The following is a 127912-nucleotide window of genomic DNA, read 5'->3' as shown; positions in this document are numbered from 1 at the left end:
CCCCCGGCCTAGATAGGGTTAAACAACGCGTAGTTTTCACTAACAAAACACGCCAGCATTTTCAAGTCGATCACCATTTGAACACCTACAAAATAAGAAACTTGCCCTTTCAATGTTAAATAATAAGAAAGTAAGCGATGAAGCAATGCCTTGCTGTTTATTATAATTCATATAGAAGCATTTCCAAGCTTTCCGTGAGAATTGTTCTTAGTGGCAATGTTTGACCCATTGAAAATGAGTGTCTTATCCGTTTCTTGGTTGTCTGATGAAAATGGGTCCTTTGAATCCAAAGATCACATTCTTTTGTGTATGTACTTACTACTACTATCCATTTTTGTCAGTTGAAAATTGATATTGATCGCAGACAACTTTTCACCATCAATTAGAGGTACATGTAGGATATTCTATGTACCAAGTTTGTGAGAAAAGCCTAGACTGTTTAGACAATTGTCCTGTGGGCCTTTCATAAAATAGTCCACCTTTTTTTGTATGTTAAACCCTAATTTCTTCCCCCTATATATTTTTTTTATTTCATGAACTTCAATCCATGATAATTTGAGATTATTAGAACTTTTGATAATGGACAAGAAGTCAGGAGATGGATGAACCCTTTTTTATGGCATTTTGTCATATTCAATATGAAAATAATTGTAACTTGGGATTCAAATTTGAACTCTGTCCAGTAATTCAGTGTTTTATTTATTAATGATTTATTTATGTTGTTATCTAGTAACTAATAGATAATAGACTTATTTTTTGTGAGATCTTTTATGGACTCGGTATTTTAGATAGAGGATAATAACATGTTGGCAATTATTTCGAAAATTTAAAGATCTAGGAAAATATGTCCAGTAGCAAGGTGAGATGGCACTTAAACATTTTTTTTCAGCTGAAATGAAAATTCTTGAATGTTATTAGTAGAATGATTGCTTTAGAGCTCATTTTTACTTCAAATATTCTCACGTGTGTGAATCCAATCATTCTTAATATGTACCCAATGTTCATTTACGGTCATGTTATCACTGTTTTACATATGTCTCAAGAGACCATATTCTATTAAAATAATATGTTTTAATATTTCATTGAGACTGACTCAAATGTCTATATTCTCACAAAATTTAAGTCTTTACCTGTCTCACTCTATTACTTGCATATTGTTCCATCTAAGTATGGACAAAATAAATTCATTTGTTTACATTTCATAGCCACATAACGAAGTTGAATTTAAAGTGTTTATAATGAAATAGGCTTAAGTCCGCTGAGATTTTCTTTTTCCTGGAAACACTGGTAGTCACACCAAAGAAACTGACTCCAAGCATAGTGATTGTCATTTGTAATAAAATAATAGCTTTGGTATAATGCTTCCTTGTCTGAGATTTGCATAAATTTTTAAAGACATAATGATAGACATAATTCTGTGTTGAATGGAATTGCAGCCATAATTGTGCAATGAACTTTGTTATATTCAGTGTAAAATTCAAATTGATTCAATATTATGATGATTATGTTGTATTTGTCCAATTAGACATCTTCGTTTTTTTTCAGTGGTGACAAATTTACCATAGTCACTGTTGTGCAAATTCAAAATTTACTAGAAAAATGATCTGAACGGAGAATGCAAAAGAAAGAAATTGTTCCTGAATAAATATTGTATTTAAGCCTTAATAGCACATATCTTAGACATTTTAATGACACACAAGGAATGAATTGTTTTTGAGGTCACAATCAATATAGACTGGAAATGCTTTAATGTTATTTCCTCACTATCATTTTGTTGTGTTTTATGAAGAAAGTGCCTTTACTTTAAAGTCAGACTCTCTGCCAACTGTTTCATTATTAAGCAAGATATATTTCCAGACAAATACATGTACACAGGATTGTTTTGCGTTGTGAAGCATCGATGAATGTTCTTCTCTTGAAAAAAATGTTACAATAATTGTTCTTATGTTATAAGAGATGTGTAAACATGTGTAAATTGGTATGGGCTCAGTATTTAACCAGATCACAGGTCCTTTATGCTATTGAGCAGTACATGTATGCCAGTTTCATCCAAATCCTCATGGCAGAATCCTTCCTACAAATCTTGTGAATTGTGAGATTATCCTCAACTAAAATGTGATATTTTTGCATCATTGGAAAGGGAAACAGTTACTCTTCGATTCTAGTCACTTATTCTGATACCCTCAAACTGAATTTTCTTTGTTTTATCCTGCAAATTGTGCTATTTTTTTTCTGAGCGGGAATACTAATCATGTCATCATGAAGCTCAGTCTGTTCTTTCTCACAATGTCACTCTCGATATATGGCATCTTTTCATCGGGTCAAGATCACACTTTTCCCTTCAAGATACAAGATGAGATTGAAAAAAAATTCTGAGTAGTAAGAAATCCAGCGTTTTGATCGATTGAATAAGGTTTCAAAACAGCAGGCTCGTTAGACATGCCGAACCATTCCAGTCATGCATATACCTTTGATTAAAGCCAATTTTTGAGGACCTGCCTACTGAATGATACATGTATCATGATTATATAATTGGATGACTTGCCTACTGAATGATACATGTACAATGAAAACACAATATAGAATTGCCAAGCTTTATACCATGTTTTTTTCTCAAAAAGTTCATTGCAGACTACTCCTTGGGGGAACATTCCTTTTCTCGATTCTTCTGGATTACAATTCTGTTTTTTCCTTGTTTATTTATTTGAATAAGAATATAATTGTTGGTGTCGGGGTAGCATATGTAAGACATGTACATTTCTTCATTTTGGTTTTTGTTTTGAAAATCTTGTTTTTGAATTGCAATATTGTATTCCTTGAATGCTACATTGTAAAAACCACTTGCTCAGTGAAGAGAGAATTACATATTAAATGTATAAGAATTGAACAAGAAATTTCATTCAGATGGATTTGTTTAAATTATGATTTTTTAGATTTTATTATTACTGGTGGGGAGGGGGTTGAAGAAATGGTGGAAAATGCAGTTCTGATAACTGGGAAGATGGATACTCAAAAGGCAAAATATAGAGATGAAAACATAGGGTAGAATAATGAAGGGTGTCGGTGAGAGGGGGAAGAAAGGGAGGAGAGATTAAGAGGGGAAGTTGGAGGGGGAGATAGAGAGGAGGGGGGCTATATCTTTGTGATTGCCGGTGTACTAGGTACCATTCATGAAGGTTTTCATCACTTAGTTACCATAGAAACATACCATCATTAAAAGATTGAATTCAATCAAGGAGCTTCAAGCTCCTTGATTCAAGCGCATACTGGCAGATTCCTGCTGATTCAAGAAGACCTCTCTAATTCTGCTTCTCAGCATATGTCTGCATATGCTGGCTTTTCCATCAGTGTTTTAAGAACCTCTTAAATAAACCAGCTTAACCTGTTAAACAATAATGCACATTTCCCATAGACCTTACCACAAGTTATCTGGGGCATAGAGTTTAATGGGTTAAGCTTTGATTTTCTGTTTCAATACAAAGTAAATAGATCATGCTAGTGCTGGCTAATTTGAGAGGTTCCTTCGTAAATGTAATCAATCAAAACCAACGATTACTCTTCAACTTAATGATCATGCCAGTGAAGACATATTTCATAAAATGGTATCTTGAAGATCATATACTTCACTTTTTCAAAGTTGTGCTTCATAACATAAAGACAATTCTATGATCAAGTATAAAGATATATCTTTTTTTAATATTCTACTTTTATCCTCATTTATAAAAGAAATACAAAAGCAAATCTTTACTTTCATAATATATACAAAGTGATATACATATGGATGCCACAAAATATGAAAATACTTACCTGATTTTCTTATTTACGAGATAACTCATACATCTACTTGATTTGCTAGTTCAGCCCTCTGGACTGCCATACCCGAATAGAACTCCCAAGGATTTAAAAAGCGCGAGCGCGCCCTCTCCCGTTCAGGCTTACTACCCATGATCACCGCGCAATTAGCGTCCATCTTCCTCACCTTTCGCAAGCCCATACGTTGAAACATGTTGCTACGCAAGGCGGAGGGTCGGTGGGAGGGTATCAAGTAGATGTATGAGTTATCTCGTAAATAAGAAAATCAGGTAAGTATTTTCATAATTTACTTCAATAACTCCATACATCTACTTGATTTGCTAGACCAGCACGGACTCAAACCGTAGGGAGGCATGTTTTCAATTGTAAGCCTAAGAAAATTTAAAAGAAAAAAACAAAAACAACGAAATTTAGGGAGAGGGGGAAAAAGCCGCAGCTGCTTTAAGCGCCGAAGCAGCAAATCTCGCCTCGCTGGACGGAATGTCCTTCAAGTAGAAAGAAGTGAAGCAGTTAGTTGAGCGCCAAAAGGCGGCCCTCAAAAATGTCCTCGAGAGGAATGCCCTGTATACTCAGGAATACTAAGTATCATGGGCCCTCGGCCTAGTGTCAGGAGAACAACATCACCTGCTGACTAGAGCGTAAGAAACGAAATTTGTTGAAAATTTCAACAAGAATCGTGATCGGAAAACTGAAGCTTTTAAGGCTCAGTAAGTGATCAATCGACCAATCTGAGAAGGCGAGATATCTCAGAACCCCTACCGAAATTTAAGCGTGCCGCTTGCTAGTAACTAGCATGCGACTAGCAGGGCACTCGCTTAATAAGCGAGTGCATGCTAGCGAACAGTCCCTGCTCGCTAAAAGATCGCTTAACTATTACTCTGCACGCATATCACACGCTTATTAAGCTAACCGCATGCTAGTTACTAGCATGCCGCAAGCTTGCGCAAGCTAGTCGCACGCTTCCCGCAAGCTTGGAAATTTCTGTAGGGGAAGCCTCCGCGTGGGAGAAAGCGCCCAGAATTCGATATCTGTCTCAAATGCGTGAGGGCAGAAATCTGCAGAATTCTGATAGAGAGCTGTGGTAAAAAGTTACTAGCGGTCCGAAGGGGACCAGGAACGACGGAGAGTAGGGATTTAGGAAGAAAACCACTCGTAAGGCAGACAAGGGTCGAGAAAGCGACTGAGTGCCATCCTGTTAATAAGGAATGCCGCGGACATGTTGCCTATGTAGAATAGAGCAGTCTGGTCAAAACAGCTCAACCGGGCGTGTCAGGGATACAGCGCGGTACACATCACGACAAAAGTGTGTTAGACCGAGTGATCGAGAGAGAACTCAGGATCCCCTTTCTCCCATACTGATATTGAAGCACCCATCTGAGGGTGCAGTGCCCGCGGTGGAAGAGGTGGCTTGGCTCAAGCCACCATCGCCGAGAGAGCCCGTGAGGCTAGGCTGCGATGGCTGTCCGCTGGGCGGGGGAATCCCTAGCAGCAGCAAGTGTACGCCAGAGGGAGCTGGCGAAAAAAAATCTGTCACGATATTACGTGTAAACGACCATCAAGAGATGCTCTAAACGAACAGACATCGCCAGATATGATACCTCAACCGTTACATTCCCAACGGAATCGAATGAGGTAGCAACGGCCCTGTCCTATCAAGTTAGGGACGGAAACTGGCTAAGAGTGTCGAAGTCCTCGCTTGAAGAAACAAGCGAAGGAGACTTGAGGAAGTAATCACAAAATTTCCATCAGTCTGCGGTGAGAACCAGTTGTTTATGAAAACAGTCACAAGGCCTGTTTCTCAGGTGATCGTAAGAGCGAGCACCGCCGGCGCCGGTTGCGGCAGCGTGGAACAGTCCGATATCGGTAAGATAAGGAGCTCCAAAAAGCTGCGGGGGGCGGCAAAAATGACGCCCTAAGCAGCGGGGGATGAGAATCTAAATTTCTAAAAGAAGAACTCCAGTGAAGTAAATCACTTACATAGAGAGGCTCATCCACAGTCGGCCCGAGAGAAGGCGGGTCGTAGTGATCGTGGTTAGGAAGGCATAAGCATACATCCATCCACTGTTACATCATCCTCGGTCGTGCGGTGACCCTGGCCACATGCCTTGCATGGAAGGAGGATGAAAGCAGCATGCGGGGCGACTCGAGTGTGCCGTGAAAAAATTTCTAAGAAAGAAGCCGATTCGACTAACGGGCACGGTAAAGACATCCACCGTAGACCACTCCGCACAAGGAGGGAGCGGCGGAGACGCCCGCAAGATTGACCCACATAGAGGGCAGTCTATAAGATAGACAGTTAGAGCTCGACCGATGGTCTGGCGGTGTACAGTTTGGTGTGAACTCGCCGACCCGGTACGGTGGGTGTGCCCAGAAAGTAGGCATAGAATGCCGACAGAGAATCCTGGGGCTTTAAACAAGTTTGAACGCGCGTACATAGCCAACAATCTCATGAGATGTACGGCGGTTACTTTCCTCCGAGATGATGTTTACCCAACCGGGAAAGACTCGGGGAACAGCTGTGAATGTCAACAGGAGGGATATCTAGCATATGAAAAGCTGATTCCTTCCACGTATTCGGTGCGGGTGCTGCCGGCGGTGTCCGGGGGACGACCGGTGATGGCAGCTCGGGCAGGGTTCGTACGAGCCGCCCGAATACGAGACAAATAGGTTAACATAACCATAATGCACCGGGTGGTGAAGGCATAGCGATTATTAAGCACAGGAGAACTTTTAATCGCCGTGACATTCAGATCCGATATACATACTCATAAGCTCGGAGAGCTATGAGATAGTGAGACATACCGCTGAGCGGTGATGGTGCTCATATCAGAGTCGCCCTCTCTTCAGCGGCGATCGCTGGAGAACGGGTGTCTGTACTAGCCCTGACTCTGGCGTTGCAAGGGTAGGAGCTAAGTAAGACAGGGCACCCTTACTTTCGAATAGAAAGTGAGGTTCAGGCCAGAAAAGCGACGGTCCCGTCGCCTGGGCGGACGGTCCGCGGACGTGATAGGTTGTCCTCTCAAAGCAGCCAAACATTCTCACGAGAGAAGTGCGGCATGCGGTATGTAAGAGATTCATACCTCCAATCTACGGGCCCGCTTAGGGGGAAGAATGGAGAGAGTTACCGCTGAAGGAGTCGTCGCCGTATGTGAGCTTGACGTAGAGGGCGAATTCGGGAGAACCTGCATAATAATCGCCCCCCCCTGCCTCTGCCTTCTCGCTAGCCTCCAGAGGCTTGAAAATTTCGAGACGGCGGCGCCGGAGCCTGGCGCTTCCGGGCAGCAGCAGAGCGGGGGTGGGTTTACACCCACGGAGCCGGCGGCTTCCTCGTCGTAGGAGCCGCCTCGTCTAGAGCGACCCCGTCACTCTCCGAGACCCCCAATTCGGCCGATTGAGCTCGGAGCGCCTGAAGAGGCGGGGCGAGAAAATATGGACTCCCTTGCTTCATCAATACCCCCACTCGGAGGGTAGATGTGAGGTAGATACTTGTCAAGCAGCGCCTGAGCGCTTACTGAAAAGTCGACCGCGGGATAGGGGTTGTCCTCGTAAAGGGAGTCTCGCTCTATGGACTGAACCGGGGGGTTGTCCAGTAAGCGCCGGGGTGGCCCCGCGTGTCGGCTGGGACACGTGCTCTGAGATCGACGAAAATGCTGGAAAGCACACGCGATCTTGGGGCACCCGGTTAGTCGGTGCACTGGCTGGCGATTTAACAGAATCGCTCGAGGATTTCCGGGTGTCTGGTGGTTATTGCCCACTTGTCTCGCTTGATGCTCAGGGGCATCAGCGGGGTGAGTAGACGTCGAGGGTGGGGTGAACCCGCACTACTCGAAAGCAGAATGTAGCAGCATGAATAGCTGTAACATCTGACCACCGACACAAGGGTCTGAAGGAGGGACGCCCATGGCAACAGGGCTGGCCGACCTCACCTTCGACCTCTTCTTCTTCGCGGCCTCCGCCGGTGTGGCCGGGGCAGAAGAAGGCACAAGAGGCACGGGTGATTTCTTACGATTTGCCGCCCCTGGCAGGGCGGCCGTCAACAACGAAACTTCACCCGAATCTGACGGGGTCAGATTGTGGTCACAGTCTGATGTGTGACGCCTCTCGCGGTAGCAGAATGTAGCAGCATGAATAGCTGTAACATCTGACCACCGACACAAGGGTCTGAAGGAGGAACGCCCATGGTAGCAGGGCTGGCCAACCTCTCCTTCGACCTCTTCTTCTTCTTCTCTTTCTGCGGGCTCCGCCGGCGTGGCCGGGGCAGAAGAAGGCATGAGAGGCACGGGTGATTTCTTACGATTTGCCGCCCCTGGCAGGGCGGCCGCCGACAATGAAAATTCACCCGAATCTGACGGGGTCAGATTGTGGTCACAGCCCGATGTGTGACGCCTCTCGCGGTAGCAGAATATAGCAGCATAACATGTATGACTGTAACATCTGGCCACCGATAAGAGGGTCTGAAGGAGGAATGCCCATGGCAACAGGGCTGGCCGACCTCTCCTTCGACCTCTTCTTCTTCTTCTTATTTTGCGGGCTCCGCCGGCGTGGCCGGAGCAGAAGAAGGCACAAGAGGCACGGGTGATCTCTTACGATTTGCCGCCCCTGGCAGGGCGGCCGCCAACAACGAAACTTCACCCGAATCTGACGGGGTCAGATTGTGGTCACGATCAGATTGTGGTTACAGTCTGTGTGACGCCTCTCGCGGTCAGGGGCTGGGCGATCTCTCCCGATGCTGTCAACGGAGGACGACTTATACGGCAGAGATCCTGACCTGTGCCGGGGGGAGAGAACCGCACTCTCCCTCCGGACTTCTGGTGACCCGGTAGCCGGTGGGTCGCATAGCCCTATGGGTGCTGCGGCGGCAGGACCTAGTTTAGGCTTGGAAGCCTTGGCTACCACTTTTTCCTTTGTCCGAGACCGTGGCACCACAGTCTCGGCCTTCCTTCTCTTAGCATCCGACCGCAAATTCGGAATGCTGATCGACGCACCCTCATACTCACCGCCGCTGGGCGCTCACCGCGGCGTCCTTCCTGCTCGCCTGGAGGCGGCCGACTTCTGTAACTTGCAATCGGGACGGTCCCCGTGGAGGGCACCAGGTCCTCTGGGGCTGTGTTAGTCCCATTCAAAGAAACCTCTCTCTACCCTGAAAAAGGAAAAACAAGAATTTTTCTTTTTCTTTTTTTTTTTACAAAGATCTCGCTTAGATTAAAGGTGGAGACCGGAGTGGTCTTTCCCTCCTCCTAAAAGGAGTTTGTTTGAGCAAACAGAACAAAACAAGAGGGGAGGGGTAGGGAGGAAGAAGAAACTAAGAATAGTTTAGGTATCTGCCTGTAAGAAAATAAAAAGGAGGTCGGAGACTTTGAAAAAAGAAACTCCTACAAGGTTCCCCTACTATATTCTCTTTTTTGTGCCCGAAGGAAAAATTCGAAACAAAAATTCAAAAATGAATGCAAGTTCAGAAGAGAACGAACTTTCCACCTGCGAAGAAACACAAAAACAAGCATTTCAGAGCAGGAAGAAAAGGGATTGAGAGACAAATAATTCCAGATAAGAGAAATTTAACGATAATTTCCAAGAGGAAAAAAAAAGTAACCTCCTGTGGAAAGGTAAAGAAATTCAGAACAGGAGGAAGGAGGAACGTCTCTAGTAACGATTCCAAGAGGAAGAACGACACAGTAAATCCTCAAAGGGAATCGTAGAGCCCGCCTGTCGAAATAAAAAATATATAAGACTAGGAGGGAAGAGGGAATTGAACGAAGAAAACAATTCCGGGACAGGTCAAAAAAATTTCTAACAGGAAGGAGACCCCACCTGTAAAGAACAAATTTTTTTTTTTTTTTTTTTTAGGGGGGATTGAATAACCAAACAATCATCAGGTATAATTGCGTAAGCCGAATTAAACAATCCCCGAAGCGTCTGTGAATAAAATATTAATCAAGAATTTTATTCAGAACAGAAAGGAAAAGGAATTGAGCTTTAGGATGCGCCTGTGAATAAAATATCAATCAAGAAATTTATTCAGAACAGAAGGAAAAGGAATTGAGCTTTAAGATCCGCCTGTGAATAAAATATCAATCAAGAAATTTATTCAGAACAGAAGGAAAAACGAATTGAGCTTTAAGATCCGCCTGTGAATAAAATATCAATTAAGAAATTTATTCAGAACAGAAAGGAAAGAGAATTGAAGAATTAATCAATCAATAATCAATCGAAAATCTTAATAAATCAATTCCAGAAAGCAAGGAAGGAACAGAGTTGAAGATCCCAACCTGCAAAAAGAAATAACAATAACACCCTCGACAACAAAGTGTAGAGGCTGTCTAGAATTTAATTCAAAAACGGCACCAAAAGCCACCACGCTTTGAACGTGAAGAACAATAACCATGACAGGTGGTGAAGGCTTGCTGCCACGTAGGCAGGCCAAGCCCGGTGCCTCGCGAACGCGCTAGCGATGCGGCGCGACGAGAACTCAAACGTTAGAAAAACAATTTAAGTGTCACCAAAAACACGTCTAAAAAGTCACGCCAAGTGTAAATTCTGAACACAATCTTACACACAAATGGAAAGATTGAAATTAAAAGGGAGAATGCACCACAGATAAGCGAAAATAATATACCAAAGCTCAAAAAGATTTGAGCTCTTAGGAGACTTATCTGAGCACGTCTTGACAGGTGGCTTGCCGAAAGCAAAAGAGGAAGATGGACGCTAATTGCGCGGTGATCATGGGTAGTAAGCCTGAACGGGAGAGGGCGCGCTCGCGCTTTTTAAATCCTTGGGAGTTCTATTCGGGTATGGCAGTCCAGAGGGCTGAACTAGCAAATCAAGTAGATGTATGGAGTTATTGAAGTAAATTATATTCTTCACGTGCTGTAAATGGAATATATCAAATATCTGGTAGTTGCCCACAATTAAGAAGTTAACTAGATTATTCAAAATAAGCAAAAGGCTCAACAAGTGTTTAAAAATAAATTCTGATTATTCAACACATTAAAAAGAAACGCCCACATGTCTCAACTAGGTAACTTAGCAACCTCCTGACAACAGTACATGCTCACTGGCTGTACAAAAAATTTGGTCTACTTGCCACTAAAATACAATGGCTATAAACTGTTATTTAATGCCAAAATGGCCAAATTTTCTCTTCATATATTTAGTTCTTTTTAACATTTTTTTTAATGAAAATCAGACTAAGTGATGATAGACCTAGGAATTAGACAAAATGGCATATGAGCCAAGTGACAAATAGACAAACTGGTAATAGACAATAAGTGATTAGACCATGTGCAATAAGATGATGATGGGTTCTTGTATAGCGCCAGTATCCGCCTCAGCTGGGCGCTCATGGCGATTGATAAAAAATAGGAAATATCTCACAAATTTCAATGTCTTCAAACAGTGCTTAGGATCATCATTCAGACCATGAAATAGTATAAATGAATATAATGGAAGTAGCAGTCTGAATTGATCGAGTACTCCAAATGAATTGTCAGACATCATGAAGTGATTCCTATTGGCAAAATTAAATCCATTCATTACTATGAATTCAATTGCTTCTACTATAAACATTAAATGAGGTGAAAGATTATACCAACCAGCACTGTATGATTCATCCCCGGATACGGAAAACAGCTATATTGTGCTTTAAAAACTTCACTATGGGAGAGGGAATTTAAAAAATTTGCAAAAACTATATGCCGTGTGATGAGATTTTTTTATTCATTTCAAGTCTGTGCATGTTTTGGTAGAAAGTTTATGAATATCAAACAGGTGGTTGCAGGGACATGGCAATTACAGAATGAGACCTAAACCTACAGATATTTGCACAATATTCGCACAACTTGGTACCAAAATATGCACGATAGTTAAAAGAACAAGGTGGTTCATGAATCACGAGTCTTGGCTGGTTTCGCAATCAATAAAATCTGCAATATGATCTTTTGATCCCGAGATGAACTTTGACCCATCATGCTGATGAACACACATGTGGTACTACCCAAGGATCATTTGTAACAAGTGTAAACACAACTGATGCAGAAATATTAAAGGAATAAGCACAATTTGAAGAAAAACTTGGTCTTTTGACACCTGGATGACGTTTAACCCCATCATCCCCCAATAACACACATGTGGCATTACCCAACTTCGTATAGGCAGGACACATAAGCACTGCAGTGTAGGGAAGTTGGGTGACTAACATGAATTTAATGTGGGAGGGGGTCAAACTGACCATCCCTTATTTGGTTCAGGGTTAAATGCAATATACCCCATACACAAAGTGAAAGAGTGGTGTTACGATAATACTCAGAAAACTTAAATTGGCTGACATTGACCATACATACCACCATCTGACACTTGTAATATACGAGAGATGCTCATAGCAAGAGTAGTTATAGTCATCATTTTAATTGATCATCTTGGTCAAAGGTCTTATAAATCTTCTAAAATACATTGGTCATATATCATTGTATTCTAGTCTCAATTATTACACATGAGTTGAATTTCTTTGAATTCAAATTCATTTTTATAGTTCAAATTGACTGATTATCAAATATATCTCTTTTGAAATACCCATTCTAGCTGGCAGCATTACGCTGCATAATAAGTTGTAACAGCAATAATACTAGCCTTATGCTTGTAACATTATGCATACACAATAAACAATTGCTTTACAGAAACATCTCACACAAAGGATTCATTTGTATTTATGGTACACATACCCATTATTGTACAAATTAACTTATGGACTAATGAATTTTCTTTTTGGCAAAGACAAATACAAAACTCCTTGTTAGGCACCATCTAAAATGGCTGGTACATGTATGACTTGGCTTGAAAAATGCTCTAGCATGCAAGCAAAAACTTGAATTTTTTTCATTTAATGCTTGATCATGAAAATCATTTTTGTGCCGTGTATTTGCAAGGTACCACAGGCATAATGAATCAAAAATTTTGAGGGGGCCACATCTGGTGTATCACATAAAATTCAAACAAATTTGCGGGCAAGCGAGCAAAAATGTTGATATATTTTATTACAAAAATCAAATTTTGAGATAAATTTTGATATATTCAGAAAATAATATTTTTCACCCTTCTCTCTTTCCTTTTCTCTTTAGTTTTCTTGGACGTGAAACTTGGGGGAGGGGGCAAGAACCCCACAGCCCCCCCCCCACATTTGTATGCAAGTGCAAAGGAACAAGCTTTACTTATGATTGCTCATGTGTATGAAGCAAACACTAGTATTATGCTCATATCCTCAAGATTGCACACACAAAAACGATCATTACGAGTCTGGCCTGTATTCTGAACTCAAGTTTAATTTAACCCCTGGTCTAAAGTCATGATTCAACTATGGATGGCCAATTGTGTCAAAAAACAGTAGGCATTCAATTTGACACCACATTAATTTCTAATTCATTATAACTGTTTGGGAATGATTACTAAAATAATCCTCTTCACCACTTAACTTTTCAAAAAGGAATAAAATACATGTAGGAAGTGTACAATGTTAATACAGTTTTAGTATTTTTGGCTTCATAGCACTGACTTAGACCAAGGTTTAAATCAAACCATGATTAGGAATACAGACCAATAACTCTAAACTGGAATAATTTGATTGCGTCTCTGATGAATATCTACGCTGTCATCAGCTCAGAGCATCTAACTGACCTTGTATGGTTTCCAACTGAAAGAAAAGAAAATGCAAGAAACCAGAAAAATGAAATCACTGTCATCGGAAATGGCTTACATTGAAAAGTATTAAAAGCACAACAGACATCGACACAAATACAGGTAAATATATCCCTCCTTACGAGTACGTGTCTGGAAAATGATCATATCCATGTAAATGTCTATTAAAACTTGTTGATACTTGACCAAACCATCAAAATGGGGGCTATTGTGTCATCAAATGCTACTTCTTTCATCATCATATTAATTAACATTATTTTTTAATACTTAGATTTGTTTCAAGAACTGTGTAAAATGAGACTTTTCAACCAATTCACTGCGATGGCAAACTACTGTTACTAATCAAAATGTATTGTTTCTCTTGACTCTGAAACTACACATGATTGATGAACATAATAAAAAGTGCACTGATCTCGTTCATGCACTAATATCGTATGGGAAAAATTCTTTACACACATAAAATTGTTTTATTCTGATTTAAATCACTGTTTTCATTAGATTTTCAAAGTAAATTGTCATTGTATTATGGTTGGCCACACAAACCCTTAATATAATCAAGCATCCATGTGTTTCACAATACATAGGACTATTTAAGACTTTGGAAAACAACAAATTAAGTTACAGAGTAACGAAGTGATGGACAAAAGTATAGGGCATCAAAAATGCAATTCAGCATTTTTGATGCCCTATGAACTAGAACAATAATACACTGATTTCAGATGGGCTAATTGTGTATTCATGAGGTCACATACACCCCCCCCCCCCCCCGGATGACTCCCACCAAATTTGGGTAGAAGAGGAATTTCATCACGCTCTCCCAAAATATGGTATAAAAAAACTAAAATGCTAAATTGTAACTTCAATGAAATCACACTTCAGTACTCTATATAAATTGATGGAATATAATAATGATATTACATAGTGGGTACCCACAGAAAGTTTATATAAAATCACTTGTGATAATGATCAAAATACCTTAAAACAGAATCAGCATCATACAATTAGGGACGCTACCTACCTGATTATAGAATGAAAATAGTTCTTCATGAGTAAACTCCATTCGTATCCTATCCTTATCTCCATGATCGGTAGTTATTCCTAGTTCTATCAAAGCGTTTGGCATTTTAAGCTTGGTTTGGTTCTGCTGTGACATCTGAAGATTCAATCTCCAATTCACATCTGTCAGCTGTAACATTGAAGAAAATATATTTTCATCATTTCATTCATTTCCATTACCCGGATAACAAGAACCATTTTTTTTTGGAAATCCTGGTCTTGTTCAGTTGCAACAGAACATCTGAGATATGAATAATAATAATAAACAACAATCATAACTAAAAAAAACAGATGAATGGAGCAAATAAAAGGATAGAAATTTCAAAAGCAATTGGGACAATAATAATACAAGTTAAATTAAAAAAATGATATATCACCTAAAATGCCTTTATGTACAGTGTATAAATAAACTGAACAATTGTCTACTTACCAGGTATAACAAGCAATTGGTCAGAACAAGAGGTCCATAGTTTTAATATAAAACAGAGCTTCAATACAAATGTACTCTTTTAGTTTCTAGTATTACATTGCGTTCAACGTTTTAATATTCTAAATTATTATTATTATTATCATTATTAAAGATACAGGGGTAAATACGATGTGGTAACAATCTCAAAACGAGTTCGAACAGAATCAAATAAATTTACCACCAAGTGTTAGTATATATAAATAAAATGTGCCAAATGTCTCTGGTAGAAAAGGCGTAATTGCTGAGAAATGAGCAAAATAAGCATGGAATTCCATCAAATGTCAGATATTTTTCCACCCAATATTTAATACAATGTCTCACATATGCTTTTCTATGTTAGTGTTCATCAGAATTATCGGTTTTGAGCTAAGATTTCATGATTTCATAAAGATACATGTAAGTTTACATTAATGTCCCAGATCTAGATATATAATATGGGGACAATTAACCTTGATTTCAAAGACTTTCTCATGCAACCATTTTCTTGTTCCCTATAATGAACATCCAGGGTAAAAATTTTACAGTTGGCTCATCAAAAAATAGCTGTATTTAAGATCATACTTACTTGATTAGGAGAAAGTGACCGTTTTCTAAGTTTCTCTACAACATCTTTCCCAAGTGATGTCCAAGCTTTGGCAAATAAAGACACCTGTAACATAGACAGAGAGAAAGAATAGGTGTAATATATAAAGCTGTCGTGTAACAATTACCACAAGTTAATATTCTTGTTGACTTGAGTGTAAGCTGACTCACCTTTTCTTCATTGAGATGTATGCTCTGGAGTTGTTGAGAAAGATTGGCTGGTTTGGTCAAATGATACGCCGCCTGAAAGGGAACAAAAGACCATTAGCATAATACGTCTCCATGTGTTGCCCCATTCAGACACACAACAAAAAGAGCAACAACAATAATACTCATAATGAAGATCATCTAGAATCATCTGTGTCTCATCTACAATCACTAATACGTGTTATTTACCAAGCTCATTTTCTCTCTTGAGTTTCTTATTCTTTGCCTGTTGTGTATGACAAATAGTTGATTCACCCATTTTGAATAAAAATAACAATAAATAGACTATCAATGATCTCATGCAATAAAGTAAAATACAAATCTAATAAGCTTTATCTTGATTAAAAAAATGATTATTCATTATACATCTATTAAATCTAACCATGCTAGAACATGAATATGCATTTAAAGACAGATTAAAAATAAAAACAAGACAAACCTTAAAAAAAAAGTTGTAAGAGATCTATGATGATGTATGGGAGTGAGAAAAATAGTGAAAATGATGTGGGATTTTGAGGAGGATAAAGAGAGCAAGATTGAGAGTGGTGTGAAGTAGATGGATAATAGGAAGGAGGACAAAGGCTGGGTTACGATCAGTCTACTACATTTTTCAAACGGCTGTCAAATCAAATGAGAAAATTCAATTTGCTTTGGGTAGTCTTGTGAAAAAAATGACAACCAACAAAAATATGTTGTCAATGGGTGAATTAGAAAATGTTGCTTTTCATACGAAATATCTCTCTCATACATTTTAACCTCTATCCATAAAAACAAATTGAAGTTCCTTCTTGGTTTGGACAGCACAGAGCAGGTTGAAAAATGTTGTGAAAATAGCTGATTTTCTAACCTGGAATCAAACTAAAGTCAAACAGGAGGCTTGAGCTGAGGATAAAACTGAATTGTGTAAAGAGGGAGAGATAAGGATGATTGCTCTCAGTGTGAGGTAAATCCTATCACTCCTGGGCCCCTGTCTTACAAAGAGTTGCAATTGATCCAGTCAATCACAACTATGGAAAGCCAGCAACCCCAACATCTAAAATGCATGTTTGCTCAAAATATTTTCTAGATATGATGTATATTCACACATCCATTGTTTTCTTTAAAATTCAGTGTGCTTCTCATTGTTTACAAAGGATGAAGTGCAAACTTCAGGTGGAAACAATTATGACATTGATGGATTTCCTTATAGTTGAAGTTGATCGGATCAATTGTAATTCTTTGTAAGACAGGGCCCCGGTTCATCAAGGACAAACCTGGTTCAAAAATACTGAGTGAATGGCTGATAGCATGAATAGCTGAATAATGTAACTAACCTGTTCAAGAATAAAAGCAGTAGTTTCTAAAACAAGTTCTAAATCATTCCTTTCCATCCCAAGAGCATCTTCTAATTTCTCTTCTTCATCCTCGGTGAAGGAATGTTCATCCTGAAAATGAAAAAAAAAACTGTAAAATGGTCCTCTTTCATAAATGATAATGAATCATGCTTAGAAGAATTCAAACTTGTATTCTCAAAATACTGTTTATGTGTATGCCGTATCTACTTCTTCAAATGCCATGAGCACACAAAGGTGGTCCTGTGCATTTTTTAAGTATCCACTATTATCACTATCCTCTGATGCAGAAAAAGCAGTCCCAATGAACAAGTGTCAAGACAGGTTCCTAACCGGTGAATCTTCCAATCTTGAAACTCTTCAAGAGTTGGGATAAAATGGGACCACACAAATTTGCTTGAATTTATAGGCAAAATTTGAAGTTCATGATAGATGAGGCAACTAAAAGCGCTTTGCATAATAAGGTTTGAATAATTGCTTTTACTTGGGCGATTGTTTGAAATGCAGACTCTAATGAATGTTTCAATGAATGAATTAATTGAAGGCAAACCAAACTTATAGGCCGGTATTCTCAAAGGAGGTTTAGTTAGCCCGGGTTAAAATTTAAACCATGGACTAATTAGCCCAGGCTAAATTTTAGTCCATGGTTTAAACCTCGGTGGTATTCACCAACGGTGGTCTAACTAAACCATGGTTTAAATTTTAGTCCATGGACTAAAATTTAAACCATGGTCACTGAGCATGCTCAGTTACAGGGTGATTTCTGAGCATGCTCAGTGCAAACTTTTGTTGCATATTAATTAATTAATTAATAATCATGGAGGATTCGGGAATTAATAAGAGGGACAGGAAACCAAATTGGCAGAATTGTGAGAAGAATTATTTGATTGAATTAATTGCAGATAGGATCCATATAATCAATAATAAGACTACCAATCACACAACAAATTCTAGGAAAATCAGTGCATGGAAGGAGATTAATCAACAATTCGTAACCAAGTATGGAGAGAAATGGAGCTTAGCTCAAATGAAAGACCAATGGAAAAGATGCAGAGTCGCTGCAAAAAAGGAATATGGCATTTACGCTAGAGAAAGCAGGAAAACTGGAGGTGGGCCTCCACCAAAGACCCCCTCCCAGATGACTCAACTAATAAAGGACATTTGTCCACATGACTTCACACAATTATCGAATCCCTTCGATGACGACGCCGATCAGGACAATGGTGCGATATCGGCGTTGGAGTTTATCGTTGGTCGTCATCGCGGGTGAGCAGCTGCGCTGTGCAGACGATCGTTAATTAATTTTTTATTTACTCAAGTTCACTTTTAGAAACCGAAAAGTGTCACTTTTCCTGCCTTAAATCTATGAAGCATAATAAGGTGATAAAATAATCCCCCCATAAAAAAAACTACCCAATATTAAAAAAAAACCACGGGATAGACAGTACATAACACAGAAGCAATGAGAAGTCTTAACCAAAATCATGTTTCCCAAGTTCAAACAGATCCGCAGCGCTGAAGTGAATAGTCCCGTACAAGCAAACTTATGTCCTGACGACGGTTGCCAAAACTTGAAGTTAGTTGAACTTGACAAAAATGGCAATCTAGATCTACATTAAAGTTTAAGAATTTTCATTACCTTAATGTTACAAACTCAATCGTATTTCAGCCCACGAATTTGTGGCATTGATCCTTAGCAATTCACGTAGGAAGTCATGATTTCGTCTACCCAATTTCTGTCAATAACAAGTGATGTAGAATCTCGTTTCGTTTATAATCGAGTTCAAAATGGGCGCTATATATGGGATGACCGATGACCTGGCGCAGACTGCTTTGTTTTTTATTGAGAGAGTTCAAGAGTCATCAATCAGACTGACTGTCTTACTCCGCGCACAAAATTCAAGACTTCCTTTATATTCTTTCACAAAGAATTTCCCATTTATTTGGTCTTCTACCTTATTAAATTGGATTGTGAGAGGGAAACAAAATCTGAAAATGCCACATCTACGTTAGATATGAAATGCTTAATTTTTCCGGTATGACTGTTTAATTTTTTTAATGTTTGTTCATGATAAATTGTAGCAATTAATTTTATCGGCGTATAAAATAAGTATAACCAACTGGATGAAGGGGAGGCATATAGCTGTATACTCGGTTGACTCGATTAAACATAGATCTACATCCCTCCTCAATAGGTACTCCGTCTCATACCCTTCCTGAAACTGAAAAAAATATAGATGTGGATTTTAATTTTGATTAAAAGTAGCATAGCAGGCCGCGAGGCATAATAAGAAAATGTCTTAAAATCAGTGGCAGCACCAAGATTTTTTGAATGGGGGGGGGTGTGCGAAAGATTTTTTTTTTTTTTTGGGGGGGGGGCAGAATTAAGCACCGCAAGCATTTTTTCTGGGTTCGGGGTTAATCTCGAAAGCGAGGGAACAAAGCAACCAAGCTATAGTCCATCATGGGGCATTTTTGCATTTGAAAAACTGTTCGAAGGATCCGATCGTGCACATCGTGAATTTTTGAAAATTTTCAGTAAAAACGGGAAGTTGTCTTTGGTTATCTTTGGTAATCTTTGGTTAACGTTACCCCCACCCCCTTGAATACATTTATTTTTGCTTGTTTTTACCATTTTTTTTACAGTTTATAAAAATATTTTATTCGGGGGGGGGGGGGGGTAGGGGGGCTACATTCTTGAATGGGGAGGCAAATGCTGCCCTTGGCGCCGCCACGGAATAAAAGCCGTGGGTGGGGGAAGCGTAAAAAAATTATGGCAACCCAATTTTCTGTTTCCTCCTTTTCCTTTTTCCCTTACAACCTTTTTTTGCCCCCACCCCCCGTGATCTATATGTCAGTAAAATATAGCACAATCATCCCCTCAGGTAGGCCTACATGGACAGTTTCGTACATATGGGGAGATTTTTTGCTCCTTTGATCTGAACCCCCCCCCCATGAAAAAATAAATAAAAAGAATTAAAAAATAACAATGAAAACAAAATTATGAAGAAAACATACAAACCACTTGCTTCTCTGCATTTTCCTGTTGGATTTCCTATTAAGATCTGTCAGAAATTAGAGGATCATCTGTTGAAAAGGGGGCTCATTCGTCGAAACTGGCAAAAAGTAAAAATAATGGTTGAAGGCCTCCACTTCCAGATTCATGACTGAAACATGGGCTTTTCATCAGAAGCGTTGTTTCAAAATACAAAATTTTGAGGATTGGTTTTTTAAAAAAATCTAAAAAGTTGCAAACAAGCAAGGCGAACAAGTCAAAATGTTGTCCGTTATTTTTACATAAAAACAAACAATTTTTCTGATAGTGTTATCATATTTTCAGTCTTAATTTATTTTTCATGGTCTTGGAAATTTTGGGTTGGTCCACGGTCGCAATTGTACGGCAGTGCTTTCAATTTCATTTCATTTTCTAATTAAAATTCATCATTGCATTTAAAATTTTAACTATTTTGAATTCTTTTTCGATTCAAATCAAGGTCCTGCACACCCCCACAACGATCATGTACTCCCGTCATGCCCCTGGAAGTCGATTGCTCCACAGATCTAGAGGATGGTGAATTGAGGTAACTTAAAAAATGTATTATCAAGAATCTCAGTGAATTTATTGATAACTATGTCTATCCTCTTTTCATGGAAAACATGAAAACTGAATGTTTCGAATGCACTACTTGTATTCCGAATTAAAAGTATTTTCCTATTCCAATACCATCCTGAAATTTATGCGATTGGATACAGAATGTGTACATATAATCAGGGCTTAAGCATGATTTAGTCGGAACACACAGTGACCCAAAATTGACCAGAAAAGTACGTGGTAGGTATGTACCACTGGCAATTAAAAAATAGGGGGTCGGACCGCAGAGCAGCTCGTCAGGAAAGTACTTGTCCATGGAACTTGTTTTAGAATGTTTCCAAAAGAGAGTCCTTGGTACTTATTTATTATTAAAAATGGACTGGCATTAATAAACATGACAAGTTATGAGGAAATATTTGTTAGGATTTCAATTAATTACATTTTTCCATTATGACATATGCATGTTGCATTTCTAATTACCAGCCAATATACATTACTATTCTTTACTCTACTCAGCTACCAGCAAAAGAATGTCCAATCTGCAAATTTTGCATTCCTAGACTCAACCGTCAACCATCAACCATCAACCTCTGGAGCAAGGTATTTTTAAAAGGAATACGAACTCCTATTCATTACATATATGTTCAATTAATTGAGAGATGAAAATTAACTTTTTATATCACTTACTTAAAATTTGTTCATTTTATTTCAATATTTGATTTACTCATTCCTTCTTTTTTTCTTGATGGGGGAGGGGGGTACTATGGCACACTTTTTATTCATGAAAACATTAGAATTAATCTGATGAATCTATATTTTTTCTTTCCATAATGATACAGGAATGGATGTAGAATAATAAATGCTCAATTTCTAACCATCAACCATTCATGACTATTCCTTACTCAGCTACCACCAACAGACCGTCCAATCTACGAATTTGGCTTCCCATGACTTAACCGCCAACCATCAACCATCAACCTCCGGAACAAGGTATTTATCTAAAAGGATTAAGGATTCCTATTCTGATCTATTAAATATATATTCACTAAGCAGAGATGAAAATTAACTTTTTATATCACTTACTTGAAACTTGTCAATTTTAGTTCAATATCTGATTTACTCATTCTTTGTTTCTTGATTTAGTTTTGTGTGTGTGGGGGGGGGGGGTGTATGTGAATCAGTTTCAACACTTTTTATGCATGAAAACATTTTTCTTTCCATAATGATATAGGAATGCATGTAGAAATAACATGTTAATAAATGCTCAATTTCTAACCATCAACCATACATTACTATTCCTTACTCAGCTACCACCAACAGACCGTCCAACCTACGAATTTGGCTTCCCATGACTCAACCGCCAACCATCAACCATCAACCTCCGGAACAAGGTATTTATCTAAAAGGATTAAGGATTCCTATTCTGATCTATCAAATATATATTCAATAAGCAGAGATGAAAATTAACTTTTTGTATCACTTACTTGAAATTTGTTCATTTTATTTCAATATTTGATTTACTCATTCCTTCTTTCTATCTTGATGGGGGGGATGTGAACCAATGTCCAAACTATGGAACACTTTTTATGCATGAAAACATTAGAATTAACCAGATGAATATATTTTTTTTTCTTTCCATAATGATATAGGAATGCATGTAGAAATAACATGTTAATAAATGCTCAATTTCTAACCATCAACCATACATTACTATTCCTTACTCAGCTACCACCAACAGACCGTCCAACCTACGAATTTGGCTTCCCATGACTTAACCGTCCACCATCAACCATCAACCTCCGGAACAAGGTATTTATCTAAAAGGATTAAGGATTCCTATTCTGATCTATCAAATATATTCAATAAGCAGAGATGAAAATTAACTTTTTGTATCACTTACTTGAAATTTGTTCATTTTATTTCAATATTTGATTTACTCATTCCTTCTTTCTATCTTGATGGGGGGGGGGGGTATGTGAACCAATGTCCAAACTATGGAACACTTTTTATGCATGAAAACATTAGAATTAATCAGATGAATCTATTTTTTTTTTCTTTCCATAATGATATAGGAATGCATGTAGAAATAACATGTTAATAAATGCTCAATTTCTAACCATCAGCCATACACTACTATTCCTTACTCAGCAAACAGCAACAGAATGTCCCATCTTCCCTAACCGACTTAACACCGTCAACCTCTGGAACAAGGTATTTATTCATTTCAAATTTGTTTCATACATTTTATTCAATATATTAAGTGAGCTGTGATGGCAATTAAAGGAAAATCTAACCTTGTCTGAAAGCAGAAAAATCAAACAATCAGATAAACTAAAGTTAGAATTAAAATGTTAATTGAAAATGTTCAAATTAATCACTTAAACAGTTTCAAGTTATTTCAATGGCTAGGCAAAACAAAGTAAATGGGGAGGGATGGAGATTCCTAAGCCTGACTCATGCACCGTTCATCAACTGTCACCTTTTTCATCTGCTAAAAACTACCTGAAGCAAATATGAATAAAGGATAGTTAATGAATATTACATCCTCTTACAATGTTCATAACCAATCCAAGTTGATCAAACAATAGTTTACCAGAGTAATGGCAAACATTTTAATTTAATTTTGAATGAAACTCAGGTCATCACATTTATTAAAAAAAACAATTGCTACAAAGCTTGTAATATTCAGAAATTTTAATATGAATTCAACATTTACAAACCAGAATTCAAATAGTTGGTATGTAAATAAAATCATTATCCGATCTTGGAATCCCTTAATTTGATTGGCTGTAGGTTTTTACCATGGTAGTTACCATTCAACAGTTCCATGGTTGTAGATAATATATATTATAACATATGCATAAACAAAATATAATTTAATGTTATTTCAATTTATCTTGAATTCATCTCCATCAAAATAAAAATAAATTGCAGGAATTCTATTCCTGAATTTACCCTATTTACTCTTTAAACAACTTATATTGGACTCTTCATTCAAAAAGGGAGACTTCAATTCCACCTATTCTTCCAAGAAAAATTTCCAAGCCTACTGGACCTGGATCTACTCTGCAACCAACAAACCCCTCAAGGTATTGTAATTATTTTATTCAAATAATTTAAATTCCATCATATAAATTCATTTATTTTGAAAACTTTTTCATGTGAATTTGCCTTCTTGCAAATTTATGACAAAATTCTTGTGACAATTTAGATAGTGGAAAATACATGTACATTCATAAACACATAAAGAAATTCATCATTAGCCCAATTCTAAGAAAAAAATGTGATACATACAATGAATTACACATGAATAAAATAAACAATATGAAATATATTTAAAAAAAAAATAATTAAATACTTAACAAAATGAAACATAACTGTAACTAATAATTGACCGATGCACCACTGTACTTCAAATGCTAGCATCTTCTTTATTCAACAATGAAATAGTATAGGGAAACTATTTTTTTTTTAAATTGGGTTGTGATTGAAATACATGCTCCATAGCACAAAGGACAGAGATCTTGGGTTACATATTGTTTAAATAGTCCAGGATATATTGGGATGAGAACTTGAAAGCCCAAAACCTTGAAGGAAAAACACATTAAATGTTTTTATTCTAATTAAATTATAGGAATACAGAAACCAAACCATCTGCCAAGAGAAGCTTGCACTATCTAGAACAGCTGGAACCAAACACAAAGAAAAAAAGTCTCAGTCCAGCACAAGAAGTAATGATTGAATTGGCAAGAGAAGAGCATGCATGGCTCAAACGTGAGCATGAATTAAGAGTTGAAATCCTTCAGCTAGAAATACGAACTGCACAATACAAGGAAGAGGAAGCTCGTAGATCACTTAACAAAGTCAATGCTAATTTGAATTCAGATCCCTAAACTATCTATTTCATATATTACAAATTAATAATTTTTAACAATATGAATATGTGTATTTAACTGTGCATGCCATAACATTCTTAACTACAAGTCTACTACTGCTACTTCTGTTCAATGAATCTTTGTTTAAGATTGAAGTTAACTAGAGTATAATTATTTTTTTCATTCTCATCTACAATGAATGAAGTAGAGGAAGTGTCTGATTCCAGAGAGCCTCTGGTCTCTTCTCATGATACACAATAGCAATGCAACCATGACCTAATAGTTGTTCTTATCTACTTTTTGCAATTTCAATAGAGTAAATTGTATGAGCAGCATTTATCTATATTTATCAATTGACTAATGTTTGTGTATTGAATTTGTATATACCGCATCGGACGAATGAAATATAATATATTCTATACAACAATGAAATACATAGTTTACTCATTGCAATTTGAACTCTAGAGTATATCATATGCGTAGGAATAATCTATATTTCTCAAATGATGGTTGTATATTGAAATTGTATAAATAACATTGATGGAATGGAATATGATATACACTTTTTTGTTCACATGGTTATTCTTTGCAATTAGAACACAAAAGTATTTGCAGAAATAATATATATTTACTGAATGATAAATATTTGTATTGAATTTGTATATACTGCACTGGAAAAATGAAATGTAATACATTCTACACAACAATAACATAAATAGTTACTCGTTGCAATTTGAACTCTAGAGTTTATCATATGAGAAGGAATAATCTGTATTTCTCAATAATTGTTTGTGTATTGAATTTGTATATATCACATCGGGTATGAGCAGAAATAATATTTATTTATTGAATGATAAATCTTTGGAGTGAATTTGTATATTCAACATTGGAAGATTGACATATAGTATATTCTATACAACAATAAAATACACTACTTTGTTCATAACTACTCATTGCAATTGAACTCAAAAGTTAATAATATGAGTACAAATAATCTACATTTTTCAAATGATAAATGTTTGTGTATTAAATTTGCACATCGGAAGAATGGTATATGATATATACTTTTTGTTCACATAGTTACTCTTTGCAATTTGAACATGAGAGTATGAGCAGAAATAATCTATATTCATCTATATTTGTATTGAGTTTGTATATACCGTATTGGAAAAATAAAATATATGTATATATCAGATTGAAGGAATGAAATTTATATTATATATGACAAAATAAACAAATTTGTTCACATAGTTATGCAAGCTATGTTTCCATTCTTTAAATTTCATATATTGGTGACTACAAATAAATCTGCTAAATTCAATAACTTGACCAGAAATCTCTTTTATAGTAAAAAAATGTTTAAAAGATGAAAATATTACATTTTTTGCATTTACATTTTATTCTGGAAAAAATTCAATTTGAGCAAATTATCATATGTTATGGAATAGGCTTCATCAACATGCTTGAAGAAATCAGGATAAACACACAATAGATTGATATCCACTACTTGTCGTAAACTAGTCAAAGACCTCGTAAAGTATAGAAAAAGGCTATTGTAGGCAATGGTGACAAGGCAAAATTATCAGTCACCGTTTGCTCGAATCATTCAAGATGGTTTTGAAACTAAAGCAAAAAGGAAAGTTACATTCAAGAGTTTACATCATTGAAAGAAGACTGAAAAACCCCAACAATTCTATGAATGCTACGGCTAACCAGGTGTGCTTGGTGTACATATGAGATATGTTTACATCAGGAGTGAATGGTGAGAAACAATAAATGCCAGTTAGTGTATAAGCTGTTCGTGAGCAGGGTTTCATTCAGCTACTATCTTATCACATTCCATGTAAATTTGAGTATGATTACTAGATATTTGCTAATAATGACCATGATGGAGCTGACAGAAGGAAAAACTAGATGAAGATTATATTCCACTGAACTATTACCTGCTTGATTTCCTGTCCCTCGTGTTTAATTCGCGTATCCTCCATGATTATTAATTAATTAATATGCAACAAAAGTTCACTGAGCATGCTCAGAAATCACCCTTTAACTGAGCATGCTCAGTGACCATGGTTTAAATTTTAGTTTATGATTTTTACATTGACTTTGTACACAAAATCATGTTTTTGAGCAATTTTTGGTCTGACATGCACTTACATAACGTTGCGTAACTTCAGAACCACGTACCCGGGTGACGCAAAATTGGTCTCAAAAGTTGCGCAAGACTTGAAAGTAATAAGTCAGCGAGCGGCGCGGCGAAAATATCGCGCAATTCGTTGAGGGGGGCCCCCCCGGCCTAGATAGGGTTAAGTTATCTTGGTGAAACCAACTCGCTCATTTAATAAGCTTTGACCTGCGGACTTCAAATTTGAACTTTGCCTGGATTTTTTAAAATCTATTAAATATTGCACAGAAACCAAGTGAAGGGTCAGAAGGATGGACAGGGGCAATGCATAATGCTCCCTGCGGACTTCGTCTGCGGGGGCATAAAAATATGTGCCAAAGGATTCTGGAAAAAATTGTGTAATTGCAAAGAAATCAGCAAAACGAACAAGGGATTCAGGTCAATTGTTGGGCATTTTTCAAAACAATAAAAAATACTCTCCCACATGTGCTTATCTGAGTTGCTGATCTTGAGTGTGATTTTTCATTTTTCAGCTGAGATTCAGGATGTCACAAACTTTAGTTTATGTAACTGTACCAGACCTAGATCCACACTGTTATGGTGACAATTAAGTTTGGTTTGCAGACTTTCTCGTAAAATCGGTGTTAACTGCAACCACTTTCATTTATGAAGCCCTAATACATAATAAAATGTAGCTGCATGAAACCCTGCTAGCTGGAAATATAACAAGTACCTTGACAGCATCATAATTCTTGGAATTTCACCGGAGTAACTGAAAGAACAACTGTTGCCTGAGCAGATGGCACTGAGTGGCTACTCTGGAGATTCTAAGGGTGGGTAAAATGGTCCTCAATAATCTGTTCTCTCCTGAGCCTACCAGCGACAGCATCACGGAGGCCAGGAGGAAGGTGGTCAGGTGGCATTGCATCATCAATTGGCTCAAGTTCTTGAATATCTTGCTCTCCACGAGTGAGAGAGATATTCCAAAGAACCGAGCATGCCACTATAACAGTAAAGGTAGTGTCCACCTTCACGCGCAGATCATTGAGGCAAGGGAACCTCCTCTTCCAACGGCCAAAGGTGCGCTCAATAACGCAACGTCCTCTTTTGTGGGCATTATTGTAGCGCATCTGTGGCCCTGGATGAGGATGTAGGATGGGGGTCATGAGGAACGGGAGGCAGGGGTACCTGAAAAATGAAGAAAAACAGTTATATTTTAACCAACTTGTATTAGACATTACATTTATGAAAAGTACTACACATCTAAAAAAAATTAAATGAGATATTCCAAGAACCAAAAAAATATATTAGATTCTGAATTTATTTCCCTTCTTCTGTGTGTATTTGCTTACACCTTTATAAATAGAATTTTCAGCCGATTAATTTTGACCTTCACAATGTGACCTGAGACTCATGCAAGATAATCAGTGATACTCGGTTACCCTCATTTCTAAGTTTCATGATCTAGGTCCACATACTTCTTAAGTTATGATGATATTTCAAAAACTTAACCTCGGTTAAGATTTCAATGTTGCACCTTTATAAAATGTATATAATCACATAAAAAAAAATCTTACCCACTATCTCCAAGTAGCCACCCAGTACCTTCTGCCCTTGCCTCCAGCTGTTGTTTCAGCGAACTCTCAGAGAAAATCCTTGAATCATGAGTGCTGCCAGGCCACCTTGCCACGATACTTGTCATTTTCCCAGCATGATCACAGACAACCTATTCATGATTCGAGGAGAAATAAAATGTTCAAAATAGAAAGGTCAAGAACAAACAATATTTAGCCCCCCCCCCATCTCTGGGCTTGAAGGTCAAAAGGTCAATGTATTCAAACTAGCTCCTATGTAAAAAAAAATGTGTCATTTAGATAGTGCATCTTATTCCCTTTCAAATGATACCACTTGCATGAAATTGGGACTGCCCGTTACCGTGCAAGGGCCATTAGAAAAATGGGAAGTCACGCCCAATTTGTCAGAAAATAAGAAAAGGGCATATCAATTACCCTATAAACTGATTAACTGAATATGAGCAAATTTGGAGACAGTACAATTAAGCCTAATGACATTTTCAAAAACTTAACCTTGGTTAAGATTTCAATGTTGACAACACCATTACCATCAGTAAAATGGCACCTGTAATAGTCTCGCTTTGCTATGCAAGTGAGACCAAAAAAAAAGATATCAAAAACTTTTCCTTATGTATTTTTTAGAAGATCTTATATATTTTTACATTCTTTTTTTTAGCTCGCTTTTTTAGTATTTTTTCGATGGAAATCATTGGTGACACTATGACTTCAATTGCTCTTAGGAACTTACAAAGTCTGGCTACATCTTTTTGTGTTAGAGATTTATCGAGAAAAGTGTCAAGGGTGGGGGGGGGGGGTAAAAAAATCAATTGCAAGTGCTCTGCAATCTAACAATAATGAATATAGTATGTTTCCTAAATGATACTACTTATGTTGAAGAATTTTGAATTTTCAAAATAAAATAAATAAGCATATGAATCCATCCCAAGACTAAAAGAAAACATGGCTTTTTGAGAAGCAATTTGAGATAACTGTTAAAAATACAATCATTCTAACCTGTACATTAACTGAATACCTGTTTTTCCTGTTAAGGAAAAACAGGGCTTGTTCCCCACCAGGACTCCTGATGTAGACATGGGTCCCATCTATAGCACCGATGACCCCGGGAAAGCCGCAGTACTCATAGAATTGCTGCTGCGTTGTTTCAAGTTCGTCTCTCGTTGATGGAAATCTCATGAATTCCCGTTTCCTTCTTGCAATAGCTTCTGAAACCTTCTTGATGACTCGGCTCACAGATGGCTGAGATATTGATGCCTCGTCACCATGCATAATTTGAAATGAACCTTCAATTAAACATAGAATAGGAGAAATCAAAGAGTCATTTTTTTAAATATAGCATGTTTGTTTCATTCTTGTATGTAAATCAGAAAAGGCTGGAAATGTTCTATACACTGTTTCAAATAAAGACGGATTTGTTGATTTGTCAACAGAATTGAAATGTTTGGCATGTATTATGTCAAAGGACAGGCCAAGCAGAACAAAAAGTTGATTTGAATCAAAGAGAACAAGGCTAAAGCGATTTTGTGTCTCGCCCACTTAAGAAAATAACCATGAATATCGTGATTTGCGAGGGCACGCAAGAGAATTATATCGAAACTTCATTGTGAAATGACTGGGATGGAATAACACTTGTCATTAAAGCCTTGCACTTAAACTTTAATGCTGACCTGTAAATGACCTTTGACATTACCATGTGACCTCCGACTACAGCATAACATGCTGGTCCTCCAAGTCCATCTACCATCTAAGTTTAGTTGAAAAGAGACTTACGGTTGCAGAGTTATGTGTCATTAGGTTTGTGACGGACGGACGACATTTGGATCCCTAAGTCTCGCCTTCACCTCTGGTGGGCGAGACAAAAATCAAACAATAATACTGGAAATTTTATCTGAATCAGAGGTAAAATAAGTATTCCTGCCAGGCAATAGAACAAAAAAAATCCAGAAATAGAAACATTCTTAGATTTCCTATTCAATACTACATAATTTTTTTAAACAGAAATAGGAACACAGTTTAAAATGGCAATAATCATTTACACAAAACAGGAATATTCCTATTTAATAGGAAGTTGGCTGCTATGATAAATTTTTGACATTTTAAATTTAGCTGATTTTTGCGAAATATTCGTATGCACAATAGAGTGCTGTAAGTTTCTTTTTTACTTCTAATTCTCATTAAATTTTCAGAGTTAGGCTTCTTTGATTTTTTTTTTCTTTTTATTCAAATCAAATTTTGGTCAGAGTGGACTTGGCCTTCAAGAAAACAGCTGTATGACTTTATAACCTTCAATAGTTTTTAATTTTGATTATTAGCTATGATTTTATTTTCTGCTTATAGATATTAATATAAAACATCAAATAACTAGATCTACACTTTCATATTTACTTACATGTAAGTTTCTGTTTCAAATGTAGAAGTATTTTTTACCATATCATACATCTGAGCAAATAACTAAAGTAGATTAAGGAGGAAGATTCTGTTTGAAATTAAGAAAAAGACATGATAACATGCTTACTTATAATATACATAATACTTACCTACGGCATAAAAACGGAGAGCAGTCATGACTTGTACCACAACAGGTAGTGGATTATTCCGATCTGTGTTTCTACTGAGATCTTCTTCAAGGATGTTGATTAGGTAGAGTGCTGTGTGTTTTGTAAATCTGTATCGCATCTTGAAATCACGATCATCGTACAGTTCAAATGGATTCTTGCGATCTGTGAGTCCCCTCTCTGGCCTCATTTCCGCCTGTACAAGCAATAATTACATGAGAGAAAAAAATCAAATATGAAATACGATTTAGCAATTGTCAGTGTGGCTAATCTTGCACAGTATCATGTCAATGAATAATAATGACATCTCTATACATGTAGCTGTTAAATTCCTCAACTTCCAGTTTGAAGAAAAATTAAAGTACCTGTACACTGTCGTTAGAGTGACCATTGATTTTTTAAGAAAGGCTGTACCAAGATCAATATCATTTAGATCTAAGACAAGCTCCATCAACTTAACTTTATAAATCTAAGCTGAAACACTATCAAACTGTAAATTGCCATGGGACAGTGAATTAATATTGCTAGAATACACGACATCTGGCTGGAATACAGTGCTTATCTTGTTCATCTCTCAGAAATTTGAAATTTCTTCCAGAATTCTTTGGAAAATAATTTTCATTCATACAAACTTTGGTTGTCAATTTATTGGATTCTGTACATACTCATTTTTAAATTGTTACAACTTGTTTTAAATCTAAAAAAAAAGGAAAAAAAAAAAAACCTTAAGAACATACCTCTCTGACCATGTCAAGCTGACGAAGGCGGTAAAAATTTGCCATATTCTCAGTCCAAAAATGAATATAGCAGTGATTGTGTTGACGGCAGGGAAAACACTGGTGGATGCTGCCCCTGTCAGGGCCAAGATACAAAAGGTAACCAGCTTAGTTGTGACTCCTTAAGAAAAAAAAAAGGAAAATGTCACAGCAATTATGATTACTAGTGATATGGTCTCCTTTTAATAACCCTAACAAGACTTGGGGGGGGGGGGGGCTCACTCAAAATGAGTATTTTAGAGGCATTTTTTAGTAAATAATGACAAACTTTTGATCTTATGCATAAATTAGCATAATTGATTAGCATATTTTTCACAGATATTGGATATTATGCCATGGGTAATGCACACGCCATTTTTTGTTGTGATCGACAACCAAGATCATAAGGGGGGAGGGCTTAATCAGCCCCACCCCCAGCTTCTTAGGCGTCGAAATAGCCCAGTCTATTTAGGGTTAAAGTATGGATAAACATTGTTGAAACTTGAAATTAGACAAATTTGCTATTGACAGAATAATAAACCCCACAAAAAAAGTTCTGCAACTCAAGTTTGAGTGCTAATAAATTTCTTAGTGTGCCATCTTCATATGAAAAAGTGGTATCAGTGAAAAGTATGATTATTCCTCTTTACGATCATGTGTCATTTGTAATGCTAGTGTTATCATGAAATACACAGACATGATAAATATGCAGCAATGTAAAAAATGAAATGTTGCCATGTCATGTTTGAGTTATGCAACTCAAACTGCAAGTTTGAGTGCTAATAAATTTCTTTATGTACCATCATCATGTGTTAAAGTGATATCTTTAGAAAGCATGATTATTCTTCTTTGCAATCATGTGTCCTTTGTAATGCTAGTGTTATCATGAAATACACAGACATGATAATACGCAGCAATGTTAGAAATGAAATGTTGCAAAATGCGTTGTTTCCAATAGCGAATATCCAATTGTTTCAAGGGTGGACAGAGTACATTCACTGTCACCTGCATGGTGGAAAGTCTATAGAAATGGAGACTCTTGTTAGAAATCAAATGCATTTTGCAACATTTCACTTCTAACTTTTTCTCAATGTTCAGGGTGACTGCATATTCCATGATTACATAATCACAGCAAATTGCATGTCATTGTAAAGAGGAATAATTCAGCTTTCAAATGACACCAGTTTCATCTTTTATACTTCATTAACCAAAAAGATATCATCCCCAAAACTGAGTTGCAAAACTTTTTTTAGGGGTTTATATAGAATATAATAGAGTATATTCAACAATACATGAGAATTATTGGAGACAATATTTGGTGAATTCTGTTTGAAGTTATCAATACATAACTTACTGCTTAAGGGGAAGTAGTCTTTTGCACAGCTGCTGTGTTGGAGACAACCTGCACTACTGTAGAAGTGATTGCATATGTTGACGGCAGGGAAAATACTGGTGGATGCTGCCCCTGTCAGGGCCAAGATACAAAAGGTAACCAGCTTAGTCGTGACTCCTTAAGAAAAAAAAAGGAAAATGTCACAGCACTTATGATTACTAGTGATATGGTCTCCTTTTAATAACCCTAACAAGACTTGGGGGGGGGGGGGCTCACTCAAAATGAGTACTTTAGAGGCATTATTTCGTAAATTAGAGCAAACTTTTGATTTTATGCATTTAGCATAATTGATTAGCATGAGATTTTTCACGCCAATTTTTGTTGTGATCGACAACCAAGATCATAAGGGGGGAGGGCTTAATCAGCCCCACCCCCCTAGCTTCTTACGCGTCGAAATAGCCCAGTCTATTTAGGGTTAAAGTACGGATAGACATTGTTGAAATTAGACAAACCTGCTCTTGACAGAATAATATATAGAATATAATAGTTTATTCAACAATACATGAGACTTATTGGAGTCAATATTTGGTGAATTTTGTTTGAAGTTATCAATAAATAACTTACTGCTTTAAAGGGGAAGTAGTCTTTTTCCTATTTGTAATAGGCTTGTGTAGAAACAGAAAAATCAAAGAATAAGTATAAAGAAAGTTTGAGAAAAATCGGGCAAATAATGAGAAAGTTATGAGCATTTTAATATTGCGATCACTAACGCTATGGAGATCCTCCCATTGGCAATGCGACAAGGATGTGTGATGTCACTGATGAACAACTTTCCCTTTGGTGGACTATAAAATACCCTCAAAATGTCTCTTTTTGCTATTTCTTATGATGATACAAACTCTCTATCCATGATGTATTCTTAAAAAATATGTATTACATACCCTCCTATAGAAAGAATACATGTTCTATGGATAGATGTGATAAAAGCGGCAATTCAAGTGAAATATATACTAAAGTAATGGGGAGAGTTGTTCACAAGTGACATCACACATCTTTGTCGCATTGCCAATGGGAGGATCTCCATAGCATTAGTGATCGCAATATTCAAATGCTCATAACTTTCTCATTATTTTTCAGATTTTTCTCAAACTTTTGTTGATCTGTTTCTTCGATTTTTCTGTTTTCAGTTTTCACACAAACTATCTTGTTCCAATGGTGATGTACAGGGTATCGAGTATCTTTTCAAGAGTATACATACAACAATACATGGAAGTTTTAGATGAAATAAAACTCTCCAGAACAAAGCAACAAATAAACGTTTGCCGTACACCATGTCGATACCGCCAAGCAGGCAGAACCTGTATGTGGGCTGGAGCAGTAACGTGAAACACACAGAGAGAAATGCCAGCCCAACAAGAAGAATTTTTCATGGTATTGTGGTACACTAATGAGACATGAACTTTCTATCATCATTATCTTGATATTTGAATATAAAGCTCAAGTGATACCTGTCTGACCTAAAGGTTTGCAATTTTAATTGCACTAAGAGTTGAAATGGTGATTTAAAAAAAAAATCTATCATCAACAAAGTTACAAACTGCATTTAATATCCAAAAAGTTTCATCCATTACAATATTCATAACAGTATTCAATCTTTGCTATCCATTTTCGTACAAAAAAAAATACTTTCCATTGTGTACCTGATTAAATACAATATATGTACACTATTTAATCTCTGCAATGCACAATCTACAGTATTTCCAAGAATGAAATGAGTTGAAAATTTCTAGATTTCTGGTGGTAGGGATATGTCTCTTTCATGGGTTGTGACGCGTCAGGGACACCCCCCCCCCCCCTAGGTACCTATGCTAATGCCTAGATCTTGATCCAGATCTGCACTATATTATAATCTAGCCTAATCTAGATCTACATGTAGGCCTATTAAACCTTAGATAGTACTCTAGATCTAAATTGGATCTACATCTTGTAGTACATGTAAACTTATCTCAGAGATGCCAAGTTCAAAGACCAGCCATGCGTGAGATTTTCTGTGAATCTTGAGTGAGATCACAGATATTGTGTACAATGTACATGTACGGGGATAGGCTGTTATAGTTGCGTGAGACAGAGATTTGAGGGGATGAACCAGGGTGACCAGACGTCCCATATTTCCTGGGATCGTCCCATATCTTGCTCCTTTGTCTCGGCGTCCCGACAAACCCTTCCTGGGACGCCTATTTCTCCCGTATTTCAGAATATTTAACAAAGGGTATAGTTTATTATTTATTCATCTTTCCTTCCTTTCTTTCTATATTCAAATCAAAGAATGACGGAAACCGTGTTTTCTCTTTATTCTAAATTTCTTTTATTCTTTTTAAATTTTCCTTCATTTTCCCCTTCATATTTTCTTTCTTTCTTCTCAATTCATCTCTTTTCTTTTGTCTTTTCTTTCTCTCCTGCATTATTTCGCTCACCCTCCCTTACATTATATTTTTTTCACAAGTCTAACACTGTGTAGCTTTCTTTGTTGATCTTCATTTTTCAATTGTCCCATATTTCATTTTGTGAAATCTGGTCACCCTGGGATGAACAAGAGTCCAAATGCTTGAGTCTCACGCATAATGCGCAAGACTTGGTAGCTCTGTTATCTAAGTTAGATCTAAAGTTACTAAAGTAACTTTTTGTTGGATCTATATAAATGTTAGGTCTCGTCTAACTGGATCTGTCGTGTTGTTAATACAGTTGACAATCTTCCTGATTTAGAATAATAGAAGTCTAGATCTAACGTTAGATGTGTCACAGGGGAATATAAGCAAGGATGCTCACAGTCACACATATTGCGAGGTGAGTTACTAACCTCGTTCCCCACACCATGAACCGTTTGGCAGTGGATTTCTAATGTTAGTAGGTAGCGCGTGCTGGGATCCCAATTCTGCTGGTGTCCACAACACACGACTTTATATACATAACAAAGCTTGATTTTTTTGTGCGCAACGGCATGTAATGAACCTTTGGCCTTGGGTGACCGAAGACAAGGTTTCACTTTCACTCTTGCTTATGTGAACGTGCAATCTTCGCATCCAGATTCCATGACAAAGAAAATTGGTACCTGGCTAAAGCAGCATGAGCAGGGGCAGATCCAAGATTTTCCAAATTTTTTGACAAATTAAAGTTAAGCAAAAAAAATATATATCTCAACCACAAATTAAGCCACCCCCCAAAAAAATTGACAAGTCTTTTTGACCTAGCCTAGGCCTTACTTCAATTTCTAAACAAAAAAGAGGGAGCACACCTCAACATGCATTTTAATGACATTTCTACATTACAAATTTTAATTCTGCTCTGAATAAATGTGCCCCCCCTGCCCTGGATCCGCCAGCATAAGCCCGGCCTAGCCTAATTCCCTAAAACCACCCATTATCGGAAATCTTCCAACACGTAAACGCTCGAATGGGACTGTAGGCGAACTGTTCGTGCGATAAATACAAACATTCAATAGCGGGAAACATCATCTTGTTTAATCATCGTTTATACTGCATTTGAAAGTAGAATAATAATTTGTAGTACAGAATCGCACTCCTTAATAAAGAGGCAACAAAATACTTACGTTTTCGGCGAAAATTACCAAAAACTGGTTCAGTGAAATATACACGTAACCCGAAACTAAATTGGGCTCTGTTCTGTCTCCGATGACTTTTGGGCGGGAAAAAGAGTGAAAAAAATTGCAGACGATTAAGCAACTACGCATGCGCACGAAATTTAGTCCATGGACTAAATTGTTTAAACCACCCATGAGAGCTGACTAAAATTGATGACGTAAAACGACGCGTTTAGACCACGGACTAACTAAACCCCCGACTAAATCACCTTTGAGAATACCAAAATTTAGTCCATGGACTAAATCGGAGGTTTAAACCACCGATTTAGTCCATGGACTAACTAAACCTCCTTTGAGAATACCGGCCATAGTCTTTGTAGACAGAGGTGAGGTTTCTAACTTTCTATAAAGGTGGTAGCTAAACCAGATTTGACTGTACAGTAAATCTAATTGGAATGTCTTATGGGGTGTTGCAAGAAACTTGCGATCAATTGCAAATCTAATTTTGGTCCCTAAATCAATCGTATGTCTTTTAGGTAATTGCAAATTATTGATTGATTGCTAATCTTCTCCTTGAAACAAGAAGTTTAATCTGATTTGCTACAGCTAACGTTGATCTATCAGTTGTAAAATTCCTAAGACTGGAAGTATAAATGAATTAACCTCAAAGAAACTATCATTTACCATCTCACTTTCTGTAAATCCTAGCATTAGGAGAAGTTTAACTGATGAAGCTGCAGTGTATCATCCACTCCCTCATTAAACAAATGAAAGCAGCATTCTGAGGCCAATATTAATATCAGCCTGGAATACATCTTTTGAAGGCACTTCAATTGACAATGAAACTTGATATGACTCACCCTAAGATGAAGTTTCTGAATAATTCTTTGTAGAAGTCGAGGGAACTTGGAGGAATCAAGTTCATTTATAAGACCGACTGCTTTCTTGATTCTGGAATATCAATGAAAGGTATAAATTATGAACTTGATTATTAATGGTATAAGGTTAAAAATTATTCATCAAAATGTTCAAACATCACACAAATTAAATCCCACATCAATTACCGGGTACAAAAAATTATAAATGTAGATCTTGATGATTATGAATCAACACTCCTAAGGAATAAAACGATACAAATAATGCTATTGACTGATAACTATCAAAAGTTTTGGGTCTCCCATGTTCATTATTCTTTCAGGTAGTGTCTATCTGCCATTGTTTTGGGAATAAATGTGTTCGAAGGAATCTTAACTATTATGTAGAACCAGTTTCAATAAATGATTTATAGTGAGATCCTCTAGAGTGACAGGGGTAGTGGGTCATGGACTGGGATGGAACCTTCATGGGTTTTAGAGAAGGTTATATTCGCTATCCTTTGTCTCTCTGCAAGTGTGCCCCGACCATGTTCTGTACATGGAAGAAAATATAATCATTAAGTCAATTTGCATAGAAATCTAGGTAACTCATAAAAATTGTGATATGAATTAATCTACATGTATTAGACTAGTAGGGTATTTTTTCAATTTCAGCTTTAACAGAAAAATGTAGAAAAAAGGGGAAAATCGGATCGGATCGGGAATTGGAATAAAAATCGGTTACAACATTAATTAAAAGACTGGAAGAACTTGCCACCATGTTTACGTGATCTTGGTTTCATTGTCTTTCGCTTGGCATCAGCACGCAAACAGCATCCATATAATCATAGTAAGTGTATAATTTCTGTTTCCACATTTCATTAAGATTACTATTGAGCCCCAATCTACCCTAGTGCCTCCCTCGTTTATTGCACGGCCGACTCGACTCCTGGGGCCGATTGCACGAAAGGGTCTTTGCAAGGACCGTCTTTCGTGTCACCCATCTTTTATGATGCGCGATGTGAAACGCATTTTAAATAAATTACCTGCAAACATATTTCATTTGTCAGTTAAAATTAACAAAATATTTGTTCATAAAAAATTAAAATGTGATATATGATGAAATTGTATAAAATTTGAGGCCAAATCGAGGTTTTGGGAACCACTCGTAGATTTGTGTACGCGTACTTGTGTACAAAGTGAATGGAGATGGAAATAGGGAACCGTGCGCATGCGTGTGACTGAATAAAGCGCTGCTGTATGACTATGAACATGATGAAGTGAACGGTGGTTTCCTATAATGCCAAATTTGATTTATGGTCAGTTCCCCCATGTCTGCGCGGTCTCCCAAGTCTGCGCACCCGCGTATCTGCGCGATTCTAGTAAAAGAAGATACGCAACGAGCACGAACTTTACACATGCAATACATAGACAGGTATTAAAAAAAAATCTGACTCAAAATGATGGTAAAATAATGAATTCAGGGCATTTCGTGTGACGGCCTCAAAATGCAGCCTTTCTAAACAAAATCCCTGAATCGTGTGTAAAGTGAATGAGTGCGCAGACATGGGGTACCATTTTTTTTTCAATCTGAAAATGACAGCCCGAGGTTTTTTCCAGGAAAATCATATATTTCTTTCAAATTTTTATGAGATATTTGGCACACTAACTCATTATGATGTAAGGAACATTATCAACTGAAAGATTTTGCGAAATAAAAAGAAATTCACTTTAAATCTTAGGGGTCATTCCATGTCAATTCACCCAACGAGTTAAATCGCACCGTCTCAGAATTCGTTCATTTTTGGTATATAGGGAGTTTGACATGGCCCATGCTTACATGATTTTTTTTAGCGCAATCGGATGCACGGTTTTCCCGTAATGACACGCCCAATTTCGGTGATTTGGCCGAAAATGGGCGCGGCCGCCAAGTTTTAAGCGACTATAGCTCGGTAACTAATGGACCGAAATCATTAAAAAAGGTATCATTGGATAGGAAATTGAATGAACTATCTGAAAAATGTGTTATTTGTTATGTATAGGCAATATAATGAGTGATGACCTTTTGACCTTTGCATTGACCTTGAATTTGACCCCCGGGTCACACTATTTTTAGTCAATATTTTTATATCTGAATCCCTAACATTATTTTTACACAATATCATAAAATTGGAAGTGTATTATTTTTTCTCTGTCTTAAAACCCCTCTCAAAATATGCTTTCTTACTGCAAAAATTGTCATTACAGTCCCACACATATCTATTTGTGCTGGGTCAGTGAACAATCAACATGCATTCAATACTTGTGATGCAATAAGGGATGAATGCACTATTTTACTGAAGCTGTACAATTCATGTCTTTCCATTGTTCTTGAACATGTAGTTTATGTCCAGCCAAACTCAGTGAACAGTTAATAACATGTTTTATCATGGAGGAATAGTACCCTGCCCATAATTACCATATGAGGCAGATACATGTATGACCCACTGCAATTTCTTTGTAATGTAAACAAACTTTCACTGTGTGGGTTTCATACAGGATTGTTCCTACAGTGTACAAATTGATCCATTGAGCTGAGCCCTCCCCCCCCCACCAAAAAAGCATTTCATACATTGTATGTAGAATTAACCAGATTCACTGATTCATTGATAAGACAACAAGTTCCTGCTTAACCAACTCTTTCCTCAACTTACAGTAGTTTATTTGTTTTGTTTTTTTGCTTGGACACCTGCCTAGCTATCTTACGCTATACATGTAGATGTACCATTTCATGGGTGAAAATTCACATAGCACATGCTTTGTACAATAATTTGTCCAACTTATCAAGGGAACACATTGCTTAGTGATCAGAAGTTAGACGGGGGGGGGGGGGGGGGGGGTCTTCCATTGACAAGTAGATAACATGCGCAACCAAAAAACTTGTACAAATTATCTCTTTTTCAGGATATTGCATGTTACGTACATGAGTAATAAGGGCGTCAAAAACACTTAAATAACGAAAACAGGGTACATGTATTTATTTCGCTAGGAAAGCTATGTGTTTACGGTCCAATTTGCGAGGGTATAACATTATAATAGTTATAATGATTAACCCTGGATTAGTACAGTAGATGAGATCTCCAACGAGTTTGGAGATTATCCTGTCAAAGTTATGTATCCTCATGGGGCCAGCAAAGGAAGACACAAAGACATGTGTTGTGTTGGAGAAGAAAACATTCTAGATTAATGCTCCTTCTCCTACTTCATCATCATCTCAGACACTTTTATTGCAAAAATATACCCACATTGGACACATTCTCTTGAGCTCTGATCACTACAAGATTGGCCCTGGGGTGGGCGGGGCAGTCAAATGTATTGCTGTACACACACATTGCCAAATTATTTCCAAACACCACCTAAACGAGTTTTTCTCTGTGTGCAAAATAACCCCGTAAACAATTTTTTCATGGCTTTATTTAATATTTACACATTTGGCCCCTAAACAAGCTGTTGCCAGAATATGACCCTGGGGAAAAAGCTTGGGGGAAAAAACATACCCTAAACACGTTTGGCCAGTCTAATAAAAAAGCTTTGAAAAAAAATACCCTAAATGCGCTTCACCCTGCGATTGACCATTGACCAGTCTTTCAAAACTACCCCTTTTTTGAAAATCGGTGTTTTTGACACCCTTAACGAGTGCATGCACGGCTCGCGTCCAAAACTGAAAAACCACCCCTTTAAACACGTTTTTTGGTCACGCGTGTGTACAGCACTATATGTGGCTGCCCGGGAGATTAGTAAAATGTATGTATTAAGGTAGTGTAATTCATGTTTCTTAATATGGACCTACCTCATAATGCTGATTTGCAGGCATGCACATCATTACATGTACATACATGGAAAATTTCAGAATTCCCAGTTACTAACAAAGAATTGAGATACTTCGTATCAACATACATATGTTTATTCACTATACAATACAGAAATTAGTATGTGTGGGACTGTAGTAAAAATATTTGCAAAAAGTATGCCTTCTTCGAGAGAAGTTGGAACAAAAACAAAAAATAATACACCTCCAGTTTTTTTTTTTTTATATACAGTGCGTCCCAGAAAAAACGAAACCGAGATTTAGCGATCATTTATCATTACTTAATCATAAATAGAATAGACAAATGACCTACCAATTTAAAGCTTAGAATCTCCTCTTTCATCTGATATTACTTAGATTATTTCTCATTCACGCATGAGTGAGCAAATGCAATTTGAAGAAAGGATATAAAAAACTCATTTGGCGGGGGGTATCTGGGTTTCAAAAGGAAAACCACATTTTTGGAAAGTTCAATATCTCCTCCTTAATTTGATACCTAAATTACAGAAAAATGTCACGAAATAACAAAGTTCTGGTCATTTGAAATAAGGCTTGAATTTCAATAATTTCATAAAATGAAGAGGTTCTCCAGGCTGGCTTTCAAACTCTCTCGACACTCTGTTTTGTTGACGATCAGCCATGCATTAAATCTTTTGTTCTCACCATGCCAAAGCTTCTGTGGGAAAGCGGTGAAACACGTTTATCTCATGAAATTATGGAAATACAAGCCTTATTTCAAATGACCAGAACTTTTTTATTTCTTGATCATTTTCTGTAATTTTGGTACCAAATTAAAGAGCAGATATTGAACTTTTCAGAAATGTGGTTTTCTTTTTGAAACCCAGATACCCCCGCCAAATGAGTTTTTTGTATCCTTTCTTCAAATTGTTTTTGCTCACTCATGCGTGAATAAGAAATAACCTAAGTAATATCAGATGAAGGAGGAGATTCTAAGCTTTAAATTGGTAGGTAATTTGTCTATTTTATTTATGATTAAGTTATGATAAATGATCGCTAAATCTCGGTTTCGTTTATTCTGGGACGCACTGTAGAAATAATGTTGGGAATTCATATATTGAAATATTGACTAAAAATAGTGTGACCCCGGGGGTCAAATTCAAGGTCAATGCAAAGGTCAAAAGGTCATCACTCATTATATTGCCCCTAAATAAAAAATAATACATTTTTCAGATAGTTCATTCAATTTCCTATCCAATGATACCATTTTTACTGATTTTGGTGCATCGGTTACCGAGCCACGGTCATTTAAAACTCGGCGGCCGCGCCCATTTTCGGTCAAATCACCGAAATTGGGCGTGTCATTACGGGAAAACCGTGCATCCGATTGCGCTGAAAAAAAATATGTGGACATGGGCCATGTCAAATTCCCTATATACCAAAAATGAATGAATTCTGAGATGGTGCGATTTAATTTTAATTTATTTTTGGGTGATTTGACACGGAATGACCCTTAACTGGCGCAAATTGTTAGGTGCGCAGACTTGGGGCCCACCATCATAAAAGCAAGCTAACGAATCTTATTCTTTATCATAAATTTCAGAAACACCCCGCTTATAGCGTATCATAAAAGATGGGCGACACGAAAGACGGTCCTTGGAAAGACCCTTTCGTGCAATCGGCCCCTGGGGGATGGGCTCCGGCCCGCTTCGCGGGTTGGAGCCACTGATCTCTCCTTTATCTGGATGGGAACAATAACGCTGATTGGCCTATTCCGTGTTGAAGCACCGGAAGTTGGTACCTCCGCACGCCGAGTTCCCCCAAAAAGCCAAAATCGGAGTAGAGTCTGGTTCACGGCAATGGTGTCAATTCTTAATTATACTTACCAGGTCAACTCTTATAACAGCACTTTTCAATGTGAATTTATACCTGATACAAAGTTTAAGATGTCGTCCTGTGCCACGTATAATTGCACTCATCGTGACGACCGTGGAAACAGAGAAAAGGGGATTACTTTTCGCAGATAAGACAAGCTGGTGAACTGCATAAATGTAGTCCCATGTGCTCAAATACATGTGTGGTAATTCTAAATTACCAGAGCAAGTTTCCAAAACTTTAAAACTCCAGGGGGGGGGGGTATCGATTGTTGTGATTTCTCTGGAAGCGTGATGAATTTAAACCATGATTCAAATCAATATTCAGTGTATTAATATTCACAAATGTTACTAAGTTTTATGAGTTTATCAGTCATGTTTGGACAGAAGAATATCACGAGACACGAAAATACTGACCGTACGTGTAGCCTGTATTCTGAAACTTGAATCTGCCGTTTCGGAGGAGTTAAAAAAAATTGATTTTTTGCGCGAAGCATAGATCCTGACCGAAATAGACAGATTTTGGGGAAAAGGACCCCGGGGGGCCACTTCCATTCACGAGTGGATACCATGCGCGACCATGGGGTCTCGAAAAGCACCCTAAACACGTAATTTCCATATTCTGAAAATGCAGTGCACCCCTTAACAAGTATTGGCGTGTGAAACCCTACCCTTAACAAGTATTGGAAACAAAACGATACTCTTGGCAAATATTCCCTGAAGTGAACCCCTAAACAAGTACAGGTATGTTTTATTGTTACAGGTCATTCGGTCGTTGGCTTTATACCTTATTTGGTTTAGTACGACCCCACCTTCTACACCTCGCGCAAATCGGACTCTAAACACGACGTGTTGGGGCAAAAAGGACATCCTTTATAAAACATTTTAATTTTGTTTTATCATCCCCGCAAATTCGACCCTAAACACATAATTTTCCTAGCAAAATAGATACCCTTTTTTCATTATTTTTGTGTTTTTGACACCCTTATCACGTTACGTACGTAACGTGCCCTATCGTGAAAAAGACATCCTTTTTACGTGTTTTTTTGGTCGCGCATGGTATCCACTCGTCAATGTAAGTGCCCCCCCCCCCGGGAAAAGGACTGGATCTACAAGGTATTCTGAAAATTATTTTATCTTTTATTTGTGAAAGGACGATAAAATTTAGAAGCTATAGTTACATGTACGTTAGGACTAGGACTTTAGGGGGCTCATGTAACTTGTGGCATGTGAATTTGTGATATTTCTGTGTCAACAATAGATCGAATTATTTTTTCCAAGAGCTCATTTTAAAAAAAAGTACCTAAAAAAGACATTAAGCTCAGAGACGGATTTACAGACTTCAGAAATTTCACAGAACTTAATTATTTTGAGATGCCGAATGTCTTCAAAGAAAAAAAATGTCTCGGTGGAGGAAAAAAAAGGGGGGGGGGTTATCAACCAGAAATTTAGGGGGTGACGCAAGAAAAATAACCTGACCAGCAAAAAAAAAGGTTATCAACCCAAAATTTAGGGAGGGATGCAAAACAAAAGAAATAATCTGACAAACATCAAAAAAAGGTTATCAACCAGAATTTAGGGCGGACCACAACGATTTTAGGGGGTCCACCTGAATTTAGGGGGGATGCAGGAAAAAAAATTGACAAGCAAAAAGAACAAAAAAAGTTGTCAACATAAATTTGGGGGGTCTGTCCCCCACCTAAAATTTAGGGAGGACAGGACCCCCCCCCCCCCGCTTCCTATATGAACACTGGGTATAGAGGATAATTGAAGAGGGTCGATCGATGTGACAGAAGGAGAGAGAGAGAAAGAGAAGGTTAAGTCCACCTCAGAAAATGTTGATTTGAATCAATAGAGCAAAATCAGAGAAGCACAATGTTGAAAATTTCATTAAAATCGGATGTAAAATAAGAAAGTTATGACATTTCAAAGTTTCGCTTATTTTTTTTTTAAATAGTGATATGAACGAGCCAGTTACATCCAAATGAGAGAGTCGATGATGTCACCCACTCACTATTTCTTTTGTTTTTTGTTGTTTGAATTATATAATATTTCAATTTTTACGAATTTGACGATTAGGACCTCCTTGCCGGAAGCACAAAATGTTAAAATAATGGAATACAAACAGAGATGTGCATTATAACTGTTTTGTGAAATGAAGCGAAACTTTAAAATGCCATCATATCACATCCGATTTTGATGAAATTTTCAGTGTTATGCATATTGAATTTTTCTCTTTTTATTCAAATCAAGTTTCTGTTGGGGTGGACTTGTTCTTTAAAGGGCGAGTCCACCTCATGGAAACGATTATTTGAATAGAGAGAAAAAACACACAATAATGCTCAAAATTTAATCAAAATCAGAAGTAAAATATGAAAGTTTTTTTAAGTTATATTTAAGCGATGGATTTTTTCGGTGTTACATGAACTTGTTTGATTTTTTTTTTTTTTGGGGGGTGGGGTGGACTTAAATTTTCAAGCCCAGTGTTATAAGCCTGCATAACCTAGAAAGTCCTCACCATATCGATCCTAAGATGTTATTTTGGCAAACCTCAAAAATACCCCTAGACAAGTCAAGGATTTCATCCATTCTTCCTTAGGTGAGAAAAACATCAACCCCTTCAAAATTATGTTTCCGAAATGTATACCTATGGATACCTATGGATGCTTCTGAACGCAGTCTAAGACTCTATATTCAGTTCCAAATTCTGTCTCCTTTTTAGGTTGGCCGGGTCATGTCCTGGTGGGTCAGCATCAAACTTGAACTTCACAGGTTCACATCTCCAATACTTATCCAATCCATTCTCGAAGCTGTGGACACTGGGTGCATTTACTAATTCATTACTTAGGCTATTCCAAGGTTTCCTCATTCTTATGTAAAAGGAATTCTTACGTTTCTCAGTTACTGACCTCGGAATGTACAATTTTTATCATGACCCCTGGTAGGCCCCTGCACCTGTCCCAAATCTGGCACTACTTCCTGGTCATACCTGTGAAATAACTTGTATGTTTCGATCATGTCTCCTCGCGCACGGCGATAAGCTAATGTAGGAAGTTTTAGTTGAATCAATCTTTGTTCATATGGGAGGTTCTTAACCTCAGGTACCAACTTAGTGGCCCTTCTTTGTACATTTTCTATTGCTTGAATATGTTTCTTTAAGTATGGACTCCATACTGCATGAGCATACTCCAAATGAGGTCTAATCAATGCTTTGTATAGGAGCAAGAAGTTCTCCTTGTGAAGATAAACAAATGTTCTCCTAATAAGATTCATTAGCCTATTGGCTTTATTTATCTTTGACTGAAAGTGCTGGTCAAAACTAAGCTTTGTGTCAACGATCACTCCTAAATCTTTACTAGTTTCAACTTGTGATAGATTATGTGAGGCATTATCATGTGTCATTGTATAGTCATTGGAATCATCATTTCTTTTACCTATTGTAAGTACACAACATTTATCCGGATGGAACTTTAATAGCCAATTGTCTGACCATGAAACTAGACGATTTAAGTCCGCCTGTAATAACTCAGCATCTCTGTCATTTTTTACATGCTTGTATAACTTGGTGTCATCTGCAAATAAATGAACAGTACTTGACAATATCTGATCTGGTAGATCATTAATGTACATTACAAAAAGCAGGGGTCCGAGGACACTCCCTTGCGGTATTCCGCTGGTTACATCAGCCCAGTCAGAGAACACACCATTCACACAAACACGGTGCTGTCGACCAACAAGAAATGACCTAACCCACTCGCATATGAGCTTAGATATGCCAAATCCCTCAACTTTGGCTAAAAGTCTTTGGTGTGGGACCTTATCAAAGGCTTTCATGAAATCTAGGTAGATGACATCAACTGCACCACCAACCTCCAACATATTTGTCCAATCATCTAACACATTGAGTAATTGCAACATTGTTGATCGTCCTGATACAAATCCAAATTGTTTTGAACTGAGAAGATTGTTGCTCTTCACATGCTCATATATTTCATCCCTCAGGATAGACTCCATGATTTTACATACATGTTAGACTTATTGGTCTGTAGTTAGAAGGGAGTTTACGATCACCCTTTTTGAATACGGCACTGACGTTGGCCTTTTTCCACACATTTGGTACTACGCCTGATGCAAGAGAGTTTGAGTAAATAATACTCAATGGTTTTGCAAGAACAGGTGCCAGTTCACGCAAGACACGGGGATGCAACCCATCTGGCCCTGGTGATTTGGATATATTCAAACTCTCTAGTTTCTTAAATACACACTCTTCAGTAATTACAATTGTGTCTAGTATGTGAACGTCATGACATTTAACAGATGGGAGTGGTCCATCCGGATCTTTAGTAAAGACACTAGAAAAATGTTTCAATAGACTTTTTTATAGTGCATTTGATTTCCCTACATCTGATTCTGTCAATGTTTTACTACTTCCAGTTCCATCTTGGTAGAGTGGTGGTATTCCACTCTTTACTTTTGTCTTGTATTTTGCATGTATACTGGGAAAGTAACATGGTTTCAAGAAAATTGCGAATTCTGGCACCTTAAATATATGAAGTTTTGTACAAAAAGCAATGAGAGCTTCACTTCAGTGTGCAGACAGCTAGCGTATCGCTCGCAATGCACATGCTAATGGAGCGATCGCGTTCCTTTTGGGGGAACTGGTATGGCGGACAATAGAACTCGCGGGCTTCAAACAAAGGACCCTCCCCGCATATCCAGTTAGGGGAGAGATCAGTGGTCGATGGTCGGAGCTCCCTGGCCTGGGTTTTGGCATAGGTAAGGTACCGTACGTATACGGTACCGTACCGTATCCACCCATCCCAGCAGCGCCAGCGGCTTATTAAATTTTACAATGAATCAAAAGTCACTCATCTTCGAATTCATTAATGTGTCAAGGTACTAGGTTTACATACCTAGCAGTTTCCGTGAGAATCAAAGCCATGTCCACGCTATTACACTAAGAACTTTCGTCAAAACATTCGAAAATCATGAAAATAGTGAACTTTCGTATCGACCGAATACTGAGCTAGCTGTGAAAGTCACGATCACCAAAACCCAGTTCAAATGATGGCGCCCTTCATTTTCACCCCTATTTTTTGCGGTCTGCTACCATCCTATCTCTCTGCTACCATCCTATATCTCTCTGCTACCATCCTATCTCTCTCCTACCATCCTATCTCTCTCTGCTACCATCCTATCTCTCTCCTACCATCATATATCTCTCTGCTACCATCCTATCTCTCTCCTACCATCCTATCTCTCTCCTACCATCCTATCTCTCTCTGCTACCATCCTATATCTCTCCTACCATCCTATCTCTCTGCTACCATCCTATCTCTCTGCTACCATCCTATCTCTCTTCTACCATCCTATCTCTCTTCTACCATCCTATCTCTCTCTACCATCCTATCTCTCTGCTACCATCCTATCTCTCTCCTACCATCCTATCTCTCTGCTACCATCCTATCTTTCTCCTACCATCCTATCTCTCTCTTACCATCCCATCTCTTTCCTACCATCCTATATCTCTCCTACCATCCTATCTCTCTTCTACCATCCTATCTCTCTCCTACCATCCTATCTCTCTCCTACCATCCCATCTCTCTCTACCATCCTATCTCTCTGCTACCATCCTATCTCTCTCCTACCATCCTATCTCTCTGCTACCATCCTATCTCTCTCCTACCATCCTATCTCTCTGCTACCATCCTATCTCTCTCTACACTGAAAAGATAACTTTGTCACAAGGCCCGATTAATTCGTCAATCGGGGTAAAATAATTTGTTTTGCGATATAACTGTGAAATGACAAACTCATGGTAGTAACATAACAAATTGATCGAGCACTATTACAAAGTTTCAACTGGTGTTGACAAAAACAAACTTGCGCATGACTGATTTATTTGCGTGACGACTCTTCACAACCGTATTTGACAAATCCTCTTCGCGGTCAATGTAGAAATGACGAGTTTAAGTCGGCCGTAACGAATTATATTACAAATTATTTGCTGAAAAACAAATCAATTTGTTGAGGAAAAATGCATGACAAATTTAGCTCCTGAAGACAGTTCGGGACACCCCGCACATAATCAGCGTCTTCGAATCACTCGCCGGTCGCCGTGATTTTGCTGCGAAGCAAGGCTTGGGTAGATCGTAAAAGGTAAACTTTTATACTAAAAAAATAAATTAAATGATTAATTAATGCATTTGATTGTAGTATATTACTGTGGAGATAACTATTGTATGAAATTCTATAATAGTGAAGTGTTTTTCACCGAAATATTAGTAAATTGAGTATGCATACCTGCATGCTCACGGCTACCTCGAGCGAAGTTCGTGCAGACTTCACTACCGGTACTACACACCCGTCTCCACCTACCCGAAAGTACCGGTACGTGGAGTGTAGTGTACCGGTAGTGAAGTGGAGTGAAACCTGCACGAACTTCGCTCGAGGTAGCACACGGCGGGACGGGCATCCCATGCACAATGACAATACAATGTAGGCCTAATAAGCTTATAAAATGCGATTGACTCCAACAATGTCGAATGCGTGTACAATGTATACCGTACTCTGTGTGTCATGTGTGTCTTGCCTGGTCTTGACCGAGTGTCCTGTACTCACGTACGTGTAGACTATCTAGGCTAGTTTCACCAGTCTAATACGAGGTAGGCCTAGGCCTTTTTAGGGCCTAACTTACATGTTTTATGTTAAACTTAGACAATCGCTATGTTTCGAAAAAAGTAGGCCTATTATGGGACTAGGCCTAAGTAAATGTAATATCATAGGCTAGGCCCTACCTGTTATCAGTCAATATTTGTACTCAAATTCAATAAGTAGCAATAAGGAGAGACCTGTCTGGACTGCAGACTGTTTGCTACACTCATGTCTCATGACAGTCAATAGTTTTGGCCCAGGCCTGACTACCATATGATTGCCAGGCCTTTTGACATGGCCTTGGCCTACATGTATCTACAAATTAATCCGACTTTGCACATTCCTATGCCCCACCGACGTCATTACGGGGGCAATTTACACATAAACTAGCATAGTTCGCTTAGATTTCGATTTGCGATTTTCACTGTCGCAAGCCACATGAACCCTACCAAAGATGGTAGGGTTTATGATTACAATTTTATAAAATTAATGCCTGAAGTAGTCTAAACAAGATCTGTACAGGAGTGTGTTTGTGGTTATAAGCTAGCTGATTTACAGGCTGAAGCTTATCTTTCTTGTCAGTAAAATTATAAATCCAATCAGCCTGTCACTATAAACACCAATAAGTTAACATGTTCAGCAACACCAGCATTAATCTAGTGAACAGAGGTCATGATGTTTTTCATATTTTCAGTTTCTTGCAGAGTTTCGCAGGATTCATGGTGAGGACCTAATCACACTGTTCAACCAAGGACTACAAAGACTGGCAGAACCCCTTTCTAGACTTCACAAAGATAGATGCAAATGAGCCAAGAAAGATGTGACAGTTTACTTCCCGGAAGCTAAGAAGGTATTCTGTTATTCAGATTTTTTTAATTTGTAACATCACACATTAAAACCCCAAATTGTTATACAATGGAAAAATAATTTGTAACATTATTCTCTTATTATACAATGGATAATTATCTCTTCATTCCAGGGTGCCACACATGACAAAAGGAAACTGTAAATACACTTTAAGAATTGAAGTTCAAACCCCTTCAGGCAACCAACTTTATGCTGACAAAGGCATGCAACCATTTTACACTCGCACTTGGCCTAGTCACTTGATGTAAAATGGATGTGTAATATCAATGTCCAACAATTCATGAGTTTGTCTCATGCCTGCCTAAAAGTGTTTAACTCCTGTCCATTTGTGGTCATTTTTGAAGCCGACATTCTGAGATAATTCTTCATTGAATTTGGGTTTTTTCTTTTCTATCTTTCAATAATTTGAGCATTAATAGACAGCTGTTAGTTATGAAGCATGTTGGTATTTAAATTTAGAATCGTTGGCAGGGCCAGAATTTGGTGCAAATTGATTTGCTGATAGGTTCTTGTAGACAACTTTATGTGTGAATCAAACTTGATTCTTGCAAGCTGGTATCATGAGAATGAAGGCAGGAAGCTATTCATTAGTTTTGAGCAAAATTACAGCTCAGAACTTCAGTCCCTTCAATTCATTCATGATCTAAAGATTGCGGTGGTAACATGGTGGTATAATCAATGTTGGATTCCAACTTGCAGAATACAAGCTTCTGTTTTGATTTAAAAACATGGTGCATTTTTTAAATTATTAACATTTCTTAATCTGATTCCAGAAATTGCCATACAGATTCTACCAACCTTTTTCAAGGAAGACCTGGTGATGTATTCATCTCAAGTGACAAGGTATGGTACCGCATAACCAGTTAGAAGTAATTTTACAACATTGACATAGACTAGATTATAAGTTTCATAAAGCCAAAACCTAAGAATCATATTTTAGCATTCTTTTGCACTCCGCTCTACAACTTTAGACTGCTGAGCCAACTGGTGGGTTGTGTTTATGACAAAGTACACTGGTATTATGTGATCAGGTACTTAAGATTAACATGCATGCTATGTGTGATGTGTGATAACACAACATTCCAGTCAGCCCACTAGCATGCAGTTGCAAATTACAGCACCAAACAAAGCTGAATACATTCTGAGTGGTGGAATTTTGTTAGTTTTGCATTCTATCAGAGTGATTTATTTGCCAAAAATATTGTTACATCTTATTTAATGTTATTTGAATACTAATTGAAAGAGAAATATTTCAATCCAAGTAGGGTGAAAAATATTGTGTGTTGCTTGCTAAGAAATCTTATCGTTTTTGACTCCGTCTGCCCATCCATTGTCCCATAATGGTGGGCCAAGTTTCTTAAAAAAACAAACATATTTCTTGTTGAGAAGCTAAACCACATGCATTGAATAAGAAACCCTTGTTATTGTTTTTCATTGACAGGTTGATACGAAGCCCATGTACATACGTGTATCCTGCAATCAAGAGGAATCATATGAGCTTGTTCTGGAGGAGCAAAGAGTCTGTCAAGTCCAGGATAAAGTGCATGCATTGGCTTGTTAAGTAGCTGGTTTTTATTTTTCATTCAGCCTATGGCTGTGAGCCATCAGTCATGAAAATTTGTGAGTTTTGCCAACTTGGAATTCTTCAGGTGAAAGATGCATGTCCTGTTGATAAATCTGTTATCAACCTTCTGAACATGTTGAAGAAGAAAGTGCCCTCCAGACAAGGGAAGTAACTGAAGTCCGGCTGAAGTCATGGAACAGCTGTTTTTAAGTTACAGAGCATGTCCTTTAGGTTAAAATTGTTACAAGTTTAAAGATTGTAAGTACATGTATGTACAGTTGTATTGATAAATTGTGATTTTTTGAAAGAGATTTGAAAAAGAAAGTTTAAAGTCACATTCAGAGCACAGTAGATGGAGATGGCTCACACACTTGATGAAGCATATTCTATGGAAGCTCAAAAGTGCCACCGAGATGTTGAGAAGTCAACATCATGGTAGCAAAAGATCAAATGACGAGATCCTGGATCTCATGTCCACATCTTTCAGACGAGATGATCAGCAGACAAGATCCCTGATCTCATCATGTCGACATCTTTTAGAAGAGATGATCAGATGACATGATCATGAATCGAAGATCTTGTCATCTGATTATCTCTTCTAAAGGATGGCGAGATCCGGGATCTTGTCATCTGATCATCTCTCCTACAAGATGTCGACATGACGAGATTCGGGACCTTGTTATCTGATCATCTCTTCTACAAGATGTTGACATGACGAGATCTTCTATCTCGTCATGTCTACATCCAGTGGAAGAGATGATTAGGTGTCATGATCTCGTAACTCGTCATATCTACATCTTGTAGGAGAGATGATCAGATGACAAGATCCCGGATCTCGTCATGTCGACATGTCAACATGATGAGAACCTGGATCTTGTCATCTGATCATCTCTTCTAAAAGATGTCAACATGATGAGATCAGGGATCTCGTCATCTGATCTTTTGCTATCATGATGTCGACTTCCCAAGATAATTATCACAACATCTCGGTGCCACTTTTAAGCTTCCATAATATTCACACTTCATCTACTCACAGGAAAATCTGAATATCTCAAGAGCTCCATTCCTGAGAAAACATAGTGCAAGGTCTTGTATCTTCTTTAGAATATGTGGGAACTTCTGTACACATAATCAATGTTGACTCTCAAATCTCCTGTACAGAGAATCCTTGTACAATTGCCGAGGTTGGCCTGATGGACGATGCCAAAGTGTAGCTTGCGAGCTTTTGAATATATTGTGAGGTAGCCTCACCAACTGCATAAGGATTCTCTCATATCAACCTGTATCGGTTCAAGAAATGCCTTGTTTATGTTATTGCAACAGCTGAATGCAAAATTGTTTTTGAAAATATGCTTGTAAAAAAAGAAAAGAAAAAATAGTATTGTGAACAAGTCAAACAAAAGGACAATATTTTAAAACTTGATTGGACATTAGTTTTGGTCTCGACGTAAATGTGTTTTCTACATACCTGCCAACTATTCAGATTTTTGAGCTTTCAAACTAAAAATTCTGGATAGTTCAGATTTTTGAAATTCTTCATGATGGTTAATTCAATCTTAAAGTTCAAAGATTTTATATATAAATTAATTGGAAAAAATCACCCATCTTTTCAATTTGGTGATTTTATACTATCAATGTTGGCAGTTTTGGACTGGCATTGTGTATAGCTAAAATGTTTTGCTCTCTGAATGTGAAATGGGAAGTGGCAAGTGGGCTCTCAATTTCTTGAGTAAATCATGGAAAAAAGTGAGAACCCTCTTTCAAGGAAGGAAGAACAAAAACAGTAAATACAGTTCCAAAAAGACTGAAACACTAAAGAGGAATTTTCATTCTTTAATGGCTTTGGATCAGGGAAATTTCTTTTCTTTTTTTTTTAAGTTGTCCAACATTTTATTGTTCTTTTGGAATGATTTTCAACTCTTAATGGAAAGTATTTTGATTCGTCAGGTTTGTAATAAATCATCAAATTTGTTATTTTTGTTTGACAAAAATCAAATGGTTTTGTCAAGCAAAAACAACAAATTTGATATTTTGATATTATTGAATTTGATGCAATTGTTGCATGGTACTGGTAACTGCATTTGATGTCAGGAAGTTAATGCCAGGGGCATATGCAGGATTTTTTTTTTTGGGGGGGTGGAGAAGTTTTGGAAAGTGGACTTTTGCTAAATTTTCCTGAAATATACATTTATTTTTAATCATCGACCAAAAAAGCTAAGGGGGCGGCAATTTGACAACCCAATTTTCTTTTTCAAACGTAAAAAAAGGGCGATTTATTAAACGCAGATGCACAAAAGTAGACCTTTCGCATTTTGCGAACGCAAACCCGCACCCCCTGCAATGCATATGCCCCAGGTTAATGCAAAGTATTTTGACATTTTTAGTGAGTTTAATGTAGGCCCTAATTGTTCTAACTGAATTTGTTGCAATTGTTATGCAGTAGTGGTAACTGAAAAGAATTTGTTGTCAGGACGAAGATTGCTTGTTGCTCTTAAGAATATATCAAGGAGTTCCAGCTAATCTCCTTCGCAGCCTGCTTACTGTGACAGCAGTAGTCTCAGTATGAGACTGCGAAGGAGATTTGCTAAAACTCTATCTTTATTTAAATGCAGAGTATTTTGACATTGCTAGAGAATTTAATGTAGGCCCTAATTGTTGTAACTGAATTTGTTGCGTTTGTTATACAGTAGTGGTAACTAATAAAAATAATTTGTTGTTGGAATGAAGATTGTTTGTTGCTCTTAAGGATATATAGGAGTTTTGGTTTATCTCCTTTGCAGCCTGCTTGAAAATCATACTGTGACGGCAGAAATCTCAATCAGGCTGCTAAGGAGAAAAGCCAAAACTTCTCTATATCCCTAATGCAGAGTATATTGACATTGTAGTGAATTTGATGTAGGCTGGGTTTGTAACCGAATTTGTTGCAATGGTTATAACAGATTTTTTGTCAGAATGAAGATTGTTGCTCTTATAGGAGTTATAGCTAATCTCCTTCGCAGTCTGCTTGACACTCATACTGTGATAGAAGAATTATCAGTCAGACTGCAAAGGAGATTAACATCCTTAAAGGGGAAGTTCACCCTGAAGAAAACTTTGTTGTAAAAATAGCAGAAAAAAATAGTGAAAAAATATTGGTGAAGGTTTGAGGAAAATCTGTTAAAGAGTAAAAAAGTTATTAGAGTTCAAAATTTGGGATTTGTGACGTCATAAACGAGCAGCTGCCCCATGTGTTATGTAATATAAAATGTATGAATTTCAAATTTTGTATGGTTCCTGATGACTTAATTTTGTTTTCTTTTCATGATCGGGTGTGGAATGATATGTCTATTGATATACAAAAGTTACAGTAAAAACCATTTTCTATTTTCTGAGGAAATGACATTTCATTGATTTTTTACCATTCACTATGTATAAATGCTGCTCGCATATGACGTCACAAATCAAATAATTGAAATTCTAATAACTTTTTAATTATTTGATGAATTTTTCTCAAACCTTCTTAATATTTTTATTATTTTTTCTGCTATTGTTACAATAAACTTTTTGTCGGGGTGAACTTCCCCTTTAATGCAGAGTATTTTGACTTTGCAGTGAATTTTAGTAAATATTTTATAAAATGTTACTTGCCGGCAAGTGTTGACTGGATTTGATGTATTTTGAATTTGTCTCCTCAGGAATTTCGAGGTTCTATTAAAACTTACAAAAATATTAACTATATCTGTATTTGTTTGTTTATCACAGGTGTGCTTTCTGACTATTACATGACAAATAAATGTCAAATGCATTACAAATTGATGAATGTAAAAAACGAATTAAAAAATGAGAATGAGGAATTAAAATGTTGCAATGACAAACTTTGAAAAAGGTTTGTCAAATTAGACCACTTTTCATGACAAATTAAAATTCGTCATGTTATGGTGCATGACAAATCTATAATGACAAATCTTTGGCATGACAAATTTATTAATTTGTTAAATTAAACCACAGTAATGACGAATTTATATTTGTCAATTGACAAAGTTATCTTTTCAGTGTATTTCTTACCATCCTATCTCTCTGCTACCATCCTATCTCTCTTCTACCATCCTATCTCTCTCCTACCATCCTATCTCTCTCCTGCCATCCTATATCTCTCCTACTATCCTACATCTCTCCTATATCTCTCTCCTACAATCCTATCTCTCTAATACCATCCCATCTCTTTCCTACCATCCTATCTCTCTCTGCTACCATCCTATCTCTCTCCTATACCATCCTATATCTCTCTGCTACCATCCTATCTCTCTCCTACCATCCTATCTCTCTCCTACCATCCTATCTCTCTCTGCTACCATCCTATATCTCTCCTACCATCCTATCTCTCTGCTACCATCCCATCTCTCTCCTACCATCCTATCTCTCTCCTGATCCTATCTCTCTCCTACCATCCTATCTCTCTCCTACCATCCTATTTCTCCTACGATCCTATCTCTCTTTTACCATCCCATCTCTTTCCTACCATCCTATATCTCTCCTACCATCCTATCTCTCTTCTACCATCCTATCTCTCTCCTACCATCCTATCTCTCTCCTACCATCCTATCTCTCTTCTACCATCCTATCTCTCTTCTACCAACCTATCTCTCTCCTACCATCCTATCTCTCTGCTACCATCCTATCTCTCTGCTACCATCCTATCTCTCTGCTACCATCCTATCTCTCTCCTACCATCCTATCTCTCTCTGCTACCATCCCATCTCTTTCCTACCATCCTATCTTTCTCCTACCATCCTATCTCTCTCCTACCATCCTATCTCTATCCTACCATCCTATCTCTCTCCTACCATCCCATCTCTCTCTACCATCCTATCTCTCTGCTACCATCCCATCTCTCTGCTACCATCCTATCTCTCTCCTACCATCCTATCTCTCTCCTACCATCCTATCTCTCTCCTACCATCCTATCTCTCTGCTACCATCCCATCTCTCTCCTACCATCCTATGCTCTCGGGGTGCGGTCTAGGTGACTAAGTAGCTGAAGTGAGGATTTGGCTGCTAGAGCGGCTTGGGTTTCTTCCTCCCTGTAGTCAAGAACGGCTGTAGAGATAAGTTTCTTCTATTGCTTGTACTTTATAGGGGAGTTGAGAAGATCGCTGAAGAAAGGTAGGTCGTACTTGTTGAGGAGGGACTTGGAACATTTTGGACAGTCTTTGACAGTCTTACTATACTCAACGCTAGAGGGCGCTCTTCCCAAGCGTTTCATTACGCGGTCTAAGCATATACAGTATACGTATAGTATACTTAGCTAGTTGTACGCGATCAAATGGGAGGCTGAACGTCACACATTCGTACCGTTGCACACAAGACGTACCATCCAAAATGTACCATTGCACGGCTTTAGGAGGTGACGTCACAATGCGATTTAATTAAATAAGGTGACAATGCGCGTACAGCTCGCTGGCTAAATGCGCAACGCTGTGCAAGGTCATGTGCGCTTGTAATTGTGGGCCCGGCTTGTGGGATTTTGCTTTTCGCTTTCAATATTTTTGCTCCTTTTTCATAGATTACTGGAGGGAAAAACTCTTGTTTTTTCATATTTTCGCTAGATTCCGAGGCGTTGTACAACACAAATAGCGAATATTCTTATTCGTGCAATGGTGCATGATTTCGCATTCGGTGAAAGAAAGAAACGCTCTATTCAACTCGGCTAACGCCTCGTTGAATAGAGCATCTTTCTTTCACCTCATGCGAAATCTCGCACCATCGCACTCATGCCTATTCGCTATTTGTATATTGTACAACGCCTACTTAGCGAGTTGTACGCGATCAAATGGGAGGCTGAATGTCATACAATCGTACCGTTGCACACAAGACGTACCATCCAAAATGTACCACTGCACGGCTTTAGGAGGTGACGTCACAATGCGATTTCATTGAATAAGGTGACAATGCGCGTACAGCTCGCTGGCTAAATGCGCAATGCTGTCCAAGATCATGTGCGCTTGTGGGCCCGGCTTGTGGGATTTTGCTTTTCGCTTTCAATATTTTTGCTCCCTTTTTATAGATTACTGGAGGGAAAAACTCTTGTTTTTTCATATTTTCGCTAGATTCCGAGGCGTTGTACAACACAAATAGCGAATATTCTTATTCGTGCAATGGTGCGAGATTTCGCATTCGGTGAAAGAATGAAACGCTCTATTCAACTCGGCTAACGCCTCGTTGAATAGAGCATCTTTCTTTCACCTCATGCGAAATCTCGCACCATCGCACTCATGCCTATTCGCTATTTGTATATTGTACAACGCCTACTTAGCTTGTTGTACGCGATCAAATGGGAGGCTGAATGTCACACATTCGTACCGTTGCACAGCACAAGATGTACCATCCAAAATGTACCATTGCACGGCTTTAGGAGGTGACGTCACAATGCGATTTCATTGAGTAAATGCGCGTACATCCCGCTGTCTAAATGCGCAATGCTGTCCAAGATCATGTACGCTTGTGGGATTCTGCTTTTTGCTTTCAATACTTTTGCTCCCTTTTGATAGATTACTGGAGGGGGAAACTCGTGTTTTTTTCATATTTTCGCTAGATTCCGAGGCGTTGTACAACACAAATAGCGAATATTCTTATTCGTGCAATGGTGCGAGATTTCGCATTCGGTGAAAGAAAGAAACGCTCTATTCAACTCGGCTAACGCCTATGGCACGCATATAGGGAATCAAATAAATATATATTTCACTTAAAAAATATATCTTTCTCTTCCACTAAACCATTTCACTTAAAGAAATTTATATTTCACTTTCAAAAATATATTCCACTTTATCAAAAAAATATATTTCACTTTAAAAAATATGTTTCACTTTAAAAAAAAAAAGTATTTCACTTTTCCCCAAAAAATATGTTTCACTTTTCAAAAAAATATATTTCACTTTTCAAAAAAAAAGATATTTCACTTTTCAAAGAAATATATTTCACTCTTCTAAAAGATATATTTCACTTTTCAAAAAGAAAATATTTCACTTTTCTAAAAAAAATATATTTCACTTTTCCCAAAAAATATATTTCACTTTCCAAAAAAATATATTTCACTTTCCAAAGAAATATATTTCACTCTTCAAAGAAATATATTTCACTCTTCTACAAGATATATTTCACTTTCCAAAAAAATATATTTCACTTTTCCAAAAAAATATATTTCACTTTTGAAAAAAAAATGTTTCACTTTTCAAAAAAAAAAATCATTTCACTTGATACATTTTAATTTTGAGAGAAAACAAATCCTTTCACTTTTGTTGGATAACACATGCGGCTGCCGTATTAGACCGTAACTATCCTCACGGAAATATCCATTCCTCTCGCTACGAAAAACATTTCACTCGTGTTGCAAATTCATTTCACTCAATTGCAAAAAAATACGTTCCTCTTTTTTCTCGGCCTGTAGGCGGCGCGCACCATTGTTGGCGGGACGAGGAGAAGGTACATGATATATCTATCTATCTATCTATCTATCTATCTCTCTCTCTGCCTAATATATATCTATCTGTTTAAATATGTCTATCCTTCTATCTATCTGCAAGGATCTATCTATCTAATATCTATTTTTTTCGTTTAATGTCTGTATATCTGTGTATTTATCATTCAATCTTTATATCTATCTATCTATCTATTTATCTACCTATCTATCTTATGTCTATCTGTTCAGAATACATATGTCTATCCGTATGTCTACTTTTTATCTTTCAATCTAATAACTATTGATCTGTCTAAATAGTTATGTCTGTTTATTTGTTTGTTTAACTATTTAATATCTATCTATCAAATTTGTTTAATATGTTATTCTATCTATCTACCTATCAATAAATATATCGATCTATTTTCTCTCTCTCTCTCTCTCTCTCTCTCTCTCTATCTATCTATCTATCTATCTATCTATCTATCTATTTATCTATCTGTCTGTCTATCTGTGTATGTACCTATGTATCTACCTGTCTCTGAATCTATGTGTATATCAAATATGATATCATTATCACCGCTGGGAATCATCGTATTTTTTTCATCAATCATTATCAGTATCAGCCTCCTCATCGTATTTTTTTATCGTCAATGTCTATCTGTCCGATACCTATCTATCTGTTTATATCTATCTACCTATCCATCTGTCTATCTATCTATTAATCAGGGGCCGCGGAACGGTTTTCAAAGCGGGGGGGGGCTGACCATGCAAAAAATCACAATCATACGGTCATTTTTACGGTTTTGGAAAAAAGTAAAGGGGGCTGCCCCCCCAGCTTCCGCGGCCCCTGTTAATATATATCTATCTATCTTCTATTATCTATCCACCTATCATTTATCTCTCCATCAATCTATCTATTTATCTATCTTTCTTATATGTATCTGTTTGAATATGTATGTCTGTTTTTGTCTATTTATCTTTCATACTTATATCCACTCATTTGTTTAAATAATTATGTTTGTTTATCTCTGCATCTACGACAGACCACCTAATTCGTCCGTACGACGAATTAAAATCTAATTTCACTTGTTACATTTTAAATCTGAGATCAAACAAATCCTTTCACTTTTGTTGGATAACACATACGGCTGCCGTAAAGACCGTGAGTAAATTTCGTTCTTCACGTAAATATCCATTCCTCTCGCTACGAAAAACATTTCACTCATGTTGCAAATTCATTTCACTCAATTGCAAAAAATACGTTCCTCTTTTTTCTCGGCCTGTAGGCGGCGCACACCATTGTTGGTGGGACGAGGACAATGTAGTCTACAAATGTAGACCCACATCTGCAGTGTGTGTACCTCAGCTGATTCAACGAGTCTGCATAGCAGACTAGGTCTACTGAGGCAGCACTGTTCACATGGAACCCTTCTCCACACTCGGCCCTCTGAATGGCTCGCTTCGCTCACCCTTTCAGGCTGGTTTGCTTCGCAAACCAGTAGCAGATCCCACCTCACGAGCCATTCAGAGTCTGCATAGCAGACTAAGGACAATGCACCACGAGGTGGGCCCATAAACACAAATTGTTAAGTTTGAATTTATCGCTGATTATGCACAATAGCCAGGGCAATCAGCTATTGCACTCGGCCCTACGATCAATCTTTAACCTTAGCACGGTCTGGCTATACGTTTTGTAGGCATGAGGCATGAATACTTCATACATACACTATCTACGGAGCTGAATGGTCAAGGTATAAGTGTTGAAATTTCCCTTTTCTCCCTTCCGTCTGTCTTTTACTTCATTGACATACGATGGTCATAATGATTGATGAAATGAAGCTTACAAAAAGCTACATTTCACCGGTCAACTCGCTTGTACCTGCACTGCAAAACCAAATTAATTCTCTCCATTTTGTATGAGACATGAATGGGGGGGTCACCATCCTTAGAACAGACATAAAAAGTGAGTATACGGGACTGAAGTTGGGTAATGACATCATGGACATTCTCGGCTAACACCACAGAGATGTATACTAATTGCGCGTTATATAAGTATCTCTATGGCTAACACCAACCTTTTCGGGCTGAGCGATGACGTCATCATCCATCTTCAGTCCCGAATACTCACTTTTTATGTCTGTTCTAATCTTGACCCCCCCCCCTCATCACGTCTCGGGAAAAATGGAGAGAATTTGGTTTTGCAGTGCAGGTACAAGTGAGTTGACCAGTGAAATGTAGCTTTTTGTAAGCTTCATTTCATCAATCATTATGACCATCGTATGTCAATGAAGTAAAAGACAGACAGAATGGAGAAAAGGGAAATTTCAACACTTATACCTTGACCATTCAGCTCCGTAGATAGTGTATGTAAAAAGCATTCATGCCTCATGCCTACAAAACGTTATAGCCAGACCGGCCGTGCTAAGGTTAAAGATTGATCGTAGGGCCGAATGCAACAGCTGATTGCCCTGGCAGCTGTGTATAATCAGCGATAAATTCGAACTTCACGATTTGTGTTTATGGGCCCACCTCGTGGTGCATTGTCCTCGTCCCACCAACAATGGTGTGCGCCGCCTACAGGCCGAGAAAAAAGAGGAACGTATTTTTTGCAATTGAGTGAAATGAATTTGCAACATGATGATGAGTGAAATGTTTTTCGTAGCGAGAGGAATGGATATTTCCGTGAAGAACGAAATTTACTCACGGTCTATACGGCAGCCGTATGTGTTATCCAACAAAAGTGAAAGGATTTGTTTTATCTCAGATTTAAAATGTAACAAGTGAAATTAGATTTTAATTCGTCGTACGGACGAATTAGGTGGTCTGTCGTAGATGCAGAGATAAACAAACATAATTATTTAAACAAATGAGTGGATATAAGTATGAAAGATAAATAGACAAAAACAGACATACATATTCAAACAGATACATATAAGAAAGATAGATAAATAGATAGATTGATGGAGAGATAAATGATAGGTGGATAGATAATAGAAGATAGATAGATATTAACAGGGGCCGCGGAAGCTGGGGGGCAGCCCCCTTTACTTTTTTCCAAAACCGTAAAAATGACCGTATGATTGTGATTTTTTGCATGGTCAGCCCCCCCCCCCGCTTTGAAAACCGTTCCGCGGCCCCTGATTAATAGATAGATAGATAGACAGATAGATAGACAGATGGATAGGTAGATAGATATAAACAGATAGATAGGTATCGGACAGATAGACATTGACGATAAAAAAATATGATGAGGAGGCTGATACTGATAATGATTGATGAAAAAAAATACGATGAATCCCAGCGGTGATAATGATATCACATTTGATACACACATAGATTCAGAGACAGGTAGATACATAGGTACATACACAGATAGATAGATAGATAGATAGAAAGATAGATAGAGAGAGAGAGAGAGAGAAAGAGAGAGAAAATAGATCGATATATTTATTGATAGGTAGACAGATAGAATAACATATTAAACAAATTTGATAGATAGATATTAAATAGATAAACAAACAAATAAACAGACATAACTATTTAGACAGATCAATAGTTATTAGATTTAAAGATAAAAAGTAGACATATGTATTCTGAACAGATAGACATAAGATAGATAAATAGATAGATATATAGATATAAAGATTGAATGATAAATACACAGATATACAGACATAATAGATATTAGATAGATAAATAGATAGATAGATAGATAGATAGATAGAAGGATAGACATATTTAAACAGATGGATATATGTTAGGCAGAGAGAGAGAGAGATAGATAGATAGATATATCATGTATCTTCTCCTCATCCCGCCAACAATGGTGCGCGCCGCCTACAGGCCGAGAAAAAAGAGGAACGTATTTTTTTGCAATTGAGTGAAATGAATTTGCAACACGAGTGAAATGTTTTTCGTAGCGAGAGGAATGGACATTTCCGTGAGGATAGTTACGGTCTAATACGGCAGCCGCATGTGTTATCCAACAAAAGTGAAAGGATTTGTTTTCTCTCAAAATTAAAATGTATCAAGTGAAATGATTTTTTTTTTTAAAGTGAAACATTATTTTTTCAAAAGTGAAATATATTTTTTTGGAAAAGTGAAATATATTTTTTTGGAAAGTGAAATATATCTTGTAGAAGAGTGAAATATATTTCTTTGAAAAGTGAAATATATTTTTTTGGAAAGTGAAATATATTTTTTTGGGAAAAGTGAAATATATTTTTTTTAGAAAAGTGAAATATTTTCTTTTTGAAAAGTGAAATATATCTTTTAGAAGAGTGAAATATATTTCTTTGAAAAGTGAAATATCTTTTTTTTGAAAAGTGAAATATATTTTTTTTGAAAAGTGAAACATATTTTTTTGGGGAAAAGTGAAATACTTTTTTTTTTTTAAATTGAAACATATTTTTTAAAGTGAAATATATTTTTTGATAAAGTGGAATATATTTTTAAAAGTGAAATATATATTTCTTTAAGTGAAATGGTTTAGTGGAAGAGAAAGATATATTTTTTTAAGTGAAATATATATTTAATTGATTCCTTATATGCGTGCCATAAACGCCTCGTTGAATAGAGCATCTTTCTTTCACCTCATGCGAAATCTCGCACCATCGCACTCATGCCTATTCGCTATTTGTATACTGTACCTCGATGTCCTATCTTCCCCGGATCCCCGGCCCCTTGTATAGTTTCTTTGGTATAGTTGTTGGACAACGTAACGCAGCTATGCCTATAGCGCAGGTACAGGTGAACTCATTTTAAATTTAAGAAATACCACTTGGAATACAATTTATATCGGTGAGTGTTATTGATGAAATAATAAACTTATAATAAGGCCTAGGACTGGTTGTGGAATGCCAAGAGTAGACTAAGATAACCAAACATTCCAACTCCCAGTTAAAGCTAAGTTAGCTCAGCTGAGCTGATCGATCGAGCCGAGTGAAGAGGCAGCAGCAGCAAAACTGACGCGTCAGACTCTACTAGACAACACCGACGCGGTAACCACGGCCGCATGCGAACTCGTTGATCGCTGCCGCTGGCTCGTCCGGAGTCTGCTGTGCTGCGCTACTTTGACTTTGGATGGCGACACAGTGGCATTGGTCTGTTTTTTTTTTCGGTGAAGTAGATCTAACTCCTGTAAGAATTAAGAAAATGGGGTAGGCCCTATGTGCACTCTCACAATGCGAGGTTAACCTTGCACAACGCATGTCATTTGAGTTTGACTTTGGTCTTTGACTTTGTCCTTGGCTTGACAATCAATGGAATTTGACGTTTTTCTTCATTCCTTGAATTGATTTATTTTAGGCATGAAAATGATGAATGTCAGAATGTCAATGAATGTGGGGGAATAAAATTAGGGCCTAACACCCAAATTTAATTACATTCCTTCTAAATTATTTGATAACTTGATGATGAAAATTATTAAAATTGTTTCTGAAAATGATTTTTTTTAACGCTTACTAACTGATATAGTTGAAAACATAGTTTTCAACTAAATCAAAGTAATTTCAAGGAATTATGGAAAAAAAGCCATTTCATGGATTTAAAGATGTAAAATGTGAACTTTTAGCAATTTTTTTTCTCCATTTTTTAAAATATATTTTTTTTTAGCAGGAGCGCATACGACATCTTGTAAACGTATTGACGTGACCCAGGCCTAGTTTCACCACAGATTTAGCTAACACAGCTATTGCATATATATATATATACAATGTTAAGAAAACTACAATTTATCATACATGTATTGTAATGAATTGATTTGAGCTCCTCACGGAGAGCGATTCTGAGGAGCTCAATTGAGCTCCTCAAAAAAATAAGGAGAGCGATTTCTTGAGCTCCACGAAATTATAAACGTGAAGGTCTGAGATTTATATTACCTGCTTGCTTGGTGACCACACATTTTCAGCAAAGTTAGTGAAGTACAGGAAGCCTGCACATGCCGACTTGACCCAAGACACGACAAGACAAGATTGATATTCAGAACCAACGCCTGGATCATCCTCACTGGACCACAGTATCAGCTATTAAAAGTCCTGTTGGATTCCATCAGAGTAATTGTAGTATCCAAGCAGAAAATAAACTACATCTAACATTTGGACTAGGAATTTGTACCTGACTACATGTACTTGGACAAAAATAATGTAGTAGAGTCTACATGTACTTGTACATGTAGATCAGGGGGGTGTTTCACAAAGATTTAAGTATGACTTAGAGTCGCACTTAAATGTATTGTTGCGCGCAGTATAAAAGGCGTGACAGCATTGGTCACATCATGCCAAGAGGACGCGCACTACTGCGTATTGATCAATAAGATTGCGCGTTGCTTATAATGTACGCGTCAACATTTAAGTGCGACCTAAGTCATACTTAAATCTTTGTGAAACACCCCCCTGGATCTACAATATACATGATAATGTACAATCAGTCACTTTAAATGACTCAATTTGTTTTTGTTTTTTTCTTGAAAACTCAGGTGAACAAGCATCATTTAGACTGCCGGTTTGTGAGATGGATATTACACCAAGGATCTGAATCTTATCCTGACATTGAAGAATTGTTTTCATTTGAACTTGAAAATAACGGAAGTCAAGATGTTTAAGAAACTAAAGCGACAAAATAAAGACAAGGAGGTAAGATCTAAATCCATACATGTCATGTCCATCTTTATTATTATTATGTCTTTTTGTACTAGTTTTTTAACCAATTAAACAAATTGATGAAAACGAACATGTAGGCTTATTCAAAAATTAACCACACATAAATATGCTAATATCCAGTTTTAAACAAATTGAGTATAAATTATGTTTGAGTTTGTAAACTTGTATTATTGGGCTGTCTTGCTTGTACATAGTCATACCAAAAAAGGTACCAGTAACTCAATCTTTTTCACATACCAATATTGCATTAAACATTCAAAATAGCAGAAGTACACTCATTAGTTGACTTCTGTGAAAATGCAGTTGATCTGTCATGTGCCAACTTCTGTTTGTCTTGGGAATTAAAAGTCTTAAAGTAGAGTCTAAAGATATATTTTCAATGTTGATTTTAAGATTTAGACAGCACCATGGATCATAATTAAAACCGCGATTAAATGTACACTGTACAAAACACGGATATAAATGAGAAACAGAGGGTGTGTTCTTTCAGATTGGGATTGGGAGGAAAATTCAAACATCGAAAATGATACATTTGGAAACGCGATCAGCTCAGATTATACGACCTTTAGCATCACGCAAGCGACATTCAACATGACTGAGTTTTGAAATGTCTTTCAATTTGCTCTTTTAGTGGAAGACTTCACAGCAAAGTGCCAGAAGTGACCCTTTTGTGTGATTCAGATTTCGCAGTAAGCTGTGCTAAACGAGAGCTGGAAATTTAAAGACGATCAGCTTTATATTTTTGACACTGTAGGGCATTTCTGATCTTGTTTATGTTCTGTGTTTTGTAAGTTTTCAATCAAGATTCATGTTGCTGTTGCCTGTATAATTTGAAAATCAACATTGAACACACCCTAAAAGTGATGTAGAGTCTTCTCAAATTAAATGGAATGCAAGAGGAATAGGATGGTATTGAAAATTTTTAGTGAAAGCGAAAGCAACACTGGCTACATGTAGCTAGAATGGCATATGATGGATGCTCAAATGAAAGATAAAATTTGATTGGTTTCTGGCTGTCAGGGCCCCCACAACATAAACCTTGCAATTGTGGGGAAGATTTCTATGATTCATTGTATTTCATGAAGTTGTGTATTGATCAATCATGATAATTATCCTCTTGATCAGTCGCTATAAAGCTTTGAAATGTTACAGGGTCTGTCGTTATGATCAAAGCATACGTACAATTTGTCACTAACCTTTAACAATTTGTCACTAACATTTAATACTACGTCTACATGTATTGTAAAATGCATGTACAGAGCTGGATGATGAGAGAGAGAGAGAGTGAGAGAGCCATTTACATACAGTGTAGTACATGTATGTAAACTATTAAATTGAATGGAGCTAGTAAAATAATAGGACTTTTATTTGTGACTTGAGTGATCAATTTTACACAGACTGTGTACATGTAGAACTCTATACACTGAACATTGCCAATTGAAATTCTCAACTTCTTTTTTTTAGTGATACAGGAAAGGAAATGATCAAAGGAACATGATTAAGATTACCTGATACTCAGTTTTAATACATGTACATGTGTTTACCGTGTTACACAAGTACTTGTTGTACCCTCAAGTGAAGATAGGGTGATAGTAATTGTTAGGAAGTAACTGTAAATCCCTATTGTATCCAAACAATGCAAGTATTTATAACACTGCCTTTTGCTAAGGCTGGCTTGCCATCATTGTTTATCTTCAAAGGGTTTAACCAGAGTGAATGCACATCAAAAGAGCTGCTGTCTGCTCAGCCCACTGCTTACTTTAATGCCATGGTTGTATTACTCCCTGCTTTAATACCTCATGTACCACAGATTAGAAGTACCTGTTCATACATCACTGACATATGTGAAGTAAATTTTCTATTTAATAGCTCTTGCTCTCAAGTACACAACATATTTTCTTGAGATTCAGAATGTACATTTCCGATCTTGTGTTGATTGCATACATGTACGGTACTTAAATTACATTTAGGCCCATTGATTAAATCGTTTTAATTCTTAAAAAGTGTATTGATAGTTTGTCTGGAATGTATGTACATTGTGCATGTGGGATTTGAGCTGCAGTGGCGTATCATGTACAATACCTGTTTTTAACTTTCCCCTCGATAGGAAGTGTTTCAGCTTTGAGTTAGGCTTTCGTTGTGTGTACACATTGGTTCTTATTAATTTTTTATGTTCAAACCGATATTACTACATGTACATGATAGCAGTAAAGTGTATAGGCTGTGTGATATTATGAGGATTTTTGATCTTTAAGAGACCAGTGAATTTGAAAAGTATGAATATCTTATCAGTTTTGCCCTGAAATCAACAGTTTTCTTGGATGTGGACTTGACCTTTATGCTAGTAAATACAGGGATCTCCCTTCCCAGATACTTTACCTTTGTAGGCCTATTATATGCTTGTACACCAGTAGGCTTAATGTGGACAAAGGTTCTTATTTGTGTACAAGTTTATACTACAAGACTTGAGATAAATACAGTGATAAATCTTTAGACTTAAAAGCCATGAATAGGGTCTGAGAGGATTATGGTTGAGATTATAAGGTGGTTTCAGACCGCCTCGAAGTTCGCCAGTTCCAGGTATTCTCTGATCGGGAAATTTACCCTGATCAGAAAATACCAGGTATTTTGGTAATGTGAAAGCAAACTACGCGTAATCTCCCCGAAAGAAAATACCCGCTAAATAGTAGGTACTTGGCGAAATTACGAGAACTTTCGTGGGGATTTTTCCAAGGTCGCAGGTATTTTGGCGATGTGAAAGCAAATTACGGGAACTTTTATCCCAGCGTGTCGTTGGGCGCGGCGGCGTGGGTGGCTGCTGGGCTAGAGATTTTGAATCTCCCGCCTTGCCTGCTTATCAGACCACACTGCGCATGCTCGTAACTTCGGGAACTTATCCCGAAGGATGTGTTTCGGGGCGGTGTGAATGCAGGAATAATTAACGGGTATTTTTTAGCCTTAAAAAGTTCTCGTAATTTAACGGGGATTCTTGTGATCGAGGCGGTTTGAAACCGCCTATAGAGATGTTTTGTCTCCAGCTTCAGCTATTTAATCTGTCATGTTTAACTGTATTAAAGTTGAAGTTTTAGTTGAGATTCTATGGCCGAAATCACAAAGGTGGTTTTGAAAACCCACAGTTGAGTCCATGGTTTAGGCAGATTTCCTATATAAATTATGCCTAATTTAGCGCTTATCAGGCGCGTGTGTAAAACATGTCCAATGCTGATGTGCGCATTTGTCACAATGCGCCAAATTGATGCCTGTTACCACGGTTATCTACGCTATTTTATTCATGAGTCCACTTTTTGAAGAGTGGACTCATGAATAAAAACAGTGGACTAATGAATAAAATAGCGTAGATAACCACGGCAACAGGCGTCAATTTAGCGCACTTTAACAAAAGCGCGCATCAGCATTGGACATTTTTTATACACGCGCCCGATACGCACTAAATTAGGCGTAGTTTATACAGGAAATCTGCATAAACCATGGACTCAACCGTGGGTTTTCAAAACTACATGTACATGTACATGTACATGTACCTTTGTGAATTCGAGCCTTTAGGTTGTCTGTTGATCATACATTGTAGCTAGTGACTTCATAGCCCATACTTTGCCCATTGCACAGTGCGAAAATATGTATGATGGATCATACCTCCATGATCACATATTGGAACATTTGAAACTGAAAAGGTGTTTTAATTATTGACATTGTTTTATAATAAAATTGTTTCATTGTTGAAAAATGTGATATTGTTTCATAGTCTGAAGATGAGGGTATGCAGGTCTGTACAATAAGGGTATGCTTTTATCCAGAAAGGCCAGAGAGTCCCTTTACAACTCCCTGATGTTGGCAGACACAGACCTACTGTAAGTAGCCGACATGTCATCGCCCTGCCATGAATAAGGCATCCATTATTAAGTACAGAAAGTTCAGACTATCATTGATAGAGTGGAAAACTAAAAGAGATTTAGTTGATTATGAATGGAATTGCATTTGAACACAAGGGAAGTCAAACAAGCAGAAGTCAGGAAATTTCATCAAAATAAAAATTTTATTACTTTAATAAAACAATTTAAGGATTTTTTTTATAAATTTGACGGTACAAACTAATGAGAATCTTCACCAAATCAAAACCCCCAAATTATGATTTCGCCTTAAAATAAATTACTTTTACATGGTATTTTCCTTTAGTAATCAAACTGATTCTAGATTATTTGAGGAAAAAATTGAAATGTTTGAACTTAGAAATACATACATGTAATCTACACAGCGTTCATGTCATTTGTGTGTTGTGCATAACAGTGCATACATTGTACTTTAACTTTTCATACAAAATGTTGGATATTTGCATCCAAATCTATGAAATTTTCAGTTGTGTTTTACATTTTGCTTTTCACAATTCCTCCACATACATGTATGTATGAACCTCTTGTAGCTGTATGTTAGCCTGATTACGGCACGATCTACGTGAGAGAGAGAAAGACCATCCCTAGGAGAGATTAAAGGGGTACTCCAGGCTCAAAATATTTTTTCGTAAATAGAGTATTAAATATATCTATAGAGCAAAATGTTGAAAATTTCATCGAAATTTGAATAACAAATAACAAAAGTTATCGAATTTGAAGTTTAGGCTTTAGCAATATTTTGTGAAAATAGTTACATGTATGCACATCATTCATGAATATTCATTAGGTGGACTGATGATGTCACATCTTCACTTTTCTTGTTCTTATGTTATTACATGAAATGTTTCATTTTCTTCATACATGTGTGAATAATGTGTCTTCTTTCTAAGGAAATAAGTTGCAGCAATTGTCAATCCAATTATTTTCAGTGACTTGGTAGAAAAAGTTTGAATAATCCTGATTTCAGATAATTACGAACAAGTGGGGATATGACATCATCATCTTGCTCATCGAATATTCACACCTGAATATTCATGAAGAATGATGAATTCATGTTTCACCAGAATAATGCAAATCTTTATAATGCCATTCCTTGTCTGATTTTGATCAGATTTTCATTGTTTTGTTTGCCAGCTTTTCTTTATCTGTTTATTTGCCGTTCGGAGCATCCCTTTAATATTGATGTACATGTATAGGAAAGCAGTTACAGTACTTAGACAATCATAGCCCTTTGAGTGAGTTGTATCCCCCACATTTTCGATATGTGCATTGTGCATCTTTCAAAAGTCTTAAATACAGTCCATTAGCTGAGCCAAATGGAAGCTAATTGCCAAACCTAGATGCAATTTGTATTGATAAATTTGTGGTTCAGAATTTGTTTCAATGGCTAATCAATGTCTCAAAGTATTTGTTATTGGTAGAGTTGCAATGCATCTTGATGCTTTACATTTTTATGATTGCATACAATGTACTTTCCAGTGCTTGAATTTGGGGTTCAATACATTTTCTTCTTTCAGTGGCTCAATCACACTTCATTAATGAGTTTTTATTAGTAGAATATAGGCGAGAGGCACTCTCCTTCAATGAATTAAATTATTGATGTAGATCAACGACTCACTTTGCAATCAATACAAATCAATATATTGTGTTCTTAACGTACAGTGTCTTTCTGATTCATTGAGTAGCTTATCACTCTCTTGTCAAGGACTGATAGGATTCAGAAATACTACATGTAGGACTTAATGATGTCATGATGGATGTTTTTCATTTCTTGAATGTACACAATTGATATCGGAAAGTTGTAGAGACATGATATGCGTATGTGTGCAATCAAAATCAAGGTTTCTATGGTATGCTCTATACATGTACATGTACATGTATGGGATGATGCGGAATGCTGCCCTGAGACCCTAAACAAATCTCTACTTTATCAAAATCAAGAGGATAAATATGTCAGGATAAAAATGAGAGTCTCATAAATAATTACTCATAAATCTACATGTACATGTATGTTACCTTCGTTATTCAACCAAGACATTATTTGATGTTTTACATGTACAAGAATACCATTCCTTGTATGGTAATGTCATTACTGTAGATATGTAGACTACATGTACATAGGTACAGTTGTACACTACATGCTCATTGTAGACTAAGGGTGCGTTTATTCGACACTTTTTTACCCTAGAATCATGATTAGAATCATGATTCAAATCACGATTCTGCAGAATCACGATTGCGTTTAGTCGAAAGTGGAAATAAACGTCTTTCAAATCACAAACATGAAACACAGAAAAAGGGGCGTTTGGTAAGACGTTTCTGTAGAATCACGAACGAAATAGGTCGTATAAACGATATCGTGATTTAAATCATGATTCTATGACGTCATTGTGTCGTGCTTCTTCCGGGTTCGACTCAAAGGCGCGCGCTGTGTTTCGTGCAGGTTAATTTTCGTGTAGTATTGCCAGTGTACTAGTACCGGTATATGCCAATTGTCACGTGCATTTAGGAATTATCATTCTGTGTATTGTACCCCTGGGGTTGTACTGAAGCGTCATGTCTACATTTCATTGTTTTCATCAATCATATCTTCAAGTTCCAAAGGATCTGCTTGTGCTTTGGCCTGAAGCAAAAGCATCCCTTACCGGGATTCACAGAAATAAGACGATACGAATCCCTTTCAGCGGCGCTTGCGAGGGAGAGATTTCTAGATGTGGCACCGCCTGTCGAGACAAAATTAACAGAATTCGTGCCCAGTACTACGGCTACCGAACACCATTTTCGATGAACCGACAAGATTTAATACAAGTAAACAAAAACAATACGAGGTACAATACACGGAATTCTGGAAGTAAAAGATTTATTTTTCGGAAGCCGAGTAAACTTTGCACAAACGATCGCGCGTTAGCTCGGGCGGCAACAAAAATCTAGCAGCCAACTTGAAGTTAGAAACACGCGCGAAAATGTTGACCTATACTTCCTGGGTCAAACTGCGCACTGTGATGCGCACTGGATCGGCCCGAATTCAGGGAGAAACAGCGTTAGAAAGATGGTCGTATAAACGCTGATTCTGTCGGATCGTGGGTGCGTTTATTTGACACTTTTTTACCCTAGAATCATGATCAGAATCATGATTCAAATCACGATTCTGCAGAATCACGATTGCGTTTAGTCGAAATTGGATATAATCATGATTAGAATCACAAACATGAAACACGAAAAAAGGGGCGTTTGGAAAGACGTTTCTGTAGAATCACGAACGAAATAGGTCGTATAAACGATATCGTGATTTGAATCATGATTCTATGACGTCATTGTGTCGTGCTTCTTCCGGGTTCGACTCAAAGGCGCGCGCTGTGTTTCGTGCAGGTTAATTTAATTTCGTGTAGCAGTGTACTAGTACCGGTATATGCCAATTGTCACGTGCATTTAGGAATTATCATTCTGTGTATTGTACCCCCGGGGTTGTACTGTAGCGTCATTTGTATATTTCATTGTTTTCATCAATCATATCTTCAAGTTCCAAAGGCACAAATTGGACTGACGACGAACTCAGGGCTCTGCTTGTGCTTTGGCCTGAAGCAAAAGCATCCCTTACCGGGATTCACAGAAATAAGACGATACGAATCCCTTTCAGCGGAATTGCGAGGGAGGGATTTCTACGGAGATGTCGCACCGCCTGTCGAGACAAAATTAACAGAATTCGTGCCCAGTACTACGGCTACCGAACACTTTCGATGAACCGACAAGATTTAATACAAGTAAACAAAAACAATACGAGGTACAATACACAGAATTCTGGAAGTAAAAGATTTATTTTTCGGAAGCCGAGTAAACGTTTCACAAACGATCTAGCGTTAGCTCGGGCGGCAGCAAAAATCTTGCAGCCGACTTGATCAAAGTTAGAAACAGGCGCGAAAATGTTGACCTATACTTCCTGGGTCAAACTGCGCACTGTGATGCGCACTGGATCGGCTCGAATTCAGGGAGAAACAGCGTTAGAAAGATGGTCGTATAAACGCTGATTCTGTCGGATCGTGATTCATGTTGCTGTTTTGAATCATGATTCAAATCGTCATTCAAATCATGATTCTGGGTTGAGGTCGCATAAACGCAGCCCGTGATTCATGTTGCTGTTTTGAATCATGATTCAAATCGTTATTCAAATCATGATTCTGGGTTGAGGTCGCATAAACGCAGCCTAATATCAATACCGAGATTTCAGGGTACAATATAATTCAGACTGGGGTGCCGTTTCATAAAGCTGTTCGTAAGTTAAGAGTGACTTTAATAACGACTAGTGAGTGACCCTTTCGTACAAGCTACATGTAAACCATTGCCAGTGAATATACCATTTACCACAAGAAAGGATCACCAGTCGTTCTTATAATACAAACAGCTTTATGAAGCACCCACCGGTTGAGGATGAATGTACATACATGTAAAGTACATTCAATCAATAATCAAACTAATCTCAATTGTTTCTTTTCCAAAGAAATTCCTTTCATGTTCATATGGTCCCACTACATGTACTTTGTTTTAAAAACCAAACTTTTTTTTACCATGAACCTTGAAGAGACCTGCATGATCACTTCCAAAATTAATCTGGGAGAGGGTCCCGGAGAGGCCACTTACATTGACGAGTGGATACCATGCGCAACCAAAAAAACATGTAAAAAGGATGTCTTTTTCACAATAGGGCACGTTACGTACGTAACGTGATAAGGGTGTCAAAAACACAAAAATAATGAAAAAAGGGTATCTATTTCGCTAGGAAAATTACGTGCTTAGGGTCGAATTTGCGGGGATGATAAAACAAAATTCAAATGTTTTATAAAGGATGTCCTTTTTGCCCCAACACTTCGTGTTTAGAGTCCGATTTGCGCGAGGTGTAGAAGATGTGGTCGTACTAAACCAAAGTAAAGCCGACGACCGAAGGACCCGTAACAATAAAACATTCCTGTACTTGTTTAGGGGTTCATTTCAGGGAATATTTGCCAAGAGTATATCGTTTTGTTTCCAATACTTGTTAAGGGTAGGGTTTCACACGCCAATACTTGTTAAGGGGTGCATTTTCAGAATATGGAAATTACGTGTTTAGGGTGCTTTTCGAGACCCCATGGTCGCGCGTGGTATCCACTTGTGAATGGAAGTGGCCCCCCCGGGAGAGGGTGTGATGTACAGGTGATAGAATTCAAATTTCAATTTGAATGCTTTTTCTCTTCTTGATATATAGTTTGAATGGACCAAGAATGATGATAAGGTTATGCATGCAATTGAGGTTGGTGATATAGAGAAGCTTCAAATAACTCTAGCCAAGAAAGGAACATCACCAACTAAACTAGATGGAGAGGGAAGAACACCGTAAGTAGATCAGTTCTTGATCATTTCATCTTCATACATAATACTTCCTTTTGATTGTACAAGAGAGTGAAGAGACTCCAACCCGCAGCATCTTACAAACAGGAGACTCAGTCGGACTGCATGTACAAAGTGCAATATTTACATACATGTACATGTACTGTTTGATATAATGCTTTATGAGTGATATAATGCTTTATGAATGAGATAATTGAACTTGAGTTCATTTGCAACCAAGTTCTCATTTCACAGGAGCTAAAATTAATCAATTGAAATAATAATTGTGAACAGTGATTTTTGTGTTCTTTAAGTACTGCGCTTTTCCCATTAGGCCCAAAGCGCTTACAATGAATTAATTAAATGTAATATTTTGATATTTATTAATATTTATTTCTTGTGCATTTATATTTATTTATTTCTTGTGCATTTTAGATGCTATTATAATTGTTTGCTTTCAACAGATTACATGTGGCAGCTCAGAAGGGACAGTATCCCTGCTTGGAAGTCTTGCTTCAGCTTGGGGCTAATCCAAGGGCATCCGACGGCCAAGGTACGTACCGCAAAGCAAAGAGGAAATTAATTAATAGCTCACAAATTATCATCCAGTTCTAGGCCAGATCTTAAAGGCATGTTTTGAGCAGTAGGAGTATTGGACTCAAAATGGGTTGATTTTAAAATGCATCCAGCCTTTGATACATGTAACAAAGTAATAGGGCAATTTTCACATTTTTAAGCCAAAGGCTGTTTGAAATGTATATAGTGCAAAAACTATTTATATTCTATTGCACTACAAGAGTTTCCGAGATGCTGTACATACTATTGGAATAGATAGGTTTTTGATTTTGATTATTAAATTATGTACATGTGATTATGTAAAGTTGTTGAATTATAAAACCTACATGTATATCTAATGAATAATCCAGAATGTAATATTTAGATTAAATCTAAAACACGAAAGTATCACTATCAGCATCCTATCCGTGCATATAATAAAGTTTGAAAAGAGGTATATATTGTTGAGTAGAGGAAAGAAAATTATGCCATCTGAAATTGGTTCTTCAAAATGCAGGTTCCTAATTTGTTGAATCATATTCCTGTTTCCATTCAGGAGTAGGTCTGAGGGTGATTTTTTTGAAGTTCCACTACTAATGGGAAAGGGTTATTAGGGGGCGTATGAGAAAAGGATTCATTATTAAGAGGAAACTGATGATTGATGGCAAGGCTAGAATCGGTCATAGTGGTCTGAAATCAGTTTCACTGCAATTTGTGAGAGCCATATTATACCCCTTTCATAAACCCATCATCCAATTAGCTGCCTAAGAGTAATGTGGATAATTCAATAAAAATCGCGTTCACAAACTAAAAAAATAATCCGCACTATTTTTAGAGCGCTCGGCCTGAAAAAGGCGGATAATCGTCATGACAACTGCACACGCCCCCCTCCGATGCGGTTGTGTTGGAAAAGGGTGACCTTGTGACCGCACCATGGCAATTATCCGCATTATTTGGAAATGCTTTCATAAAGTCAAAACATGGTCCCGATGCCGCTATCATGCGGATAATTGCAGCATCTAAATAATGCTGATAACTCTGGTCCTCCTCTGTTTTTACAACCAAATTATGCTGCTATTAGCCGCATAATTGGGTTTATGAAAGGGGTATTAGTTTGCAAAGGTACAGAGAACATCAAAAGAGAAGGCCTGTGATTATTTTTTTTTTTGTCTCTCAAATATCACATTCTCTGTTTGCTTTGAATATGGTCTTGGATGAAACATTCAGACACTTCAAAGTAAATTTTATAACAATTCTTGTATAGCTTTCATATTGGCTCAATAGTTTCTTCTTCTAGTGATTAAACTCCCCTTTTTCTGCCAAGCAAACCCTTTCTTATCAGCCTCCCCTCATTTGTTCAACAGAAGGGGGGGCTTACTCCTGCAGTATGTTTCGTATTCTTATGTTCATAAACTCCTTTAATACATAATTTCATTGTTTTTGCTTTAAATGGTTTAAACTGCCCACTGCATACAAAACAGACGGTGTCTTTGCTATGTAGCTCTACAGTGTTCTTGAAACTCCCAACTTTATGAGAAACATGTGATGGTGTCATTAATCATCAAGTGGTCTCCAATCTAAATTGATCCACCCAGTACATGATTTGTACATCAATTGAATTGTTGTCCATGGGGATAATGTTGAAGAGCTAGAATGTGTAACCTCTTATCAAGAGGAAATCAATGATTAAATCAATCTGAGGAGACTATTAAAGAACTTATAAAGCCTTGCACAAACCGCACAATCTAATTTTCAAAGATACTGTGATAGTATTTTATATGAACATTGGAACCTATAAAATCTTGACATCATGATCTGAATAGTGGTACATTTTGTATCTAAATACAACAACCAAAATTCCAGCCTATTTTAAACCTCGCTGTAGGAATAAAAGAAAGCAAATTCAATTCCAAATCAAAATGATATCACCAGTTTTAATAGACTTTACTCTGATTACGAGTCGTGCTGCAATTATCTGATTTTGGTTTTCATAGCATTACATGGTGTTATGTCTTTAAGTTAAAACCCACAATGTATAAGAAAACAATCTATTCATCTCATTTTTGTATCCTACATTAGGTTGCACTGCACTACACTGTGCTTCCAAAGGAGGTCATTTAAACTCCATGCACAGGCTGATAAAGGCTGGGGTACCCATCAATGCACAAGATTTCAATGGAAAGACAGCACTGCATTTCTCAGGTAAGCCTGGCCAGGAGTCTATAAATGTACTGGATGAACATTCATCTGGTAGTGGTAATTGTACAAAGCACAAGAAGCAAAATTAAAAATAAAGAGAGAGAGAGAGAGAGGAAGGATCACTTTCTTGATTGGTGATTAGCCTATTGAATCATCATAATGGGATCTTTCAATTACCCCCCCCCTCTCCCAGCAACAAAGCAAAACCAAGCAAAGACAAAATGAAACACAAAAAGCAATCAATGATATTAATTATGAATGAATGAATAAATGAATAAATATTAAAGTAAATAAATACATATTGTTTTTAAGCTAATTTTGAAATGATCATTATGAAAAATGACAAAATTATTGTATTCTCATTCCTTGCAGGGTTTTAATTCAAAGAGTGTAGTCAACATTGCTCAATCCTGTTTTTTTTATTTAAAAAACATGAAGTACTGCATTGTTGAGTTTTGTATGGAACAAAATGTTGAAATACCTTTTGATGCAGAGTGATGTGTTTTATGCAAATCCTATATCAGCCATAACCCTGGGATCATGTCTTGCATAAGTTGATTTAATATGCATTGACAGAGACACGAGGCCATTGAACTCATTGCATAACCCTATGAATCATCTTAGCACCCTGGTAAATGGCTGACATTTATACTGTATCAGGATGAATTCTGTAATTCCTATGACATTTGTACAGGGACCAAGTACAAAGTTCATGTATACTTGAAGTATACAGGTCAACACAATTGGGAGTGAATTTTGGATTTACCCTTTTAAGATTTTGACAAATTTGCAGATTTTGCAATAAGATGGTTGTTAACAAATTTCCTAGCTTCTAGCTGATAAGAAGTCAAATGATTGAGAGCGGTGATTAGCTCACATTCATGGCTGATCGCTCATGCTCAAGGGTGTGTATAACTTATGACTGGTTTATAAAGTTCTACCATTGATATTAACCAGATACAATTCCTTCGGTCCATGAATTACTGCATTTCATTAATTTATTTGGGATAAAGGAAACATACTAAAAGCTGAATCCTCCTTTAATAGTGGAAGTTCTACAGTACATACAGTGTTCAGTTTTATTCATGTAGGCTGTTCAATGTGTGATAGGTAGTGGAGAAAGGGGGGGGGGGGGTGTCAATTAATTAAAGCCTGATCAGCCGTTACCATGGGTGTGTATGCAAATTTATATGATGTTCATGTGTTTCATGTTGTTGGGGGTCATTTAACTCATTGATCTCAACCTAAGCCTAGATATCCTGTCTGGGTGAACTACATAGTACATGTTGAATCATCTCAAACACATGCTCCCATACATGTACATGGTAAGATATGGTGGATATCATTTACGGATTTATCATGTATTCAATAATCACATGGTATAGCGATGATGGGTCATTAAAACCTCGTAATTTAAAATAAAAAAAATAAAAAAAGAGGATAGCTAAAAATAATTAGGATTATGGACATGATGGTAATTCACAACCCTATATTTTCTGAAAACAGTCTCATTGCTGTGGAGAATTCTTTCTAAATTAGCCCCCCCCCCCAAAAAAAAATGAAAAGCTGTCTATAATGTCTTAACTCTGAAAAAAAGCTTCTTCTGAGCTGTTCGCTAAATGTTTAAATTTTGAGGTTCCACCAAAAATATTATTGTTCCATCAATTGTTTCCATGGGAATACCCCAACAAAGCGTAAATTGTACAATCAAACGCTGATCTTTACCCTCACATTTTTCAGAGAAACCTGGCTTAGCTACATTTTGTGCAAGGAGTACACATTGATGTAAAATAGCATAGAATTAACTTTATTACAAATTGTACAAGTTGAATGTGATAATGAACTCATGATATCTTCTTTAATATCCCATTGTCCCAAGCTTGTTCACACACCTTGGAATATGTAATGCGTGTTGATCAACATACATGTACGTTAGATTATTTTCTAAACAAAGTTTTGCCCTAACCACCAGTCTTATTCCATCTTTTATCTTTCAGCTGGGAGTGGTCACATAGAGAGTACCATCTTGCTACTACAATGTGGAGCTTCTATTGATATTGCAGACGAAGTAAGTTTACATACCAACATCGGTACTATCCAGTAATATGTCCCTGGATCTTGTTCTTTGCAGTGAATACATTTTATTTCTTGTCTTACATTTTTTACTTTTTCAGAGGTTTTACAGGTACTTGTTGCTTACTACTCTTATTAGCAACAGCTGAATAAGGCATGTTTTTTATCCTTTCCAAGATACTACAAGGGACTTGTTGTACAGAGAGGGAATTCATGAATGCTTCTTTTAAAAAGAACTTGGAAGTGACTGAAAAATACAGGGAGTCAATTGTAGTAGAAATAAAAAGCTTAATGTGAATGCAACAACCAATGGTAATTTATACTTATATGCTATCAATGCTCTTGATTGTTAATGATTAAGTGTCATTGCATACAAAGTACATGTATAGCTTTAGGTCAAACACAAATCCAGTGGTCAAAGGGGGGCACTATTCCTCCATAGTTTTTTATTTCTTGTAATTCTTTGTTTGGACCGGAAAATGCTTCCTATTACCTGTGATTACCTGTAACCTTTTTTTTGTTGACTTGTCAGTGTTTGTAAGAAATTAGTTGGTCAGTAAATCCTTGTCCTGCAGTTATCTATATCATAATCTGCAAAGTCTGTATCAGTGTTCCCCCTTCATTTTGAGGTTTTAAAGCAGATAAGTCATTATAGGATGTATACTAAAGCTATCGAAGGTCAATCACCCTATACATCACTGATCCTTGAAGTACCTACACACCGATAATCCCATTGGCGTCATCTGTTCACTTTAGTCATTAGCTTGGACAGAGACTGAATCTGAAAACCACTTTTGCTTGGAAATCACATGCAACTTATAATAGCAAACTGGGCCACTATAGGCAGTCTGTACAGTGAGTCCGGCATGTACAGTGTCTTCTTTTCTGAAAATTTTGTTGTAAAATGAAAATCCTTGTCCAGTTGTTTATACTTTAATATCCAGAATGAGATGTTTGGTATGCTTGGACAATAATAGCAAGGATCATATGGGGGGGGGGGGGGGGGTGTTGGAGCAACACATTTGACTTTCTTAGTCTGGTGTGCATTTGTCAATGATGTACGGTATATTTACCTTTAAATTAGTTACAAGCCATATTATTCACCTTGCATGAGTGCCTCTAATTGAATGTCTGCACCATGTCAATTTTGACCCATATCTCCTTCCTGTATTAGCATCACCCAGAACTCTGGGGCCTACACCCCTCTAAACCAGATGTCACCCTCTTATATCGCTCAGTTTCTTATTTTTAGTCATTTTTTTTTATTCTCTCCACTCCATCGATTAATGAAGTGCCAATGCTCATTAAGCGGATACGTGACAAGTGTACTGTATGTACACAGAGCACCACCTATAGGAAAAGTTATTCAAAGAAATCTAATGGTTTTTTATCTGGGATCCATTGCATAAAAGTTAAGATAGTGGTAAACCTTGCCATCAAATGGTCAAACTTCATGAACCATAGTAAAAATGCTAAAAAACCCAATCAGTATACAATTTTTGTGCATGGCAGAGTTTAATGTACCATAAAAACACTATGTACTTCACACAGAGCCCTGGTCCTTGTATGACCATTAAAAGCAGATTTGATCATTTCCTACATAAGACCCTCAACGACTTTTTATGAGTGTGTTCATTTTCTATTTCAGTTTCCATGTACCAGGTCTCTATCATATTATCCTGACCAAGTTAACTTGATTCAAAACTGTGTCTTCGTTCTCTTGCTGAATCATAGGTTCCACCTGGTTGAAATCATTCATTAGCCGATTACGACCTCTCTTTCATTATCAAGCTAACGACTTCTCCTTTCTCAATATTGTCTTTCCAGCTGGAGATTATATGTAGTTTTAATAGGTCTTACATCAATTCATGTAAACTCATTCATAACTTGTATGTTTTTTTTTTTTTTTGGGGGGGTTCAGGGAATTTGATTTTTTAAATTTGAACTTATAAATGTACATGTATGCAAGCAGCTGTCCCATACATGTATGCCAGCGTTCTTATTCTAATTTAGTCAAATCATTTGATGTTTCATGATGACTGCAAATGATTTTCTCTGAGTAGAAAAGTGTATCACTTGTGTGGAGCACTGTGGCCCAGTGGATTATTCTTCGGACTTTGAAACAGAGGGTCGTGGGTTCGAATCCCAGCCATGGCGTAATTTCCTTCAGGAAGAAACTGATCCACAATGTGCTGCACTCAACCCAGGTGAGGTAAATGGGTACCGGTAGGAAGTAATTCCTTAAAAAGCTGTGTGCGCTATGAACGCCTAGCTTAGCCGGGTAATACTGTATAGGAGCGCCTTGAGCACCTAACAAGGTGGATATGTGCGCAATATAAATACCCTATATTATTATGTAAAGATGTGTTGGATTAATATACTGAATTTACTGAAAAAAATTGCATTTTAATTACCTAATGGCATGAGGGAGCTGATAGGTGGTTTCAGATCACCTTGAAGTTCGTCAGTTCCAGGTATTTTTGCAGTGTGAAAGCAAATTACGTGTTATCTCCCCAAAAGATAATACCTGCTATTTAGTAGGTACTTGTCCAAATTTCGAAAACATTTGCTGGGATTTTCCAAGGTCGCAGGTATTTTTGCATTGTGAAAGCAAATTACGGGAACTTTTAGCCCAGCTTGTAGTTGGGTGCGGGCACAGTGGGTGGCTGCTGAGCTAGCGATTTTGAATATTGTGCGTTGCTTGCTTAAACCCGTAACTTCAGGAACTTATCCTGAAGAGTGTGTTTCAGGTTGGTGTGAATTGGGGCATAAGTAACATGTATTTTCTCGCCTGAAAAAAGTTATCAGTCATTTTAAAGGAATTCTTTAGGTGGTTTGAAAGTTGGAACCACCTAAAGTCAAAGCTTTAAGATTCCACAGCTCAGTTGACATATTTATGTACATGTACAGTTCTTTTGTATTATCAAAACTTTGTTTAATGACATTGGAAAGCTCTCCATTAATAAGAGTTGAACCATAAAGTTGCATTCCTATTTTTAGGCTTTGTATCATAGAGAAAGTGCCCATATCATAAACGTCTAATAACAAGAAAAAAGTTTATTTCTTCCTAGATTGGAGTATGAAAACCAAAACAAATTTGAGAGCATCAAGATTAGGAACTTGTAAATTCTAAACTAATCATCTAGAGATAATTGTGTTCACACTTCTGTGAATCTCATGCTTCCTCTTCTTAATCCACCAAGTGAGGGCCTCTGACTAATGTTTGACCAAGTCATCAACATTCAAGGATAAACTTCTCAAAACCAGCATTGAGAAGCTGGTTGCAATTTTAAGCAGAAAAAGAACTTGGTAGTGGTAGTTTGGGTTTCATATCAAGTATTAATTATTCTCTGTTAAAAACGTGGAATGTTTTGAAAAGATCATGTCGCTACGTGTATTAAAGCATATGCATTTTATTATGTGTACTACTATAGGCTGGGTTTGATTTTATTGACCATATCACCAATGATGCTGGAATATATCTCTAATCCACTGTATTTTTTTTGTGAGACAGAGAGGGTTAACTCTGATGCTGCAGTTGCCATGATTTATTTTTGTATTTTGAATCATGATTCATGTTTATGAGTCTAGCTTTAATATGAATCTCGATGCACTGCAAGTTACAAGGCTTTTCAGTCTTTTGTTGAATGGTAACTCTCTCCTGTGAGTTTGCCGAGAAATAAAGGAGTACATTATTATAAGGTGCTTTATGGGGTGCTTTATGGGGGATTGGGGGCTGGGTGAATTTTTAAAAGAGACTATCATCCCCTAGATTGAGATGCAATAGTTTTCTAATCAGGCCTCTTCCTTTATGTACAGGCAGCTCATCATAGTTTGTCTCCTGCTATTTGACCATGTAGGAAGTATCTCTGGCCCCTACTATGGCCTCTAGCTTGCTTAATAGATCATGATTATTATTCATGATTCATGTCCTCGTTATTGTGATTCCATGGAAATTTGGAGTAAGGTCTGTATACGACTTGCACATTGATAGTTACAAGTCATTAGATTTGTATTTACAAGTCGACCGTTATAATAATTACTTATATATAAAATGCTTTTTCAAGTTATAACTAAGCACAGCAGTTGATACATGTATCTCTTTTAAAGGTGCACAATCACTGTTTTTGAGAGGGCGCTGTTGGATATACATACATGTACATGAACTAGCTGTGGACAGTGTCAGCTGCCTACATGTATATACAGCGCATATACAGATACCATATTTTGAATGCCCAAACTCTGATAATTCTGCTCTGCCTCCTATGAAATACATACATGTACATGTAGCCGAAACAGCACAGCATGTTTGTACTGTGCACGTTCTGCGTGACCGGCTGATGACTACAGCTGCATGTTATCTTCTTAATGAAGATGAATGCGTGTTTAAAACCATCCAACAGTGCTGAGAATCATGTACCTTTAAAGGACAAGTCCACCCCAACAAAAACTTGATTTGAATAAAAAGAGAAAAAATCAACAAGCATAACACTGAAAATTTCATCAAAATCGGATGTAAAATAAGATATTTATGGCATTTTAAAGTTTTGCTTATTTTCAACAAAATAGTTTTATGAACGAGCCAGTTACATCCAAATGAGAGAGTTGATGACATCACTCACTCACTATTTCTTTTGTATTGTATTATATGAAATATGAAATATTTTGATTTTCTCGTCATTGTCATGTGAAATAAAGTTTCATTCCTCCCTAAGAAAAAGGGGAATTCCATTATTTTAACATTTTGTGCTTCACGCAAGGAGGTCCTAATCGTCAAATTTGTAAAAATTGAAATATTGTATAATTCAAACAATAAAAAACAAAAGAAATAGTGAGTGAGTTACATCATCAACTCTCTCATTTAGATGTAACTGGCTCGTTCATATAACTATTTTGTTGAAAATAAGCAAAACTTTGAAATGTCATAACTTTCTTATTTTACATCTGATTTTGATGAAATTTTCAGCATTGTGGTTGTCTGATTTTTCTATATTGATTTAAATCAACGTTTTTCTGAGGTGGACTTGACCTTTAAGTAGAATTTGGGATCAGGGAATGATATTTCCCTGGTCCCAAGGGACAGTATGATAGGCAGATTCACCTCTCTTTATTGTGGTAGTGAGACCATAGAAAAGTTGCTTTTAATATAGTAGCTTGTGTAGTTATTATTGAGTACAATACAGATGCAAGATCAACTTTTAGTTGCAACATAGCACTATTGAAGATGTACATGTATGTACAGACCTTTATAATGAATTATTTTATCGCTGAATTGGAAGAGTTGATGACTGTATTGACAATCAAATTGTTTCCTGTAAATGTTCATATACTGCATTGATCTGTCATAGGGGAACACCTGGGGAGCGTTTCATGAAAGGACTTGTCGGACGTTTTATCTGACAAGTCCTGTTTTATCCGACAGTTACTATAGTAACAGTGCTTCTCAACTAATCAGAATCCAGGAAAGTTGTCAGATCTGACAACTTGTCGGACGAAAATATTGGTGAAACTCCCCCCTGAATGAAATGCTTGCGAATCAAGCATCATGCAGACCTGACTTCAACCACTTGGCTTGGTATGAGAGGATTGGGTGGGGTCTAGTAAGACTTCCTGTCTTACAACACCTTGAGGGTTGTAACCACTCAGACAAGACATCCTCTTCCTCTTCCTATCTTCCTCCATTTTATCCATCACTCTATGTCCTGTTTCTTCTACCCCCTCTCTCTTGCTCTATTCCATACCCCTACTCTTGGTTCTTTTTTCTCTTTCTCTGGACCCTCTTCTGTGATTACTGATATTCTGTTCAAATTGTAATGCATTTTATAGGTACCGGTACATTTCTTTCCCAATGTACACCATTTGAATACCATTAATGTAACTTTCAAACAATATCCAATTAAGCTTTTGGTTAGACATTACAGTATGTTTTAATTACAGATCTAAAGTTATTAAAGTGACTTGCACATCCTGTATTCATTTTTCTATGAACCATTACACAACTTTCTGTGATACTGACAAGACTACTTTTTGGCCTTCATGTGTGAATAAAGATATTACAAATGAAAACGTAACTTGTCATATGGTTGGAATTTTTTCACTTCCTTTGGTATTATTGTGTACATGTAGAAATTTCCACCCCAGTGATATCTTTGATAGGAATAGGGATTATCTTGCTGATTGAAATAGTCTGATAAAAGTGATAAGGAGTTTGTCCATCCATTCACTCCATCTATCCATTCATCCATCCATCCATCCGTCCGTCCATCCATCCATCCTTCCTTCCATCCATCCATTGACCAACTGGTCAATTGATCAATACATGTAGATTGATTAATTGATCAAATAATCAAATAATCAAATCAAATCATTGCACTATAATAATGATAAAATAAAAAACATGAAATTCTATTTTGTGTTTATTTAAGATTAAGTTTCTTTGAAAAAGCTGTTTATAAATAGACACTTTTTTGAAAGGCTGAATTTTAGAAGCTCTCATGCTGTGACACTCATTAGCAGCCTTGTCCCAGGCAAGCTTGATGAGTGATATTGAGTTCTTGTAAATTCTATCTTTTTAATAAAAACATTAAATTACTGGGTGACCCAGGGAGGAAATCCGACTAGGATTCAAGCCAAGATAGGGTCGCCCATAGATTAGACGACCTCCTTTTTTTTTCTATTTTTATTTCTCAGAAATGATTATGGATTATCCTTCTTCCTTCTATTCTGTATCTTAATTAATGCTCCTGGCGGGGTTAAATCAAGTTTCAGAAATTAAGAACTTTGGTGGTAGTACATGTAGTATATAGATTTGAGCAATTGGGATAAATGAATGAAGGCCTTCAGATATTCTCTTCCTGAAATGATTTTAAGGGTATTTTTGTTGGTAATAAATCATTTGAGAGGAGATTGGATTTCATTAATTAAAAAATAGGATGAAGAATATTTTTTTACGATTTTCTGAGAACTGTCAGCAGTAGAATGTGAAGACTTCTTTTTATTGTACACTGTATATTATTTTTTCATTTATTAATATTTATTTATTTATTCATTATTTTTTATTGGGGGGGATGATGAAATGTAAGTACACTATAATTTAGTTTGAAAGACAACAGCTTTTCATGTATCATTTCAAGAGCTCAATGGTACTGTACAGTTAAAGCTGAATAATGTTTTTAGCGTTTTTTTTTGGAATAAAAATTAGATTTAAAATGGTATTTGGTATGCGATTCTTCCAAATGTATTATAGACCCCTGTTACATCTGAGAGATTCCCTACCTCGGGCCGGCCCGGGGCCTACCTCGGGTCGGAAAGAAATCAGATGTAAACATCCCAAACCTACCTCGGGCCACCTTTTAGCGAACCTACCCGAGACCACATCCAGAGGTAGTCTCGGGTAGGTATCGGGCCGGCCCCGGTCCACCGATTCGTAGATGTAAACGCACACAAGCTTTCGAACCTATCTCAGTCCGTTCGCCAGCTGTCAAATTACGTCATAGTGCGTGCTATTCCCTCCCAGCCCCGTCGTTATTCGAATGTTTTTGCGGCATGCGAATTGTGATTGATAAAGTCTTTGATTTGAGTGAAAAGAAGCGTTTTAAACGTATCCTTTTCAAGTCGATCATATCTTCAACGACTGCTGGGATCATCAGCATTCTTTCAGAATCTCGGGTAACTTCAATTAGCGCGCGCGAATTATTCGGAGCCTAGATCGAGACCCCCTTTAAAGTTTAAAGGTGTCAGCAATCGGATGCCGCACCAAACAGTACAGATAGGGCGATAGGGGAGGGAATGAACACTGTGATGTAAACAGACCACATTTCGGACTCGGTCCGTTCGCGAAGCTAATCCACCAATAATCCAGTCAAGGTTGCAAGTGGACTCGGTCGGGTCTCGGGTAGGAAACTTTCAGATGTAACAGGGGTCCTAGAGTAGCCCTATGCTCAAATTGTATGAGTACATCATTCACTACATTTACATGTACATGATGTATGAAGTTGTGAATATGTATTGAACTTTTTTCCATGGCCCCCATTTTATAGATAGTTGCTCTGATATCAACTCTTGCTGGAATACCAATTTTCATTGGAAGAGCCAATCAAAAAGCAGAATTGTCACTTGTCATGGTAGTAGTTGACATTCCAGCAAGACTTGCTATCATAGCAACTGTTCATGAAATGGGGCACTGGACTTGGTTGATGTCATATCAGATCATCATTGGGATGCTATTCACTTTCTTGTGGTCAAGTGATCTGACAGTGTTTTGACAGAGGGCTGTCTGTAATAATTAACAAAAATATTCATTATCTGAGCTGTTGATTCAATTTTCTTGGCAACACGGCATCCCTGTTTATAAGATGAGCAACTTTTCTTGGATTTGTGCCATAGAAGTCACTGAACTGTTGGTCCCATAGTTGTGAGGTGTGGCATTCAGAACGTACATTGTAGGCCGACATGTTCTCTACAGTAGGCCCTATTTCCTGAATAGAAATTAATTAAGTGGTTACAGACCTCCTAGAAGTTTGTCAGTTCCAGGTATTTTGGGAGTGTGAAAGCAAATTACATGTAATCTCCCCAAAAGAAATTACCTGCTAAATAGTTGCTACATGTACTTGTCAAAATTACAAGAACTTTCTTGGGGATTTTTTCAAGGTCGCAGGTAGTTGAGCGTATGCACCATGGGTGGCTGCTGAGCTAGCAATTTTGAATCTCGCATCTTGCTTATCAGACCATACTGCACATGCTTATAACTTCAGGAACTTATCTCAAAGGGTATGTTTCGGGCAATGTGAATGCGAAAATAATTGAAAGGTATTTTTTTAGCCTGAAAAGGTTCTCATGATTTAACAGGGATTCTTGTGATCCATGTGGTTTGGAAGCACCTACATGTTATGTGGTGTAGTAAGTTTTGTTTACCTGAGGGGCTGTTCCATACAACTGTTCATATTAGAGTGACTGTAAGAACGACTGGTGATCCTTTCTTGTGGTAAATGATGTTCGCCAATATGTTCTTTGGTGATTATTTAGCACTGCATGTAGAAAGGATCATCAGTCATTCTTAAAGCTGCTTTTACATGTATGAACAGCTTTGTGGAACACCCACCTGGATAGGTATTGAATCAGTCATTCATATATGATGTACACTGTATGCTCATTTAGGCCTACTGTTATTGTTTTTGTCGCAGTTTTTTTTCCTAGAAATACGGTGCAAGTAGTTATAAACATTAAGCAGTTTTTTTTATAGATATTCTATGATTCACTAACTTTTGATGATGTTTATATTTCATTTTTATTGATAAAAGTGAGGCCATTCCTGTATTTGTTTGTGTGGAAATCCAATTTCTATGAGATATATTTATTTTGTGTTTGATTGATCCTTTTACAAACTATGTATTTTCTGCTATCTAGACAATCAGAATAATTCATATCTCTGAGTAAATAATGAGCACCTGTTTTTCCTGTGTTAATAGTATGAGGCCAGTGGATATTGGATTGATTTTGTTCTGCCAAGGTTCATGATTGGACAATACAACACCTGCTCTTGAAACCTCTATGTTGTGATGAATGGTAATGAAGATTTAATATGGGAACTTGACCTCGTCATTTGCAAAGAGAAGGCTGTCTTTCAAGTTCCCATGTCAATCAACTTTTGATGATCATTCTTCTTGGAGTCATGTTTTTTTATGCGTAAAGTCTCCTACAACAACCCTCCCCTCCATTTCACCATCACACCAAACTTTTTCCTTTTCTAGCCATTCAAATGTGAATCTGCCAAAGTCATAGGCCTATATCTCTATTAGTTTGGACCACAGAAATCTGTCTGATTCTGGAAAAGTTTGAGTTTAGAAGATATCTTTAGCTCTGAACAACTGCTTCCATGAAAATAGCCAAGACAGTAGCCAGAAATACCACAGCCCCCATCTAACCCTTAGTCCCTTACCTCCATCCAACCCTTACCTCATCCAACCCTTACCCCATCCAACTCTTAGCCCATCCAACCCTTACCCCATCCAACCCTTAGCCCATCCAACTCGTAGCCCATCCAACCCTTACCCCATCCAACCCTTACCCCATCCAACCCTTACCCCATCCAACCCTTACCCCATCCAACCCTTACCCCATCCAACTCTTACCCCATCCAACCCTTACCCCATCCAACCCTTACCCCATCCAACCTTTACCTCATCCAACCCTTACCCCATCCAACCCTTACCCCATCCAACCCTTACCCCATCCAACCCTTACCCCATCCAACTCTTACCCCATCCAACCCTTACCTCATCCAACCTTTACCCCATCCAACCGGAACCCCTATCCTCATCCAAACCTTTATATCCCAATGGTATGCAGTAATGCCTGTGTGTGATTTTAATATTTTGTTATGATATTTTTCTTACTTTTACAGTATGGAAAGACTCCATTAATGGTTGCAGCTTCATCAGGCCATACCGGTGTGTGTAAAGACCTCATTGATAGGAGAGCTGATGTCAACAGCCAAGATCATATACAGAAGTAAGACTTTATGGTCAAAATTAAATAAAATTTAAAAATAAATGGATATTTTGTGTATTGAAGCAAAGAGTTTTGTCAGTATATTACCCATTCATCATAGTGACATGTATGCAGTACTGTAGATCCATGGATGTAGTGGGAAAAAAGAGAAATACATGACAAAAATATTTGGCAGCCTTGAATAATTATGAAAATTCCACTAAACACATATCATTAATGAAAAGAACAAACAAGGGAAGAATGATGTCCATTATGAGTGATCACCATAGTAATAATGGCATTAAGCCTTGCTGTAAATTACCAATGTCTACTCTAGACTAAGTTATCTACACATTGAATCCCGATCCTTTACTTAGGAAAACATTACACAATGATGATTGAAATTGTTACCAGGGAAACAACCTCAAAAAACATTTCTATATAATCTAAAAATATTTTTCTTCCTGAATCCTGACTCATATGTTGGCAATAGAAGCACATGCTATTGTTGGCAGAATAAAGAAGACCTTAATAGGGATCTTAACAACAGGCAATGATATTGTATTGACATTGAATGTTGGGGGGAGGGAGGGAGTAAAAGATTCATGAAATAATATATGTACAGTATATAAATATGTATGGTTTGAAATATAAATGTGTAGACAAGGCTCCACACTAACTTTTTTGCTTGATGGCCCTATTGGTTCACCCAAATCATCAATTTCATATTTTGGGGGCCCCAAAGCAAATTTGGAGGCCCTAAAACAATAGAAAACATTACAATTCAACAAAATTTTCGTAGCCTGACCGGGCCACCAAGTGTGAGCTTTTACAGAAATTTGGTGGCCCCACTCTTAAATAAGGTTGATCTGGGCCACAGGGCCACGGCTAATGTCGAGCCCTGGTGTAGATAGTATAATTCAATTCTTGCCATATGGACCAAAGAAACTGCTTCCTTCATGTTCCTTGCTCACATGTACATAAATTGTCAAGTTATCAAATTACAGTCAAAGTATTTTATCAGTTTCACTGGTCATTTTTGTTTCTATTGCCAATCCAGGGCCCCGTAACATAAAGCTTAGCGATGAATATCAAATATGAAAGAACCCTTCTGATTGGTTCCTGGTCAGTATATTAAACCACATGCAGGCGTAACATAGATAATGATTGGTCAGTCCATTAATAGGGATTGATCACTATTAAAATCTTTGTGTTACGGAGCCCTGATCATTATCTTGGATTTTACTCTTCCTCTTTCAGAATCAACAAGATGTCTCCTCAGTTTCCTACCCATTTTTTCTCTCTTTGTAATTTTTTGTTCATGTTTGTTGCTGCACTAAACAGAGAATTTGATAAAAACACACCTGCTTGTTGGTTCTTACTCCCAATGATTCCATGGCAATGAATGACAATCAAATATTCTTGAGATGTGAAGAGTTGATGCAGGTGTTTTCCAGGTTACCCTGGTATTGATCATTCGTTTCTCCTCCCGGCTATCCTACTTTGTTTATTTTGCAGTTCAATATATCCAGATGTAAGGTGCAAAAAGTGTTTCTTAATATCTTGCATGGTTTGGAACTTTGGATATCAAGTTTTTATTGTCACTGATAATGTTTTGTGCACAGGCCTACAAGGAGGTGTGAAAAAGTCAGATATATTATTCTAGACTTTAAGTTTGATTAAAAAACAAAATGCCCTCTTCATAATCGATACAATAATAATAATAAGAAAGCAGTTACTATCATTATTTTGATATTGAAACTTCAAAACCTAATTAAAATTCTTAAATGACTTGATACCTCCCACTGCTATGCTGCAGAGAGAGGGACTCTCTTTATCAGATTTTTCACTCTGGTAGTCTGCATCTGTTGGAACATGTCACCAATCAAAAATTTTAACTGGCACCCGGTAACATACATGTATATAGAAAATGACAATCGGTATTATAAAGCCCTGAAAACTGACTAGTTTTCACTAGTTATGAGGTGGTGTAACTTCCACCACTAAAGTGGCTCTTGTGACAACTCTGTTTGATCTATATGATATGAGAATCATATTTGTTAAACCAATTTATAGTATAGTACTTGTTTTTACATTCCTAAAATTGAACAACTCTCTCTCACTCCTTCTCTCTCACTCTGTCTGTCTCTCTCTTCTTGTAGGACACCTTTGATGTCGGCATGTGAGAATGGCCACAGAGAAACTGTAGAACTACTTATCAAGAGAGGAGCCAGAGCAGATCTATGTGATGCCCAGGGGTATGATGCTAAGTATTATGCTGAAGGTAGTGGACAAGACAACGTGGCTGAACTCCTAGAGACTGCTCCATCCGTAGCTACATGGGATGTTCGTAAGTAATAATGTTCTCCAAGACATCCATTTGGCTTGGTGCTTGGGGGATAATGTCTATTATACAACATGATTGCCACAATGTGATGTTAACAAGTACTATATCATTTTTTCTTTTCTCAATGTCGTTGTTGCATCACCATCACCACCACCACCACCACCGTCATCATCATCATCATCTTCATCATCATCATCACCATCATCATCATTATCATCATCATCATCATCACCATCATCATCATCATCGTCACCATCATCATCATCATCACCATCATCATCATCACCGTCATCATCATCACCGTCATCATCATCACCATCGTCATCATCATCACCATCGTCATCATCATCACCATCCTCATCATCACCACCATCATTGTTATTATTAAGGCAACTCCATAAACTTTATACTTTGACAGTCTGTGTTTGGGGCCTTTCTGAGACGATTTGTCTAGAGCTGTTTTTGAATTCATATGAAACATTTATCAAGGTTTGAGCATTTCGTGGCACAGTAGGAATGGAGAAAACCTAGGGTCAGACGTACAAATATTGATTAAATGGAATTGCCTTTTATTTATTATGATTACTTAATAATCTGCTCATTTAATTTTTTTCAGGTAACGAGGAAGAGGAAGCTTATGATGAAGTAGCCCCAGATGCAGTGGATTATATAGATACCTTTGATGTGAATAATGAGAGAGCAGACTCACCTCCTCCAAATAAAAACCATCAGGTATCCATTCTTGTCATTATTTAAATCCTCATCTTATTTGATATATATCGATATCATATCAACGCCTTATGCACCAGCTAGAAGCCTGAGATCATCACACCAGCAACTTCTTAAGACTCCCAAGACACTTGTAGCATATGGTGCATGAGCTTTCTCTGCCTCAGCACCTTCTTCTCTCTGGAATAATTTGACGTTAAATTTAAGATTTATACAATCACTGGAGACCGCCAAATCCAAATGTTATCTTTTCTAAAAGTATTAGTTATTGGCACTTTGACACTCATCAAAACTTTCTCATTCTTTCTTTTCTTGTGCTCCTCGGAATAGAATATTTCTAGATAGATGGCGCTAAATAAATGCCTATTATTATTATTATGATGTTTGATTAAAAAAGATAGCATGAAATCATTCTTGGGATCATGAAATTTCACTATCTTGTATGATTGACCTATTTAAAACCGATTGGGGCAATCAGAGGGTTGTGTCCTAGACTCTCATCAAGGCCTTAATCCACATAAGCCACTCTCTACCCAGGTGCTAAATGAATACCTGGCAGCATGTGAAAGCCTTCATGTATGGAATATGCCTAGCAATTTAGCTTGAAATCCTCTAGTTTGAATGCCCCCCAGGAGGGTAGAAATTTTATATATTTTGTGCTGGTAAGCAAGGATCCAAAGATCAGGTAAATAATACATATATCTGTAAAGCGGTTTGGTTTAGAATGTTGTTCCGATGTATTATTTGTAATCAGTGGGATAAGGAAAGGGGCAGCCGACTCCCAGCAAATAATTTTATTATAAATCCTTGAAACAATGATATATATTAGGATGAATTAATCAAGTACTTTAAACTTTATTTTCTTCATAATAGAACAATATTGAAGCTGATTTCCCAACACCGAGTAGAGCAGTGAGCATGCCAGCTCTGACTGACAAGCAATCAGATGATTTGAAGGTGAGGAATCCATCTTAGTTTGAGCATTTCATAGTAAATGTGCCATCAATTTTAATTATCACAAGAGGCTTAATTTTCACTTGCGGGCCAATAACCTTTTCCTAGAGAGAATACACATTGCGAGTGAGACTCGATAAATGACAGAAATATTTAACTAAACTCGGAATTCCAAATCAATAGAAGAGTAAAGATTGTTCAGTAGAACTTATAGTGAGATTTCAGTAAAACAGGGGTTTGAGTTCATTTAGAGTAGGATTAAGGTGCAGGAGTAACATTAGAGAAACTTGTGGATTCTGAAATTATTCATACGTGTAGGTACCCATCTGTTATATGACATGTTATTCAATTCAAAGGAATTACTAGTATGAAAAACTGCATGAAGAAATAAGATACAGATTGTCAGTTACTAATTTCTAGTTCTATTGACTGGTTGTAGTTTTGAGATGAGGATTGTTAAACTAGATATCAAGCAACACATCACTATCTTATGAAATGAAAAATATGCAATAGTGCATTCAAATAATTGTGCACACTTGTTACCATAAAAACAATCCAACACACTCTCTGCTATGTCTCTGGCCTGTTAGAACTGTTCCAAAGGTACTTTGTGTATGTAATTCTTGCTAATGACATTGATGATATGTATCATTTGTTAAATACATCATTTATTGAAGAAAATCTAATGTGCTTGATCTATGTTTATTACAGGAACTAGAGGAAGAGAATGACTTTTTGAATGAAGAACTGTCTAAGGTCAATGTAGCTCACAAGAAAGCTCTTGAAAGGATTCGATCACTTGAAAGCAAAGTTAATGATGTAGAGGTAAGAAAAGGGAACCTTTGTAATGATAATACACATAATTCCATACGTTGCTGCATCCACTTTTTGCTTGATATGAAATTGCATTTCTTGAGCATATTTCAAAAATCATCTTTTGATATTACAATGTGCTCTCAGAACAAGACGATTTGAGACTTTAAGCTTTACCCCTCTACAATAAAATGAAATCACACAACATTGTGGACCAGTGGATTAGTCTTATTGCTTTGAAACAGAGGGTCACTGGTTTGAATGCCAGTCATGGCGTAATTTCCTTTGTCAAGAATTTGATCCACAATGCACTGCACTCAACCCAGGTGAGATGTATGGGTACCTGCCTGGCAGGAATTTATTCCTTCTGGGAAATTCCACTGTGCTTTAAGAGGCTGCGGGGCTAAAGCCAGGGTAATGATATCCTAGTCCTTTGGAAGCATATAGGGACGCTGTGTCATAAATAAGTGTGATATGCTCTAGACGAGAACTGTGTTAATATCATTATTACACTGAATGAACGCATATAGGGACGTTTTGTCATGAATAAATGTGATATGCTCTTTACAAGAACTTCGTTGATATCATTATTACACAGAATGAAAAATCAATGAGTTAAGACAAATTTATCTTACCATGCATGATGTGACTGAAACGTGTGAAGTAAATAGTGTAGATTGTTTGAGATAACTTGTATCACCCTGGGGTATACTTTTCTCTTATTTGTTTATGATATACAGCAGGTAGCGAGTCTGAAAGAGAGACTAGAAAGTGAGGAGATGAAAAGGAAAGAGCAAGAGAAACAGATGAAGGACCTGGAGAATAGACTAACTTCCATGAAGGTAAAGGCTTCAGATCAAACATCTGACCGAAACAAACTTCCCCAATGACAGAAAAAATATATATGAGTGATATTTTCAATCGAAAAGCTCAGAAAATCAAGTAATTCCCGAAACCTATTTGTGAGGTGTGTGCTGAAATGCCATAGTAATAACCCTGATGAACATAACTCTTCAACATGTGCATCTATGTTTATATGATGTGATGAAAATATAATTTGATGATAAAAACAGAGAGAAGCACACATAATTTTCATGAAAACTATGAATGTACATCGATTATATCCAGAAAAAAAATTTGTACAGACATGTATGTCAGGTGTTGACATTACTCACTTTTCATTGTTATGATTCATTGAATCAATCATAACTCCTCTTACGACGAGGCCCAATTTTGTATTCATGGACTTCTTGTAACTTAATGTTGGCAGTTCATCACTTTCTGGTGATTAGTTGAGAATTTGGTACACTGATGACCATTATGATTATGTTAAATAAAAGTATCCAAGACTGTGCTCTTAATTGGTTTAATTAATTTATAATATTCATGTTATTTTCTTTTAGCTGAAAGTGAGCAAAGATTCATTTGAAGAAGATGAAGAAGATGAGACCAATTCTGTTGGTAGTTGGGGTGACAGTGAAGATGATCTCTTTGATCTACCTGGTAAGTCATTGAAAAGCACAGCTTTCTTGAGGCCAAGATAACCCTCTGTCTTGCCTCTTCAACTGGTGACCAATGCCAATTTTTTGTATATATTTTTTTCTTTTTTATCATTTGAAAAATATTTGATATGGATACAACATGACTCGAATTGAGTGCCTTTGCTTGGAATGGTAGAAAGTGCCAGTGATGATACATTTAGCTTCCAAACAGCTTTTATTTGACATAAGATCTTGGAACCATTTTGAGAAGATTATAGCACTGACAAGTAATAATTATCTGACAGTTATCAGAGCAACATTCAGCCACCTGTACTCCTCAGCCAATCAAAAGAAAAGGAATGTTGTTGGATCTGACAAACAACGGATGTTAATCACCGGTTTACTCATCCATCCATAAGTAGTTGTGGATGATACTACAATGTTAGTGATCAAAGGGTATGCTCATCGACATTTTAATTACAGGTAGATTACCCACACAGCAACCCAGAAAACTCCTAATCAATTGTGACTGGATGTTTCTATACACATAAAATGTAAAGTTATTTGCCATTTTAGCCATCAGAAGCCAAGTTTTCAGTCATTGTACTCTTAATAAATTGTTTGTTTTGATACAGGAACCAAGAAAACACCTAGGACACCATTGAATCTGTCTTTAGATCTCAATTCCTCCAAGCAAAAGTCAGACGTCCAGCTATTAAAGACTGAGATCGAGGAGCTTCGCAAAGAAAATGAAAATCTTAAAAATCAATTAGAGGTATGTTTTCTAGGATGATCCTGGCCATTTCGCCCAAACAGCATTCAATATTTTATCAAAGTATAGTCTAAGTCACAGTCCGAAAGATTTTACAAGAATGTAGCTCTAATTCTAGTCATTAATCAAGGCTCCCTTTTTTTAATTTTGAGTTTGATGAGGTTACCCCTGCAGCCATTTTTTCAAGAGCATCGTTTGAAGGCTCTACTAAAACATAGTTCTCTCATTATTGATAAAGGGTTCTTTGATTTTCTTTAAATTTCAGTCTGGTGAAGTAACCCCAGCTGGGACTGTATCACGAGCGGAGTTTGAGAGATTGCGTCTTTCATCCAATGGTAGGATAGCAGACCTTGAAGAGGAGCTTGCTAGTTTGAAGGAGGAGCTGGAGGAGTCTGACCGAGGTAACATGGTCCCGTACCAGGAGTATCAGGAGCTGAAGGAAGCCAATGAAGAGGAGCTTAGTGTTGTTAAGCTGGAGAACATCGTCTTGAAGGATGAGATTGGAAATGTCTCTCAGAGAGTAAGTCTTTTCATGATCTTTGTAATTGGACAATTCCATTAATTATGTATGTCTGACCTCACACATGTATTCTGTCTTTGTTTATAGTTAATTTTAAAGGATGTAATGATGTCATGATATCATGGTTTGAGAAATTTATAAAGTAAAGTGAAAATGGGGGTCAGACATTCAAAAAGGTTAATTATTGTTGTTGAATTCCCCACATGAGAAAATATGCTTTTAAATGAGGGTTTTGTAATATTCATTATTTACTTAGTAATAAATGAGAAAGTTTGAATGTGATTTTATAAGAATTAGTTCCTTTCATAGTTTTTTAGGAATAAAATTCAGTTTGTATCTATTTCTAAATGCAAAGGGGAAGTCATTTCAAGTTGAAAGGCAGTTTTTCACTGTGAAATGTAGTGTTATGGTAGCCATGACTTATCTCACCCTATATCTGCTTCTTGAGTCTTATTGGCAATGAAGCTAAAACCATAACTTTGAGTTAATATTTGTTTTTTAATTCTTCCCTCTCCCTTCATCTCTTCAACTCTCCATCTCATTATTTATACTCTTTCTATCATTCTTTCTCCTCTGCTTATATATGTATATCTCTTTCTGTAATCAGCTTGCAGAAATGACTGATAAGAAAGAGCGCCTTCAAGAACAAGTGATGGAGCAGCAGGAGCTACAGCTAAGACCAGTCAGCAGTTCATCAGCTGACTTCAGATACAACGAGCTTGTCCAGGAGAAACTTGAGATGGAGGAAATCATTAGCAAACATTCTGAAGTCCTAGCCAAACAAGCCGATGAAATGGAAGTGTACAGGAAAGAGATCAATGATTTGAAGATGGAGAAGGAAGAAATGGAAATGAAATTAGGAGAAAGCAGTGGGAGCAGAGAGGAAATGAATGCATTGAAGAAGGAGAATGATAGACTCCAGGCTATGATCACTAAGCAGTCTAAGGCCATAGCACAACAGACAGATAGGATGCGCAAGGATAAGATCAAATACAGTGAGGTAGTGGCTGAGCGAGATGGGTTGGTCAAAGAGATGCAGGCATCTCAGAAGACAGGTAGCCATGGAGATGGGGAGTTGGAGGAGAGACGGGAACTGGAAGCAGAAAACAGGAGACTGATGGAGAGGGTAGGGTTGCTAGAGAGACAGTTCGAACATGAGGAGGAGGAAAGGACAAAAATAGAAGAGTTAACGGGAGAAAATTGGAGATTGCAGGATACATTGAGGAAAGCCGAGGATGAGATGCTCGTTAAGAGTGCGCAGCTTTCAAAGATTCTTGCCTCTAAAACCACCGAACACCAAGGATTTGAGGAGGAGAATAGACAACTGAAAAAACGGAACAAAGAAATCGAGATTGAACTCTCAAATCGGCGGGACGGGGAGGCTCAATATTCCCAGATCCTTGCAGAAAATCTCTCTTTGAAAACTAGATTAAGTCAGCTTGGTGATGGTGGTCTTCAGAATGGTGACCAAGATTGGAAGCATTCGTCGGAGGTCTTTGCTGAGAATAGGAAACTGAAAGAAACCATCAAGAAGATGGAGGGAACGCATGATGGACTGATGAATGGGATGGATGGAGGGGGTGGTGGAGGAAAAGCAAACCTTAAAGAAGTAACGAGGTTAAAACAACAGATAGCTGAAATGGATGCCAGGCATAGAGATACGGTCAATATCTACAGAGCACATCTACTCAGTGCTGTACGGGTAAGTTTCTCATACAAACATTGCTCCGGGAACGAAACGGGTTATCTTATACTAAACAAACATTTGAAGACAGATCAGAAAAAAAATAGTTGTTAGAGGTATGATGTATCATGGCAACCTTGTGTTTGACACCTAGTTCTGTACATGACTGTTTTCCGATGATTTGAGGTTGCCGCTGAGGTTATATCAAATTCATCACAGCTTTGATAACAAAACCTTTTACCTCAAAGACATCTGGGGCCAATTTCATAAAGGACTTGCAACTGTTGTAACTTTTTCATTATGGCAACTACCATGGCAACCTTGATTTTGATTGGCTGCTGAGCCCTGTTACCAGGGTAGTTGCCATAATGGCAAAGTTACAACAGTTGTAAGTCCTTTAGGCCCCTGGTGTTGGATAGTGAGAAAAACATCGCATCCTATTACTTTTACATAGTATTTGCTTCATTTTTTTTTTTTGGGGGGGGTGTTGAGAGATTACACAGTGTAGCTTGACAGATGTTGTCATGGACAGAAACACTTTTGCCTTAAATACGAAATAGATTAGGAGCTCTTTAATATCAACCAGATAAATTGTGCATATTATTTTTGACCACTTCATCAACTTTCAAGCCTTGCACATCTTTTAAGACTGAAATGCGTTGCTGGGTTACATTAGTTCAAAAATTATGCAACGTTTTTGTCAGACCAAAAAATGTTCCAAATCGTGATTTTGTGCACAAAAGTGCCTCAAAATCAAAGAATTGTGTGTTATTTACCACAAAGCATATATGCACATTGTAAGATTATTTTTTGATTTGCTGTTCTTAAGTATTTATTGTATGCTCGTTATTATGGCAAAGGAGTCCTAGACAAAGTTCATTGAAAAATATCTAAAAACGAAAGTTAGAATAAAAAGAAATACATAAATATCAATTATATTCTGGCAATTTTTTTTATAGATGTTTGTTCAAAATGAATATTTTCACAAAATTCAGGCATTTATTTTACATCCTGGTCAACGTGCTTGCAAATTTTTGTAGAAAACACTTGATTGGTGTCAAAGATCTGAAGAGTGTGTAGAAGCCTGGTCTGAAATTGCCCAGTTAAAATAGTATTGAATGAAAATCCTGACATTAAGCAACATTTTCCCTTTATTGTTCGATCTTTATTTCCATCAATGCGAAATGGATTCATTTTAATTTTTTGTTTCTATTTCTTTGTTTTCTATTTCTTTGTGTAGGATGAGATTAGTCCAGATGTCAAGGAAGCACTTCAGCAAATTGTTAAACTTCGCAACGAAACACCTGTCACATGACACCTGTCACATGACTCCCTTCTATTATGCAAATGAGGATCTTCAATCCCTGCTGTGGTTTATGATACAAACCAGTTTAGTTAGCGGACTATGAAGAGCAGAATGGATGGTATCACCCAGAGTGAGGCTTAAATCTTTGACTTTCTGCTACTTTGAATGGATCCAAACAGTTTGAGAAGATTGAGTCTGGATGGAGTATGAGTGGGACAGATTGACTGAAAATACTCCAAATACCCACAAACTGTGTGGGCAAATTATGGAATTAAAATTATGAGAAAGGTGCTTATCTGATCGTTTAGATGTCTTTTATTGTAAGACATCTGATGATCAGGAAATTTTTTTTAATGATATTCTCAAGACTATCAATCATGATATATATATGATGTTAATTCATTTGTCAGTTGTAATTGATTAAATGTATTCATCTTGCCAATTTTTAATAATTTTCACAATATTTAAAGGGGAATGAAACCTTTGGAACAAATAGGCTTGTGTAGAAACAGAAAAAGCAAAGAATAAGAATAAAGAAAGTTTGAGAAAAATCGGACAAATAATGAGAAAGTTGTGAGCATTTGAATATTGCAATCACTAATGCTATGGAGATCCTCCCATTGGCAATGCGACAAGGATGTGTGATGTCACTGATGAACAACTTTCCCTTTGGTGGACTATTAAAATACCCTCAAAATGTCTCTTTTTGCTTTTTCTTACGATGATACAAACTCTTTATCCATTATGTATTCTTAAAAAATATGTATTACATGCCCTCATGTAGAAAGAACACATGATCTATGGATAGATGTGATAAAAGAGGCAATTCAAGTGAAATATATACTAAAGTAATGGGGAGAGTTGTTCATCAGTGACATCACACATCTTTGTCACATTGCCAATTTGCTATCTCCATAGCATTAGTGATCGCAATATTGAAATGCTCATAACTTTCTCATTATTTGTCCGATTTTTCTCAAACTTTTGTTGATCTGTTTCTTTGATTTTTCTGTTTTCACACAAGCTATCTTGTTCCAATGGTTTCATTCTCCTTTAATGCTTGGCGATGCCAGATAAAGTATTCCTGTCCTTTCCCTATTAGTATGTGGTACCTTCCTGAAGTGATATTTTTCCAGTTTTGTGTTTCATATGAAAAGATGTACTGCTTTTAAATTATGATGGCTTGAGCAGTTCATGCGGTGAAGTAATATTGGAGAAAAGTGGTGGAACAACTTTTTAAAAAGTTTACTTTTTAAAAGAAATCGCTACATATGTCATGACATAGTTATGTAATGCTGATTAATATTGATACAGCTATAACGTTTCTTTGAGTGTTATGTGACTTATCAAGACACCAATTTTGTGAGGAAATTTGTGATCCCACCATAATTTATGTGCACTTTATGCAAACCTTGGCTTCAAATGCAAACAGACAAAGGTATTTACTCAGGAAATATTGGGATAGAGTTAATTCACTAACAGTTACCTCGTGACGAGTGTACATTTTTTATATTTATAATAATTTAAAGAAGTTACATCGTATTGCAGTATACTGTATGGATTGTACAGTTTTTAGTGACTCTATTTGAAATTACTGTCGGTTCAGAGCCCATAAGTAGAAAGTGTTGCATAAATCATTTAATTAATTATCACCCTTCATCTCTGTCAATATATTTTGATGAATTTTTTGTTACAAACTCGAAGCTATTTCAATACATAAGTCAAGGGGTCTGTATTAAAATAACATTTCATTAATTATGCATAAACAGCTGTAAACTTGTTTTTATGATTTTGATGCATAACAAAATTATGGTTTTAAAGTTGTAGTTATTCCATAGATGAGAATCCATACTTTCTATATTCACAATGTTTTTTTAAAATAAATACCTTGATACCTTGATTGCTCATACAGATTTCATATCAAATTCTTATATGTTGATTGATATCCATTCCAGTTGTCCTCTTCTTATTAATCACATTCAAATAATCAGTTGATCTTATTTCAATATTTAGAACAAGTATGGTTTCCCAGTATTCAACATTGTTATTCCTTCTGGCAAAAGCAGATTTGGAGGATTTTTATTTTCGTATTCATTCTTAAAATAACATTATTTTACATTCTCCTTGTATGCAAGCTCTTTATACTCAAATCTCAATATTATAAATCAATAACCAATCTTTGTTATTTTTATTTTATGTCTCTATTAAGAATATATTTCTAATATGTTTTAATTATTTTGAGGTATAATGCCAAAAGTGTAAATCTAGCATGCTATTTGAGATTGATTGAATACAATGAAATAGTATTCAATGCAGTATTCTCATCAGATAAGAAGTGCTCTCATGAGGGTTTTTTTATATATTTTTTTTTTACTTTTATTTACATGTATTTATTGTAATGTAACCTCCCCTCCTTGTTCCAAAGACATGAAGCACAATAATTCATTTCAGAGGTGTTACACATACCCTGTTTTCACATACTTGTATAAGTGTGATATAATCCAGTCTTGCCAATGTTTGAACAATTCTCAGCGTTTGGTTTCCTTAAAGTGATTGAATTCTTGATTTATTTCTTATTTTACCTTGGGTTTGTTTCACCTTAATGATGATTTTGCAAGCAAGTATTGCATACCAAGTGGCAAGTGAGATGATTTTTATTCTGCTGTATAAACTATATTATGACGGTTCATCCTTAAATTACCATTAGATATACTTAATATACTGTGTGAGTCGAAAAAAAAAACTTGACACCTCATAAATCCCTAATTTAAGGAAAAAATATTCCATGCATGCATAATCATTACATATGGTCTGAAAGAGCATGTTCTTCCAAATAATTTGATACCATATGTATGCGGTACATGTACATGTATGTGTTAACGCTTGGATGGCCAGGAGGTATTCTTTAAATCTTGATTTGCGCCAAATTACGGCATGACTTCAATGACTGAATCCAGATGTCAATGATGTCATAATCCTACAAGGGTTGCATTAAAATCCACTTCAAATCACCTTTCCAGTAATTGACACATTTTTGTAACAATTCTTTAGTTAATTTCACTGAAAATGGATTAGCAAATATGTTTGCTAACTCATGCAGGACTTTGACATCATTGGCATCTGGAGTCATTTGCTGCAATATTTGCCTTACTTTGTCAAAAGTCTAAATTTACATTACTGCAATAAATACCTAGTGATTATCCAAGCGCGAAGACTAACAACGTAAATATGGTATCAGATTATTTGGGAGAAGATACTCTTTCCTCACATATATAACTATTATGCATTTATGACATATTTTCCATTCAGTTAAGGGGATTTGTGAGGTGTCAAAGTTTTTTTTTTACTCACTCAGTACAGATGAATTGTTGTATATGTAATAAATAAATTGTGTTTTTCTGTTTGACTTGAAGTTGTGAACAAAACAAATTTCCAATATGGATAAATAAAGACATACTTGAACTTGAACTCAGCAATATGTAAGTTAATCTTCAAAATCTACAAAAGTTTTTCAATTAAACCAATGCAATTTGAAATAAATTAAGAATCACCTTCATGTTTGCAAATCAAATCTGTAAGGTTAGAAATAGTTCTGTGAAACATACTTTAGGCTTGTGACTCATTGGTCATTCAATCAATTACATATTTCAATGAAGTATTCTGATTGGTCAATATTGGTCATACAATCAATTACATATTTCAATGAAGTATTCTGATTGGTCAATACTGGTCATACAATCAATTACATATTTCAATGAAGTATTCTGATTGGTCAATACTGGTCATACAACCAATTACATATTTCAATGAAGTATTCTGATTGGTCAATACTGGTCATACAATCAATTACATATTTCAATGAAGTATTCTGATTGGTCAATACTGGATGTGCATGTCACAATAATCTTGATCAGCATTTTTAGCGTTAAAGAATCAGACAGGAGCTGTAAGTGCAATTAACAAATAGGAAATATGTAGGCTACATACTACAACAGTCTAAGTTTTATGCATATTCACCGCTTGACAGCTGAGTATTTTGCTTAAGAAGAAATAAAATTACCACGTTTCATGGGGATTTGGACAAAAGGCTTAACATAACCTTTCTCCAGCCTCAAGACCCGTGACGTCATGTCGTGTTAAAAGCATTAGGATTCCATAGACTTGTACACTGAAAAAGGAGGTTATTTTTCTGCTTTTCAGATTCTGAATTTGATTTTTTTTTTCAATTTGCAGAAAAAAGGGTAATAACAATTATTCAGTGCTCAAATGGAGGGAAACCTACAACTCTTCACTGAAAGTTTTGTGATTTCTTTTCTTAGCTCTTATTTGGCCTAAATTGCTATGTCAGGAAACCTTGTTACACATAATCTGAATGCAGATATAATTCAAAGGTTGTGCCAAATAAGCAGGAAATCAAATATGGTGAAAACTAGTCCAAAGCCGTAGATTTCGTCATTTCAAGCTTGCAGAAAAAGATATTTATGATAACTCTGTGACAGAAGTGAAGAAAATGAAATTGTATTTTGAAAGGGGGGAAAAAATCACCCACTTTTTCTGTGTACAACTCTATGGAATTACACCGCTTTTAACACAACATGACATCACAGTCTCGAGGCTGGTAAAAGCATTCACAAGAAAGTCTATTTTCGAAGCCCGATAATTGGAGCTATTCTTAAGCAAAATACTCGGCTGTTAAGCGGTGAAAATGCATAAAGCTTGCATTTTTGTATTAAGTAGTGAATTAGCTTTCGATTGGTATATGATTTGTCATTTTCATTAATGGGTCTTGTCTGGGTCTTTAATCATAAATGCAGGTACATTGAAGATTTAGAGCTTATTATATTGTTTCGGTGGCCCAATCCTGAAAGAAAGTACATGTATGTGCCGTGCTTTGTAACTGAAAGGTAAAGTCACTATATCAAATGACTGTTGGATTGGATTATATTATCTCTTCATGTCTTCCCAAGTTGGTTAATGACTAGATTTATATAGAGGACTTGTGTGTTAATATTGTACATGTACTATATACATGGATGAGGAATATTGTGAAACTATAAGAATTATTTGATATGGTGAATGATATCTCTATGTACTTTGGTATTTAGATAGCTTTAAATGTATTACAATGCCTGGTAGGTAGCTTAGAAAAGTTGAGGGAGGAAGGAAAAAAGAAAGATAAAGAGAGAGAGAGAGGAGGGGTGTAGTAGTGGTAGTTGTAGTAGTAGTAGTAGTAGTAGTAGTAGTAGTAGTAGTAGTAGTAGTAGTAGTAGTAGTAGTAGTAGTAGTAGTAGTAGTAGTAGTAGTAGTAGTAGTAGTAGTAGTAGTAGTAGTAGTAGTAGTAGTAGTAGTAGTAGTAGTAGTAGTAGTAGTAGTAGTAGAAGTAGTAGTAGTAGTAGTAGTAGTAGTAGTAGAAGTAGTAGTAGTAGTAGTAGTAGTAGTAGTAGTAGTAGTAGAAGTAGTAATAGTAGTAGTAGTAGTAGTAGTAGTAGTAGTAGTAGTAGTAGTAGTAGTAGTAGTAGTAGTAGAAGTAGTAATAGTAGTAGTAGTAGTAGTAGTAGTAGTAGTAGTAGTAGTAGTAGTAGTAGTAGTAGTAGTAGTTTAGTAGTAGTAGTAGTAGTAGTAGTAGTAGTAGAGTGCTATCAATTCTTTCTGATAAATCATTCCAAATTTTTTGTTTGGTCAATAACTGATAAAATGTACAAGTTAAGCATTTAAAACAAATGTTTTATCAAGGAGTGCATCTCTTGAATTGACTCACTACATGTATGATTAGCAGTCTCCACTCCACTTGTTATTCTTCATCCAATTTGACCTGAAATCCTCAATATGTATTGAGTGATCTGTTATTCAAACAGACTTTATTGATGATCAAGTATCGACTGAATGTAGTGTCCCACTGCATTACTCCTAAGTTGGTCTTTGTGTCACAAAGTTCAGCATTTCATCAAAGAAAATTTTATAATCGATTGCATTGATGTAATGCACAATCAATTGAGGAAATAGTTGCACAATATGTCTCTATGTTTGTGATTAAGGATCCATATATGGACAGGTTCTGCCACAATGGGATAAAGGATAACAGATAGTATGTGCTTGCTGCTTCTCATTCTGGTAAGACAAGAAAGATGCATCATTTACCGTCAAATCTCTACATCTCTACCTTTTATTCATTATCCATCATAGTGAACATCAGAGCCATGTCTTACAAAGAGTTATGATGGATCCGATCAATCTCAAATATATGGAAATCCAACATTGTCATAATTTTTGTCTCACCTGCACAGCAGAGCGAGACTATAGGCGCCGCTTTTCCGACGGCGGCGACAGCGTCAACACCAAATCTTAACCAAAGGTTAAGTTTTTAAATGACATAACTTAGAAAGTATATAGACCTAGTTCATGAAACTTGGACTTAGCTTATTAAAGTATTACTTAACATTCTGCCTGTGTTTCAGGTCACATGACCAAGGCCAAAGATCATTTGGGGTCAATGAACTTAGACATGTCGGGGAATCATCAAAATCTTAACCTAAGGTTAAGTTTTTGAAATGTCATCATACCTTAGAAAGTATATAAACCTAGTTCATGAAACTTGGACATAAGGTTAATCTAGTATTACTAAACATCCTGCCGGAGTTTCAAGTCACATGACCCAGGTCAAAAGTCATGTAAGGTAAATGAACTTTGGCCAAGTTGTTTTTTTTTGAATTACCATCATAAATTTGAAAGTTTATGGATCTGATTAATGAAACTTGAACATAAGAGTAATCAAGTATCACTGAACATCCTGTGCGAGTTTCAGGTCACATGATCAAGGTCAAAGGTCATTTAAGATCAATGAACTTTGGCCATGGTGGGGGTATTGTTGAATTAACAACATAACTCTGTAAGTATATTGGTCTAGTTAATAGAACTTGGAAATAAGAGTAATCAAGCATCACTGAACATCCTGTGCGAGTTTCAGGTCATATGACCAAGGTCAAAGGTCAATGAACTTTGGCCAATTTGGGGATATTTTTTTAATTACCATCATACCTTTGAAAGTGTATGGATCTGATTAATGAAACTTGAACATAAGAGTAATCAATTATCACTGAACATCCTGTGCGAGTTTCAGGTTACATGACCAAGGTCAAAGGTCATTTAAGGTCATTGAACCTTGGCCATTTTGGAGGTAATTATTAGATTGCTGTCATAACTTTTAAAGTTTAGAGATAACGTTTATAATATGTGGATATAGGGGTTATTAAGTATCACAAGTCTTGGGTCGCATGGTCAAGGTCAAATGTCATTTGTCAATGATCGTAGTATTTTATCACTATAGGAAAGGTGTTTTTTTTAATAATAATTTTATAGTAGTTTTCAAAGTCAGCACTGCTGCTATATTGAATCGCGTGGTGCAGGTGAGTCAGCCAGAGGTGCTCCACTTGTTTCTTAAAGAAATTTCTCAATTTCCATTGAAAACTAAGAGGCCACAAGTATACTGATTTGTCAAGAAAACGGTGAATGTATGAATATACAACATTTCTAAAAATTATTTTGAACAAACATGTATTTGAGATGTTGAAGTTACTGGCTTTCCATAGTTGTGATTGATTGGATCAAGCGCAACTCTTTGTAAGACATATTTCATCAAGGGGTGAAGTGACATGACATTTTGCTTCGGGCTTTAGTTCGTCTTAGATGTTGGATTAAGATTATGGTTGCAATAGGGGTTTGTGTTAGGGTTAGGGTAAGGTATAGTGCTAAATCCAGTCATTTGATTAGTGTGTGGAATACAATAGCGGAGGAACTGTTGTTGGAACAAATGTCATGTAACCTATCTTTGTGATATGATGAGCTAAATTAGATCATGTCATGTAAATTATATCAGCACTCCGTGTATTGTAAAAAAACCCAATGAAATCCCAGATTAAACCTTGTTCATGTAGATATGTCCAGCTATTTTCTTTCTGAAGTCACTAAGATAACTGTGTTATTTCAAAAAGAATCTTATTATTCATTGTTTATATTTATTTTGTAATATAACCATATTCTGAAATGTTGATCATATCTCTATTATTGTCCAAGAGACTTTAGAAATGGATTAAATTAATACTAAATCCTACACTTTGTTGTGTGTTTTATGTTGTTGACTGATTTACATAGGCAGATACATGTCGTGTTCATGATTACCTTAAGTGCTTAGAATGTGAATTTTCAGGTTCGAAAATTGAAAAAAAAAGCTTGCTTCGCTACCTATCCTATTCATGATTACAAAATGCTAACAATTCTACATTTTTCAGGTCGGAATAACAAAAATTTTCTGCTAGTGCTTCGCGTTTGCATTATTTGATCGATAAGATTTATATGATCCGACAAGCCTACCTTCATTTAGTCCTTTGTATTTCCAAATCATTTTTTTTCCATTCTCCCAAAATGCATTCATTGCGGCAACTTATTTTATTACGGGGAGAGACGTTAGTTTTCTGGTGATGCTGTCCACGAGCACGTAAAAGCAGTTCTATGCACAGCCTGCCCAGCAAACAAAACGTATTCAGATCATTTAATAAACGCTCTAGATTCCATAGGTCTTCGTCCAAATTTTACGTTTTAGAATGTTTATAAAACTTCAAAGTTGAACTTGGAAATTGAGGCATTATTTTGCTTAACTACTATTTTTTGTATTTTTAAAAACCATTTTAAACGTCTACGGATGTTCCAAAATGGGACACATGCAAAACATAAAAAAAAATTTACCGGAAGTGTTGGACGTTACGAAACTATTTTGAAAACGCCGTTAGATTTGATTTAAATCTCTCTATTACTACCATATCAAATATTCTGTTTCAAATAGAAAGGTATAAATTTATATATAAGAAATATCTTCACTAGCATATGCTTTGAACAGGGGCGTCGATCCATTTTTCAGATGGGGGGGGGGGGCAAAATCATTAACGTTCCAAAGGTGCTGGATCGTACAAGACACCCACACATACACACGCACACACACATATAGGAATATATGTATACATATATATGTACACACACACACACATATATACATATATGACTTATGAGACACAGTCACGTACCTCACCAACAAATTAATGCGAGCGCGAAGCGCGAGCTGATTTTTTTTTTAGTATACTGGCAGGAAAAGCGTGCCTGTTTATGAGGAGGATACATCACTGCACAGATAGTACGAGTGCCGAGAGTGAGCTAAACAAAATTTATATTCTGACCTGAAAGCTTGATATTCTAAGCAGTGGCGTAGACAGGTCCTTAGACCTGGGGGGGATGATCCCTAGCTGGGTCATACTTTATAACTTTACACACACACACACATATATATATATATATATATATATATATATAAAAGACGTTTTCAAACGCTTTGCTTGCGACATGCTTGGACAATTTCACGTCATTACATTGACCGAAATTCACAAGGTTGAATTGAATCCTGTCTAGAAATTAGTCAAATTTTTATCGCGTAAATGCGCGAGATGAGTATGTTTTTTGTCAAAGGTCTGACAATGAACACGCTGAGGGTCGAGTTAGGCTTGTTCTGTGATCTTAGACCATAAATTAATCTTATCCATGGATTGATTCAATCTGCCTTCGTGAATTAAGAGGCATGTCTATACAGCGCGCGTCCCAAAAAAATGTCCCTCTGATATGCGGCTAAATTACTTCAAAAAATAAAAATTATTCTCAATGAAATTTATGGAACTAGGAAGCTCATATCATGTTCTAACTTCTATAGAAATTTCATTGGTCTTGCTTCAGTGATTTTGAAAACACAGTCTATTATGTAACAGTGGTGCTTTTCAGCCCATTCCAAGTTTGCATGTATGCAGCACTGCTGTGTGTTCTGCATTTTCTAGCATATCAACCCCTTTTGAACATTCTGACCAAGGAATTCCCTGATCTAACCAGGCTCATCAAATCACAACCTTGAGCATCTTCAGAAGGGCAAAAACAATATTTGACAGTCCATTTCATGTTTGATAACAGGAGATGCACAATGATTAGGACAACAGGTCAAGTCTGTTTCATGCCTAATTCATGCCTAATACTGCATTTTGTTTTCATTACTTTTTTTAGTTGATAAGCTACTGTGGTTAAGTTAATTCAATGTAACTTTTAAAAAGAAATGCCAAATATTTCTCTGGTGAAGTTCATGATTTGATGAACCTAGATATGTTTAGGGAAATGTCCCTACTCAGATCCTGGATGTAGAAATGGGGGTTAATATGCCATAGACAATGCAGAAATGCGTCAATGCTGCAAACTTGGAATGGGCTAAAATGCACCACTGTTACGTAACAGAGTGTGTATTCAAAACCGCTGAAGCGCGACCAATGAAATTTTTATAGAAGTTAGATCACGAGTTGAGCTTTCCACTCATGAACATTTATTTGAGAATACTACTACATTTTAGAATTAATTCAGCCCTATGTCAGAGGGACATTTTTTTGGGGACGCGCTGTATATTGGATGATTCTACCTTCTTTGAAAAGCGCAAAGTACTCTGAAAAAAATTAGTGAAATAGTTCACTCTTTAAGGAGTGAATATATGAAAGAGTGAATATTGAGTGAAAAAAACCTCGGATATCACTGAGGCCATCCAAAATTTGCACTTTCATTCCAAAATCATTCATTTACTAATTCGCTCCTTAGAGACTGAAAATTTCCACCTTTCCTTTGCAAAGTAGGGGTTGAGGACATGGCCAGCAGGGAAAAGGGTCAGTGTATGTGTATAGGTAATTTCTTATTAATTCGTTTGAACAGTGTTAATGTGTTATGAAAGCAATTGCTCTGAAAGGGAGTGATTAAGCGACACTTTCTTAAATCTGTAATGAAATATTTTGAACTTATCTCCTTTGCAAATACATAATTATTATAAGGAAATGTACTTGGTGAAACTCTGAATAACGATCCTTAAATGTATATGACGACGCAAGACAGTTGTTATTGCTTAAAACTTGCAAGTTGTAAATGCATATAAGATGATTGACTCTGAATAAAAGTCCAATTTTGATCATGTTTGTCATTGCTGTACGTTATGATTATTACTGCTATTATTATTGATTGATTTTAACTAGCATTCATTGCTTTATTACTGTATAGTTTTGCTTCTTCCCCCACAGAAACCTGGGGGGGGGATGATTGTACACACCATCCCCCCCACCTAAAATTCTGGGGGGGGATGCATCCCCCCATCCCCCCGCTATCTACGCCCCTGATTCTAAGCATTTTTGGTACCAATGATTAAAATTGGTATCTAAAAGAAGAATAGATGCGAGCGCGCAGCGGGAGCTGAAAATTTTTATTTTTCGATCTGAAAAAAATGACAGTTTACTGGACTTTTTTGATAAAGAACAAGATATATATCCAAGAAAAGATGATTGAAAATCGAAGCAGGAGGTCTTTTGAAGCTTTAAAGTGAAAACGGGACATTTGCATTCACCTATTTAATCATGAAAAGTATGGGGTTTTTTTTAAATAAATGATGCGAGCGCGAAGCGCGAGCTGAAAATTTTTATATTCCAATCAGAAATGCGGGCATTTTGAGCACGATTTTAAATAAAGAACGAGTTGTTTATCTCATTCTCGCTTGCTGAACATTACAATCTTTTTTTTTTTTGCCATATCCGGAATTATTGGGGGGGGGGGAAATGATATGTTTGCCCCCCAATATTTTCATTGGTGGGGCGATCGTCCCCATGCCCCCCCAGGATCGACGCCTCTGGCTGTGAATGCTCTGCCTTCGTTGTCTTTTGAAATTAAACAAAACTTAATCGAATGACATTACATACTTTTAAACCGCGTCGGATAAATTTTCAGTATCATGCCTGTTGATTAAAAATGAAAAAAAAAAAACTTTTTTTTTTTTGGGGGGGGGTGGACTTTACCTTAAAATGAACAGTAGGCCTCCTTGTTCCCTATATTGACATTAAGATGAAGTTAAGATGAAGTGTTATCAAGTAGACCTATGTTATTTTATTCTATTATGATTGATCTTAAACCTTTTTGCTCATACTCTTCCGCTTCTGTTTTATGTAAGCACCCACTATATGGTCAAATGGTCTTATTGACTACAGTAATTCAGTTAACTTTATTTGACCCTCGCAGTCCAGTGGGTGCTCAATCTATACTCTGTTATGTTTATTATGTGTTGTACTACACTGTACCAATTTCTTACAATTTTCATTGCCGAAATAAATAATAATAATAGTAATAGTGAATGTTTTCAGAACGTTCTTATACGGTTTTTTAAACGTTCTCAAAATGTCCCATTTGGTTTTCTGCAGGTCCTTATACTAGAAAGTAAAGGATTATAATCCATTCATGTTCATAAATAAAAACAAATTCCTGAAATGATAAAGGACAAGCTATTTTTAGTAGATTTATAATGCAAAAACTATTTAACATTGATTGTAAAGGCCTTATGACCAAAATGCAAGCCAGGGGGTTATTTCATTGACTATATTTGACCTGTTAACAAGCTTAGGAATTTGATTCGGTTTGTTTTCATTGGCCATTGAGATCTAGTCCCAGTACATTGAAAAACCCGACTATTATATATTTTCAATATGTTTAGGATTGCATAGGATAAGTATATCACTTACATGAGAGATGAAATGGCTATCACACGAGATACATGATATATACAGGTGCATAATTTGCTGTTTTTTTTTTAAGTTTATCACAAAGGTTTTGGACGTTCTAAAGAACGGAAATTAAAGGTTTCCTATGGCACACTTTCCGAACGGTTCGTAAAACGATATTGAACCATTTTGATTGATTGATTTTTTTTCATTTGATAGCATTTATTCTATTATAAAAGCAAAACACGGTACATACAAAGTTAACATGCCGGATATTACATGGGAAAATTGTAAATAATACAATGATAAAATCTTGGAAACAGTTGAATAAAAGCAGAGTGTACATAATTTATAAATGAATGAGGAGGCAACTTGAAAGGGATCAGCGCTGCCACCTTTACAAAAATCTGGAAACTGAATATATATTATAAAGTGATGTAATAAATACTTTTGGCAAGGTTTTCTGAGCGTTCTCGACAGGTTTTCATGGTTTTTATGGACGTCTGCCGAACTTCCACAGAACGTTTTTTATATTTTATTTTTAAAACGGTTTACGTCTATCATGTCTATACCATTCATAATGTTCTTAGCAGGTATATAATTTTTTTTCAAAACATTTTTAAAAATCGTTTTGAGCGTGTAATTTAATCGTTTTTAAAAGAATGAAAACCTTACACAAACGGACTTAAACGTTTTGACAAAACGTCCAAATAGAACGGCTAAGTTAAACGGTTTCAGAACGTGACGGTAAACGATCGATTGCTAATTGTCTCCTATATTTGGAAGGCCTTGCATTAATCCTAGCTTGTTTTCCCCATCAGTTCATGATCCGTTCATTTCAATATATTACTTTGTCTAATATAGTCCTTGCACTTGCTTTTCTTGTAAATTAGAAAGATGGAAAGATTATTAATACATTTTTTGTTAATCCCGAAGCCATAGTTTAACCTAGATTGGAACACTTAAGGTCATTATGGTCCTAATCCGTCATAATAATAGGCCGACCATATAGTTCAAGGCACCAATCGGAGCGGGGGTTGCTGTGTCCCCCCGCCATATTATCTATCCATCTTTCTAATTTACAAGAAAAGCCAGTACAAGGACTATATTAGACAGAGTGATAATAGAAACATGCCTGGTTCTTAATTAAGACTTTTCTGTACCACTGTTTGTAGCTATCGGCTTGTAGTCAAGCAGGCCATGGGATGGAAGGAGAAAGGAAAAGGATGAAAAAAGGGAAGTGAACAAGAGGGAACGAAGGGGGGGGGGGGGGGTGGAGAAAGGAAATTAAACAAAAAAATTTTTAGGAAGAAAGGGAAAGAAAGACATATTATGATCATGAAAGAAGTGGAAGGCAATGAGTGAAGCGCATACATTCGTAATTCTGAAGCTTCGTTATTCCGAAGGTTCGTTATTCCGAAGGTTTGTATTTCCGAAGGTTCGTTATTCCGAAAACGAATTGAGGTTCGTTATTCCGAAGGTTCGTTAATCCGAAAAAGAAATGAGGTTCGTAATCCCGAAGGCTCGTTACTTAGTCCGAAAACTAAATGATTAACTAACCTTATTTCGTTTTCGGACTAACGAACCTTCGGAACAACGAACCTAATTTCGTTTTCGGATTAACGAACCTTCGGAATATCGAACCTTATTTCATTTTCGGATTATCGATCCTTCGGAATTACGAAGTGTAACCGATTGAAGAGGGTAGAAAGCGGCCGTACGTGCCAATCGGCTCTGCAACGTAACCCCTCCCCAATAAAGTAACGAAGAGGAAGATTGAAAAATAATAATAAAACAAATGATGCAGTCCGGAGCCGAAATGGCAAAAGAAAAAAGACGGGAGAGGAAATAAAGATAGAAAGACAGAAAATGCAAGAAGTAGAAGATAAAACAAAAAATAAACAAGAAAGAGCGTGCAACAAAAACATATGAGTTCTTATCTTTTAACAAAATCATAAAAACTTTCGCTTACTCTTCCCAAATGAATTGATTACGAACGAAAAGATATTGCAAAATACAGGCGGATCTAAGGGGTCGTCGCTGTTGCGACCCCTTATCGGCCAAGCAGAAATTTTTTTTTGGATGGGGGGGGGGTACACGTATGTTTTTATTACATTTCTAAAGACAGGATTTTTGTATTTATTTATTCTCCGAAATGCACAATAATGATAAAAAAAGAAAAACAAGTGATCAGGGAGGAAGGAATTGAGCCTATGTAAAGGCATGGTCACACCGCCCGAGCGTTGTTGGAGCGGTAGGGAAAGAGGGTCGAATTTCGCTCTCAAAATTCGGGGAAAATCGATAACAAAAATCGAAAACAAAAGAAAAACAATCGAAATCGAAAATGGTGAACGATAGCGAGCGGCATTGATTTTTTCTCTCCGCTCCACGACCGCTACAACAACGCTCGGGCGGTGTGACCATGCCTTTAGAAGACTTTGAGACTACAAGAGACCTTAGGATTTGCAGGGAGGTTATTGAACTGAGAAGCACCTCTGTACAAAAATGAACGTTTACAATTAAGGTTTTGCTAATATTAGATTTCCATGGGACCTTAAACTGGCTACTGGTAATGATGGTAAAATACTCTCAAATACATTGAGGATCAAGTTCACTTAAAGCCCTTAAGGACAAGTCCTACCCAACAAAAATTTGATTTGAATAAAAAGAGAAAATTCTAACAAGAAAAACTCTGGAAACTCTGAAAATAAGAAAGTTATGACATTTCATAATTTTGCTTAATTTCACAAAATAGTTATACGCACATCCCAGTGGTATTCAAATGAGGAAATTGACGACATCCCTCAAGCACTCACAATTTGTATTATATGAATTATGAAATATTCTAATTTTTTCTCATTGTCCTGTGTTACAAATTTTTATTTGTCCATGCACATTTGGATTACCATTGTTTAAAATTTTATGGTTCAGTCAAGTTGATCCCTATTGTCAAATCTGTGACATTGAAATATTGTACAATTCAAACAACAAAAGAAATAGTGAGTGAGGGACACCATCGATATTTTATCATTTTCATGTGACTATTTTGTGAAAAATAAACGAAACGAAACGAAACTTTAAATGTCACAACTTTCTTATTTTACATCCGATCGATTTTGATGAACTTCTCAGCATTGCGATTTTCTGATTTGTCTCTATTGATTCAAATCAACAAAAGGTCAGATGAGTGGGCCTGACCTTTTAGAGACCATTGTATTTAGATGATAGCATCTCCTAGTTCATAAGGTTTTCTATTCCAAATTAACATGTAACTCGTGTATAAACACGCGACTGTATGGACTTATTCCTGATATACTTCTGCATGCTATACTTATGCTTCCATATACTATTTAACCGTAGTAAAAAAAAATAGGAAGGATGACGGCATTGCACACAATTATCACATTTTTCCGATCAATAGAGTGAATAAACAAATGAGTTTGTTTAATCTTAACATATAATTACATTCGATATGCAAATCCCACTTTAAACTGGGATCTAACAACATGCCAAGATATTTGGTTGACTCCACTTGTTTGTATTCCATACGTTCAAGTTCAACCTATTACATTTACCAATCATTTTCCAGAGCCAAATAGCATACTTACTGTTTTATCACAGCACACAACCAGTGCTTTTCAGCTCAGAATTCAGTTGGGCTTCAATAGTAAGTTGTTACATTTTATGAGAGAAATAGACTACTGTGTCATCAGCATATAAGCGAATAGAATCTTTTTAGTATGCTTTATGATATCATCAATGTAAATTAGGAACAAAAGCGGACCAAGCATAGATCCTTGGGGAACACCGTAGTTTATTTCGGAGTCCACAGAACTGCAGAAGTAGATGAGTTGAATTTGGTATATATACGATAACCCTTTAATAAATTTGAAAACCAGGATAAGCAATCAGAAGATACACCAACATAGATAACTTCTTCAAAGGATATCAGCGCCTTGTTGTACAAAGAGTTACGATTGATCCGATCAATCTTAACTCTATGGAAATCCATTAGTGTCATATTTTTTTTCTAAGAAAAATTTGCACAATGTCCTTTTTATGCAAAGAGAAGCGCAGTGAATTTTCAAGAAAACAATGAGTGCATGAATATACATCACAGCTAGGAAATATTTTGAACAAACATGCATAATAGATGTTGACGTCGCTGGCTGTAGTTGCGATTGATCGGATCAATCCTAAATCTTTGTACAACAGGGCCCAGGATCCACGGTATCGAACACTTTACGCAGGTCTATGAAGACCTTACCAGTGGACAGACCGTGGTCCATTGCATTCAACCATCGACCTAAGATTTAACCAATCATCGGTAACTCTGACCATGGTAGCTCCATGCTTTGAAAAGTGGTGTAATAGTCGAGTGATATTTTTTCTTTAAGCTTGACTGAGCTTTAGACAATTGTTTCTGAGTTTCTCGAGGATTTTGGAAGCAGAAGGTAATTGGATATAGGCCTGTATAGTTGTTAGCTGACCTTTTTGTTACCAGATCTATGAATATTGGTACAATTTTAGATTTTTCCATCTTGTATAGGAAACACTTGTTCAGATAATGAACTATTGAAAATGAGTGTAAGAGCTAATATAATATAGCGTTGCCATTTTTAACATAATTAATCAAAGAGTTATCATCAACACCAGTAGATCTTTTATTATTCAACCCCAAAATTATCCTCTGAACATCATCCTCAGAAACTTAAATAAAAAAAAGCAATTGTAGAAGGCTAATGTTAACATAGTATCTGCACAATTATTAGTTGCAGTGGGTTGCAGTTGGAATGGCAGAAGCCAGTTCAGAACCAACATTTGCAAAAAAATTGATGAATTTTGTAGCTAACGAATACTAATCATTATTATCTTCAGTCGCACCCTTAAATGTTTTTTTTAGAAGGCAATAAAGGTTTGAGTAAAGTCCAGACAATCTTGCTTGAAAATGTACGTCCCATGTACGTCATATTTCACTGAATTTCACAATAAACATTAGCAGAGGTATAAATTGTAGAATTGAAATATTTGTTTCTGTTTAAAACCAGGAGATAAAAATATTTATATCTCTTTGAAAATTTCGAGAAGGGAAAGCTCCTTTATTGTTATTATCTAGTATATATTTTATATTTTACCAATATAATGTTTATAGTGCATGTATGAATTATACTTGCTGTTTATCTCAGATAATTAGCAACCAATTTCTCTCCATGTAAACTCCGATCTTTTCCTTGAATTGATGTAGTGGCGTTAGATCATTTCACAAACAATGATATTCTTACGATGCAACATCCTGGTGCAACATTATAAAATAAAATTCTTCTTGTTTTCTTTTTCCCCCCATAAACTATTCACGACACCCTGTCAAAGCGCCCCCTTAGGCCCAGGGCGAGACAGGATATCAAGTATATATGGACATTCTCATCTATGCCCTCGGAGGAATTAATTCTCACAACAAGTATTATGCTTTAAAAACCCCTCAGAGAAAAACTCCTTGGCAATTTTCTAATGTAGCTTATACTCATTTTGTTTCATTGGATTAACGAACATTTCCTCGATTGAGAAATATGCCTAAAGCCAATGAAGTCATTGGTATACATTGGAACACCTGATACCAGTGCATTCTAGTTTATGTATCATGACTGTGCATATAACCAAGAAGATACATGATGTGTGTAATGATAGTGAAATACAATACAATTGGCTGCATTTGGGGGCGTCGCGGGCTAGTGGTTAAGACTATCTGAGGGACGTGGGTTCGATTCCCAGCCAAGGCGTGTTTTCCTTCAGCAAGAAATTTACCCACTTAGTGCCGCACTCAAACAAGGTGAGGTAAATAGGTACCGGTTGGAAGTTATTCCTCACAAAGCTGTGAGCACCGGAAAAGGTATACTCAGGGGCTGATCCAGGCAAATTTGACAAGCAAGCAAGCAAAAAAAAAAGAGTAATTCACTTGTAACGTTCCCATTAAAAATATAAAATGTGAATTTCCAAATAGTCTTGTGTAAGAACGGCTGGGTATACAAGCTTCGCCGGAGAATATATAGGAGCGCCTTGATCATCTAACAACATGAACAAGGTGGATGTATAGTACGTGCGCTATATTCAAATCCTGTATCATAATTATTTCAAGACGCATGATATAAAGTCTGTTTATTAGATGAACTGCATGTTTGTCTTCCTTTTTACTTATTCCTGTTTATTCAAAAGTTGCTAAATGTGGCAGTGCTCTTTTGTGTAGCGATGGCAGAGACAAAGTGGACGGTTTTATTCACTTTGGACTCATGAAATTAGCAAAAAGAGAACAACCAGCGGGACCACCAGCTGATAGACCTATTGCTCTCAACGTGTGCACTATTATTGGCCTATACATGGATAATTATTTTCCTGACTCGAATTAATTAGTTTTCAGAGTAACATGATTTTAATTTCTGATTATAAGAGGCATTTTTGTGTCTCAATGTGTCTGAAAATTAAGCTTATAATAAAAAAAGAGATAAGCTTCGAATTTCTTGAAACATCAAACGAAATTATCATGAAACAATGTCTTCGTTACCATGGTTACCTTACATGTTGTGGACAAATCAGAGTACCTTGAAGGCTATCAGGATGCTCCTTCCTATAACTAAAGTTCATAAGTCATAACTATTTTACTTTTTTATTGTGCTTTGCTAATTTTGAAGTATGATGTTTTCTGTAAATGGGCCATATCTCATTGTGAACATGATTATAACGAGCTACAGTTTATAGTGGGTTGTATTCAATGCGAGGATTTTGAGACAGTTATGTAAAACATTTTCGTATAATGTATGCCAAAGTATCTTTGTGAAGGCTAAATTGAAGACAGGGGGAAGGGCAAAATAACTTTTAGTATCTAATCGAAATACATAAAACATGAAAAAATAAATATATACAAGGTAATATTATTTTTGTTTCGTATCATGAGTGTTGTATTTTTGTTACACAAGGTGAAAGACACATATATTACTCAATTACATCTTGTAGTCTACCTAGATAATGAACTATTCCTATATTGGATATTGGATGGACCTCTTAATCCTCAAGCACCTTCTCCTGTGATGAAACTAAGAGGATATTATAAATTTCATTTATTCTTTTTTACTGTCGCAAAGATTATTATCAATATCAGATATACAGAATGCAGGGTGTGTGTGTGTGTGGGGGGGGGGGGGGGGTTCCAAGACCTGATTTATTTTGTTACTAGCAGAACTACAAAATCATTTTGAATATCAAGCATTGTGGTAGGGGCATGTCTAGAGAACGTTACTTTCACGAAATTATCGTGATTTATTTTGATTGTTATCTTTTATTATGTTTGTGAGATCGTAGAGTTTGATTGGCTAAGAAAAAAATTGTCTGTGAAAAGCACTGACAAGGGTCTATTTGAAATACTCTCTTCGTCTGCCTTCTTCCAAAGATCGTTATTCTGATTTTTTTAAATAGTGTTTGTGACAGCTTTTCGATGAATGGCGAAGTGCGCAGATTGCGTGAAAGGACCAGCACCCATTTCTGTTCACTATGACAATAAAAATATGACAATATATATATATTTTTTCAGAATACCAACCCTTCCTTCCAATGACTAAGCATATATTTGTATAATTATGTATCACTGAATAGTTGGCTGGCAGATTAAATCGATATTATATATCTCAAGTGTTTCTTATCGTAGGCTATTATGTACAAAGGTCGTGTTGTCGAACTACATTATCGTCATCATGTTTATGGACATTTTTAAAGAAAAAGGTAATTCATTTAACTCTTACATTACCGATGTAACTTCTATATGCCACTGAGAAAGATAACGTATTGAAAATAAAACTAGTTTGTAAAATCTATCATTGAATACCTTTACGAAATGAAGACAGTCAGGGATTGCTATACTTAGTTTTGTCAAAACCTTTATGAATTAGGTTGCATGGTCAGGCTAGGCCCACTTTACCAAGTGCCCAACGTAGAATATCACTGACTCTATTTCAAGCCAAATAATATGGACTTTGTGGACTTCTATTATCACCATCTGGTCAAGTATTAATATATATGCATAAACCCCGTAATCTGAACTCCGGTTTAATATAAACTCTGGTTTACAGTTGTGGTTTGTCTATATGGATAACATATAATTAGAAATCTCTTAAAAGTGTACAGGTTCAATTAATCAGCTCAACTGCTATTCCAATCATTCAAAAGTTTCCGAGAATAATAACTTTTTTTCGCCACTATTGCATTGTGAAAGAGCTCAGTAAACAATGGTGACAAAATTTTGAGATTGGTGGCTTAATTCCCATAATTCTAGCAAAGAATCCTTTCATTTCCGTGGTTTAACCATAGCCTTTTAAAGTAAAAACAGAAATCCGAAAACGGACATCAATTAATTAGAGTTCTTATAATCCAGGCCGGTATCTCCAAGTCTTGAGGCCGTCGGAGAAAACCTTCGCCCACAGACTTTGAATACGTGACTCAGCACGAGGCCATGGCTGGCAAAATCTGGCCTTCGACTACATCCCTGTCGGAATGTAATCAGAATGTCAAACGTACATATTTACCTCTTTTTTTCTTTCACTTTTGAAACTTCTCACATAATTCCTACGTTCTCTCCCGCTCTCAATCTCACTCTCCTGCTTACTCATAAGCTCCCTCTCGCTTCCTAATCTTATTTTCCGTTGTCTCTCTCCATCTTTTATTAATTTCTGAACTATGTGTCTGTCAAATGAGAATTATGAGACCGACTGTATTATTTTTTGATGTACAGTGTAAACCGAAATTTCTGCCAAGTTCATATATATTTTTGTTTTATAATAATAATGATAATAATAATAATAGTGATAATAACAATAACAACAATAATAATGAAAATAATATTGATAATAAAAATAATAATAATGATAATAATAATAATAGCAGGATTTATAAAGTGCTTTTGCCTGAGGATACAAAGCGTTGCCATTATTACCCCAGCTTTAGTTCGAGGTACCATCACCAGCGCTCAGTGCGCGCAAGGAATTAATCCTGCCGGGTACCCAATCACCTCACCTGGGTTGAGTGCAGCACAGTGTGGATAAATTTCTTGCTGAAGGAAAACACGCCATGGCTAGGATTCGAACCCACGACCCTCTGTTTGAAAGGCGAGAGTAAGAACCACTAGACCACGACGTACCCATCATGGACCTTTCAGAATTGCACTTGATAGGAACGAATTTGGTACACAGCAAAAACTGTGGTGTTAACCGGTGTACATAGAGGACCACACCAGTTATTTTACACCGACGTTAAATTGGTGGTGTTAGTTTTACACCTATAGGTGTTATTACAACACCTATGGTTGTTACATTTAAACTCTTTGGTGTTATGTTCAATCTCTAGGGTGTTATTTTAACACCTCAGGGTGTGGTCCTATATTAACACCAATTGGTGTCAGTTTTAACACCACAGTTTTTACAGTGTACGTTCTGAATGAAATACATAATTTTTGGTATGAAAGTTATGGGATAATCAGCTCTTTTCAATTTCACTGAGAAGTAACATATTAATATATTTGTTTTCCTTCAAAATTTCACAAATCTGCTTCTTTGAGGGATCCCCCAAGAATTTGCAATTAGGATTGAATATGCATTTTAAAGTTTTAAGTAGATTATCAAAACGTAAACGTGTTTTGGTTGATAAATGGTAATATAAAAATGGGAATATCAAAGTTCCTTTTACGGAATGAATAATAATATTGATAATAATAATACTAATTATGATAACAATAATGATAATAATATTGATACTACTACTACTACTAATACTAATACTAATACTAATAATAACAACAACAATAATAATAATAATAGCAGGATTTATAAAGTGCTTTTGCCCGAGGTTACAAAGCGTTGTCATTATTACCCCGGCTCTAGCTCAAGCTACTACACCAGCGCTCAGTGCATGCAAGGAATTAATCCTGCCGGGTACCCATTCACCTGACCTGGGTCGAGTGCAGCAGAGTGGATAAATTTCTTGCTGAAGGAAAACACACCATGGCTAGGATTCGAACCCACGAGAGTAAGAACCACTAGACCACGACATACCAATCACGGACCTTTCAGAATTGCACTTGATAGGAACAAATTTGGCATGTTCTGAATGAAATACATAATTTTTGGTATGAAAGTTATTGGAAAATCAGCTCTTTTCAGTTTTGCTGAGAAGTAACATATTAATGTAAATTTTTTTCTTTGAAATTTTACAAATCTGCTTCTTTGAGGGATCCCCCTAAGAATTTGCAATTAGGATTGAATATGCATTTTAAAGTTTTAAGTAGATTATCAAAACGTAAACGTGTTTTGGTTGATAAATGGTAATATAAAAATGGGAATATCAAAGTTCCTTTTAAGGAATGAATAACAAGTAGAACATTATGTGACATTAAAGACAAATCAATGCAGCCTTGATATTTCCCTTTAAAAAATTTAATTAAAACCTTTTTTGTACTAAATTTTTTTTGTACATGTACATAATAGGCAAGCAAAGTTTAGGCAATATATTCTTTTCAACAAAAATCTTCAAATTTCTCAACAATATGAATTTCTCAACAATATGAAAGTGTTTCATAATACAGGTGCATATATATATATAAGTAAATGCACTAAAAATAAGATACTAGTCACTGTGAGGGAACTAAATTCATTTTTACTTAGTGCAATTTTCAAATCTATTACTATACATATTATACAACCTGTAAACATATTTTGCTTGAGATAATTTGCTTTTAGTTTCTAATTTTGTCTATTTGAGTAAAAAGCATACTTTCTGTCCTTTTCAATGCTTCCCACCATCCACACGAAAGATATTGTAAAGTGAAGTGTATTTCTACTTTCTGACTTCCCAACCAACCACCTCTGAAAACCCCCCACATAAACATGGCAATATATTGATATTCATACAAATTTCTCCTGAGATATAGCAAGTTCATTGTTTGCTGTTTTAGTAATCAGTTTTCAACTGTTGCTATATTGGGCCAGCCTCTGGCAAAGAAACCCAGATGTTTTCAACCCAGGTACAACATTAATAGATTGAAAATGTCAATTTTCTGCACATAACCAAGGGAATAATTTGAAATTTACAATAGGAAGGATGTGACATTTGAAGACTGCTGTAAATCTACAGAAACTGCATTAGTGAATTAATTACATCCGACACAGATGATGATAAAATTCTATAGTCACAGATATTGTGAAATATATAGGGTAAAGAGAGAACTGGTGACTTGGCTTTAACATCTGAGGAAATAAGTACATGCAATGTATTTATGTATAGCCAATTAAAGGGATGCTCTGGGCTGAGAATATAGTGAAATTCATAAAGCAAAATGCTGAAAATTTCATCAAAATCGGATAATGAATAACAAGCTATTGAATTCTAAAGTTTAGCAATATTTTGTTTAAAAAAATATAGGCGCGTCATCATGAATACTCATTAGGTGGGCTGATGTCACATCCCCACATTCCTTTTTCTTATGTTATTGTATGAAATCATATTTGTTCAGTTTTTCTATACATGTGCAAATAATGTGTCTCCACTATATGATGAAATAAGTTGCAGCAATAAACTGATGCATTTAATCAGTTGTCAATCCAATCATTTCAGCTCTTGGTAGAAATTTTTTGAATAAACTTAATTTCATGTAATAAAATACAAAGGAACAAGTGGGGATATGACATCATCAGCCAACCTAATGAATATTCATGAAGACATGCCTTGAACTTTTTCACCAGAATAATGCAAATCTTTGAAATTCAATAATGTTATTTATTATTTGATTCTTATCATATTTTCAGCATTTTGCTCTTAGAATTTTACTCTACAGTATTTATTGAAATATAAATTTCTTCAGCCTGGTGCATCCTTTTAAGACTCTTGAATACAGTGTATCCCATAAAAGGCTACAGAAGCAGTTCAGCAATATACAAGACTTTGTTAATTTTTGACCATCAACACAATGGACTGGGGACTGGTAATCTCTTTTCCTGAAATAATGTCAACGATAATATTTAAGAAACAGAAACTTGTTCTTCCCTGATCATTTTCCCTGGTTGAGGTATCATAAAGAGCTCATAACTTCAAATGCAAATAACAACAATTTTAACAATATTGATAAACAGTATGGTACATTACTTATACCACCATGTTTATCTAATTCAATGGCATAAAATACATAAATAGAAGTATGTACATGTACTCAACTTTTTAAAATTAATAAAAACTGCTCTAAAATGAATTATGATATCAATTCTTCAAATTCTTTTTACTCTCTTATGCAATTATATTTAATTGAAATTTCATAAAATACTGACAATAATATTGAATTCATTGAATTTTTTGGGGGGGATGCACTATTCATCAACACTGAAAGATACAGTAAAGACAAAAGTGTGTAGTATGCTAATGCCCTTCAAATGGGCCATCCTTGGTCAAGTGTGTAACCTTAAAGTGTAACACATGTGACCAACTTCTTTTGAACTCTGACCTTGAACATGCATATTGTTGTCATCATGATGCATTATTTCCAAATGTTACTGTCAATATAAACATCAAATTGCTAAATCTATAAACTTTTGAGAGTTATGACAATTTAAAGTCAAGATTTCTCATGATTTTAGTCACATAATTGCAAAAAATGGCCCCCAATGTTTTTTTTTCTTCTTGTTGATTGGTCTATTAATGGAATGTTGATCTTCTAATATTCAGGAGATAGTGTTTTGGATGTGCATTCTCATCAAACAATTTGATTTCCACCTGAACGAACAATCAGACATGAATGTATCTTTAAAGGAATGTCATCCTACCACCACGATGATGATTACCCGATATCCTGCATTCACATGCAATTATTGTAATGGTCAAGAAAGCATAATGTAAACCCGCAGTCACGATCAAATAACTCTTTGTATATACAGGCCAGACAAACTGCGTATATGCTCTAATCCCTTGCTGACAGACGAAAGTCTCACGTTATCCCATCTCCCCGTGTTGCAACCACAATGCCGGAATGGTTTGTTTAGAAAGACAAGGGTTTGTGAGAGGTTTCAGTCTATGACTGATGAAACAGCGTTGAAGTGACAGCTTTATCCGCAGCGGACTATGCTGGCTGTCTTTCTCTCCGATAGTGATGTAATTTGATGGATTTGGCTAAATAAGGTACCGGGATGAAATTTCAGTGATGGTTAAGGCCACATCTACTTTTTTCTCAAATTATGACTGTCTTGCTTAGATTGCATTGTATATACTTCGCTGGCACTGCTGCTACATGTATTTCAATGAATCTCTGGAGATGCACTTTATAACACAGTAACGATTGATAAAACTCTTCATTTCTTAGAAAATCCATATGTGGGAGTACAACACCATCTTGCATGCATATTTACATCAATATAACTGAGAATATTCATGTCAAAAGGGAATTTCTGCAAATCTGTGATTCTTATAAAAATAACCCTGGAAGATAAAAACTTGGGTACTATCTTTTACATTAAAATGATCTTTGAAATGATAGATGTTATCCAAATCAGAATATCCCCAAAATAACCCCAGAATGGGTAAAGATCACAATTAAGATAACATTGTTTAGACTATATTCTTGTTAGTTCAAAGATTTAACTGGGAACTTACCATATCAATCTATGAAACATTTTACAAAATGCATCATCACTTTTTAATAAATATTGCACGCGACACGGTTATAAAAAATTCTACAATATATAAAAATATATCATACATGTAATAACACTGTACATTTGTATAACATTTTACGGGTGGATATTGATGATGTATGTTGGACCAAACTGAAGTGA

The 127912-nt window shown here is 36.6% G+C and overlaps 4 protein-coding genes and 2 long non-coding RNA genes across 8 annotated transcripts; 3 read left to right on the top strand and 3 right to left on the bottom strand.

Moving 5' to 3' along the window:
- Positions 1 to 12222: 12222 nt before the first annotated feature.
- Positions 12223 to 48177, bottom strand: LOC121416254 (COMM domain-containing protein 10-like). The gene is made up of 7 exons (XM_041609770.1): positions 48014 to 48177; positions 37428 to 37518; positions 17125 to 17235; positions 15776 to 15847; positions 15588 to 15671; positions 14516 to 14683; positions 12223 to 13492 (listed from the first exon to the last, which is right to left on the bottom strand). The coding sequence occupies exons 1-7, from the start codon at positions 48040 to 48042 to the stop codon at positions 13454 to 13456; spliced, it is 594 nt and encodes a 197-aa protein (XP_041465704.1). The 5' UTR covers positions 48043 to 48177; the 3' UTR covers positions 12223 to 13453.
- Positions 20637 to 24653, top strand: LOC121416253. Of its 2 annotated transcripts, XM_041609768.1 has the most exons (8): positions 20637 to 20723; positions 21251 to 21334; positions 21641 to 21724; positions 22042 to 22125; positions 22460 to 22543; positions 22883 to 22945; positions 23737 to 23823; positions 24369 to 24653. In XM_041609768.1, the coding sequence occupies exons 1-8, from the start codon at positions 20674 to 20676 to the stop codon at positions 24625 to 24627; spliced, it is 795 nt and encodes a 264-aa protein (XP_041465702.1). In that variant the 5' UTR covers positions 20637 to 20673; the 3' UTR covers positions 24628 to 24653. The 2 variants fall into 2 exon arrangements, with proteins under 2 accessions (XP_041465702.1, XP_041465703.1); XM_041609769.1 differs by lacking the exon at positions 22042 to 22125.
- LOC121416252 (putative nuclease HARBI1) lies at positions 26899 to 31693 on the bottom strand. The gene is made up of 5 exons (XM_041609766.1): positions 31619 to 31693; positions 30864 to 31077; positions 29323 to 29609; positions 28312 to 28460; positions 26899 to 27922 (listed from the first exon to the last, which is right to left on the bottom strand). The coding sequence occupies exons 1-5, from the start codon at positions 31661 to 31663 to the stop codon at positions 27562 to 27564; spliced, it is 1056 nt and encodes a 351-aa protein (XP_041465700.1). The 5' UTR covers positions 31664 to 31693; the 3' UTR covers positions 26899 to 27561.
- On the bottom strand, positions 31698 to 36931 carry LOC121416255. The gene is made up of 3 exons (XR_005970116.1): positions 36577 to 36931; positions 32991 to 33146; positions 31698 to 31778 (listed from the first exon to the last, which is right to left on the bottom strand). It is a non-coding gene; the product is annotated as an uncharacterized LOC121416255 (long non-coding RNA).
- Positions 48178 to 49146: 969 nt separating the features above from the next.
- LOC121416251 lies at positions 49147 to 52359 on the top strand. Its single transcript, XR_005970115.1, has 4 exons — positions 49147 to 49259; positions 50449 to 50604; positions 51395 to 51464; positions 52063 to 52359. It is a non-coding gene; the product is annotated as an uncharacterized LOC121416251 (long non-coding RNA).
- A 13736-nt stretch (positions 52360 to 66095) lies between these two features.
- LOC121416250 (ankycorbin-like) lies at positions 66096 to 101709 on the top strand. Of its 2 annotated transcripts, none has more exons than XM_041609765.1 (16): positions 66096 to 66252; positions 75424 to 75551; positions 76010 to 76098; positions 78180 to 78302; positions 80297 to 80367; positions 90775 to 90881; positions 93023 to 93210; positions 93824 to 93939; positions 94810 to 94893; positions 95602 to 95715; positions 96447 to 96545; positions 97107 to 97206; positions 97820 to 97959; positions 98222 to 98476; positions 99084 to 100178; positions 101401 to 101709. In XM_041609765.1, the coding sequence occupies exons 1-16, from the start codon at positions 66214 to 66216 to the stop codon at positions 101473 to 101475; spliced, it is 2823 nt and encodes a 940-aa protein (XP_041465699.1). In that variant the 5' UTR covers positions 66096 to 66213; the 3' UTR covers positions 101476 to 101709. The 2 variants fall into 2 exon arrangements, with proteins under 2 accessions (XP_041465699.1, XP_041465698.1); XM_041609764.1 differs by having other exon boundaries at positions 96444 to 96545.
- The last annotated feature ends 26203 nt before the right edge of the window (positions 101710 to 127912 follow it).

Source organism: Lytechinus variegatus, chromosome 5 (genome assembly GCF_018143015.1).
Source record: "Lytechinus variegatus isolate NC3 chromosome 5, Lvar_3.0, whole genome shotgun sequence".
NCBI classification, from domain to species: domain Eukaryota; kingdom Metazoa; phylum Echinodermata; class Echinoidea; order Temnopleuroida; family Toxopneustidae; genus Lytechinus; species Lytechinus variegatus.
The sequence above is the reverse complement of the archived record's forward strand: the minus strand, read 5'-3'. Positions and strand labels throughout refer to the sequence as shown.

Bases quoted from the DNA above. Each gene is read 5' to 3' on its own strand.
- LOC121416253 (XM_041609768.1), top strand. From the start codon at position 20,674: ATGCCCCTGGAAGTCGATTGCTCCACAGATCTAGAGGATGGTGAATTG. The intron at 20,724-21,250 runs GTAACTTAAAAA...TACTCTACTCAG, and splicing joins CTAGAGGATGGTGAATTGAG to CTACCAGCAAAAGAATGTCC. The intron at 23,824-24,368 runs GTATTGTAATTA...ATTAAATTATAG, and splicing joins CAACCAACAAACCCCTCAAG to GAATACAGAAACCAAACCAT.
- LOC121416252 (XM_041609766.1), bottom strand. From the start codon at position 31,663: ATGGCAAATTTTTACCGCCTTCGTCAGCTTGACATGGTCAGAGAG. The intron at 28,461-29,322 runs GTTAGAATGATT...AATCATGAATAG, and splicing joins GGTATTCAGTTAATGTACAG to GTTGTCTGTGATCATGCTGG. The intron at 27,923-28,311 runs GTAAGATTTTTT...TTCATTTTTCAG, and splicing joins TGGCTACTTGGAGATAGTGG to GTACCCCTGCCTCCCGTTCC.
- LOC121416254 (XM_041609770.1), bottom strand. From the start codon at position 48,042: ATGGCTTTGATTCTCACGGAAACTGCTAG. The intron at 37,519-48,013 runs GTATGTAAACCT...TTGATATTCCAG, and splicing joins ATTCTCACGGAAACTGCTAG to AATCAAGAAAGCAGTCGGTC. The intron at 14,684-15,587 runs GTAAGTATGATC...TCAATGTTACAG, and splicing joins GGTCACTTTCTCCTAATCAA to CTGACAGATGTGAATTGGAG.
- LOC121416250 (XM_041609764.1), top strand. From the start codon at position 66,214: ATGTTTAAGAAACTAAAGCGACAAAATAAAGACAAGGAG. The intron at 80,368-90,774 runs GTAAGTTTACAT...TTACTTTTACAG, and splicing joins CTATTGATATTGCAGACGAA to TATGGAAAGACTCCATTAAT. The intron at 98,477-99,083 runs GTAAGTCTTTTC...TTCTGTAATCAG, and splicing joins TTGGAAATGTCTCTCAGAGA to CTTGCAGAAATGACTGATAA.